Here is a 131,551-nt window from a genome sequence, read left to right as displayed (position 1 = left end):
TGGCCCTCTCTTTCTTTCCTATTAAACCCAGCTCTATTCCCTTCTCTGTCTGCTCTTGATGGTATGTTTATGCGGGAGTGACTTAAATGATGTCTACACACATTCTACAGAGTTGACAGAGTGAATGGCTCCCTCTCATTTTCGAACCCACTCTACCCGTCTCTATCGGCTTTGTTCTAGCCGTCTCTTTCTCATAAAGAGACTGCAGTTATGCATTGCTGTGCACAAATTTCGCGCTTGATTGCTCTGCTTATGCGCCTGATGCGTTTTGTATTTATATTTCAATTTCATTTCGTTCACCTTTTGATGTCACGCTTTCTACATGTCTAGGCACCTGCCTTGCCGTATGTGTGTGTGTGTGAGTATCTGTGTGACACACACTATAGGTGTGTGTGAGTATCTGTGTGTGTGCTTTCCATTCAATCATGCATTTGTTCATGCACTCGGATGGCGCAAATGAACAAATTTCACGTCTGATTGAGCCATTTAAGTGCGACGACTCGCCGCCTAATCGACCCCCAATCGCCATTTCACATTGCCATTCCCCATTTTCCATTTCCCATTTTCCATTTCCCCCAATAGCAGGCAATTTCAATGGATTTACAAATGCGTTTAAATTGCAATATTTTGATCGCATTATGATGAGCCGAAACTTTTAGCCATAATGCAATTATAATTGAATTCTTTTGTCTTTTGCCAAGAAAGGCAACTTGCTCTTTGCCAGTGCTGTTCGAGTGCGAATTCGCTGGGGTATCAAATTCAAATCGCGCACTAATTGCATTTTCATCAAGTAGCAAGTAGCAAGTACCCAAAGCGCCCCAAGGTAGGCAACATATTCGACATGGCTTCGAAATTTTCTGTATTATGCGGCTTTGATGGCTTAGGCATTGCCGGCAAAATGAAACAATTCGCCAAACGGCAAGTGGCAGTTGACTGTCGGCTGTCGGCAGTCGACGGCAGTGGGAGGCTTTTCCCAGGAAAGGAAAACGGGGAGAAGCTTTTCCCAACCGGCAACTCAGCAACAGCAGCAGCTGCTGCATCGGAAACTCACACAAATTTTCTCGGCTGCCCCCTTCAGGCTATCATTTTCGATTGCGAAAGTTTCTGTGTGCTGTGTTGCGGTTGCCGCGCATCGAGAAGTACTCAGCCAACTAGTTTGCGGCCCACAGACCCACGACCCACGACCCCTCGACCCCCATCCCAAAAACCTTCTTCCTTGGAGTTCCTTAGAGCAGACCGCAATAAATACGAAATTTTCGCTAGAATATTGAGCAGCATCGGGCAACCGACAATGGCGAATTGATTGCCTCGACTGTGTAGGGAATTAACCTTTTTTGCCCCGGCATATGGTAATTTGATTTGATGGCCAAATCAATGTTGCAACTCTAACTGCAAAACTGTAACTGAAACTGAAACTGAAATAGAAACTGGGCCTTATTCAGTTTGCTTGCAACTACCGTATTCTATTTGCCCAATTCTCAATCGATCTGTCCATCCGATGTGTGACTTTGTAGCTTTGTCCATTTGATTTGTGGTCCATTTTGCAGTTGAAATCAAACAGCAGGCGGAATTTGGCAAACAGTAAACAGCCGACTAAATGGCAGAGTGGGCCGAAAGCTGTAAACTTCAACGGCAGACTGCAAACTGCAACTGCCAACTGCAAACGGCAAACTAAGGTAGACAATCGACAAATGTGCTGCAACACGTTGTCACGCATACGCACCGTTGCCCCCATGGAGGCAACTCTCGAGAACAAGACGCACATCGAGCTCAATAATTAATTGTTGTGCCACACTTGTGCATGTGCAATTGAAATTTTGCATTGAACTACGATATAGAGACACGTAGGCTGCACACCTACCTATTTATTTATTAATTAAATCATTCATTGTTCAATCAAACTTCTGGGAATACTATTTGCTGTACATTCGGTGAGGTGAGTTATAGTCCCCGAGCTGTTGTCGCTGGCATTCATCATTTAATTAGTTGTACAGTTTGTGCGGGAATTGTCTGATTTGCGGTAAATGATTTCAATAAATCAAGAGCAACAGTTTTTGGGTTTGGGTTTGGTCTGGGTTTTTTGTTCAGCGCCGTTGTCTGAGCTGAAATCAATTGATTTTCCTCTATTTTCACAACGTTTGCTCTTTCTATTCCCGTCGTTTTTTTTGCCCCCGGTTCGGGCTGCTGATTTCTGTTTATATATATTTTTTAGAGATTTTTACAATTTGTTTTCCAGTGCTTCTTCAGTGCTTGTTGGCTCTACTGTTTCCGTTTTTCTTTCTGTTTTCCAGTGAGGCAAAATTGTTTGTATTTGTTTAGGCTTATGGCCAAGACGATAAAAACGTCTCGAGCACAGACAAATGCCCAGAGAAAACAAGTGAATGACGCTGACTGGGCGCAATCGAAGTTCGGTTACTCTTCACAAAATGAAACCCATTGAATGTTAAGGAGCTATTGTTAGATACAAAAGTGCAGAGAGTCATTCTTTCTGGGATAATGATAGCTTAGGATCATGAGAGCTCAGATTTAATATACAGATTTGTAGATTTTTAGTTTGATTCAGTCAGGGGATGAACAGCAGTAAGTCTTAACCCATCATCATTAGTGCTACCCAATTGAATAAGTTTTAATGTAGTAGTCTCAAATAATTTAATAGATTAACTAGAATTAATAATAAATCAGAGAATTTCTTTTATTTTATCTTTGTCTTAGCTTAAAAGAGTATCAAAAACAAGGTTGGTAAAAGTACTGAAAACACAATTTGATGTCTAAGCTTGACTCCGGACTGGAGTGGGATATACCTATAGGTATTACGTTCGGCACACTGACATGTGTGTTAGTACTGCCAAGCACATATAAAGAGCCACGTGTAGCGGCAAGGACATTTACAAATACATTTACAGATCCAGATGGAGAGAGTTTTGTAGTAGACATTGGAGAGGCTCTCCAGCAGTCACTTCTATAGACATTGGCTTAATTTAAACAGTACAAACACCCTCACACACACCCTCTCACAAACACACACACACACTCGCACCCAGCAGAGTTGAAGTGAAAAGCGAAGAGCTACATTTCCTGTGCCTTTCTTCGATTTGATTTTTCATTTCCGCTGCAAATGGTGACAAAGTTGGAAATCTCTCAAAGGTGAGTGGGCTCGGGGAAAGTCGGGGAAGTAGGTGGCGGGGGAAGCCTGTGCTTGACTATTTGTATGTTGTGTTGATTTCTCGTGAAATATCAATACAAGCCAAGCACCAAAGCAAACAGAGGCAGGCAGATACGGAGCTGGAGGGGATTGAGGGGGCAGTCACACGTTCCGGACTTCGTCCACTTGAGATTTCCAAGTTGCAGCCGCTCAAGTGAGCCGGCGAGAATTGTCCTTGGGCTACCAAGCACAGGGAAAAAATCACCTCTTACCTAATATATCTTTTAAAATATAAAGTAAATATAGACATTATATAATATATGTGTGAATTATTAAATTATATAAATATTTATACAGTGTATTACCTTTTTTTTTTGTTTAACTTTAGAAAATATACTTTAAAAAATATATCTCTTCCATTTTAAAGATTGATATAACATTTTCCTTGTCTCATTCGGTTTAAAAATGTTGTATTACCCATCAAATAAATCTAAATATGATCTGTTAATTCCCAACTGTTTGTCAGGCCATCTATTTTAGCACCCACCTCCAATTTCTTGCTGTGTTTGGGAAATGCGAGGGTACAAGCTTTAGTGGGCAGCAGGAAATTTAAACAAAGCCAAAACTGAATTTAGCACCTCAGCTGGCAGCTGCGGTGGCCGTTCATAAAATTTGGCTTCCAGCGACCGGGGACCGTAGACCATAGACCATAGACCAAAGACCAGTGACCACAGGACCGGATCCGGAAACGGCTACCGAATAGGGAGCAAAATGGTGGGCCAGGAACCTGGTGGTCAGAGGTCGATGGGAGGGGCAGGCACATGGACATGGGTTCCGCAAACAGTTCTGTCAACAGTGTCAATGACAATCATTAACACAAATCAATGGGATTAACAATATTTGGGTCCCAAACGCACACACACACATACACACGCAGAGTGAAAGGGGGGAAAAGCATGAAAAGAGAAAGGTTGAGTGAAGGCAAACGCCATCATTCAACTTTCCGACACCAACGCAAAATGCCAAAAGCGCTGCAACCGCAGACGTGGCCCAAACACACACAATCACACACACACTGTGGCACCCACTCATATCCTTCCACTCACACAAAGACGTACAAATCAACATGACAGGCGCAGGACTTAATCCGAAAATAGTGCAAAGTGAAATGAATGCATGAGAGGGGAAGGAGGAAAAGAAGGAGGAGGCGAAGGATAAAGGGGATGCCATGTCGAAAAATGGTCAGCACTTAATTTCCTCTGCTCCAGGATCCCCCACTCCCCCGATTTTGCCTTATTTTGCATGTGTGCCTCAGTGAGACTTAGAATCCTTAATGTACCCCAACATTTTAAAGACAAAACCATTTTGGGCTCTTTCTTCGACTTGGCCAGTGACAACGGTGGACAATTTGCGACATGGCCACAGTTGTGCGGCCAAAAAGCAACCTCGAAACAGACCACCCAGAGCCACTCCACTTACCCCAACTTCCTGTAAACGGGTTCAATAACTATCCGACGACGACGACCACGTCCTCAGCAGCTGTGTCCTTTAAGCAACTGACGTGGCCGAAACCGTAAATCCTTAGCGGATTGTCACAAGGATGCTTAAAGATGCTCTCGAAGATGGCATTTTTTAATAGGAAAACATTCGTAGGTTTAATACAAGAATATAATAATACATTCTGGAACCCTTTTAAGGGTATATATATTTAAAATAAAACCCATAGTATCAAGAGTCAATGAAATATTCCAGAATGTTGTCAAAGGAGTTTATGGCTCTTGAGTTTTTAAATGTTGTTAGTTTGAGGGTTATAAATCATTGAAGCCTTGTGACACTTCACATTTTATTTTAAAAAGTCATGGTAACCTAAACTTGATTTATTATAAACACTTATGAAATGTTTATAGGTTAAGTTGTAGCAACTCTTTTCTCTATGTTACCATAACTATTTAAAATAAATCAATCAGTAGTCAAATCAGTGTCATATGATCCTTAGGTTTTATTATATAAATGTTATGTTAATGTTGATAGTTCCAAGAGGTTTAGTACTTCTATTGAAACGTAAGATTTTCTAATATTTATTACATAACTGTTTTTATAACAAGACATTTTTTAAACATTCTTAGATTTATTTTAAATTTATCTCAATGTTAGTACAGTCAGATTTCTTTCCATGTTGTGCCAAACATCAGTAAATAAAGGCGTTCTTCATCTCAAAAATAAATATTACCCACATTCGGATATGATTACCAAAATGCATTGATTTCGGTTCTTTTAATAACTTCCAAAATCATGTTGAGCTATTTTTCACACAATATCTTGTCCAAAAACAGCTGCATGGCTCAATCGGAGCAGGTTATTAATGCACTGCCCTCGACCAAAACTCCGTACCAGTCCCAGCATTGAGTTTTTGTGGCCGAATGGATTGGCGGTGAGGTAAATGCAGCCGGCTTGGCAGTGGTAAAATGCTTTTAATTAATTTACTTAGCAGCTGGAATGTCAACAGCAGCAGCCGGAAACAAAAAAAAATGGAGGAAAACAGGCCGGAGCGATGGAAATCTGGCTGCAGAGGAAAGTTGCTGGGCCAGCCGCCGACTGTTTGCAGTTTCTCACCTTTGTCGGGCACGCACGAATGCTTCACTTAATTTTGCGGCCCATCCCCCCAAGGCTTTTTCCTGGGAAAACATGTCCTGCTTTTGGCCCGGGCATAATTCTCTGTCAATGGCAAACATGTGCCAAACTTTTGCACCGAAATTTGTTAACTGTCAAAATTTGAGAGTGTCTCTGAGGGTGAAAGTGTGTGTTTGTGTGTGTACCATGGAGTGAGGGCAAATCATGTAAATGCCACAAATTTCCCCGAGAAAATCTCAATGGCTGTGTGTGTGTGTGCGAGCAGGTGTTGGCATGCTTTTAACTTTTCAACTGTAAACTGTTTATGTGCATAGAGATTTTTTTGCTCGATCTTGCAACGGGCAAAGTTTGTAACCCGGCACTTGACTGGCGGTGTGTGTGCGTGTGCGATCCGCTCGGTGGCCATTAAATAAGTTTGGATTGTCATGGCAACTGCAATGGCAACATTGGCGCATAATTAAGAGCCCGCCCAGGATTCCCATGCCTGCCATGCCTGCAATGACTGCCATCTCCTTGGCCTCCTGCCAACTAATTGATTTGTCCGAAATGGCAAAGAGATTTCGTGTTTTGTGTGTTTGCAGCTTCAAACCGAATGACAACGCACGTGCCCACAGCAATGCAGAGAAAAAAATAATGTGAATTGGTCATCAATTAGCCCAAGGCCTATTTAAAAATGGATTTTTAAAATTTTTTTTTATAACATTTTTGTTTGATCTGAATACTTTCTGTGAAGCCTTTATATACCAAGTTATCATTAAATCAAAACTTCAACTTCTGTGCAAATTGTCCCTTCTAATATTTTGGCTTTAATTCGTAGTCGAAGGCCTCGTAGCTAGCACTACATTCCCTATGTTAGTATTAGTTTTGTAAACTTTACTATCATCTTAAATTAATAAATAAATAAAAAATTTTGCTTTAATAAATATATCATCAGATAATATCAAATGATGTCATATAATTGTTCTTAGTCTGGAATATTTGTTTCCCTACGAGAGAAACATTCCAAAATTGAGATATACTCATATATGAGTGTATTTAAGCGCACCTTTTACAGTAAATCAGTTGCTTTAATAAATATATATATATATAGGAGGGTATTCTTAACGCACATTTGGGGCAGCTTATCAGTTGCTATGATAAATATATCTTTATAATAATATTAATTCTGAGTCTGGAATATTTGTTTCCCTACTAGTGAAATATTTCAGAACTCAGAAAACGTAATATAAGAGGTTATTTTTAACGCACCTTTAGGTATTAAATCAGTTGCTTTAAGAAACATATCATCATATCATATCATATATTAGTTCTGACTGGAAAATTTGTTTTTCTACGAGTAATATATATTCCATACTTTAGAAATAGTAATTTAAGAGGGTCTTTTTATCACACCTTTAGACAGTATTTCAGTTGCAGTAAAGCACAGATACATTGCTAATCTGTTTACATATTTTTCTCTCTGCAGGACTTCATTAGTGCCGACAGGACCTGGACCTTTCGCTTTGTTCATCCTCGTTCCGTGTCCAGCTGCATGCTGATTTATTCATTAGTGAGCTGACTTCTTGCCCAGTCCCCAATTGACGAAGGCCAGGCGACCCAAGCCGCCGTATGAGCAATCCGCAAGTGTTTTGCTTCAATTATTTAAACAAAACTCCAACTCGAACAGTGCATATGACAACTGGAACCTCTTTTCGCACTCACCTTTTCGTCCATTTTGTTTAGACCTTGCCAGTTGCATGCTGTGAGCGAAATGCCAGGACGGAAGTCACCGGGATGCAAAATCCGGAAATGTGGTTAACTGTAAATGCTGGACGCGACACCAAGGGTGCAGGAATTCCGGGGAAGAGGGCGGAGGGCAGAGGGGAGTCTGTTGCAGAACGGAAGTGTCGTTTGACTTGACGCTGGATGCCGTCAGATTCTCATTCCAATTCCCATTGCCACCCGACGGGTGGGGAAAAAACCCCTAAACCTAAAACCTGGGATTGCTTAGGGCCTTGTCGAGGGGGAAAGGCGGTTTTTGATGCTGTTGTCAACCAGTTAATGGTCCATTGTGGCCTGTTTTTGCCGTCAGGCAGAAAGAGCGAGACCGAATCGTGCTGAGCTGCTGGCAGGCTGCAAGTTTTCGCGCTTTCAGCCAAAACCGCCGCCACTTGCGGCCAACGCGGCGTATACTTAACGCTCGCGAAGCTGCACGGGGGATTTTTGTGTTTATTTAATTGCTGTTGATGAACCCAAACAGCCAGGCTGACTGAGGTGACTGCCAGCAATTAGCATAGAAATTACAGCAACTTTTTCACTCGCTTTCACTCGTTATTATTGCCCTCCATTATCCTTAATTCATGTATTTGTATAAAAATCCTTTTTTATTGCCGACTGATAATGAGGCACTGATTGCAGGTAATTAAGATTAAGGACCTATAATGATAAGTTCTTAAAACAGAGCTTTAAAAATAAATATTTTAAGTATTAACTTTAAATACTTACATATATAGTATAACTAATGAGGTCATTGAAATATCATAGTTGGGCGTTTTATCTATATCTTCAAGCTATGGAATAAAATATAAGTATAATAATATAAAGCATTTGCCCAAAAGCACCAATAAAATATGTTTTTGCATCCCAAAACTTGTAAATCGAAAAAAATATACAATAAAGAGGACAAGCTTGTCAACTGTAAGGTCGCTTTTTCGCCGTAAATATTTAAAGTGAAATTTGAGCTGCTGCTAATTAACCATAAAAGGGCGGGCGGCACTGCTAAAGTATTTCGCACAAAAAGAGGTTATGACAAAGTTGAACTTTCGTAGCTGGCCGGCCATAGTTTGCCAACTTTTAAGCGGCTTGCGCCGAATTATTTGCTATTTATTTTGCATCGTTTTCACGGAGTGCGCACGGGTCAGTGGCAGAAACTCCGGAGCGTGTCAATGTAAAGTGACTCCATAATTAAGCAAGCAATAAAAATGAGACGAGACGTTGCACAGGCTGCAAAAAATGAAAAAAAGAAGATGGAAAAAGTACGGGCGAATAAACCGAAGCCAAGGAAAAGTTATGAATCTCATAAAACTTTCGCCATGGGCGGAAATGAGTGAGCGGGCTGTGGGAAAAAGGGGGCGTGGCTGAAATGTCGCCGCTAATGACCGGCTGGCCATGCAGATACTTATTTCATTTCTATTTGGCCCAGCAAAAAAATAAAATAACAAGAAAACAGGCAGCTAACCAGAAGGCAGCGGAAGTTGCACGATGCCAAAGAAGCCTCGCCCCGTCCCTTTCACTCCCCATCTGGCTGTCTCTTTCCCCTGTTATCTGCTCCGTCCCTTTCATGTTAATGCAGTTGATTGGCGCCAATTATGCAGGCAGAAAGGGGCGTGGTCGCTTTGGTCGGTATGTCATGCAAATGCGGCTAACGTGTGTCCAACACTCATGAGTCACAAATTATGGGCCGAATGAAAGCACTGAAAGAAAAATGTATACTTACTTATCAACCAAAATTAAAATTAAATTAATCAATTACAAATTTTGTTTCTGAGTTTCTATGACTTAGGACCAATTTCTCACTGTCTTTTTAAAGTTCTAGTTTGTTAACTGCCAGAAATAGTTAACTTTATGTTAAATTGTTCGAAAAGACAAATTAGTCTTTTAAAAGTGAAGTTAATTTTAAAAATCTGTAAAGACAGATTAAGTTTGGTTTTGAAAAAAGGCAAATTCTTTAAGAAGATTGCCTCTAACTAAGTCTTTTAGTTCAGATATGCACTAATATGACATTGAAAAACTGAATGCTTCTGACACAAGTTAACATGACATTGAGCCATAATATGAAATTTTTAATTTCAATGCAATCTAAAAATTTCGAATTTTATCAAATTCATAGTAGAGGGTTCTGTAAGAAAGATTCGTCTAAGCAAACGATTTATTTCCGAATTGTTACGCTTTTTTAAATATGAAATAATAATTATAAATTAAATTATTTTTTAAATGTTTATCGTAATTACCATGGTTAAGCTTTTAAAAATTAAAAAATTCCAAGTCGGTCTCAAAGAAATATTTTGCTTTTGTGTTTTTAATGTATTACCGTGTTACATTTATCGGGAAACGGTGAAATGTAACAGTCACGTTATGGATGGGGGAAAAGGAGTTGGTCAGCCACTCACCTGAGTTGATTTTCGGACAATGGAATTGCTTTAAGGTGGATAATTAAACGCGCCTTCCCCCACGGAACACTAAATCGCCGCACGCACACGCCCCAATACGTGCCACGCCCCCTCCGCCTTCTACGCCCCCCTGATGATTCCAACGAACTGCAGGCAAAGTTGAAGCTAAAAACCGAAGATAAAGCTGAAACCGGAGCCCAAAATGAAGCTGGTCATGTGCCATTTGAGGGAGCAAACTTTCAATCACGTACCATTTAATTTCCCAAAGAGAATTGTGTGGATAAGTGCCACGCCCCCGCGGACAACGGCAGCGTTCCCGCCCCCATCTGCATGTGCGATTTTGGCTGGCTGTTTGGCACTGTTGTTTGTGCCATAAAATTTAAAAATTGATGAGCATTCTCGCTTGGTTTTCGTGAGCATTGCGATGCCGGGAATCGTTTCGCCACGTCGAATTTCTGGCTGTTGTTTCGATTTGGGTTTTGGTTTAGGGCTTTCTGATTTTGGCCCTGCTTTGTTTTTGGCCAAAACGGGCATGTGAGCAGTAGCAGCTGCACGAATGCATTCATTCATTTATTCGCTGGTGCGTTGATTGTTGACGTTTCACGCGTGCAAACATTCATAACATTCCTGGGATAGCACACCGGAGGGCATTGAAAATATTTATTTAAATTTATTAACACAGCTGGGCAAGGCCCCAGAGCCTCAACAAATGGCTAGCCATGATTGCCATTGAAAATAGTTAAATTTTGTTACTTCGGTTATCTTAAGCCATCTGGTTTTTGCAGGAATGTTCCTGAAATTTGTGTGATGCAAGATTGCACCTATTTATTCAAGCGTTTTTGGCAGAAGGCAACTAAATTAATTTTTTGTCTTGTGTTTGGCCAATAATTATTTCAGATTTAATATTAATATTATTTTCGGAGTTTATTTATAACTTTAACATGAACTTGTACTAGTCCAAAATGATGTTATTCAGTTTCTTTCGGGCCTCCTTTATGTCCATTCATTCCAATCGGTTGCTGGCCCACCCGATTATTGCATTTTTTCTTCATTAACTTTTCCCGCAACTCATTGAGCTCTCAATAAACACTCACAAAAGTCTGCCGGCCGCTCTTTCAGGACCTCGGTGTATTCATGCCATTGACAAACGAAGGCCTTCCATCTGGAAGACCGCAGGATGGTTGTGCAAATGTAAAATGTTTGAATGGGGCTCGAGTGTGGCCAGAGCACGGTTGAGTGAGTTGCTGAGGGCCGGCGACTCATGAGTGTGACCACCGTTGCGAATGCAGCAAGTGTTGCATTTGCAGCTGCATTCGCTGCAAGTTTGCTTTTGGGTTAAGCCAACGCTAACGAGCAAAAGTTGGGGTAGACTCTCTCTTTTTCTATCCCCCGCCCCTCTGGTCAGTCTCTAGTGGAGCTCCCATTCCAGCAATTTTTTTCCCCGCCAAAACTCTATCTCACTCTTTGGGCGAGAGAAAATTGCAACTTTTGTGTCAAGCGCTAAAATTACAGCGCAAGAATGACGCAAAGGCAACAAAGCGAAAGAAGCGGCAGTTAAGGGGTGCAAAATGGGGAAGAGGGGTGGCTTTTAGCTCGGCTTTAAGAGCTGTCATCTCGTGCGTTGCCTGCTGTGTGCGTGGCAGCGTTTGAAATTACACCCAAAAGGACAATTAAGCATGAAGTATTTATGTGCCGACGCCTCGCCAGCTGAAGCAGCAGCAGCAACATCAGCAGAAGCAGCAACACCAGCAGCAACAACACCAGCAACAGCAACATGAGCAGCAGCAACATCAGCGATGCGTTGCCATCATCCTGTTGTCGTCGGAGCGGCCTGAGAAATAATTTCATTATGCTTGCAACTTAATGCCAACTTACAGTTTTACAGCCTGGCAGCTTCTTCTTCTTTCATCTTTTTCATTACTGCTGGCCGCATGACTTTGCTTTTAGTTCTTAGCCCTTTTTAGTTGCTGCCGGGCAGCAACAGCAACAGCAACAGGGGCAACACCAGCAGCAACATCGGAATCCCGAGCTGGACAAGCTCCTTACCACTTCTTCTCTCATCCACGGCCGACTTTATTATGCGAGCTCAGCACTAAATTTTATTGTCAGTTCATGTCCTGCTGAATTATGTAGCGCGGCAACAGTAACAGTAACAGCGGCAACATCGGAGGAACACGGAGAAAAATAATGAGGTGGGAGTGGTAGGCTGATAAGGTAAATATTAAAAAGTATTCTACTCTACCTTTATTGGAAATTTAACTTTAGGCGAAAAATGTATCAAAAATATTTTAATGTCGAAAAAATTTTATCCCTATCGGTGATTTCTTAAAAAAAGACCCATATAAACTATTCGAAAAATATATTATAAATCACTTTTCAAATAAAATTCATATTATATTTATAAATAAAAAAAAATTCCGGTTTTAAATAACAATTTCGAAAAAAATGTATGATTTTTCGGATAATAAATTTTTTGAATGGGTAAAAGTGAAATATCATTTATAAATCTTTTACTGATGCTTAAAATTAAAATTATTAATGTATTAATTTATTTCGATGCGATCTTCGCCCACGTATTATTCCAGGAATGTTCAAAATATAAGCAGTTTAACTTATTTTTGAAATAAGTTCTTGGATTTTAGATTTCCTTGCCTTCATTTACTTTTTTTAGGTATTTTATTATAGGTATTGCATTTTCTGTGGTTTGATATTTAAGGTAACCGTTGGGTTTACGACTCGTTAGCACTTGTTGATTTCCTTGTGTAATCGGAAGAATGGGTTTCATCTTTACGGAAAGATGGATGTTTGGAGTTCGGATGTCTAAAAATACTTTTATCTTATACTTAAGACACCCATGATAAGGACGGATCTAATAGATAATTTCTCCCTGTGCAAGAGCTCAAGCTCGGCCAGTAAGCCGGGGAACATTATCATTGTAATGCATTTTGCTTAGCTCTGACTTGACTTTTATGCATTCGCGAGCACTCAACAAGCCGGCAAAGGGCGGATAACTAACGTTCTGGACCGAAGCTGAGGCTCTGAGCCTTATTAAAACCCATCAAAGCCAGATTCTGAACCGCGAGCGGGGAAAGGTCGAGGGGCAGAATGCCTTAATTAACATTTGTCACTCCGGTTACAAAGCAGAGTTCGCCGAGACTGATTTTGCACACAGGCGCGTAAATTGAATTGTGCATTGACCTGATTCGGAAACAAGGGAAGGGATTGGGAAATGTGGCGGGGGGAAATGGGGATGGGAGATGCGAAATGGGTGCAAATGGCAGAGCACAAATTTAAGCATATTTAGTAAACAATTTTAATTAAATGCCCGGCCGCAGCCGAGCACCGAAACAAAAACTATGCACATTAATTTGCGGCATTTTACTTGGAGTTGCTGCCACTTCTTCCACTGCTGATGCTGCCACCGCCAAGCCACACCAACTTTTTAATTCAATCCTCAAGCAGCCGAACTTGGGCCCTTCAAGGGATGCGATGTCGGCGGCGGCCTCTTGTACATGCAATTTAATTTGACAAATTTGCTGAAAATAGTTTCGACCAAACGAATGGAAAAAAACCAAAAAACCAAAAAAAAAAATAGAAGAGGAAAACAAAAGTTGACTCCGCAAACATTCCGTTCCACTCGGGACTTTGGCTAGCTCATTAAATTTTCCATTCCAATTTTTTTGAGCGCTGCCTTTGCTGTTTTGTGTGCAGCAAAATGTTGCCATCGGCCAGTGGAGATTCCCACGGGCTTTTGGCCCCGGCCAAAAAGCAATCAAAAGTCAATGGGCAACACTTAAAATGTCGATGCGGGCGCAACATTTTTTGCAGTTGATTTATTTATTACATTGGGGGCGAAGAACGAGAGGAGCACTTGCCATAAGGGACGATTGCATTTCCGGTGGTCTGAGTCAGGGGTCCTCCTGGTACTGGGTACTGGGATCTTTAAGGCAATGTGTCTACCTTGGAGTCGCTTGCGTTTGCCGGTCACGATTTGAGGGAATTTTTTATATTAGGCTCTCTCTCGTTTATGTGAAAATTATGTGCAACATACGAGGGTGCAGCTGGGGAAACTGCAACATTTCAAGTGACAAACCTGGGCGCCCCGGCCCTCTGTCCACGTACTCAAGCTCTCAATAACCGCCAGCCAGCCAGCTAGCCAGCCATCTAGCCATCCTGCCAGCCAGCCATCTAGGCAGGGCGAGAAATCCAGGCACGTAATTTTAAATGGCTTTTACTGGCGGCAGTCAACTTAAACTTTTGCGCGGTACCCGGCATTAGCCGACTGCCAGTGACAGTCTGTCCCTCCGTCCGGCTGTCAGACGACCGGAAACGCTGTCGATGGCAGTGTTAAATGCAGCTGCCACACACAGTGTAAGTGGCAACTGCCAGCGGGCCAATAGAGGAGATGGAGTTGCCTTTGCCGATGGCCGCAGGCGATGCGGCAAGTGCGAAGGCAACGCCACTAACCGCAATGTTAACGGCCATATTAATGGCACCTTTTTTGAGCCACCCTACCCTTAACCCATGGCAGGCCAACCGCATGGGGGGTGAGTCTGGGACTACAGCTGCTTGACTTTGATTGCATGCCTCATCAGAGTTGCGCCGTGATTTCCGCCTCCTGAACTTGGCCGCAATTAAATGCCTTCAAACGGACCACGTTGCGTATGAGTGATGTGAAGTGTATGATATGGTCAGCTAAAGAAATGAAAGAGGTGCCGAGTGACAGCTGAAAATAAATGTGTTTTGGGACTGTACTTTAATTCACAATAGGTTTTGGATATACAAAACAAGTCAACTTATTTAAAATTTTATTTTAGGTGATTCGGATACTTAATCTTAAACATATCTTACATTTCAAGATGTCCACTGAACAAATGGTTATTTCTATGGTAGAAGTCTTTCATCTTTTTTTAAGAAAATTTTCAGATTATTTATTAAAGTAAAAGACTGTATATTTCGATAAAAATAAATATTTCCCAGTTTATTTTGAAGGAATAGCAAAAAAGACAATATAATCCTCATCGCAATAAATTTTTTGAAAATTATTTAACGCTTTAAGGACAGTATTTTAGTTACCAGGGTACGCAATTGGTAGCTTGTCAACTTTGAATTTGGATAGGGTCCAAAAGAGTATGGAAACCAAGTAACTAAACTCTTTTCGACCTTCAGTTCATAAAAAAATGTGTGCCACCAAAACCAAATAAATCCATTTTAAGGACAGCCCCAAGCGAACCGTGCTTAAAGTGAGCTTCCGGTTCAGTGGATCTGGATTCCACGTTCTAACATTTGACTGCTGGAAGCATAATCAAGCATTCGAATGGCAGCCTGAATCCCGCGGATACCAAATCCGAATCCAAGTCCAAATCAAGAGTCCAAAGTCCAGGGAGCAGCCACAATTCAACATTCAATTCACCTTGAGCGAACTTTTGGCCGCTCCGCCGTCGAGTGCATCATTTGTTATGGCCCAAACGTGGCCAGACCAGACAATGCAGCACGGTTATGGTCGTGCCCCATCTATATGCCCCATCATACACACATATATATACATATAGCTGATTCTGGAGCACAGGAAGCGAATGCCTAACCAGGAGTACGTGACGCGTCACCGCCGTGGGGCATGCAAAGTGGCTGCCTATGAATTATGAATCGAAATCGGAATGTGAATCAGTTTTTGGGGGTTTCAGCTGGCCAAGGAGCAGCCGAAATGCATTCCGTCTGAGTTTCAGAACTTGAGGGATCGCCGGATCGTCGGCTAAGTGGGGCTAAGAGGCGGTTTTTGGCCACATCTGCTGCCAATAAACGTGGAGGCTAGCGCACTATAATTTGTGGCAATGATAGCTGCGGGCGTGTTTTATTCCCGGCAGTCAGCTTTTTGGGTTCGTTGTTCCTTGTTCGTCTGTGCAACATATGCTCATCAAAAAGAAGTTAATTTCTGTGTTCCTTTTGTCCGTGTGTGCGTGCTGCCGTCTCCGTATGGGTGTATCTGTGTGTGTGTGTGTGTGTGCTGCTCTGTGCTTGTGTTTGTCTTGTGTCGACTGACATTAAGCTGCTTGTTTGCACAACATCTCAAAGGACAACGGCAACGGCAAGCCAACAATCAGCCAGGAGCCAGTCAAGTCTTGTCCTTCTCCCTCTGCCTGGCTCCTTCCCGGCCTGCTTTTATATGTATATATATCAGGATATATCAGGATATATATATATCTGCGAGTGTGTGTGTAATCCCAATGCAACTTGAGCCAAAGATGGGGACAGGCTGCCAGTGGAGTTTGTCTCCTTCGCCAGCTTCAGCCCCTGTTTCTTTTTCTTTCTTTTCATACCCTAACAGAGGGTATAAGCACTTTGGTTAGATATTGAGAAAAGAGCTCATATCCCAAAAATATTCATTCTTGACAACTTAAGTCGGATTATATGCGAAATCGTTTCCTAATTATAGGGATTCCGCTGAACTTGATCGGTATCAACTATTGTATACAATCAAGTATCACTGAAAATATATTAAATTATTACAAAGAAATGCGTATGTTATTAAAGAGGGTAATTAAATGCCCTTTTGAAGATGGGTATTATGTTAGGTAGGTTCGAAAAGTATGTCTGTGTCTATATCTTATCATTGGTTCATTCGTCTTCGTCTGACTTAGCGTTATTCTTTCCTTAAACCAAAAAACCCTATATCAGTTTTGAAAATTATATGTATACTTACATAGTATCTATAAAAATATATTAGAATATTGAACTTTTATTGTCAGTACTTTCTAAGGACATTTAAAATTCGACTTTCCTGGCCGTCAGCTTGATTTTTCGTTGCTTTTTTTCGAGTTGCCTTTGTTTTGTCCTTTTGAGTTGCTACTGCTGCTGCACTGCTTTTATTATATGTTGCATGTATCCTTAAGGGAAGTTAATTAAATTTACTGACCATGCTATTAAGCAAACAGAGCTGCTGTTTGCAGACATGCTGCATCTTCCCGTCTCGCCCACGCCCCATATACCATACCATACCATATAGCCATACCATACGATCCCATCCGTGTACCCATCCCTTGCCCTGTGCAACAGGGATAATACTCAATTAAGCATAAAGCAGTTTGGTCCGCATGTGTTTAAGTGTCACGAGCAAATACGCTCCGTCTCGTCCTCGTCTCAGTTTCTCAGCTTCAGTTGCCGGTTTTCAGTTGCCAGTTACTGGTTTTCCGTTGCCCCGATCCCCTTCACTCTCCTCCAGCCACCAGAATATCCATATGGCCAAGACCCCGGATGAAGTTAATCGAATGAGCCAGCAACAACATCCACATCCAGCTGGACACAAGTCGACGTGGATTTAATTACGTTGGGCGGCGACTTCGTTAAATTGAATTTACTGCATCGATGGCAGTGCATAAAAATGCAATCAACATTATGACAACAATCGCTCGACCAGAATCAGGCCAAGAAGTAACCAAATATACTTTTATTTTTCGCTTTTACAATGTGTCAGTCGGTGGTTTTGTTTTCCTCAGTGTGTGCCAATTTTTATTGCACACTTCCGGCAGTGGATATCGCTTTTCCGGTTCCTGAGAGAATTGGAGAAGCTTAAGGGATACAATGCCGGTTGTAACTTAGGATATTGAAATATCCCACAGTTCAATAGAAAGTTCAGGATTTCATAATAAAGACCGAAATTAAACATTTCTGTAACAGATGAACTAGTTAAAGTGTAGAGGGACCATTAATGTAATACATTCGCCAAGAAAATATTCAAAACCAATATGAGGAAATTGGTTCTTCCGTATTTGTTAAGAATTTCATACTATTCTTCCCAGTATTTTAACATTACATTTTAAAGTCAACACACAAGCCTTAAACAAGGAAACTAAGCAGCTATCAATATATAGCTTACAAGAAGAGCAACACAAGTGGATTATGTTAATTGAGAGATAACACGTTTTAATGTAAACAAGTGAGTATTTGTTTGTAATTAATAGTGTGAGAAGAAGTGGGAAATTGGAGACAAGTTGCCAATTGAATGGATAATATCACTAATTCAGGTCAATAGCTCGAGTAAATTTGGCGATGTGCAGCAACCCTGGTAAGTTTTGCATGTGTGCAACTTTGTTGGCTTCCGTTCCATTCCATTTCGTGCCAATTTCATTCCGTTCCTCCTTGTGAAGCGAATCCCCCACTTCGAATGACCGGTATCAAGTTAAATGCAATCAGCATGGCGAAGAAAAAAGTTTTTATTTTGATTTTTTCTTGGCACTTTAAACTTTGGCCATGCAGCGTACATATTTATTTGTGTTTTGTTTATTTTATCTATGCTTCGTTACCCACCAGCTCACACACACACACACATCCCGCCCACTCAGATGTTTACAGAATTGCAGTGTTTTAGCCAGAGTTTGGGGGCTCTGAGCCAAAGTGAACTGAACTAAACAGAACTGAGCAGAACCGAAACTAAACTGAAACGAGAAGAAACGAATCGGAGCGAATGTGAATGTGAATGTGAATGCGAATGCGAATGCTAACCCCTGACGAAACGTAGGAAATTCTACTTACGAGCAGAATTGGCCATTTGTGCAATTGCTTTGCCTGAGTGAACTTGCCTATTTTGGCATGACGATACGATGGCAGCGAGGACACAAAAGCACTCGGCACAAAAATGGTTCCCCACCAATACCAGCACGCAGTCTGTTCTTACACTGAAACAAAGATAAAAATAAATACAAATTGTTGGATATCTTAACAAACATTTACCGATGCCACCGAGTCCCTCAAAACTACTATATCAAGGTGATCAAATTCTATTTGCTGATTACCTTATATGGGTTTAGAAAATATATGAATAGATTTTAGTTCATAAATATTTATATATATATTTCTGTATATTAATATTGCAAGGATTTTATTTTCCAAAAATAATTTACGAAAGATTAAAGTCAATGATTATTATATGAGTCTTAATGTAGAATTCAAAAATGTTATTAAAACAAAGTTCTAAATGTGAATAAAAATGTATGCAAAATTTCTCCAAGGAAGCCACTACTTACGTGTTTCATTTTCATTAGAAAAATGATTTAGCTGAAGTAAGAAAATTTATCATTTGCAATTTATACCCTCAATGTACTAAAAACATATTGAAACATTAAAAGATATTTTTTAATACTGTCGTATATATTTATAGACGTCCTTTTTCTCAGTGAGTGTGTACTTTAAGGCCACGTTATCATCCCGCCCACAGCGGTCTGTCTGCAAAGGTCCTTGGCAAAAAGTTAACTCGCTGCGACGGCGACTGCTGTTTATTTAAATGTATTCCCTCACACACAAACACACATGCGCACCTTGGGGGCAGCTGGTACCCTTCTGCCCCCTTAGACCCTTTTGGCCACCCTTTCGCCCCCTTTTGGCCCCCCTCACAACCCACTTGCCCCCGCTGCTGCCATGAATTATTTAGTTTGCATTGCGCTCGAGTGAAAGTTACTTGAAAATTTAATTTCAAGATTTTTTCTACCCGCTGCCATGGCAATTCGACTCCGAGTCCTTCGCTCGCTGAGCACTCGGTTGATTTCGAAAGGGCCAAAATGGCAACTGCACTTTTTGGTAAATAAATAACACACGAGCCAAATGAGATAAAAAGTCAGCTGCAGTTGGCAAATTTATTTAGGAAATCAATGAGCAAGCCATGAAGTTGTCTGCGTCGACAACTTTGAGCCCCGAATGGAATTACATTGCGAAGACACACGGCCATAATTTGAATCATGAGTCAGGTAAGTAGGTAATCGAATAGGCAGAGTTTGCAGGCAAACCGAATCAGCAAAATTACTTCAAGAACTGCCTGGGAAATATCGAATATTCTGTCAACGACGAGTGCAGTTCCTCCTCGTTAATGGCGGCTCACAAAAAGGACCTGACCAGGCCAAAAACTGAGGTAGTGCACTAAGCCAAATGAGACCGAGTCTGAGCCAAAGAAATGCCAGCTTAGTTGTCTAGGCGTAATTTCCCTGTATGGAAGGAGGGAGAGGGGGTGTGTTCCGCACATAAGGACAATCCCTTGACAAAAGCACTCCCCACCGAAATCCCAACTTGCAACTCACAACCCTGAAAACCAGCTGCGGCTGCTTTTGTGTATTAAAATTCAATTTTCCAACGACGCATGACGTAAAGGCGTGTTTGTGTTTGCCTTGCCAACAAACTAGACAAAGCAACAGACCAACAAACTGGGGGGCGGGTGAAGTGCAGAATACCCTGTACTACAATTCCTGAATACCCTGCACCGGAAAAAGGTTCACCACAAGCTGCTGCTCAACCCGAGATTCGATTGGGAATTGGTACCTTTCAGAGTCCTTTGGCGGCAATAGGCTCTACACAGAGGAAAACTACTTTTTTAATACGTTAATATTATAATTAGTTTAGGAATAAATAAAATAATATAGATATATTATTATTATCATATTTTAGAAATCTTAAGATCACGTTATTTTCCTAATTAAACTTATCAAGTATTCTTTATGATTGGATAATTATTAGATATCAGAACTTCGATTTGTTATACTTTAAATCTTAAATTAATATGAACTAAATTAAAGGCAATACTTTAAAATTAAAATCTTTATTAAATATGCACTTCTCTGCGTGCATTTCTGGTCCTGACACTGGCAGGACGAAATCAATTTGGTGACGCTCGTGTGTGCTGGCAAATGTTGACGCTGCGGCCAATGCCGGCGCATATTGCTCATCCGCCACGTGGAGCACATAATAAGGCGATGCGGCTGCGCTGCGCTGCGAATTGGATTAAAGCGACAGCGAGGCACAGCTGCACTAAGCATAATGAGTTCAACTTGGAGTTTTGCAATACAAGGGCCTTGTGCGGAGTTCCAGCCAGCGGCATTTGGCGCACATCAAAGGCATAGTTAAACAGTTTTTGCCAACCTGAACTCAACCAAACTCAGCTCAACTCCCATCCCATCCAATCCCGGCGGCCACTAATTTGTGTGTGTACCTTGAGAGTCTTTACCGCCAGCGATTCCACCGATTCTCAGTGCTCATATTTCATAAGTCGACTGCTGCTGGTGCTGCAACCTCACGACTTTTGACATCAAAGCTGTCTCATGTTTGGGATTTTAAATAATGCTGCCTCGAAAATTGGTTTCGCATTACTCAACACTAACGTTGATGTCGACACGGGTCCCAAGCGATGCCAGGCGCATCGACAGCTGGTCTTGGTCTCTTCCTGCTCCTTATAAAACCAAACCCCTCCCCCAAACCAGGCATGCCCCCTTTTCCTTGGCCGCCCCCCCCCCCCATTCCTTTCGGCAACATCAGGCGCATACTTTGCGCAAGGTCTTCAAAGTGAATTTCACCAAAGATGTGAAAATATGTGTGTGCTAAATTATTAAAAATGTTTTTGGCAGCATATCCTGTTAGTGAGCATAGCTATTTCTCATGCAGGACGACAGGAAGGATAGCTGGCTGGCAGAATGGAAGGGCAGGACCAAAAGCTGAAGTTCTGTCGTTACATCGTTGACTGGCAAAAATATTTTCGAATAAATTTTTTAAATCGTTTGCCATCAGTACACTAACAAAGTCGTCTTCACATCGTCATCCTTACCGTTTTACCTGCCATTTTGCCTTGTCCACTGGCATTCCAGGTTAAGGTCAAGCTGCATTCCGCCACTGCCATCTGTCGCAGCTGGGGGAAAAAAAGTGAGAGTGCGGCAGGCGCATCTGCATGGAAAGTTGCACATTTTTATGCCGCTTAAGCGCAGAGCGAACACTTAGCGACCATTTGGCTAATTTTTCAGTAGCACCCACTCCCAGTTACCTTGGTAAAACAGCTGCTGCATTTTACTGACTAGCGATGGTCAAGTGAAAAGATTTAACTAATCCGAGTTTTATGTCTATATCTACCGATAAATTATTTAATAAATATTTCAACTGCATATCGTTTGATTTAAGCAAGTTAAACCTTTCTAGTAATCCCCTAATATTGTCCAACTTTCCAAGTGCATGGTCACTCTTCGTTTAAGTTGCAACATAAGAAAGTTTGGTCACATTTAAAATAATAAAAGCAGTCGTTTAAACTTACGAAACATTAGTTTAATTGTTTTTGCTATAGTTATTTTTCTTACATCCCATCTCTAACTAGTTATTCGCCACGAGCTGGAACTTCAAGTAACAAGTTGACCTTAAAGTTTTGCGGGCTAAAGCTCGGGCAATGGCGTCATCTCAGCCCGGCTTTGCTCCCTCGTTGCTAGCAAAGTTTTAGCAGCGCATAAAATTTACGTAGCAATTGCAGTGCACTCGAGGCGCACCTGTCCCCCAAACGGAAGTGGGGAGTTTTCCGGCGCAGGGCTCTCTCAGACACACACACCATACTTACTCACTCACTTAGCCGCATGGGGAATGCGTGTGTTTTATTTTTGGCTGCGCTTTTCAATTAGAGACGCCCACTTAAAGGCTCGTGTGTCGTCGTTGTTTGGCAACCACAGGAACAATGTAACTGCCAGTTTTGGGTTTGTTTGCCCAACTCCAGTCAAAGGTAGCGTGAAAAGGAGAGGAGAAGCCAGTACACAGAAAGAATTTTCATTGTTTTTTAATTAATGTATAAATTATCTTAACAATATGTATGCAGTGTGACCAGTCTACCAGAATCAGGATAAATAGGTAACAGTTGCTACTGTGTGACCATGTAACGGAAATATAGGCCAAAATAGGGACGAAATTAAATCAAAATAATAAATTTTTTATTGAAACTACGGAAAACAAATAAATATTTTGATTGAGATCAAAATGGAGTACTTAAAAAAATATTTAAAAGTAGTACAAATGTAACTTAATATAATATATACTTTTTGCCGTGTTGTAGGCATCTTGGCAAAGCATCAAATTGTTAATTGTGTGTAACAAAGTTATGAGCTCAGCTTTGCGACCGCCCTTCCCCCATTCGACAGTCCACTGCGGTTGAGCCTGCCAAAAAGAAGCGTTGTCGAGCCTGTGCCAAGAAATTTTAAACCAGTTCAAACAAGGTTCAAAACAAGCCATAAACAAAATAAAAAAAGGCAGAAATAAAAAAAAGGAAAAAAAAGTAAGGAATGAAATGGAAGTGAGGGGGGCGGGCCAACCAAAGACGTAAGAAGAGACATAAACAAGCGTCCGGCAGTCGAAGCGAAAAGAACAAAGGAACGACAGCGGCAGGGCAGGAGGAAAATCCAAACTAGGTGTGTACTTAAATGGCAAAAGAAATGCGAGCGGAAACACATAAAGCACGCCAAGGAGCAGCGGGCTGGGAAACCAGGATCTGCGTCCTGCAGACAAACTTCCGCTGGAGGAAATTTTATGCAGGGCACGGCAAAAGGATGCGCAGCGCTTAAATAATACATGGATGCCATGTTGATCCTGCTTGGTTAAGGTGCGGTCGGTAAATGTCTTATAAGGAAGTTTGCCTTCCTTCTCTTAAGCCCCTAACCGCTGCCCGCCCGTTTCCCCCCATATCGGAACAATAAAGCTACGGCGAATCCAACCCCGGAGAAGGACGCAGACTGACCGTCTGGCCGGGTTAATTGTGAGCCATTGTGAGGCAAGTGGTTTGGTTTTGGTTGGCGTGCATTGTGGCCGGGCTGGCTTATGAAATACGAAGCTGCAAAGTTAATTTCTGTCCTCAGTACTTGATGAGATTGGTGGGTTGGATTCCAGTGCGTATTACGTAAACATTACCAGCTTGTATCAATTACATAGGATGACAGTTATCTTCTACTCTAATCCATTTAAATGTTTTTTATTGAAAATAAAAGACGAGCTATACCCATATCATTATCCCATGTAAGTTGTTATATTCGACCACTTACAAGTCATGCAATAAATAATACTTGTATTCCTGATATAGGATTTAAATGCATATTACGTAAAAATTACGACATTATATTAACAATCAAGGCTACAAAAGTATTCTTGAAAAATATATTAATTCTTAAATTCTATCAACAATAATATATTTATACTTTAGATGTTTAAAAATTAAGTTATGATTCAATTCTTTTGAAAGTATTATAACTGAAGAAGAAATAAAGGTAATGTTATTTGTAAAAACCAGCAAATATTTATATATCACTGTATTAAAAAGGAAAAGATTTATCAAACAAATTTGTAATCCCCTTTTTCTAAAACCGTTTGACTAATCTTTATGGGGAAAACTTTCAATTACCCAAGAGTTGCATTTAAATTTGGGCATAATTATTCACCCAATGCACTTGATTCACTGCCCATGAATCCCTGCAGCCGGAAATCACAGCGGGGTGAAAGGCGGCGTGCCCAATTGATGACCCTGACCATAGTTCTCTGGTTTACAGGTCCGCTGACGCTATTCCTGCGCCTGAAATCGAAATGGACGTGGGAAGTGTGATTACTGGAGCATGAGGGGCATTCATGAGCCGTGTCTGGGTCAATTAGTCAGCTAACCAGCGAAAATGTTGAAGGTGAGGATGGGGATCCGGATGTGGATCGTGATGGGAATGGAAATGGTAGGTGGTATGTGGGTGCCGGTGAAATTAACATTTGGATGCGTGCGAATTGCCGGCGGTTCATCGACTATGCAGGCGAAGCCGCAGACGCTAATCCCACATGCATAACGGAGGGTTCTACCACCCACCATTCCATTCCATTCTATGGGATTTCCCCCCACGATTTCGCACACTTGGCACGATTATGTAACCGTGGGGCTCAAGGACATTGCGATTGGTCAAGTTCCCGTTGTTTGCCATCCCGACCGACATCAAATGTCAGAGGCAGAGGTTTTGCGAATGCCAATATCGAATCGAGATGAATCAGTCAGTTAAGTGGGACAAACCACACCCATGCCGGAGCATCAATCAAGTGCAGAGAGGACCGAACGCAAATTAAAAGACAATTTATGCCAATGTCATCGCCGTTTAGATGTTTGTAATTAATTAGGCAACACGCCTCCTGAAATATGCATGAAAAATTATACCCCTCGCATACATGACAATTTCCCGGGAAGCGAAGCTCGATGCGTGTGTATGTCCACTTTGGAGCGAAATTAATGTCCATCCGTGTCCACAGAGCTTTGACCTCTATAACGCTGGCAATCGCTAGGGTGAGCGGTATATGTTTAACCCCCTTTTTTGGGTAGGTCCGCGTTTCTTTTTTTATTCCTAAGCGGAAGAGTTACCGACTGTGGCATTACCCATTAGGCATTTTATCTTATTAACCTTTCCCTTTTTTGAGCAAGCATATGTATGGCTCATTAGTCCCACGGTTTTGAAAAGTCATGCTTCCTGCTAATTGTTCCTGCCTTAGTCCCTGATATCTCATCACTCCGTCACCTGAGCATTATTTAAATGAAGGCTAATTGTAGGCGGTTGTCGAAAAAAAGCGCTTTAATTAACGCTAAACTAAGTGATTCACGTGGCGGTGCAAAAAGAAAAGAAAGATTGTAAATAATTAATTTAAAAAATGGCTAATGGAAGTGTTTATAAATGTGGTAAGCCTGTCAAAAGTCTATAACATGTATGACAGTTGTTTGGAATTATTAGGTGTCGGGTTAAATGAGAACATTTAGTATCAATTACTATATTTCCAACGATCTTTAATAACTGATAAATTGTTTTTGAACATTATATGAAAAATGAGTGTTGGTTAAGGAGCCAACTAAAATGTATTTGAAATATAATCCGACGTCTCTAAGTGATTCCCATAGTCTACCCTTTTGTCAGAAATGATATGATAAAGATTATTTACAAATTATTTTTAAACAATTTAAATTTAACTATGATTTAGTTAAAAAATGTGTGTTGTATAAAAGATCTATGAAAATTTGTTTTAAATCTGATTCGATGTTTATTTCGCTGAAAGAATCCCCCTCCTTGACTTTCAAATAAGTGATAAGAAATATTATGTATATTATCATTAAGCTTTTAATCTATTAAATGCTGAAGATAAGTAGAGTGTCATTTGTTTTCTGAGTGTTGCTCCGGACAATGTGCAATCAGGGCCAAATGATCGAACCGGAAGTGGCACATCGACGGCGCTAACAAGCGCATTGACAAAATGGCGGCCGTTTGCCTCCGGTCATTTTGCATGTGGGTCGCCGGAGAAGAAGAAGAATAGTACAAACAACAATGGGCCAAGCCAATGATGTCAACAACATTTAACAACGGAAGCGGCAAGTAAACAGCCGTAGGGTATCGGGTAACGGGTAGCGAGTATCGGGTACCGGGTATATCGGGGTATCGGGTGGAGGAAATCTGGTAACGTCCTGATGGCTGTTCATTAACATTTAAATTTACGTTAAGTTGGGCACACGTTTGGCTGCATTGCAATTCATTTGCAGAGTCCTCTCGATACGCAGTCCACCTTTTCCGCTCCTCATTGCAGTTGCTCTTTGAGGATGGCTTTCGCCGATGTTTTTACCTCCTGTTCCCTGTTTTTTTAACCTTTTTTTTTTTGCATTTTCGGTCTGCTCCTTTCTTGCCTGTTTATATTTATGCCGCTTTTAGTGCAAATGAGTATACGGCTGACTTCGGTCAGACATTGTTGTTGTTGTCGTTGCCGCTGTCGCTTGTCGCTCGCCTGTTGTTGATTTTAAATCTGTGCACTGAAAACGGCCAATAACAGGAACTGCGGAGCGAAGGAGTCGGCACAGTGGCCCGAAAACCTCAAGAATCTGCGAAAATAGGATGCCTATCAGGATATAATAATAAGGTTTGGTTGATTAAAGGTATACCTTTATATCTATAGATTTTTTGAATGATAAAGATTGCAGGTTGCAGGTTTCTGTTATGAATATGAAAAGTTCTAAAAATTCTCAGAACTGTAAAAACATTCCTAAAGAAGTTACAATTTTAAGAACTATGCACACTAAAATAGCAACGTGTATTTTGGTGATGACTTAGCTGCTATATAATAATATACAGAGAGAATTATTCAAGTACATTGTTCTTGAATTGAGAACATTCGTTCTTAAAAATCGTGTAAGTACATTTTAGTATCAATGTTCTCAATATTAGAACGAAATGGTGAGAAGAAAAAAGTTAATTTGAGTTAATTTATTAACTTTTAGATAAGTATACACTACTGACCGCCAATTCAACTTGATTCGAGCCAAATGAAAATATATTTAACTTCAAAAATGTCCTTCTATTTTTAAGAACATTTTCAATTCAGATGAGAACGTCAGAATTTTCTCTGTGTTACTATTATATTGTTCGATTCGACCAATAAGTTCAAGCAAAAAAAATATTATTGATTTTAAAAATCCTATAATCTTAACGTATAATAATATATATATAATATTAAATATTCTTTGAAACGCATTATGCCTGCTTTGAATATCGAACTTCCGCCCACTGTTAACTTCTGGTGGGGGCGACTTCACTTAGGCACTTTAGCAAATTGGCTGGCCAATTGAATGCATTATCAATTACGCTTCGCCAAACAGGCATTTAGACGGAGAATTATGAGTGGGTGGGTGCACTGAGATAAATTGCTGCTACGGTGGTGGTGCATTTAAAGTTGGGAGTTGGGTCCAGGGAGTTACGAGTTACGAGAACTGGAAGTGTGGGCACACGGCCTGCACACGTCGGCACAAAAGAAATGACTACAACTTTAATGAGCAGGCTTTCGTGACATAAGCGATGTCGAATTGGGGGCTCTTGGGCTCTTGGGCGGGTTATGGCTGGTTAGCCCGATTTGAAGTGGTGCCACCAGGACAATCCTTAGTGCCCGCATGAGTATCACTATACCCACTTCGCCTGGGGAATCCTTCTGTAACAGACCTACGCAGGCCACAGGAGTCGTAAAAAAGTTTTATGTTATTTTTATGGTGATGACAATTGCGTTGGCGTCTGTTTGTGTGCGAGAGTGTTATTGTTGCTTACTCAACATGCATTTATGCACACACAAAGGCACACAACCTCGTACAGAGTAACACAATCTCGTGTGAGCTTCCTTGTTTATGGCGCCCTCGCGTGCTGGCGATGCCAACTTTTATTCAAGAATCCGCTCCTTTTGGTTTAAGAGTCCCTGCCCCTAGCCCCCCATCGCCCCGTCTCCCTCTACCAGTCGCCTGCTGTCTCTTTCTCCTCCCCAGTGCAAGTGTCAAATTATTGGCTGCAAGCGAAATCCATACAAATTCGATACACTTCAAGTGCACTTGCCGCCAGTTGCCAAAAAAAGTGCGAAGAGGAAGTTATTCTAGACTCTGGCAAAAAGAGTGAGATGGCGAAAGCAGAGGGAGACGACTCCGCGTTGCACCTGCGGTCGTTGTCGTTCTGAACACGGAGGGAAAAATGTGGTTAGTTAGGGGTCTGCAGCTTTCCTTAAAGCCGGCATATAGAATAGCTCTGCCGGTTTTCTGTCGCCACACGAACAGTGTGGAACAGCGATCGGCACACACACATTGAGGAGCTGCGCTGTGCAAATTACTAATACCAACGAAAGAAAAAGGGACATTGGTATAAACCATATCAAGTTAATGGGGTTAGGCCTCAGAAATAACAAACTTGATATTTTTAAGGCAGTAAAATAATGTTTGTACCCAGTCAACTTTTGAACTCCTAACTTGGAGAAGGTTTTAAAAAAGGTTTCGATATATTTCGAGTCCTTAAGTTCTAAGAACAAATGTTGTAAGACTTGTTATATTTCACAGTCTACTTTTAGGCACCTCTTAAGAGTTTTCAAACCTCTACAGATCATGTATGATTATTTTGCATATGGTCTCATTTATGATTTATTATTCTTATTAGAATAAATATATTTAAGATTTTTATACACCTTAATAGCTGCGTTTAAAGAGTGAAGCCTTAATGTGCCGGGTAATTGCATTTTTTACATTTATATCCAAACTGATTCCAAAATGAACCTTATTTTCCTCAGTGCACTGACAGTAACCATTGGCAGTGAGCAGGCAATTTCAGCATCGAAATCAGACAAGTCTGGTAACCGATACCAAACCCCCTTGCTTTGGGGCAGCTGCCAAGCCAAAGCATTTAAACGTGCCACATTTGCATGACATCACAGATTCCCCTCCCCAATCTCCCCTCACCCCCTCTTTACCACTTGTCAGGCCAACTTTGCAATCTGATTTTGCGATTTTTGCTGCGCCTTCGGATTAGCACCTCTAAGCTGTTTAGCCAGTCAGTCGGCTACTGCAACTGCAGCCGTTGGGTTGCAACTTTTGTGGCAATCGGCAGATGTCTCCGCTCCGAGAGCCGTTAATCTCCCCATCGGAATTTATAAAGAGGATTTATAAAGAGCAAGTTAGGCTTAAGTACACCAGAAGTTGGGCATGGTTAGACTAATTTTGAGTGGTGGAGAAAGATGGGAAAGGGGTATTATGTTCCTACAAAATTAAAATCCTATTTTGGTATTCCTTAAAACTGGGTTACTAGATTTATTTTATATTTATGTTGTAAACCTAATGTTAAAGCCAATTTAAATTACAACAGCTTTGTGAGTATACTTTTCAATGTATATGTTAATTTAGGATCAATGTAAGCTAGAAAGTGCCATCTTCTTAATAGCTTTAAAACTTATAAATGATTTAAGCAAAATCCCCCTTGTTTAGTGGAGTAAAAAAGACCAGAGCTTTGAGCAGCCAGCAGAATTGAACAGACCTTGGGATCTGAGTGCTTTGGAAGGCTAACAACGCCCTCGACTGCTTTGGTTTGCCTTTGGACTGGGAAGTCTTGTTAGCTCGGCTCTATCGGCCCGTGGATCTTTGTAGTTCGAGCCCCGTTTTATTCGCTCTGAGTGGGACCTACCCTGTCCTATCCCAACCAGACACCCTCTTTGGGCCATTCTGTGTGCCATTCTGTGGGCTTGTCTGCAGTTGATGTCATTGTCATTGGCACTCGCTGGATGTGTGTTATCTTGGGGGCCAGCCACCCAAAGAGCGAACCACCAGGCCACCAACCATCCAGCTCTTTATTATTATCCATTTTCGGTGGGAGTCGTGGCTAAAGCGCTCCATAATCGTTATGCTGCAAATATTATGGCAAATGACAGTCTTTGCTTGTAATCATAATTTTCGTGTTGCTACAGTTGGAAAGGGCACGCCCCCATCGGAATCCGCCGCCCATTTCAGCCATCTACGCCCTCATTTGCGTATGTGAACATAACATGTTTCCCCGAGCTTGTCACTTCCCCTCAACCCCCCCGAGTTTCCCACACACTTTTCAGAGTTTTTCCCACACGTTTTCCGCTGCTTTTCCTTGTCGTGTCTAATAATATTGATTTGGTGGCAATTTTGTGGCGGCTAAAACGAAAGAAATTGCATTCGTTCGCTCTCTGGATGGCTGGCGCTAAAAGCGCCATGGGGCTTTCTGACTTTAAGGATGCACACCATCACCAACCCCATCAGCAATTCCGAACCCAACACGTTACACGAGCACTCCTGAAAAACCCTGAATACCCCCACATATGCGAGCACTCATGTGCCAGGCTGGGCTAAATTTCTGCCTGTAATTTATACAAAAAGCGACTTCAGAGAAAGAGCTTTGTTTCCAAATGAACTCGAGGCGGAGTCTTATCTAAGTAAAATGTGGCGAATGATAGGTGCTCTATAAGAAATTATATCTTAAGGTAAATATATATATTAAAATTCATTTCATTCTAAGTAACGAGTTAAGCCGTTTTTAAAATTATAGCAGATGATCAAAGAATATACTATAAACTTGTTACTAAAAATATAAACATTTAATGTAATGGATCACTAAAATGTTAGGTTATGGACAAGCTTTCAGAAAATCAAAGATCATAACTTTCCAAAAATTTTTTCGAATTCAATTTGACTTTGAATTCATTTTTTATACAACTTTGAAAACTGTATGTCAATATTGGTAAATCATCTGATCCGTTAAAAAAAGAACCGTTTTTATAAGAAAAAATTAATTTTAAACAAATAAATATTAGCATAACAATCGAATTTGAGTAAAACACTGTAAAGTAAAAATCGGAACAGGCCTGAAAAGTGTATATCAGCATATCAGGATAGGTTCGGAAATATTGTTTCAAGAACACGGTTTTGGTAAAGTCTAGAATAGAGTAAACACCTAAAACATTTAATTATTACCTTTTAATAGTATTCATTGAATTGAAATATCTTTAAAAATATTATTTTTCCAAAAGTTCCGATATACTTCCATCTCATGAAGATAGTAATCTAGAGGGTAGCAAAGTGGTCATCAATCCAGCGGTACTTCCGTGCTGTGTGTTTACCTTGCATGTTGGCCATAACCCCCCGCCAATCCCCTTCGCTCCGGGACTCGTAGTTAGCTGATGCAAGTTAGCCAAGGCAGGAAAGGCAGCAAAATAAGTTAACATGCCGGGCGTGTTGAGCCACTTTGACAAGCTACAAATGTTGTGCGGGGCATAACAGCCACGGCTCCACATATCAGCCGCAACAGCAGCAACAGCAGCAAAAGCAGCAGCAACATAGAGCATATACAGCATGCCTGTCATGGGGAAAGCGAGGGAAAAGCGGGTGGAGAAAGGCGGGAAAACTTTTTAAAAGTCATATTCCCTGCGCACCGCTCTCAAAGTGGTTTGAACTTTAGAAACAATTTTGATAAAGATGCAGCGGGCAAACTTAGGGCCAAGGCAAGGCATAGGAATAGGGGAAATTCCCCAGCCAGCATGGCAAAGATGCACCCGGAGATTTCTCGCAGTGCATTGCTCTCGGCCCCAGACAAATGCATATATGTGTGTGTGTGCTGGTCATGTATGTAATTAGAAGTTTCGCTGCAGCAGCAGCACAACAAAATCAAGACAAGAAAACGAAGAAAATGAAAAGTTTTGCAACCTTCGGTTCGTTTTGCTCTTTCGGCCCAGTCTTCAGGTTCTGGCCCTTAGAAATGCATGGAAATAAAAGAGTTACGTCTGCGGGCCAAAATTAAAAGAAACGTGCAAAAAAAACAAGGAGAAGCGTAGAAAACTTGCTCGCTTTTACTTTTGTCGTTGGTCATCTTTCACCGGGCTGGACTTCCATGTGTGTCCGTGTGCGAATCTTCATCAGCAGACTAAAACAAAGTCTAAGCGATTTCCCATCCAAAGTTTTGGCATGCAGAAGTTTTGTCGAGCGAAAAATTGATTTAAATTCAGGACAGCATACTTTCGGGCTGACCTGAAAATGACTGACAAGCCAATTAGCCCTGGTAAATTGTGATTTACTATAAGTGAGCTATATGATTTAAGCCGCCAGTCCATAAACAAATAACCCGGCTTAATGGCAGACGAAATGCCAAGGGCCAGGACACTTTTGTTGATGCCCGGCCTGCCATAAAGTATAATTAAAAATTAATACAGAAACTTGCGCCGCCGGTGCTTTAATGTCATTTATGCAGATTGCCGGCGAATCGAGTTGTTTGTTGGTCGAGCAGATGTAGATGGTTGGTCAGCCCATTCCCGTGGGGCTAATGATGTGAACTGTTTGCCGAACGCCGCCTGCAATCACAAAAGTTAAATATATGCAGACCGCCCGAACGGGCCAAAACCAACATCATTTAAATGCAACAACGTTTTTACAGCCCCCATTTCACAACTTCCATTGAAATACGAGAGGGTTTTGTATTTTTTTTTTAATTTTTTCTATATTTCAGTTTTTTTGGGATTTTTTATTTTTTGCTTTGTTCACAGAAATTCTCATCAAAATATCAAGTTACGTACAATAATAGTTGTCATACGTTGAAAAATGCCTTCGGTTTATACTTATACAAGAATAAAAATAACGTTTTTCTAATGTTGATGGATCTGGTTCGTCTCCTCACTTATTCACGTTTAGCTGTTATTATTTGCTTCATTCTGCCGCTGTTATTCTTGCTTTTTTGTATAATAAACTAAACCTAAGTACAAGAAATGTTCTTCTCCACACTTTTTTTGGCCTTTTTGCCCAATTGTTTCTGCTATGTTTTCTGTATTTATTTTCTAGATTCTTCTTATAATTTGTTTCCCCTTATAAAATGATTTCCGAATGGAGATGCACAAAAAGCCGCAACAAACAAGCCATAATAATAATAATTAATAATGTTTAATGATCAATAATTTTTGTTTTGGTTTTCGCTTTTGCTACAATTATATAATCTAGGCGGTTAGGGGGCGCGGGCGAGGCTGAAAATATGCTAATTGAATTAAATTCTATTAATTATTCTCGCAGTTAATCAACTAATAATTTATGCAAACATTTCGAGTCAGCTGCGAAATTATTTCGAGTTCAGTTATTTAGCTCTATTTTTATACATATAGTTTTTAATTATCTGCTTGATACGCGAAGGTCCGAAATAAACAATCGATCGTGGAAAACAACTGTCAAGGATTGTAGGAACCTGGAAAAATCGGGATCTGGGTAAAAGGGATGCTTGTTTTGTGAACTTAGCACACATCGAATGCACATCAATAATAGTAATTAAACACTGACAATTAGATTTTTTGCTATTTGCTATTAGCTAAGAATTTTTTCTGTTTTGCACAAGCATTAAATACAATTATTATTTTTGTGTTTTTTTTTTATTTTTTGATTTACTTACTCCTAAAATGTATTTTTCGTTTGGTTTTTCCTGTGCCGAAACTTGTGAATTTTCCTCTTTATACCTTTAGTTTTTTTCTTATCTTTTGATATCAATTACACTGTCTTATGATTACAATTATAAATATGAATGCATGCCTGGGGTTGCGATCATATACAGAAACGAGGAAGGGCTAAACTGAGTTATCTCGTAAAAATTCTAAGTAATCACCACTTGCTGCCACCCCGAAATATATCCAATCGGTAACCCCCACTTGACTAACCCTAACCCATGACCCTCCTCATCTGCATTCCATCACCATTCTTGCTTTAGTAACCGTTCGTGCGTTCGTAGCTCAAATAAAACGTACTTCATTAGTTGTAATTTATAATGCTGTGCCTTAATTTGTAGATGCTTTGCATAATCCTTCCCAAAAACTGACTCGCCCTTACGACAGATATACATCAATTTAATTCACACACACATACACACACTTTACACACAACTGCCACGTAAATAGGTTCGCCATACGCTTTAAGTATATTCCCTTAAATACATATCCGCGTGTATATATTTATATATATATTTTTTTATGTAGTTTACTTTTGAGTTCATTTAACATTAAACTAATTCATTTCACTAAACTATACACAAAATCTTTTACGAGTTATGCCCTTATTTGCCTACATAAAATGTTTTACTCCTTATCCTCCCCGAACCCCGTACTCCCCGTTCCCCAGTTTTCCGACTCTATATGTGTGTGTATATGCCCTTCGCCTCCCATATATTTCTGCTATACTAAGCTTGGCCCTTCGCCATTTAGTCTACTCTTAAACTAAACGCTTATGATATTCCGCTCTGGAGCGAGGAAAATCCTGGGAAATGGGTGGCGGGGGTAATGGGCGGGGGGTGGAATGGGAAAATTGCTAAGCACATTTGCAAACGAAACTCTAAACGAAATTAAAATGTATTTACTCTAGTTTTAGTATACTTTATTTATTTTTATGTGTGCCTGCTGCCAAAAATGTTCCTGCCCTGCGAATTCTGACTTCCGGCCTCTGTACTCTGCCTTTGGTTTTCGCTTGTAATGCTCGGCTGTAAATCTGTAGAAAATGTTTATAGATTTTCCCTCAGCAACAGAGCTTTAGAGCCTCGTACTTTGCCGGCTGGTTGACTTCGCAAAAGCTGACCCCAGGGAGCTGCCTTTGTAAAATGTTCAAGTGTAGACACTAAAATATATCCATAGTTTTTGGTTTAGTACTCTCTAGACTCACATTCAGCGTTACTTAAAATTCGTACTTCATTAACTTTAATTGCGGGATCGCGGCAATGCCCTCCCTCTTACGTATGCGTAGTTTTGCTGCCGAATCCAAATCTGAATCTGAACCCGAATCGGAGAATCGAAATGATCGAGTGGTACTTAACCTAAACGCTCTGGGCTCACACACCATATACAATTTTGGAGTACAGTATCTTATGCCTTCGGTTTCGAAATCGAAAATCCCCTATACTCGTACATGTACATATATATATATTTGTTTACTTTTTCTATTTTGCAATTGTTGCATAAACGCGGAACACCTCGTTGACCAGTCTTTCATTTTTGGTTTACCTTTTTACACAATTATTTTTTTTAATTTTCTCATTTTAAAATACACTTTTTCGGTTGTAAAATACATATATATATATATATTCTGGTTTATCCATATCTATAGTGACGCTCACTCTGCGCTCGTGACTATCCAATATCTGATTTAGGATCTAAATATGCTTTACATTTTCGATTTTTAGTTTAAAGGTTTTCTATACAAAATATTTTATATATTCGGGTTTCTATTTTTTACTGTTTCGGTTTTTGGTTTTCGGTTTTTTGGTTTTTCTCAAAAGTTAGACTAAACTGATTGAAGCATTTTTGACACATCGTATTGGATTTGGATTTTTCACGTAATCATTAAGTATTGTTCAGTGCAATTTTCGCTTGGAAGCCAAACGGGATTCTGGAACTGGAAGGGACCCTTGGGGGCCTTATCGGGATTATCCGTTTGTGGCGCGTTGATCTGATGATATATCGATACATACAAATTTGATAACATTCAAATGACACAAAGCACAAGCAACACACGTACATATTGATATCGATAACGATTGCAGTTCAGAATCGTCAAAACTCTCCTCCCATCTACATTCAGTGAGAATAAAGCTAGAAAAAGGAGACAAACTGTATTTTGTGTTCGTATTTACATAAAAATGTATATATATAAAGAGTTTAACTAAATTCTTTGCTCCATTTTTGGGAGTATTCGCATTTTTTTGGCAAAGTTTCCCTCTCTTAGCCCCATTTTTTTTCGCTTTTTAGTGCATGTATGCTTTTGCAGTTGATTATCTGCTTGTCATTGGTTTTTGGTTTTTGGTTTTTCATTTTTCATTTGTTTTTCTTTGCCTTAGCTATTTTGTTGTTGTTGTTCTCTGGATCACAGAATTTCTCATCACACAAACCATAATGATTGACCGATACGCACATATTGCTCTCGATCAACGTTGTATACTTTGATGTCGTGTCTCATTTGCTGAGGGGTGCTGGTGGAAAATGATAAGCCCATGGAAACATTCGTTTTTCACATACTTTTCTTTATTTAAAAATAATTAAAAATAAAACAAATCATTATAAACAAGAATGAGGAAATGATACACTACAAAATGAAACTCAGCACGCAAAATATAAAAGATTTCGAAAACTCGGAGGATACCGAAAAATGTTGCTTTGCTAAGGGGAATTGATTGCTTTGAATTGATTCAATTAAAATTAATGAGGCACATAAAGAAGAATTTGTATGTTAAGTCGAATATAAATTTTGATTCGTTTTTCGATTGAGAATACAAATTTTGATTAAATTAGATAAACTTATCAAAATGTGTTCGTAATACTTTCCATCACTTAGGCAATGCATAAGAGAAATTTTTTACATTAAATAATTACGTATATTCATTAGAAAACCAATTTTGTTGCTATGTTTAACAAAATTGCATTTTCGCCAAATTCCGAATACGAATTGAAGTGTAATTTAGGAATTGATTAAATTTAATGTTAATAGGTTTCCAATTTCGAGTGGTGCGGTGAAATGATATTCAGACCTAGGCAACATTTAAATTACATTTAAAATTAATTTAAGAAAATAAGCAGTTTTAACGTTTTGTGTTTTGTTTTGTTTAAAACATATTTTGCACTTTTACCTTCTTCTTGTATTTGTATTTCTATTTGCTGATGCCGACATATGAAACTAATTATTTATATTAACTCTTTACATTTACAAATATTTTTTCTAGTTTTTAGGTTTTTGTTTTTTTGTTTGTTTTTTCTTTTTTACATTTTCGTTTTGGCAGTGTTCACATTATGAAAACAAAAATATTCTTTTTCAATTAATTACTACGTTTTTTTTTGTTTTGTTATTTTGTTGCTGCTTTACTAATTAAAGAAATCGCTTAGCTTTGGTAAATTGTACACAATTTTTGCTGTTTGTTCAGAACTTGCCGCTAAATGCTAGGTGTGAATGGGGAAATGCGATCAGGCTGCTATAGCTTAAACTTACACTTAACAAGGCATTGAAACAAATCGAATTTGCAATTGAAACGATAACGACGATAACCATACGATAACGAAAACGATAACGGCGACAATAATGGCAACACAAATATCAATCGGAATCGGATAACTTGAATTTCCATCTTTGTGCTTGTGTTGTGATGTTTTCTTTGTTTTTATGTTTGATTTAACTTTCTCAATTTTTGTTTATCCACCCCTCTCTGCTCCACGATTAAAGTGGTTTTGATTAGCGTTACGCAAGTTTTTCATCGTTCCTTGATGGCACACAGTTTCCGCTGAACTCCTCCTTATACTTTCCTCCGCCTCTGGATTTTCCGGGGATCTCTATGGACTTAGATCTCCCCTCACATGTGACGCTTCATGTGGAGCGCCAGGTGATCGGACCTCGAGAAGCAGCGATCGCAGTTGCGGCACTTGAACGGCTTTGCACCTGTGTGCTTGCGGTAGTGGCGGGTCAGCTCGTCGCTCCTCGCAAACCTCCATTCGCAGCCGTCCCAGGAGCACTTGTACGGCTTCTCACCTGAAACGGAAGGGAAGGGGGAAAACTCTTATTAAATAAGTTGCATTTTAAATGGCTAGAGCTAGAATGCACTACAAAAAAATGTCTCAAAAAGTTGATGCATTAAATTCATATCCAAGTCCCGAAAGTCACAAGAGTTCCGAAATTCCACCGCTTAAGTTCTAAATTTTATTCCTCCCTTAAGAACATTTAATCTCCGGTTCTTAATAACGAAAGCTTCCCATTGTTTTTAGATTTTTTAACATTTTAGCATTTACAAAATCATAATATTGGGGGTGACATACAAATCGCTAGTGCTTTAAAATCACTCTTAAATGTTATATAAGGTGCCTTAAAGTATGCAGTGAATAAAGGATAGTCGCCTTTCTGATTGAATTCATTATGTTTCCGAGCTTAATGTGGCTTAAAGTGGCATACTTTTAGGCACCGAAATTTTACCCTTATAAGTGATTTTGTCTGCCCAATTTTTTTAACTCTTCTGTAAGATTATATAAAACGGATGAAGAAGATTAGAACATTTTAGTTTTTCAGTCTGTTTATAAGGATGATACAAAGTTTAAACTGAAAAGTGCTAAGTCTAATCGCAGCTTACCAAAATATTTGAGTAACTCAGTGCTTAGGAAACAGTTTATAATATATTTGATGCTAATTTTTTCTCAGTGCCCCGAAGCTGCCGCAGTGGAAAGTGGCTGCAATTTCTCCGCTACTTCGCTGCTGCAGCACAAACAATAAAGCGCATAAATATGCGTGCTCTGGGAGGCAAGGGCCAGAGTTTGGGGAAACATTTTTTATTTAGCACGCGCCTGCCAAATGAAAAAACTTTTTCGACGCTGGCGCTCCGCGGACGAGAAATATGCATAAAGTAAAACATGAGTAAACAGTGGGCGGGGGGAAAAGCTAGGGGAAAGCTGGGTAAAACGGGTGAAACGCACAAACAGTCAGGAATTTAAGACAATTAAAAATGAAAAACTGTAAAATTAAAACCGAACCGAAACAGAGCAGAGCGAAGCGAAACGAAACGAAATGATGCTAAAGTCGACGTCAACGGTGTGCCAAGCGCGGTCCTTTGCCAACATTTTTCATGCGTGCCAAAAGCCTCAAAGGATACAAGCGGAGTAGCGCCAAAAGCCAACCAGAGCAGGATCCCGAGCCAGGACCAAAAACAGCGCCAGAATCCGAATCCGAATCCGAATCAGGAACAGAAACAGAAACACAGTCCTGGCGAGAACCAGCCAGCCGAAAGGAAAAGGAAATGCAGAAGTTGTAATTTCACACAAAGCAAAAAATAAAAAAAAAGAAATAAAAGCGGAACCTAAAAATGCGAGGGCCAGAGCGAGAAAGACCCTGAATAGAGCGGGGCGTAAAGCCGGCCAGTGCCAGAACACACTGAAAAAATACGAAAACCCGGCCCAAACCCCCGAAAAGGGAAAAAATGGGAAAATTATTTCAGTTTAAAAGACAAACAGCAGCCGAGGCAGGAAATTGCCGCCGCTGGAGCAGCAGGAAAAAAATAAGCGAAGAAGGAAAATGGAGCGAGATAACCGGCAAGTAGACGACGACAGCCAAGAAAAATGCATAAAGCTGAGTGGAAAACTTTGTAACGCATACCACACACACACACACACATAGACTTGGCTTAAAACTTAATGCATGCGGAAATGTGTGATATTTCCGTGCTCAATTTCACATTATGCACTTGCGGCTTTCCACCCATTTTCCCCCAGCCATTTTTCCCCAGCCAACCCTTTTCCGTTGACCGGAGCTTGGACTTGCCGGCTGTCTTAATTTCCATTTGTTTACACTTGGCCATTGCTCAAGTCGTATCTGTGTTGGTGAAAGTGTTGGTGAATTTCTTGGCATTGATTATACCTCTTGTATATAGTTTGTTAGGTTCTTTGTTGGCAGATAAATGGATGAATATGTGGCTTTATCTTTAAACTTATTGGTTGGTGAATATCCATTTGTTAAAATAGCTCAAGTTGCATCTAAATTGGTGAGTCGTTGGTGAGTGTTGGTGTAATTCTTGGTATCGAATATACTCCTTTTACTTAGCTTTGTTAGGTTTTCGATGGTTGAGTGGCTTTGTTTCTTAACAAAATCGTTGGTGATTTTATTGTTGAATATGGTGAGAAATGTGTTAGGAATTCAATTTGCAACTGTAATCAATTGTGACACTGTTTAACATGTTTTGTTGTGTTTTTGTTGGTGAATATGTGACTTTATCTAATAACAGTTGTGTTGTATAATCTAATTGTAGAATATTTTGAAAAATGTGGATAAGTGGGGTATCTTCCCATTTTGTTGGTGACTACTTTGTTAATATGGTTGGTGAATTTATTGGTGAATGCTCACTTTGCTAGCAGTTTCTTTATGTTAGCGAGCATAATGCCAGTGTGAGTGGGCGAGTGCCACTTGCACTTTGGCATGTTGTCAGAACTGTTTGGGAATCGAAGCATTGGCAATAAATAAACGAATGCACACTCGCACATATCGTTGTCTTTGGCACTTTGTTGGCCCCCTTCCACTCGCTCTTTATCAGTTTTCCTCTGTTCCTGACTATCTCCCCATCTCCCGGGCCTTCCCTTGCAGACCTCTGGCTGTGTAAATCAGCGTCAAATGCACAAAGTGCAGGCCCAGAGATCTAGGATGCGACCCCCAAGAGTCTCGTATTGAAGTGCATTTAAACGGCAAAAGAGCTGGCAGCGGGTGGTCGGCAATCCGAAGGGGAAAAGCAGCGATAAAGCACCCAAAATGGCCGTGTTATCTGGCCATTGAAGTGGCCCGGCAAAACGAAACGAAACCAAAAACGAAATGAAACCGAAACGGGCCAGCAACAGAATGTATGAGTTGGGCCAATAACTGACTAATTGGATACCCTTTTTTTGGGGGGGCGCGAAATATAAAACCTGTTGAGAAGGGTTTTATGTGTAAGGGATATTTAAAAGGAAAAATGAGAACTAATTAGGAGCTTTTGCCCAAAAGTATTTGATTGCTTTATAAACACACCAAGGTAATGAGTAAATTCAAGTTAAAATATAATGCATATCCATTTAGATAGCTGTTATAAGCAATCGGTATACCCTTTCCCTACCCTTTTTGGCGCACCCTGCGGACCTGGCCCAATAGTTGGCTATTACTCAGGACCTGCTCTGGATATTGGCCGTTACTGCGCCCAAAAGTAGGCAATGGCCGCGCATGTGGAACAAGATGGTTTTCCCGCTCTGTGGCAGCCCTTTAATTAGTTTTCATGGCAACTCATCTGCGCTGACATTGTTAGCCGCGATGGAACTCGGCGGACCTGGCCAAAAAGCCAGCCAATCGGCAACTGGGTTAAGCGATTTTCGCCCGCTTTTATTTCCTCCAATCGCGCCGAGACGTCGCCATGTTAATTTATTGAGCCGAACGCAGTTAAAACTTAACCTCAGCCGTTTGTCCCTATATATATACATATATATTGATAGTTTCAGCTGCGATTCTGTGGCCGTGGCAGGCCATAAAGCCAGCATTTGTAAATTGTTTAAAGGCCAATAAGAAGGAGGAGGACCGACTGCAACTGCAGTCGCTTAGCAAAAAAGGAGCGGCGAGCGAATGGAGCCAGTTAATATTTTATAAATTTCACTTGGCACTGGGTTTTAATTTCCAGCCTGCAATAGGAAAGAATGCTCCGACGGGACATGCGATGTGGGAAAGTGGAAACGAGGAAAAGCGGAGGAATCCCTTTTTCCTCGGTGGCTTGCCTTTTTATGGAGCTGCTCGATGCCTTCTCGGCTTTTGCACTCAACACAATTTTTATGGTCTGTTTGCGTCTTTTCACTTGATTGCACTTGTAATCTTTTCTTAACGGCTTCGGCATCGGCGTTTTTCTCGGTTTTCCCGGGTTTTTTTTCCCCTGGTTTTTCCCAGCTTTTCCCGCCTCTCGCTGCATGCCACTTTGGCATTTTTATAGCCGCCTGCGTTTAACTAATTGAAATCGTTTGTGGCCAAAGTTTGCGAGGTGGAGTATTTTATTTCGCCGAATGTCGTTTTAATTGATATTCAATTGTGCCGATAAATATATATATCCGGGCAGTATATTTGCGAATGTGTGGCCAGAGTGCTTGAATGGCTTTCTAATTAAATGGCGACGGGCACATGCAAATGGAAACGGTTGGAAAGCCACAGGAAGTGCGCTCGAAAACCCAAATCAAATTAATTTCACTGTCTGTTCCGCCCAAACTGCCATGGCAATGTTCAAGGACACTGTTTGGCAACTAAATAATAGCTCGTCATCAATTATTCGCATGCGTCCGTTTTTCAAATGCGACAAACATTTAAAGAATCCTCCATCTAGGCGCTCTAATGAAATTCTCCTCTGAGCCGAGCGGAGCTGAGCTTCATTTGCCATGCAAAAAACGTAATTCATTAGGTTTTCTTTAATTTAAAAAACCTCGCCTGGTCTCCATGGTATCATTAAAATAATTACTTTTTTTTTTCCTTTTTTGCGACCCAGCTCCTTTCATAACATTTTTCCTTTTTCCCTCCATGGTTTTTTGCCCTGCTCGCTTTTTGGTGCCAAATCAAATGTTTCAATCTTATCGCCGGGCCAACACCTTGGCTTTTGATTTATTGGTCTCCAAGGGTTTCTCCTATCTGCCCTGCACTCCTGCACTACCCAGTAGTTGAACATGTGTAATTAATTAAAAAGTCCTCAGGTTCAAGGCAAACTACGGAAGTTTTCCTGGCAAAATTAACACTTAAAGCTGTTGAGGCAACAAAACAATGGGGCAAACAGGGCGGATGAGCGATTTTATATGTAGTAGTTGGTAGCTTTGGTTTGGCCAAGACAAACTCAAAATTATGGGCAAAAACTTTGACTGTTATGGATTTTTATTGAACCAAAAGCTTTTGGCTTTCTTGTGGCAAAGGCAAACAAGGCAGGTCCGGAATTCAATGTTAATTAAAATGTTAAGCCTCGCCGCCCGGGGCCAGAGTAAATTTATAAATTGAGCAATATCCTGCGGCTGTCACAGAAAGTTGTTGCTGTTGACATTTGCCACAAAGTGGAAGGGGGGGGGGGGGGGGGGGGGCTGTAAGGATCGAAAACCTTGAGCTGCACATGAATCTTTCTTATGTGCTGATGATAACCACGCCTTCAAAGGGGCCATTTTGGCCAGAACAGAGCAACTTTGACCAACATTGGGGGCACTGGACAAACAAACTTGAGTGAGAAATATCCCAGGCCCGAATTTCATTTGCCGACAAAACATGCTGGCCTTGCAAAGAGCCAAATGGGACTTCGGGATGGCAATGCCAACACTTGCATGCATAAGTAAACAAATCCACACATAATACCCATTCCTCATCCAGGGTATATTCGATTCGGCGCTAAATGGGAAACAATCGCCTCAGAAAGTCAGCCATCTTCGGGTTGAATTGCTTGGCAAAGGCATTGCAAAATCATTTGCCTGGCATTTGAGTGTGTGCCAAATGATTTGTTGGTTCCACCCCTTCGGTTCCCCAAGACAAAAACTGACAGGCCAAAACAAAGAATGGGGTTCTACTTCTACCAAAATTCATAAAGCGGAGCGAGAGCAGAGTCCTTCTTCTACACAGAGAAAAAAACTTGGGAAATCTAACTATTTTTATTCTATTTAAATATTTCTTGCTAAGGCTTTCATCAACTTTAAAAACATATGAATAAATTTAGTTGAGTTTAAGAACTTTAATTTTGATTTTAATACGAAAATATTTTTGTATGATAATAATGTCTTTAAAAATTATAGATCTTACAACGGGTCTAATATTTTCTACCATGAATTACATATTTTGTAGGAAACGCAATGTTGTTGGTTAAATTTAAATATTTGATGAATCATTTTAAATTCAGTATGCAGATATTTATGTTTTCTGATCTATTTTTCTGTTAGTGTAAACATAAAATAAATAATAGCGTAATATGAACATTTGCTTTTAGTTAAGTACTCCATAAAAATCATAGAAATAAGATATAACCACCAAAGTTTTCCTTTCTGTGTAGGAATTTTGACTGAATGCGCACAAACGTTGTTGGCCAACAACTGCAAACTGTTTTTTTTTGCCCAGTTTTTGGCAGAACTTGAAATGGATTTTGGTTTTCTATTTTATGGGTTAAGTGTTCGCTGGCAAAGCTCTTGTAAGCCCGCACGCACACTACATGCCACACACCCATCCACAAATCAATAGATTTGCTCTCTCGTGTTCGAATGTGGTTGTAATAAAATTACATTTCAACGCCGGCTATGTGTGTGTGTGTGACCAATATTTCATGTTTGAATTATGCGATTTTTATTGAAATTTCAAGCATCGTCTGCTGTCAGGCGATGAGGTTGTTTTTGGTGCCCAATTGCCGGTGCCCGAAAAACCCCCGGATGATCCTGTTTCCACCCCACCTCCCCATTCCTATGTCATCCAGCCCATTGCATGTTTTTACCCTGGTTTTTCCCCGCTTTTCCCCACCGCGACTGCGACTGCAAGGCTGTGGAAAGTGGACTATGGTTTCTGGTTTCTGGATTCGGGATTCGGGACTCTGGACAAAGGACGGTGTCGGGCAAACAATGCAACATGTCACTCCTGCCTGTCCCAGGGAATTCTGTCGGGGACATTGTTGTCGCAGGCCCCTGATTTATTGGAGCGGCAGGTGGGGGGATCCAGGTGAGGTTTTTCCCCCCATCCCAAGGCACACGCTTTTAATTGCCGACTGCGGCAGTTGGAAATTCGTATCTGTCAGTCGCACATCTCCTCACCGCACTCAGCTCATTCATATTTGGACCTAAACCCCCCACTCACCTGTGTGCGTTCTTTGGTGGGCCTTCAGGTGTGAGCTCTTCGTGTAGACTTTTTTGCAGCCCAGAAATTGGCACTTGTGTATCCGTCTCTTGGCGTCCGGGCTGTGATCGCTGTGATGTTGGCGGGGGTGATGTGATTTCGAGGAGCCTGGGGGTAAGAAAAAACAGAATTCTGGGTTAAGGACTGACCAAAACTGTGTCAAGTGTTGGCCAAACTCACCATTCGATGGCTTTTCGGCCCGTTGCGAGAGCACCTGTTGCTGCGTGGTGGCCGTATTGCTGGTGGTGTTGCTGATGTTGCTGCTGGCGCTGGTGGTGTTGCTGTTGCTGCTGCTGCTGCTGTTGGCGGCGGCATTGAGCACGGCGGCCACATTGGCATTGCCGTTGTTCTGCATTTGAATGACTCGGGCCAGACTGATTCCAGCGGCTCCTGGCTTGCCGTTGGCCGTTGTCAATCGGACGATGGTGCTGCGCGGAATGTTGCTGTGTGTTGGCTGGTCGCTGATGCTGCTGCTGCTGCTGCCGCTATTGCTGTTGCTAATGCTGCTGTTGCTGCTACTGCTGCTGCTGCTAGTGCTGCTGCTGCTGCTGCTGCTATTGCTGCTCTTGGGCGAGTTGCTGCCAAGGGCCTGTGGCGATATGCTCAAATGCTGGACGGCCAACTGCTGTTGCTGCTGCTGCAGTTGCGTCATTGTGGGATTGCTCTGGCTGGTGAATCGCAGGATTGCTGTTGCGGGTGTGGAGTTGCTCGTCTGTGGATGTGGATGTTGCTGCTGTGTCTGACGCTGCTGCTGTTGCTGCTGCTGCTGTTGTTGCTGCTGTATCAGTGCCGCCAGATCGTTGGCCTCCAGCTGCTGGGCATAGTTGTGGGTGCGCAGGCTGGATTCTGGCGAGGAGGGCGGCGTCAGGGTGGGCAGCACAAAGTCCTGGACATGCCCCAGGTGCAATCTGGAGTTGCTCTTGGCCTGGACCACTCGCACCTTGATGCCCGGCGCGGAACTGTTGCGGGAACTCACTGTGATGGTGCTGCCACTGCCCAGACTGCTCAGCGGACTGGCAATGATGTTGCCGCTGCTGCTGCTGCTGATGTTGCTGCTGGTGATGCTGTTGCTGCTGCTAATATTGCTATTGCTGTTGCTGGTGGGCGTCATGTTGCCCGCACTGCCGATGCTGGGATTGGGCGAAATGGCCGAGGGCGGTGCCGAGAGCAACACGCCCATTTTGTCGTCACAGCCCACCTCGTCGTCCTCCTCGTCGATCCTCTCCTGCTTCACCAGCACCGAGCAGCTTAGCGCCTGGGAGCCATTGCTGTCCCAGGAGATGCCCGAGCAGTTGGACGAGACCGAGGAGGTCGTCGAGATCGTGTCCAGGTGCTGCTCCTTGATCTTCAGCTCCTCGAGCAGGCGGGCGGGTGTGGAGAATATGTCCCAGGCGTTGTCCAGATTGCTGTGTATCTTCTTCTGCAGCTTGGGCTCATCCCGCAGATAGCGTTCCAGTTCGTAGCAGGTCTGCAAAAAGCAAGGGAAAAGAAGGGGAAAGTTCATGAAAGTCGGTCCATTAGGGCGTTTAGGGGTTAATGGATGCTGTAGCTATGGACCAATTCAATTTGCCGGCCATACACATTGCCGGAATTTTCGGGCACATTAAGCCGATAATTTAGGGACGCTGCTCGCGGCCAAAAACATAAACATAAATTTCAAATTATGCTTTATGCCTGCCGCAATTACAGGTAATAATTTTGCTCACTGAATTTATGGCCAGTTGCATACTTTCGGGCGCCCGCCATAGTTTAATGGAGGCGACAATTAAGTGCACATGAAACAGGTGGATGGGTGGTCCAGGTGGGTCAGGTGGGTGGTCCAGGTGGGCACCACCCCCGGGCGACTCCTTTGATCTGCGCTCCACTCGAGCGGACTCATTTGGCAACTCGTTGCAAGTGGTGTACGCATGGTAAACAGCAAACTGCAAACAAGCCGTCGGCACTTGCCACGCCCCTTTGATGCAACGCTTTCAATATGCGAGTGCCAACTTTATGGGGTGGGGGTACATACCCCATATATGTACGTGCCCCCCTTTTAAAGTCACCCACAAATTGAACATATGAAGAGCAATTTGCACGGCCATTTGTATGGTGGAACCTTTTTCGGGCATTCCAATTTGATTGGGGGTGCCAACAAATCTTATTAAGTGCGATGCAAAGCCAATGAGACGGAATAAGCAGCTAGATGGGCAGAAAGGTTCCAAAGAAAGGGTAATCCCCCTTTGACCATTTTTCCGGCACTCACACATGACCGCCGCGTAAATCACTTTAAGTGTTATTTCAAGAAAATAATTGCAACACATAAATTTCCCGCAAGAAGCAACCCTTTTCACAAAGCAGCGGAGAACAGGGAAAACTATAATGGTTTATGAATCGGGATAATGGCTGAGGGTCCTCGGATCGGGCTTAGACTTTCGGTTTTGGCCTCAAAACATACAGCATGCATGATTAATGGGCGGCTGCTGCTGCTGCTGCTACTGCATTTTCCTCCCGCTTTTCCTTTTCCTTTATTTTCCTTCAGACAACGCAGGCGGGGGGCAATCTTTGAGCAGAAATCTAAATAAAATGTTACATGCGCGCAATGCAAAAGCAATTTGATATATTGTTTTCGGGGGGTTTTTGCGCTGGCTTTTCCAGGTGGCAGAAGGGGAAGTACTATCAAAAATGGCATTTTGATTTATGCGCTGCCGCTTTCGCTGCCCCCAGCGATGCTGCAAACAAATCACGTGAGCCAACAGGCCAAAGATTAGACGCGACTTTCAAATTGCTGCCGGCAAACAAGCACTCCCATGTAGATACACACCCCCACCTTGGAGCACCTGATTGATGGCCAGCGGGTGTGCAGTTCAGGTCCGGGCCAATTTATAAAAAACAAAGCCAACTTAGTTGGCCGGCAACACACACACACACACACACACAACCTTTACAGCTGGCTAAAACAATATGGCGCAGCAGTTCGCCATGTTAAAACACAATTATCAAGCTAATTATGATGCGTTATCTCACGCTCGGCAATTAGGATAATTAGTGCTGTTGCCAGGATGGCTGATATTGTTGTGAAAAGCGCTTGGCTAGTTAGAATTTGGCCAACAACTAAATGCAGGCATTTTAATTAATTTGAAAACCGCAGGCAAAATGGGTTTGAAAATCCGAAGTATTATTGATAAGTGCAAAATCTAATTGCAACCACTTGCTAACCGTCCATTTCGAAATGCAGAGCCGACTTTCATCGGCTTTAATCTACAAATGTGGCTAAATAATTTATGATCCTACATTTTCCGGCAAGAAAGCGCAGATTAAACGGTACTAAGCAGACTAGTGGGTTTTATGGGAAATAATTCGGTAGCCACGTTGAGTAATAAGCCCGTAATGCCCGTAAACAACGTGTGCGTATGTATATAATTATGGATATTGACGGGTTTTCCTACTTAAGCCCTTAACAACAGCAAAACGGGAACCCTTGGCGGCAGATTGAAGAGGGCAAAAGTTGCCTCTTTGTTGTAATCAACATAATTATTGTTGGCCCAAAGTTTTTGGCCAGAAGGAAGAAAACATTTTTCTGTCATGTGAGTGTGTGTGGGTGGGTAAAACTTTTCTACTTTTCTTAGAAAAACTTTTCGTTTTTTTCCCTCTTCTGTTGCTCATTTGTGTTTAATAGAAATTTATTTGCCCGCCCCTGGATGTGTGGTACTACGGGGTTTTTGCCCTATTTAACTGGTGCGAGGGTGACAACAAAACACTTTTGCGCACTTTTTGCCAGCAATTTATGTCGCTCCACTTTGGGCCACATAAAAATCTTCATTTCCGTGGCGTTTATTTGCCGTCTGCCTTATGTTTCGGTCTCGTTTTCCATTTCCATTTCTATTCCTGGTCCTGTTTCTGATCCTAAATTGTGGTTCTCCATTTCCCCATTTCTATTTTTTCACTTTCTGGTCTGTGTTTTAACTCTGATCTGGTTTATGCGCTGCACTTAGGCGATGTGGTGACAGCTGCGGTTATTAAAACCTGCAAATTGTATTTATATCCTCCGGCAAAGTGGAATCCAGATTTTGACAAGATGGGGCAAAGGAATAGACATATTTCGGCATAAATTTATAGGCTCACAGATTACCGGGACGGACAGGCTGGGGAGATTTTGCAGATTCAGATACAGAGATACAGAGTGCGGGGATGTTATCCCCACTTTCTAGCTAAACAAATTATAGAAAAAGCTCTGATGACTGAGCCACCACAATGGGAACTTGAAGCCATGGTATAAAAAAAAACCTCACGAAATCCTTAAATTTTTGCAATTATCTAACCACAAACTGTTTGCCTAGTCTAGAGCATTTGAGTTCTGAAGAGAACTCCCATTGTGTGTGTGTGTGAGTGGGGGGGGTTCGAGCAAATAGAATTTTGAGCAAAACCGGATGAAATGAAATGTTTGCCCAAGGACCAAGCGATCCAGGACATTGGTGGCAAATTGAATTTGGCCACAGCAAATAGAGTCTGTCATTTTTCCGGGCCTGGAAGTGTGTGCCCACACATGCTAATGTAAAATAAAAGCATGCGATTAAATTTAATTATCTAGCATGTTTATTAAAGTCCACAAATGCGATGTGATGGCTGGGGATATCGCACAATTGGGAGAGATTTGGAGTATTTGTCTGCCTGCTGGCACATCCACAACCACATCTACGAGTTTGGGATGAAAAATAACGCTGGCTTTGGGGGCAATCCCCGCGGGATGCCACGCCCCCGAAAACCCGGCCTGGGTGGGCGGAACATATTTAATTATGTGTGTAATTGAAAAAGACGCAACGGCAGTTAAGGAACATACGCATGCCTCGAGGAAAAGCCGAGGCTGCGGGAGAAATCAAGCCGTGACTATTATGCGGCACATGTCTGCAAAGTGTCCTGGATGTCCTGGTTGTCCCGCTGCGATTTCCCAACCCAAGTCTATGCGTGTGTGTGCGTGTCTCCTTGGTGCGTGTCTGTGTATTAGAAAGACATTAGCCAACGCCAGCGGGCGGCAATCGCCTTGCGGTTACAGAAAAACGCAAAAGGACCCAGGATTCAGGATTCAGGATTCCAAAGGCAATGAGCATCTGCCAGCACCGAAAAGAACGCTACACAAATACAATTTCGGCTTCTCCTCCTGCATTATGTCATTTAATGAGCCATAATTCCGGAGAGAGACCAAAGTCCTCATCCTCGGGGAAATGTTCACGAACGATTTTTCCGTTTTTCATTTGTGTCTTGAAGGCAGGCAGCCTCCATTTTGAAAGTTTTAATGAACGAAACGTAATGAAATTATGCCGACAATTAATGCCACCCGAAGTGGAAACGAGGAAAGCACTTTAAGACGGCACTGGTCCATTTGATATAAGCACTTTGTATCAGATCACATTGAAGACATTCAGATGCTCTTTGCTCAAAACATGTTTTGTTGGGGTTAAGGTCCCTGTTTGGGCGCCAGTTACAAATTGGTTGTCTTATAAAAAACAAACCAAACGGATAATATATCTCTCTATTTAAAATCTTTAAAAGAATCACATTTAAAAGTACTCATAGTAGAAGTCATTCGAATTCTTACATTTGCTCATAGAAGCAGATTTGAGGTTCCTGTTTGGGCGCCACTTGATAAGTGCAAGACAATGCAAGGGTATTATAGAGTATCTCTCTTGCAAATAATAATATTTAAAAGTAAGAATTTAATTGAACCCTTAAATGTTTTTTATTTACCCATAGTGGCAAACTTGGAGTCCCTGTTCAGGCGCCAAAACTCTCCATAGAAGTAGCTCAGCATAGTTGTAGAGGCCTTTCAAAAACTTTGACTGCTCCATAAATTGGTGTAATTAATGCACGGTGTTATGGCTCACACTTTCAGTCAACTTCTTGGCCATATTGCACTATACGCCTTACATATTTATATGCACTATACACACACGTCTGGAGATTACACACAGATTGATACGTTTCGTGTGTCGTTCGGATTGCAACTATTGTTTTCAATTTACGTCCTGCTGCGCAGCTTCCAGAATTTCCCACCCTGAGAATCCCTGGCGATGGTGATGCAGCTCCTTGTTATCTGGCTGTCAGCTAAGTGACTTCTTAATACGGGGGAGAGCAGAAAGTGGCTGCAATCTGTGGAGTTGTAAGTGCAGCAGCAACAATATCAGCCAGTCACTAGTCACTCGATTTGGCAATAACAATAAGCCTGACAAGGAGCTGTGGGCCAGCGGGTGGCTGATGGCTGATGGTTCCTTGCTCCTGGCTACTGGTTTCTGGCTAAGAGGTGACAGGCAAAGGGGGCCAGGACGCAGCGGGATAATTGAATTATTGGCATTATCACTGCATTTGCACTTACACGCTGCCCAGTCCTTAAGTCTCCTCACTCTCCTCCTGTTTATTCAGCCACATTACAAAGTGTAATGCGTTGATTTACTTGACCTGCCCTTTTGGAGAAAACCCAAACCCACTGCAGTTGCCAGTTGTCAGTTTGTTGCTTTGTTTGTTTGTTTTCGGGTTCGAAGTGCACTTAAGCAACTGAGCTGGAGAGAGTTGGGAAAAGCATTGCATAATTCCAGGCATTATGCTAATTTCGGAAAGCAACTTGGCACACAAGTAGTTCTGCTTGAAAGGACCTCGAGCTGCTTCGCGCAGGAAGATCACTTTCGCCGTGGGCGGAATTTTCAGCTTTTAAGGCAATCGAAGGACTCTCAAAGAAGCTCCAGAAGCCCAAAAGTGTCGCCCCTTGGAAAAGTGTGTGCCACCAGAAAAAGTAGTAAGAAGGGGGGATGAGCGGGGCAACTAATGCGTTGTACGCGCCGCTGAATTTAAATGAGGAATTAATGCGTACATTATTTCCAACCCTCCTCCATCGGCAGTGGCCTCTCCTGACTATACAAACATTCTGCCACTTTCCACTTGCCACTTGCCACATGCATTGTGCCCCGTTTCGCTTTCGTTACGATTTCGGTCTTCTTCCTTATTCCGCTTTTTTTTTCCGAGGCAGATCCTGCCTGCCTGGGTTCGATTACGAGGTCCTTGGCTCCCCCCACTTTCAGTCTGCCCCCGCCATTAGCTTTGAACTTGATGTTATTTGTGCGGCAGTGGCAAATTGCGATGGCTCTTCTTGTTGCCGCCTTACGCTTCGTTTTGTCATTTTGCGGCATGTTGCCGCCTTGGCCCGGCCTAAATGACACTTTGGCCAAATGATGACGCTGACAATGATAATAAATAAATTTAACGCACTCCCCAGTAGCGACTCGCGCCCTCACCAAACTCAAAGTCAAAGCCATAGCCAATTTCATTTGCATTTTACTTTGTTTTTTTCCCCTGCTTTTTTTTGCCACCCTGCTGCTGTAACCAAAATTGAGCTTTATTAACGGCCCTGTGTTTCTATGCTGTGGTCCATATTGCGGCATTAAAGTCGGGGAAGGCGTCAACTTTAAAATTCTGTCACAGCTTATCGGGCCTGTTCTGCTTGGTCTGCTACGGCTTTGGCTAAATCGAGAGCCAGAAACAATCACAATTTTCACATGACTGGCTGGGAAAATGCGCTTGTGTGGTCACTCCGTTGCAATTAAGAGTTGCAGCCACATTTCAGTAACCATTTCGAGAACGAAACAATCGATGGTATTGACCATCGCCCTCCGTCTACATCCACTTAGCAGGCAATTACATTTGGAGAACAAGGCTCGTTCATTGTGATCAAAATCGAAATCGGAATCGAAATCATAAGCCATGAACCCAAAAAACACACACAGAGGCCCACAAAATTATTTAACACATTGAGGGGCGGCCACAAAATGCGCACACACATTCAATTGAAAGGACCGCACACATGTCCAGGATGTTCCAGGAATGGGATACGGATCTGATCCCCAGGAATAAGGGGGTGTCATCAACGACACAGAGATTGTAAAACGTATAAAATAAAGACAAAAGCTTAATAACTGAACTCCCCAGCACTACTACAGCTGCCTGTCGTCCTTGTGCGACAATAAAAACTAATTTTTTTTGGGTCGCATTAAAAGGGATACCAGTAAATGACAAAATAAGCACACACACACAGAGAGATACGACTTTGGGTTGTCTGAGTTTCTGGGAAACCCACAAAACTGTCGAGACGAAAAATGCAATTTCTGTGGTTTTCATTTTTACGGCAGACCATATGAAAGCCACCCTGCCATACCAAAAACGAAGGTGGAACATTTTCTGTGTCTATTATGGCATTGAATGGATTTTGTGCTGATTCCCCCGATCCCAAACCCCCCGCGCAGCAATCTTTCAGTGTCTGCTTAAGTGTTTGTCTAACATTTTGTGGCTTATAACTATCATGGCTTATGATATTGACCCAAAACATGTTTAACAACGCATTTTGTCTGTGCACAAAAACCGAAAAATGTTTCATTTTATATAACTAAGGGGAGTGTGTGTGTGTGTGTGTGTGTTTAGCGAGGGCTTATCGGCTCAATTCATCGATTGCCGTTTGGCAGAATGGAACTTAGTTGGTGACCCAACATAAATAGGAAATTTGTACACAAAGCAGGTTTCTCCCACTGACAATGTCGCACGATAAAAGTAATAATATAAGATGGGCAAATGGGGGATCCCCCTTTTTGCTTTACCCAACAGCAACATGTGTCCGTGTCCCGAAAACTTAATTGCTGCCAAAACTATTTTGGCTGGGAGTAGGCCAAATGAAATGAAATTACACTAAACAACCGGGTTTAAGGTCAAGTTTTGTAGCTGGGACAATCAAATAATGGCAACAAGCTTAACAACATTTCTGTGTGTGACCAGTAGCCCCAGAAAAGTTGCCAGCCTGAATGTAAAACTGGTAGAACCAACAGAACGAACAGCAAATGGACAAAGTTTCACGCTTCCCTTGGCAGAAGAGATTACGTAACAAGAGCGCCAAGGAATAAGATAGTAACATGGCCATAAAGTTCAGTTAGCAAGCCTCCATTTATCCCCTCCAAAATTTGCATACCCATGGAAGAAGAGGCAATTCCTGGGACAAAAGTGGAGCTTGTAGCCTGTTCGTTAACTAAAATACGATTGTATTTTATGCAGCGTGTCATGAAATATGCGACACTGCTTACATTTCATTTACACGCAGTGCAGGGGGTTTGTAAACCCCCAAACCCCCAAAACCCCCACCCCTCACACATTTGCATAGGGGGAGGATGCAAAAAAAGGGGGCTGCTTCCTGCATTTCGGTGTGCAAAATTTATGCGAGAATTGCGCCAAATGCTGCAGTTGACATCGACCATCCAAAAATTGGCAAATATTTGACCGCTTTGCAGTTCGCATTTGCAATTCTATTTTGCCTGCAGAAAGGGGAGAGAGAGAGTCCTGCCGGAAAAAAAGGATCAGGAAGGAGGAAACCGCAGGATACAGGCGGCTAAGCCGTTGTCTTTAAGCCGACACTCGCATAAAAGTGGCCATTAGTTGCACTCCATTTAACAGGGGGAAAAAAACGCCCCAAGGCAAAAGGACTCGAAAGTAGGAAATATAAAAGCCGTAACAGGTGTAACAGGGACCAAGGAGCCAGAAATTGTGTAACAAAATGCTGCGCCATCGCCTCATTCGCATTCATCAGCACTCGTTTTTAATCCATTATGTGTCGGCGACATAAAGATTTAATGAATCGTAAACCTGAGTAATTGCCATGGCAGCAGCAACAGGTAGTATCCTCTGGTATCACCTGGCATATGGGCCAGATTCAGGTTCAGGTTCAGATGGGAAGAGAACTTTCCGTTCATTGATTTCCTTGAGTGCACAGCCGTATCAGCTTGCAGTTTTCTCAGCTTTACTGCCAGGGCAACCATCCACTCGTAGTAAATCGTCAGAGGGGTAAAAAAAAGAACACAACTGAAAATAGAAAACCAAAGCACTCACAGCAGGTGAAGCCATAGAAAAGCGTGTGAGCCGATTGTTGCCACAAACTTTGCGCCCGTGCAACTGGTGTGTCCATTGAACCCCCGGCAATTAACAACTGGAAAATCTAAGCCCAACCAAATCTAAGCTCATCAAAATTCAATTCTAGTCAAAAGCCCCCCGAAAAAATAGATATCCCAAAACAGCTTGAGAGATTTACCCATTTGTGTTGCACAAAACCAAAACATTTTTCGGGCTGAATTGGCCGGCCAAGTGACCAATACACGGAGAAAAATTCTAAATATCAATATGATATACCCATAGTAAATTTATAAAGTATCATTAAATAATGCTCTCTGGTTTTGCTGGGTAATGTTTTAATATTATTTATAATTTTTTGATTTGTCCTCTTTTAGTTCAGGTAAAATTGATATTAATTAAATAAATTGCTTTTCATATTTGAACAACAGGCTTTTGAACTTAATTTGATATGGCATTTTTTTTTCCAGTGCACTCCCGACCATCCCCTGCATTTCCTATGCAGTTGGCCAAGAGCAGCTCTAAGCCGATTAGTTGTTGCACTGCCAACGAAACCGACACCGAAACCATGGCTCCAAAGCTGCTGCTCCACATGGCCATTAAAACGAAATTGCAAATACAATTGAGCCTACTTTCTGGCGCTTAAGTGCCAACAATGTGGGTTCAAAAGGTGAGTTGGTGTTGGGCCGTTAGGACAGGTGTTGTTTGGGGGTCAGAGTTTAATTAATGCACTACTGACTCGTCGACACCAAGGCATTCAGTATTTATTTGAGCAACTTTGGCTGTGAAACCGGAGATGAGCTGTTTGCTTGACACAAAGTTACATATATTCGACTGCCTTTTTTTAGCCATCGAACTACACATTGCTTTTTTTACGGCTATTTTTGCGGCAATTTTCACCTGTCCACCTGGCTACAGCCCACCACCCCTCATCGCTTTTCTATTTTTTAACCACAAATACCGGAATTCTTCGCTGCCTGCCGTGTTTTTTGAACCTTTGTTTTTTAGTTTTCCCAACAGCTGCAGCCTGCCCGAAGCCCTGGGTGTTGATTATTGAACAACAAAACGCCGAGACAACCAAAACGAACGAAAAGCCCGGCCGGCAGACAGGGGCAATGCAATAAAAAAGGGTATAAAACGACCACAATGTCAGACGGCAAAAATCGAACGATAGGATGTGTTCCTACCGATGTTGTTGCAATGTTGAATTGACCCCAATCAAGCCGGTTGCTGTTTGCAGATAGCCATTGTTTCTGTTGCTGTTTTGGCTCGTTTTACACATTTTCCACCAGCATACGGAAAAGGGATGAAAATCCAGGGGATGGGCCACGCGAGCCGCAGGGCAAGCAATTGATATGCTCCGTGAAACTTTATTGCCAACGAGAACAGAGCATCGGCCATTGGCCAGCTGGCATTCTCGTTTTTAGCCCTGTTGTTTCTGGCCGCTGCTGCATGCACCATTGAATGCGGTTATTTAGATAAAAGTGCTCGAAATTACAAAACGCCATGGATGCCGATGTCTATGTCGATGTCGACTAATTGAGGCTCTCGAAGGGGAAAGAGTGCCCCCCCCCCCCCCTTGAAACGGAATATCCGCACTTTAAGCCCGGCCAGAAGCTGAATAATGCACGAGTTTTGGGTCAAAAGCGCACCCCACGAACTTTGGTATGCACAAAAAGCCAAAAGGCAAGGAGAAAAGGGCGCCAAAAAATACGTATACATTTAAAATATACACTCTGGTTCACACACACATATATATTTTTATACCGCCCAACAAATGGAAAAGAAACCCCAAAGCCAAAAGGAGAAAGATGGGAGGTGGATAGCCACAGTCCGCCGGACCGCAATGCTGAAAAGGAAGTTGCTTAATTAAAAGCGGATATTAGCAATTACAAGCCACAGCCAAAAGGGCCAAAAAGAGGAGGGAAATGGGGAGAAGGCCGATAGAGGGCAGTTCCAATGAAACGGAAGTAAATGAAATGGCATTGAATGGCAGCCCAGATAAACTGTGGGGAAATTAAAAACGCGTATGCCGGAGAGAAAGTGGAAAGTGGTGCGAAAGGCGGCGAACAGGAGCTAGACTTTAAGGCCGAAAACATGGCGTCTTTTGGCCTGGTTTCCATTTCGCTTTTGACATTGTCGCCTTGCCTGTTAAATTTCTCTCTTTGTAGTGAGAAGTAGAGGGAAGTGGTTCGGATGGGCCGAGAAAAAGCCTGGAAAAAGGTGCGCCCCCAACTTAATTAGGTTATCATTCTGGGACCTGGTTTTCCCGCTTTTCTTTTTCACCACCCCCTCCCAAAAAAAAACCCCCAAAAAGGTTGACAACAACAGCGGGGCCTTCCGCAATCCGTAACAAGACCAAAACGCAGCGCGTAATTGTTAATGGGTTTTACAGCTCTGTTAGCCCGGATTTTTATATAGAATATAATTTTCGTTGTTCTGCCCTGCTTTCTTTTATGTTTCGGCTGCTGTTTTTGGCCCTGATTTATGCTGCGACCCAAATGTACAAGGCAAATAAATTATGCATTAGGTGTGGGCTGGCGTTTGCCGGTGGGAGCTTGTTATTTTCACCCACTTTCACCTGACCCTGGCTGCTGTAATTGAATCGAAATGCTAACAATTCACAAATGAACATTCATCACGAGTTTTGTATACGTAAAGTCAAGGGAAAAGCCAAACTCCATTGGGAATTTATCCCCTTGCCATTCGCCATTTATCATTCATTTAGTATGGATCCTTGACATTTTTTCGCTCTCTGTAGCCCGTCGAAGCCTTTTTAATACCTTAAATTTGCAACAAATCGCTGACAATAATTCGCACATGGCACTCAACAGGAATAAATTACGAGGACACATTGCAACGCAGCCATATGGAAAAAAACGCTCGCCTGAAACAAAAGCGAGAACGAAGTGACTGGGAAAAAAGAGAAAAAAAAACGAAGGGTAAAAAAGAAAAAGCCCTGTAATGGCGCATCTGTTGAGGAAGGGCTTTCCCGAAACCCCACTTTACCCACCCAAAACCCCCCCAGTTTCCATTACCCCGCTCGATGGCAACAATTGATGGACGTCGTCAGCGCTTCGCTGCCCGAAAAAGAATTATTAAATTGATCGATGGCCATAAAAAATATGCGAAAAGGTAAACTGAATGGCGCTGAAAGGCTTCGGCCAGGTGTCGACAACAAAAGGTGGCAGCAATTGATGCAATTCCCGCAGCTCGCAGCTCCAACTCGATCAAGAGTCCGCCGTTCCGTCCCAGAGACAAAGAACCATGTTATAGAGCACTGCCAAATATCGGAGATGAAGGTAATATTTATAAAGGTGAGATGATAATGGGATATTCTTTTTTTTCGTTTTTAATTAAAATAATAAATAAAATAACTAAATCTTGCTGTTTAGTTACAGTTTTCAAATTTTATCCAATGCACATCCAATTTTTGGGAAACTATAAGTATTGGGTTGAAATACAATTTTCTAATTTTCACTAAAATATCATCAATTTATAGGTTTTTTGTTTTTTTTTTTGTTTTTTTAAACCATTATATAGGGCATAGCACATTTTCTAAGTTAAAAAAAAGGTTGTTATTCTCAGTTTTTTATTGAAAATTGATAATTTTCTTAGCAAGCACTTATGATAACCCTTTCCAAACTACGAACGACTCATGGGCAACTCATTGCAGTGATGAAGTTTATTTCTTAAATACTTTGTAAGAAACCCAAGTAAAAAGATGAATTATAAGGAAAACTTAAATCAAACAAGTATCCAGATTTAACTGCAAGAAGGCAGGGCATTACTACCACTGATAGCGGATTTCCAGCTCTGGGCCCTAATTCTTGGCCATAGTTTTACGAGGGCTAAAGTTCTGCACGTCCGCGGCATAAATTCAAAACATGTCGCACTCATATATGAACCGCCATCCAGCAGCAAGTGGCCCAGCTACGTGGCATGTGGCACTTGGATGTGGATGCGAATGTGGATGCGCATTTGGAGGAGCGTGCTCCTGGCCAAAATGTGGGCCAAAACGGGGAAATTATGGACGCGTTACTTATGCGTGACTAGAGAGGCAGGAGCCGCCAGAAAACGAGTACGAAGTGTGTAATTGCACATTATGCTTGTCCTGCCAAAGGCAATCGCAATGGATCTGCTGCCGCCACTTTCGTTTCGCTGGCTTTTGTTGGCTTTCATTTCGCCCTGTTAACAAATATTACGTATACGCAGCGGTGGCAGCGAAAGCAATTTGGCAAAGCAAAGTTGTATTGCACCCACCCACACACACACAGGCGAAAATGCGGGTTCGCAGTCGAGTTGATGAAATTGGAATACATCCAAAATGAAAATTAAATTCAACAATTTGCGGTTGTTTTTAGCTGTTTGTCTGACGAGGGGCGGAAAAAAAGGAAACCCCAAAACAGAAATGAGCCAAAAAGGGGGGTATTACACCCCCAAGTACCACCCCCCCCACTCTTTGTGTGTATATGTATGCATTTACATGCGGAAATGTGCAATTTGCCATTTTCTGATTGTTTTTTGAAACTCAGCAGCAGCTCGTTCTCGGTTTCTGGCTCTATGGCCAAAGTGAAAGTTTCAGTCAGCATTTCATGCAATGTGATGCTTTGCTTTTCTCTTGTTTTTTTTTTTTGGTTTTTTTTCAGCTGTTTGCCAGGACAATACAGCAAATTGTTCACGCTCGGAAAAGTACTGGGTGTTATTGTTTTCGTGGCAACACTTTTGCCCGAAAATTAATTGAGTGCATATTTTTTCACGCTGCGTTGGCCGCTGTGGCGTTAACTGAAAACTGTCAAAATACCACTAATAGAAACACTCTCGATTCGCCTGCCACTCAGGTGAGTTAAATCAATTGTGATTGAGGCACAGTCACGTAGCCAGGCAGCAGAGTGCCCCAAATACGGGGTGTAATTTAATGGTAATTACGTTTTTAGCATGCCTTTGGCATTCTAGCAAATTTCATTGTTAGCACTAAGCTTTTCCAACCGTTTTTCCACCCGCTTTTCCCTTCTTTTCTCTGCGGCAGAACAAACCGCAGCGGCAATTGCCGTTGTCATTGCCATTGTTGTTGCAACCGTGTGCCAAAAATTTGTAAAATTTTCCAACTGACTGTGTGTTGCTGCTGTTGTTGTTGTTGTTTTTCCCGGTCTTGCGGCAAGCAGCGAATGCCATAAATTAAGTGCGGCGACAACGGCGACAGCCAGTGGAAAAGCAGCCACATGACAGCGGTAGAACGCAAAAAGGTAATTTTGCGAGTGGGAAAATGCAGCAGAAACAGAGCCAGAACCTGAACGAGAACCTGAACCAACAACACCAACATGACAATGGCATTGTGGGCCAGCAAAGCCAAGTAAAATGCACAACATTTGCATTTGACAATTGCTGAGGGACGCAGCAGGCATTTCACAGACATGTGGAATAATATTATGAACTGCCGGCAGAGAGGAAAACTAATTACAGGAAAAGTTCTGAGAAATCGCAAGATAAAACTGTGGCAAAAAAGGCAAAAATGTCACAGTCCCCAAAAACTAATTAAGAATAAATAAAAGAATATTTATTTGTGCAAGAACTCAGGCCGACCGGCTTGACCAATTAAGAAATAAATTGGGGAATAAATTTGAAGATATCTCAACTTGAAAACACAGAAAATAAATAATACTCACTCAAAATAGTATATAATGCCTATATCGAATTTCATTGGTAATCTTATGCATTTTACCCCTGCAAATAAAATGCTATGGCTGTATATCTAGATACGTTTTTGTGTATAAAAATTCCCATCTATACAAATCATTTAAATTCAAAAGCATAAAAAATGAAAGCCATTAAAATTTCAGCCAACGCCCTAGATAAAGGACTATTTACCGGATTGCACAAAATTCTAAAACCTAAATAATTAAATCGAATGAAAGGATGCCGCTGAGAGCCATGGAGATACAAATGTAAAATGCATCAAAGCATTTCAAATATTTATGGGTCAACATGGAAATATGCCAGAAATATGTGCAGCGACCTCAGTGAATATTTTCAAATGCATCTCCCTTGCCCTTGTGCAATTTAAATTTTTCGTTTTCAGTCGATGCTGTCAGTGAAAATTTATATTTACTAACTGCATATTAGACCGCAGTCCGAATGCCCGATATGAAGAGTCCTCGACAAAACGAAAATAATTCATCGTGGTGATGCAACTGTGGCGAAAAAAAAGAATATATATATTAAATTGCCTTTCCACACAGAAATGCAGAATGAGGGGCCCAGTTGCCCTGTGGCATACAGGCAATTTGTTGCATGGCATCAAATATGCAATAAATCTAACTGCTAAATCAACAAACAACTGCAACGCACCACAGGACGACAGACAGGCAGTTCGGCCCAATAAAACAATGCAACACATTTTTGCAATTGAAATTGTAACTGAGCTGAGCTCAGCTCGATGTGTCCGTGTGCGAGTGTTTGTGAGTGGGCCAGCCCTAATCTGATTTACCATAAAGTCGAAAATGCATAACACTCGGGGGTACGGGGGCTACAGGGGTTCCCAGTACAAACAATATGTGGCATTCGCCAGGACGCTGCATATGATTTCAGCAGCCAAACACCGACAAACACACGGGCGGAGTGGTGAATGCCGGGGTTGGCCCTTGTAAGCCCCTTGCTTTCATTTTATTTGTCAAGTTTTTTTCTTATTTAGTTGGGTTTACAAATACGTATGCAGAGAGCAAAACAAGAACCTCAAATAAAATATTTAAACATCATAAAAAAAACAGGAAAAAAATGTGAGAGAAAATGCCACACAAATCTCTGTAGCTTTTAAATCTCTAATAATAGTTCCTAAAAGTATGCTGTGAAATATATTAATTGCTCTTTGACCATCTAATTTAAGATCACCAACCACGTGAGTCTAATTTGTTCCTGAATTTTAAAAATGGTGATACTATTCATGGGCCTATTTCTACAATTGTGGCACTTAAAACCCACAGGAATCTTTGGAGATAATAAATCCCTAGTTATGGTCCCTAAAAGTATGCTGTTAAATATTTAATACTCAGTGTATTCTTTGGTTTTAGTCAGCTGAAGAAGTGATTTCAAGTAACCAACCATTCTAATCTCATTTGCTCTTATATTTAAAAGTGTTATTCCCATTCACCTACCAATTTCTAAAGCAACCCCTTTTCTTTCAGTGTTTCAGGACTGCTCTACATGCAATTTGCTCGTGTTCAGCTGGTTTCACTGGTTGCTGTTGTTGTTCATGCATAAAACATGACAAAGTGCGTTGATGTTGCCATTGCTGCTGTTATTGTTATGGCAAGTTTATTTAGCTTCGTTTTACAAAGTACACCAAACGTTGAGATTTTATGCAAATTCGCTTATTGCGTTCTACAACAATCAGAGTTGGCCAAATAAACTAATCCAAATAAATAGAATGTATCGCTGTACAAAAACGCAAAAACGAATGTCATTCCATTCCGGACACGCCCCGGTCAATTGGCCATAATGTTGGGCATTAGTTGGTTTTTGCAGGTGGCCCGGATATTTAGTTTCAACGGCCCACTCAATCGAATTTGCTGACAAATGACCCAGTCGATTTGGGCCCTTAGCTGCTCGCTGCTCGCTGATAGCCCAAATAGCCCAAACCGCTAATCGATTTTCCGGCTGTGAAAAACTCTAATTGGTCAACATTTGGTTGGCTTTCAATTAGGTTTATGGGCGGGCTGAATGCAAAAGGGGATTCCCGGAGTTATCCTTCCAGAGGAAGTTATGCTGTCAAGTGGCTTCAGATTCAGTCACTTTCTTCTGAGAGCTTTTCCCTGTGTGTGCGAGTGTGTTCTGGCGACTGGAAAAGGTGCGAAACAAAGCGGTGGAAAACAAAAGCTTGTCTGTCTGTCCATCCTGCCACGCCCCTTATCCTCCAAGTGGATTCCGCTGTAGTATCCGTCTCCTTTTTGTCATTGTTTTTGCTTTTGGCCATGCTTTTGCAGTCCGGAGTCCGACAATCAATGGCAATTGCATTTGGCAATTGGCAGGCCATCAAGATTAGCAAGTGCAGAACAGGTGCCTTGCGAAGCTTCCCCATCTAGTGTCTGTTCCTCTAATACCTCAGTGTCTTTTTGCACTGGGAGAAAAAGGTAAGAAAAACTAAGATCTAACAAAAACCTAAGGTCATGAGTGATATATAATCATGGTTGGGGAGCAAGGATTAACTTTTTATAAAGACGACTCTCTTGCGTACTATGATTTGATTAATAGGATTTTTACAAATATCTTAGAACAAATAAATTTCAAAGCCTTATATCAACCTTTTCCTAAAATCTGGGAAAATTGTTTCAATGATTGCCGTTAAATTTAAAATAATTAAAAAATATAGATAAGTAAAATGAGTATTTAAATGATTGAAATCTAAAACAAAAGTGTTTTTATTAGATCGCTATCGATTGTAGTACCCAAAAACAAAAAGTTTTGTTCATTCACATTAAATTACTATTTGTTTTGAATAACATAAAGCGTTTTTCCCAGTGTATTTCCCTATATCTCAACCCATTTCTCCTGTTCTGTGTGCAAGTGCATGTGCATCCATGTGTCCTGAGTGCGAACAAAGGCAGGCCGAAAGGAGGGGAGGGGGTGTTTTTGAAGGAGGAAATTCCCCGACTCGACATGCAATTGTTGCGGCTCAAGTGCAACAAGACCACCCCATCCCGCCCCCTGGATTTTCCAACCCTTCCCCCGCCTCCTCCTGCGGCTGGAACCCGTGTTTGTCTTAAGTGTTGCCGGCGATTAACAGTTTAGCCCGGCTTTGTTTGCCTTAAGTGAGCTGCACTAATAAGCCGAGTGTGCATGCAACAATTGACTGAATGACTCACGGCCCGAACGGAAAGCGGTAAACGGGAAATGGAAAATGGCCAAGAGGGGAAGCACGAACACGGGGCTAATGGCCTAAACAAACAAAAGTTTCCGCCGTCGCCCGGTCAATTATTTACCTTGCGGTTGGGGCAAAAAAAATTCACCGAATGAGGGGTCGAAATTGCTGCAGAAAAACTTGTGCAAATACAGGGAAATTCTGACCCAGGACGGCATCTTTCTCCATCCTTTCTCCATCCAGGCCAAAGTGAAAAAATGCAGACAGACATTTATGCATAATTAAAATGGACACCACGCATGGCTGTATCTCTCTCTCACTGTGTATATAAGCCGAAATATTAATTTCCTTGCAGGGTGCAGGGCGAAAAACTATAAACTATAAAGCCAGCGCAGCCAGCGGCATGAAAATTTAATTTTAATTAAAAATTGAAATGAATTTTTATTAAACTTTTGTTACTGTTTATGCATTATGCATAATGCATGCGGCGCTGGATCCGATTCATAATCATTATGGGCCAAAACGGGGGAGCAGGCGAAACTTTCTGCCCGCCCAGGAGACGAAGGCGGAGCTCGTGTTTATGGCTTCTTTAATGAAAATCAAAGTTAATTAAAAGTAACGGCGTGCTGGAAAATGCTTCCATTGCGCCCTTAACAGCCAGCCATTGCCATTTGGCCAGGGCCATTCAGAGGCAGCATAAAGGAGCTCCTTTCAGCCACCCAGACACTGCAGTTTTGGCCTGGTCAATAACCGCAAACTGCTCCACATTCCGGGTCAGCAGAATGGCAATGCCATATTGTACAGTTGCCGCTCAAGACTGGCCCCAAAAAATCGACACTAAATCATAGCCCCCCTTTTTTCCGCTAGACCTATTCATCCTTCCGAGGGCAGGACCTTTGTCAGAAATTATAAGGGGCTATGATTACATAATTATTGGCTTTTCCGCGTAATCAGTTTAGCGTGTAAATTTGTGTGCGTGCCTTGATTAAATGCTTCGGCGATTCTTTTGACTGCCGGGAGCCATGAAGTGGCAACAAAGGCAAAACACAATGATATCTAAGGGGATAATGCCCCGAAAACTGAAAACTCAAAATGGGAAATTTCGGGTTCGGGTTCGCTTGGCCATAATTGGTTTATGTTTGCATACTTTCGGGCATAATATGCTTTTGATTTCGGCAGACGTGACCCAAGGGATCGAAAGTCCCCCGCTAATGATTTATGGAAAGTCAAGTGATTTATTCCTGCTCAGCGAAGTTTGTAATCCAATTTTAGCTGCAGATTCGCTCTGCGTGTTTTCCCAATACGTATACGAAGTGTGTATGGATGTGCCAATTTCGGGGGGCCCTGAATTGTTCCATTTGGATTGGGGGTTTTACCTGCAATGAAAGCAAATGTTGAAAGTTAGCCATCGAATCGCAGGAAATTTCTGTAAAATTTTACTAGGCTAAGTTCAAAAGGAAAACTTTGGCACTGCTTGAAAGTGTGCTACAATAAAATGTGAATCCTTTTTGTTGGCTTGCGAACTGAGTGTTGTTGGGTCATTTAATTTCATTCGATTTCCATCGATTTTCGCATTTTCCAGGTGCTATAAAAATGTTTTCAAGTACGTGGAAAGACATTTGCGGCAAGTTAGGGAGTTTTCTTTAAGGCAAACTAATTGTAATGTACTTGGAAACAACTTCACAGACAGGGAATTAAGTTGGATTAACGATACTAAATGGATTATACCTCCTTATAAGTTATAAACAGAGAATTTAATTTCACATTAAATTGCTTAACAAATAAAGAAGAGGCAATTTAAATCCCTTGAGAGTTCTCATTTAAAGCCATCTTGATTACGGACCTAACAAAGTTTACAAACCTATTTTGGGTTAATGATTCTGTCGCATCAGCCCCAATCTTTTCGGGTAATCACAGTAATTGGCATTAATAATTCAGGCCTTAACCTGTCAGGTCAATAAATCAAAATCAAGCTGCCAAGTCAAGTGAAACATAAGACGAGGGGGAAAAAGGAAGTCACCGGAATCGATGGGGGAGTGAATTAGCAGCAACTGCCACATTCATGTTTTTTAATGAAAACGATTTGAAGTTTGTTTGCTTTCTGTGAAAAATTTATTACTTTGCCCGCCGGTTGGCAGACGACATAAATAAATCCACGCGCCGCACAAACAAATATCAAACGTACTTATACATATATCTAAATGTAAGTGAGTATCCTTCGACGGGGATGTCTGCCAAAAGCTGTCAAAAGTCCTGATTTGATAAGAGCCAGCCAAGAACAACAAACGAGGCTCCAGGCCAGATGTTCTTATTTGGCATGACAACGGTGGCTTCAGGTTTGGGTGTTTTTCGGGGTGCCCGAATGAGGTCTTTAAGTCGGCTGACGTCAAACTTGCCAGCTTTAACAATTAGTTGGCCAGTTCGGCTCTTTTCTTATGTTTTACGAGGCTAAAACACCAAAAAAAAGAAGAGAATCCAAGGCTGCTGGCTGATAATCAGGAAGCGAGTGGGGAGCGCTTTATCGCTTCACTAAGGCCACAGTTTTTGTGGCACAGTTATGTGAGCCAGACGAGAAAGCGGCCAAGACATAAACAAATACAATGCCAGCCAGTCGAGGAAAGCGAAATTTAATATGGCGCCATCTTGGTTTCGCCGGCAGTCTAATAGGCTTTGCTTTCCCCAGACTTTTCCCCCGACTTTCCTTCTACACACTTTGGCAAATAAAACAAAAGGACCTACATGCCAGCATTCGCACATGTGTGAGGTCGAAAAGGCAGGAGCAGGACCAAAACCAGGACCTCAAGGTATGTGAGGCTTTCAGCGCCTGGCGGCTTTTAAGCGGCTTTGGCAAATTGTTTTGGCCGCAGTCGTAGATCCTTAAATATTTTTCTTATATGCGCCCGGCTTTTCGCGCCTGCAAGTATGCAATAAAATTTTTACAGGCCTCCATGAATTTCGGTAGGTAGAATTAAATTTATAGACCCTGGCCCTCCGCAGAGCACATAATTTAGCATTTTAAGCGGCAATCCAATAGAAATTCCATAAAAAAAACGACGCACTCAGCGGGAAGGCGGCAGCCAAGCCACGATAATTGAATTAAATTATGGCCCCGCACAGAATAGCGCCCTCGGTTATTGGTTTTTGGCCATTCAAACGGCTGGCTAATCCTGGCCGAAGGGATAAGGATAAGGATGAAGATAAAGGGCCAGGACTTGGGCTACCTCAAAATCAAACTCGGAATACTTTCCGCAAACTTTTGCAGCGCGCAAATTTACATAGCAGATAATAAAATGATGTCGGAGTTTGGCCATCATATCCATCTACCAACTACCATCTACCATCTACCATCTCCATTTCCCCGGCTTCATCGTCATCAGCATCCTCGCCGAGCGTCAACATTTTGAAAGCACTTAAACCGTTTGTTCGTACATGCAAAGTACGCAAATCGTGGGCACAAAGGGATGTCCCCGCCTCCCCGCCCCGCCCACCATTTTCCGGGGAATTTTCCAAAACCCCACCACACCCCTCCAGCCATCAGCGACTGCATTCATGCATAGACAACATTTCATTTTTCTTCTCGACGCTCGATGCTGGCGGCAATTTTTGCGCTGAAAGAAAACAGACGAGGGTGGGTTTTCCCGAGAAATCTGTGCGGGAAAATTTACGCAGCTACTTAAAAACTATGCAGGCTTCAGCTCCAGCAGCTCCAGACTCGGATTCAGATTCAGAACCGTTTTGCCCGCGGCTGGGAAACATGGCCCGAATCTTCCGACTCCGGTCCAAGAACCCGGCATAATCCAATTCATGAAGTTGAAAGTCTGACAGGGGCGCTGGGTGAAAAACGCAGCCAGCTGTCTGCGCAAATTTGGCGTAAATTTAATTTTCAAATAAACTGCAGTTTTCCCCAAGGGCACAAAAAAAAAACAAAAAACCAAAAAAAAACCAGGGAGTAAAATGGAAAAGGGACTTTGGAAAATATTATGCAGTGGGGTCATGGGGGGGAAAATATTCAATGCATTGCATTTACATCTTGTTATCGCTTGATTAATTGTCATTGTCAGTGTCAGGCAGCCTGCACTTTTCGTGGGTGGGGGTTTTTGGGGGAAAGGCTTTCCCATTTTCCATTTCCCCCACCTCCAACTTGCCATTTTCATGGATGCTGCATGAGAATGACATGGAGCAACTTCAAAGGGAAAACTTTTGCTGATTGGCAGCTCTTGCGACTGGCGGCTGATTAATTTCCGCCTGGCTGCCTCCTAATTGAATGCCGCTTGTTTAGCCAACTTCCTTCCTTTTGGCCAAAAGAGCCAAGATGAGCCATCTCAGCTATATATATTTTAACGCGAAATTATCGTACAGCCAACCGTTGGCAACGCGTGAACAACAAACAAGGATCTCGATCTCCAGCTCCTTCTCCTTTTTTTTTGCCAGGCGAAGTGCGAAGCAAATTGGCAAACAATTTGCACCGAAAACGGAACCAGAATTTGTAACTCATTTCGGGCCAAATTAAGTGCCGTCAGGTGAGCCCGGTTGCCACTTGGCAACGTAGGCCTATACACTCTATACCGTGAACAGCCCTTTAATGTTCAGCGCATAAATTCACCCAATTTATTTTGGTCCAGAACAAAGCTCGAAGCCCCCACCAAAAAAAGAGGAGGAAAAATAACAGAAACCCCAACCCATATAAACGCAGTAAATTAGAATTAGACGCGGTGGGCAATTTTATTGCAGACACACCCCACTTTTGGTGGTGTTGCTGGTGGTTCTGGTGGTGTTTTTGGTGTTTTCGATGGCCCCACAACTTTTAATGACTTGAATTATGGTTAGTGGCGGACTGGTCGTCTGCCGGTTGGCCTGTCTCTTTTTATGATTTCTTTTAATAATTTAATTGTGCTGCAGATAAGATAGCAGTTAATGCATATACATTTAGATATCTCCCGGATACGCGGTCCACTAGAAGTCATTAGGTCTTGTTATAATATTCCATTGGTTCAGAACACTAAAAGTGCTCAAGCACGCACTTTTAAATGGCCCTTTAAATAATTATGGTTTTTAGTGCTTGAAAATTCTTGCGCACATTTTTAAAGCCCCAACCGAAATTCGATTAGGAAAATTCAATTTCCCACTAATAAAATGTAATTTCTTTTTCATTATCCTTTGCACAGTAGCATACACAAACACATATACTTGGCGAACTTAAATCGTGACTTGCATTTCCTTTCAATTATTAGACAGCAGAATCTGCCATGGAATTTCAATTAAAATGCCATTCGATTGCTCTCAGTTTACAGCACTCGTTTTTGTCACCCCAAGCGACTCACCTCACTTTCGGTGGCAACTTTTAATTGGCAACAAATTCGGCTATTTTCCCGTTGCCAACAAGTCGAAAATCCAAAATGGAAACTTTCGCCAGCAGAGCCACCATATTTGGCTGTGAAAACGAAAGTGTGGCTCTTAATTAGCTCATTAAAAGTTCATCATGAGGTTGGTACGCTGGGAACAATGGAACTGTGTCGACCTGTAAATTGTAATTGAAACTGTCACTTATTACAGCCGAATGCCTGAATTTAAGCCCAGTGCATAATGCAAGGCTATCCTGTTCTGGCCAAGTTATTGTTTTGCCAACACGACACGAAAACTTGCCAACAATGGGGGGAAAAAGGAAATACAGAAGGAAGCCTTTGCCTATTTTTTTCTACACTCTTCCTTGGCTTCAACTTATTGTTTTCCTCAAGTGCGAGGAAAAACGTCTGGAAAATCGATGGCAGGACAGCAGGAACAGAAGTCTGGTTGAAAAAGTGAGGAAATATTTTCACAGCTTGTTATAAACACATGGCCGAAGAGATAGGGCTCCCCTTAGCCGCATTCCAACTATCCGTAGGTAGAACTATCCACTATCCACTCATAAAGTTGGTCTGAAGAGCTGCAGGATCCTTTGGTCCTGACTCGATGACATGCATATTAATGATACGAGCTTGTCCAGCCGGCAATCCGATTCGAGTCAGATGGCTCACTGTACACTAGTCTGCACAAATATTTTCATTAAAATTGGAAAACTTTCCGTCTGTCCGACTGTCTGAAAAGGGGCTAAACTTTGCCCGCGGCCAAGTCGGGAAAAGCGTTTTAAGTTCTTTCAGCAGAAACTTTTGGGGTCAACTTTTCTTGGCCCAATCGAAGGGTTGGTCGCTGGACGAGCGGGGTTTCCCCGCCGGTACAGAGGGAATTATCAGGCCTTAATGCGCCGGGGCAAATCTGATTAAGCTGCGCTAATTGTTTGCACTAACCAACTGTGACTTCAACAAGCCAAGAAATGCAGTCAGAAAGGACAGTTTTCCCAGTTTTCCCAGCCTTTTCCCCCCACTATCTCCTGGCCCATCTCCTTCTGTGCTCCCTTTTCCATGATGAATGAGCCGCAGCTGGAGATTCGGAGGGCGGGAAATGGAAAATGGGAAATGGGCGGCGGGAAAAGCACAAGCCGGGCAAATAAAAGAGCATCCCTTATGAGGCCTGCCGCACCGCTCCTCCATTTTCCTAGGCCTCCTAATGTACATAAATTCCAACATTTGCTCATTTTAATGGGCATATTTTTGTCATTTTACAAAAGTTTTCGCAAAATGCAAAGAGGAAAAGCGGCAGTGGAGAGTGGAGAGAGTGGCGGCGTGCAATGTAGACTTTTCCTCCACCATGTGCGCACTTATAAATTTTTTAGAGCGCAGGGATTTTCCATAAGCACAAACATGCAGCGCAGCCAGCCATCCAACTGGCATCTCTGCACTGGGATAAATATATGGTAATCAGTTGGGGAATATTCAGTGCTTTGGTGTTAAGAAAAGATACAAAGAATAGTGATAAGATACAAATGTATCTATTTGTAAAATTGTTATATTTAATATTTTTAATTGCAATACAAAAGATACAAATGATTATAATAAGATACAAATGTATCTAATAAATAATTTTAATTTATCTAGATTTGTAACAATGTTCTAATGAAGATCTTTAGTTGAAATACAAAATATACAAATGATAATGATAAGATACAAGAGTATCTATTAAATAATTTGACTTTTTTTTATAACAATGTTATATTAAAGATTTTTATTTGCAATATAAATGATAAAAATGATAATGATAAGATACAAATGTATCTATTTAATAATTATATATTTCATCCAGATTTGTAATAATGTTATGTTTAAGATTTCTAATTGCAATACAAAAGATACAAATGATATTGATAAGATACAAATGTAACTATTAAATAAGTATATATTTTATCTAGATTGGTAATAATGTTATATTTAAGATTTGTAATTGAAACTCAGCAAATAAAAAAGGGAACAAAAACGTCAAGTCTTGATAGTGATTAAAATATGATTTGTAACAGATTTGATGGAGTTTCTTATTGATTTTAATTCGTTTTGAGTTAACAACTAATTTAAGCTCAGACTAATCAAAATGAAATATTATAGGTATGTACATTTTTTCCCTGTTTATAAGGATTTTCAGGAATGGGGTTTTAGGGGGTCTGCAGGGGGATGGCTGCTGTCGTCGTCGGCGTGCCACAGAAAACACTGGGAAAACTCTTCAAGGCAGGCTCTAGCCATATATAGAGACAGCAGGCAGACAGACATAGAGTTAGATGGGTGGTCGGAAAATGGGGATACAAAACAGAGGACTGGGAGTCCTGGCAGCCAGTTGGTTGTCGTGCCGCTTTGTCTGCCACTGTCTGGGGCTGTGGGTGCCTTTATATCAAATGTGGTTTTTATTTCACTGCAGCAGCACCGCAACAACGGGGAGCGTCGCATTTAAGCCGCTTGCCACTGGCTTTAACCAAACACTTTAAGGCGGCGATTATTTGCCATATCAGGCCAACTGGGCGTATGCGTAATGAGTGCCTCGTTTTGCCTCGTTTCTAATATCCTGCGTGGGCGGGCAAACAATGGCCGCCAGTATCTGTTGCAGTTTGCCGCTGCAGTTTCGCCGTTTGAACTTTTTCTGCTTTTTTTTATCCACCCAGCCAACTTGGGTGCAATGAACGCTCAAACAGACAGGCGCAGATCAGAGAGAAAGAGAAGTTTATTTGAAAAGTTGGTGGGGCTGAAGCGAATGAAGGCGTAATCATTGTAAAGGCATTACTACAACTTTTCATTCAGTTTGTTTCACTCGCTGCCTTTTTAATATGCCAGATACAAGCAGTCCCCTTGGGATGGTCGGGATGAAAGGCTGTGGGGGATGCAATACCATATCAACAACATGGCTCAGACTCGGGGATCGTTTTACGCTACAACTACAACTCTGTGTGTGGGGCGGAAAATGCCTGGGCTTTTCATTCATGCTGCCGGCAAGTATGCAATGAAAATGCAGTGCAAACTATGCACGACTATGCGGTGAAAGTGGAAAGTGGGAGGAGAAAAGGGCTGGGTATAGTCGTCCTGATTAATCCTGCAAGACTCGCTTTAATTGCTTCTCGTTCGCAGAAATGTTTTCGATACAAATACTGAATTTAACTTTTACAAACCCTGGAAGGAGGTGGCATGCCCCCCGAACCAATTTACCGCAACGTCATCATAACCGTAAAAGTTAAATGCGCATAAAAGCGTCAGGAGCGCGCTAAAAGGATATTCATGCAGCAATTTCTCTGATTTTACTTGTTTTTTGTTTTTGGTTTTGTTTTATACACGCCACGAAACTCCTCTTCAGCTGTTGCATAATACATATAATAACATAAAAATAAAGCTCGGTTCATAAACTCGATGGCTGTTGAGGCTAGCAGAGCTCCGGTTTTTTCCTTTTTGACAAATTACTTAAATTACTTACGAGCGAATTACTTTATGCGGGGCCACAAAAAAGTGTGTTGGAAATTACCTGAAAATAAAGGGAGAACAATTATTAGATTACGTTGGTGAAAAGTAGTCAATTATAGCGATTTAGCATGGTTTATGAGTGCGCTTTTCTTAGTTAGCTGTGGTGTTTACAAAACTGTTTGGCTGATTTACAGCGTGCGGAAAAAATTCGCCAAAAAGCGAGTGGGAAAAAAATTGGAAACATTTTTGTTTATGGCCTCGCTTTTCCGATTTTCCCTACCATTTTCCCCATCCGAAAAGCGAGAATTTATGAGCATGTGCGTTGCATTTGTTTGACAAATTCGCATTGTTTTTGGGGTTTTTGCCGGACGAACATTTTTGAACATTTTCCCAACGGCGCTTTTCACGCTAGATGGTGGAAAATTCATTTCTATACACTGGCATTTTCCTTTTTTTTTTGTTTTCCTTTTAACCGCTCTCCTTCCCGCCTAAAATAGTCCCTTTGACATGTTTTCTGTTTGTTTCGGTTGAACAATTAAACAAAGCACAATGCAGACAATTGAAAAATGCCATCATGCAGCAGGCAGTGTTGTTGCTGGCCATAAAATGCGGTCAGAATTGGATAGCCAGGGCCATAATTAAAAGCCATTTACGTAGCGCTGGGGCTGCCTGCCTGCCAATAAATATGCAAAACACACAGCCATCTCCATACCGATGCCATACAATAATAATAATTCCATCAAAGAATTATTGAGGGGCACAGCAAACATTCGTCAATCGATGTTTGCCGCATTGATGAATTGAATTGAAATGGAAATGGAACTGGGAATGGGAATGTCGATGCTTTGAAGTTCATTAAACTTTGCTACGCACACGACGCCCACGCATAGTTTGCGAGGGGGTTTGGAAAAGAGGGGTCAAATGCGGGGGGTTTGTTGCCGGCACTTGCCACTTGACTCGCTCACGAAGCACTTAGGCATTCTAAACATGATTTCTAGCCCGCGGCAAGTTGTTGCTTCTCCCTCTGTCTCCCTCAAACCGTCAAAAGGTGTAGGCCATGTGGACGTCCAGGCACGTACTTTGACATAAGCTGCCATATCGGCAGGCCCACATCCCCGGCACCCTTCTCTGGAAAACCAGGGAACGGGGCTTATAAATAAACAAATGCGGTCGTAATAATAGCACTAAATACCACAGACATGCACCAATATGTTGGTGTGCCATACAAGTTTAACCGACTATATTTGGTCTTGTGGTTCGCTTTTAATTTGATATTTAATGGTAAGGTATATATTATAAGTATTGATTGTTTTGGAATAGTTGAACAGATTAATAAATTAATTATTTTTTAGAATTATTAATTTATATGCTCACGCAACTTAGAAATAGTTTGTATTTTCTTAGATGTTTAAAGGATATTTGTATAAGATCCATTTTAATAAACATAATGAATGGGGGTTCTTAACTTTCATTGCTATCAACCTAACCGCAACTGTAAAAGTAAATAATAAAAGAAAGAGATGGCGACGCTGAGGAGGAGACAAGATTTAAATTAAACAGACAGGGCCATCTTCCGCCATCCCATACCCCCACCAATAATTCCCTTTGTCTCGTTTGCCCATTTCATTTTATTTCTCTATAAGTCCACAGGTCTTACGTTCTTAGGCTGCGTAGGCGTTTGGAATTTTAAAATTCCCCGATATTTGTTCGGTTGAAAAAGTTGAGGTCAGGACGTGCCTCTATTTGGGGGAGCAAACATTTCGTAATAAATCAGGAATGCGAAAATAGCAAACGGATTTAAAGTGAGTTGGGAAATTTTTATGCAACCCAAACAGCGGGCAACAAAGAGCCAATATTTTATAGTATTTCTCGCTTACATTGTTATATATTCATAATTTATTTACATTTCCGCTCTCATTGGCCATTATGCGAAATTGTGCTTATTAATAATGAGTGGGGCTTACAAATAGGATTACACACGCCCTTCGCCCCCCGCGTTGCAATGGGTGTTAATTATGCAGGAGCAACAGCGCAGTAGCGCTTAAACACTGCACTCTAAATTTAAAGGTAGCTGCCATTCCAATTGAATAGATTTCAGGCTCATTGGGCAGGATAGTGGATAGTGGCGAAAATGCGGGGGAAAATCGAAAAGCACTTAAGATGCCAAGCGGAGGAACATCGGCATCCCCGCACAATCAGTCAGGAACCTCGCAGTATAAACACCAATGGATGCAAAATGCTTTTGCGGGCGTCGAAGCATTTATGGCATGCCTTCAAAAATGCTCGGAAAACCCCTCGTTCAATGCCAAAGACTCGGATGCATTCGAAGGCAGCGATGTGTGTTCAATATAAGAAGTGCGTTCAACTCGCTCCTGCAAATATGTAGTTTCAAAATGTGTTTGCATTCGCTTTTCCCCCCTTTTTCACCCTGCCACTATGGACACCTGAAAACCTTTCTGTGGTGTCTGCAAATATGTCTGCGAAAAAAAGTATATAATAAATACTCTGATGATGGATCCCATCGCCGGGAAATACAATTTAATACGAAAATAATGTTGCAACATCCGCGGGAGGGCCGGGGCCACTTGCAATTTTAATAAACTTCTCAACGAGGCGGCAACATCAACAACAACGGGCCACCAGCGAAATGGAATAAAAGAAGAATCAGTAGCAGCAGTACTTGAGACATTGAAAAGGTTCCATAAATGAAAATTCACTTCGCATAATAATGCGAAATTGTAATTATTTTGTCCGCATGCCAAACAGCTCGTTGAGCGGAGGGGGTTAGGGGCAGAGGTTGGGGGGAGATGCCACTAGAGTGGCAAAGGAATGCGGCACCGATTGAGTAAAAGAGCGGATATCCTTCTTAAAACCGGGGCATCATCCATCACAGCATCGGTTGTTTCTTGTGCACTGTCAAAAATAACTGACCTTACGGGAAATAATGAATAGATTGCATTAAAGCTTTATTTTTTAAGAATTCTTAAACCTTGTTGAGAAGAAGGTATATTAAAAAAATCAATTTTTTAAAAATTCTATTTTATTATGTAGAAATAGTATAGAATTATAATAATGTAAATGATTACATTAAATATATGGACACATTGATCACCAATTGTGGCAGATGAGCTCGATATGATACCCAAAAACGATAAACAAGTATATATAATCCTGTGTATTTGGTTTACAAAATAATAGATATATTTAAAATTTATTTAAAAATGGCTTTTAATGTTTCGTATTTAATTTGTAACATTTTTTCTCAGTGCACGCAGACCAGAAAGACGACAACGAGACTGAAAACGAGAGCAAGGGCCAGACAAGTGGGCAGTGATGAGTAGGACGACACAATGCCACAATGCAATTACAATGGGTCAGGCTGCAGCATCAGCATCATCATCATCATCATCAGCAGCAGCAGCGGCGGCAGCAGCAACATGCACGGCAGCAACATGCAACATCCACAGCTGCAGCAGCAACAGCTTCCCATTGCGTGACGAAGGCAGCCTTGAGGCTTGAGGCATGCCACACTGGCGTCCACATAGGTGGACAGTCAAATTACCTACACAATGGGCGATGCAATGGCGATGGCGATGACGATGGTCCCCTGGATGGAAATATTTGCTTCAATTCTGCAATTATTGCTGCAATCGCTCTTTCACCCAGACTCTCACGCAAAAGCGGAAATTTTAATTTCACCCAGGCTCGCGTGCTCCCGATTCGCTTTTCGGCTCGTAATGAGCGTGGAACACACTCGACTGATGGAATGACTGCTGGACAGAGTGACAGACTGATGTGGCATGGAGTCTCCATGCGGAATTAATGCAATTACGTGGAGTCTCAATTTCAGAGCAATCCGTTGCTGTTGCACTTGAAATGGGTCTGTGGGCCATCTTCCGAGCATCCTGCCCCAAGGAGGCTCCTCCATCCCTCATCTTAATCGAATCAACACACTTGACAATGTGGCGTGAAAAATCTTGCGCCAGCATCAATTTTCATTTATGGGCAACAGCAACAGCAACAGCAAGGCAAAGGCGAAGACACCTTGCCACAAAATGAGCGAAGACATCAGCAGGATGCCCCAGGGAGGGGGCGTGGCACAAGGACAAGATGTATGTGGGCGGCCGTGTCACATTATCGTGCTGTGGCAACATAAAAAATTCACCAACTAATTTGTGCGAGGCACAAGGACATCACCCCAAAAGAAGCCCCCGACATGGGGCATGCCACAAGCACCCCGTCCCCCGTCATCCCCCGCCTTCTGAACTCATCACGCCTCCTGAACTGTCGCTAATTTTATGACAAACGACAGACAGACTCGCCGAGAGATATATATGTATGGGAAGATATTTATGGGGGGCGAGGACTCCTTCATCACCTGGCACATCGTACATCAATTTCGGGGGCAGCGACAGGAACGAAGCCGAAGGACATGCCTCATAATTCTCAACTAGCTGAGAGCAGTCGGTCGCCAGTCCAAGATAAATGGCAAATGGTTCTGCAAACGGTCTCCTTTGCACCCAACAAAAATCGGAGAAAAAGGTGACCGTAATTCTGAAGAAGTTTATTTTATTTATGGCATATTCAAAGTTTTCGGTTGATTTTGATTGAAAGTTTACAGAGGGGATATTTATTGCCGAACTTTACTTTTAAAACAGAGCACAGATTGTTTTATATTATACTTATTTCACCAAATAAAATGTTGATTTATGGCTAGGGTAGGGGGGATTTTTCAAAGTGCCCTTGCCAACAAAAAGATCAAAAAGCGCTTTCAATGTGTACAAAGTATTAATTGATAAAATTTACTTTTAATAAAGCCCAGAAGTGCTGACTAAAAACTGTATTTATTTGCTTTATGGGAAAACATTTGCACACACTCGTTGATTTATTCGTGTATTTTCCAGCTGGCAAACAGCGGCCATGAGCCAAAGTGAAATAAAAAATCATTTACATTTAAATGAAATATTTTATACTTTATTTTAAGTATTTTCTCATGCATAAAATTGGCATTTTTGCACTCTCCACTCATTGCGGCCACCCATTTTCACTCCCATTTCCACTTCCATTGGCGACCCTCCTCATCAAATATCCCACAAAACATAACCTGAGCCTGGGTCGCATCGAAAACCCACAACGAGGCTTTCGGGCCAACTTCACCTTTGCCGGGTTACTAAAAAAGTAAAAAAAAAACGGAAAAAGAAAAACACACAGCAAAAAGCGGCAAAAGGAGGAAACGAAAATGAAAAGTGGAAAATGTATTTTCAACAAATAACCCACAAATTTTACAGCTGCCGTTTTCATGCGGCTTCGGCGCCCCAAAAAATATGTTTTATTATTTGAAAGTCAAATGGAGAAAATGGCCCCAACAAACGAGAGGGGGGTGTGGGTGGTGTAGGGGGTGGAAAGTCAAGGACGTCCTCGCAGACAAACAAAGAACAGCAACACAAAAAAGGACAAGCCGCCATTACGGCGGATGTAATGGGAAAGGGAAGTGGAAAGTGGAAAATGGGAAATGGTGGTGGGAGGAGCAGGTCTTATCAAGAAGCCTACGCACGACCGATTGCGGGTGGTTTCTGAGTTTCCCGAGTCTTCTAAGTTAGGGATAGCCCCCAAAAAATACCAGGCGAAGATAGAGAGATTGAAGCTGTCTGGACAATTCCTTTTAATGATGGTTTAGTTGCGCCCTTCGCCTCCCCAGCAATTTGCAAACATTTTTGAATAGTTAATTAAGTGAGACGTGTTCTACTTAAGGCTGGAAACGAAAACAAAAACTGTTGCTGCCCTGAGGGCCAAGAAGTGGTTACCCCCTAAAACCGACCTTGAAATACCCTGACAGGAAGTAAAATAATTAATTTAAGTTATATTGATCACGAATTCAACTGTCATTCTCGACACAAGTGTGCTTGCATTCATAAATATTCAAATGTCACCTGTTTAAAGTGTCAATTTAGGCGCAGAAGTTTCCTAAAGGAATTATTTACCAAGTCCGGAGACTCTCACAATTTTCGGGGCTCACTCAGCTAAATTGGCTTGCTAAGCGTTACTACAAAGTACCGGGTGTTAGGGGGCGTGGCAGGGCTTTGGGCAGTGGGCGGTGGGCGGTGGGCGTGGCACTTAAGCACGCATAAAGCGTCTGCTTTAAGTGCCTCGAAATTATGCACAAATTTCAATGGTATTAGTCAAAGTTTGATAATGGCTTCGACGTTGGCGCCAAAAAGGGCGGCCAAAAGGTGTGCGCCATAATTGTTAGCCTGTCTGACACTTGATCCCCTCTGCTGGCGCTGTAAAATATTTTAATTTTTCTATTATTTCAACTGAAGCAACATTAACCTTCGGGGTGAACGGGAAAAGGAAAGGGAACTCATCAAATTAGCAATTGTTGCATATTTTCCGAGCCTAAGCTCTTTGTAATTAGAGCCGCCTTCTGTTTCGAGTTTTAGCCACCTGCGGGGTTTGGGATTCGAGTTTCTTGAGTTCCTTGGGATCCTGATGGTCCATCCATTTTGTGCGAGGACAAGGTCTAGACGGGACATCCAAGTTGCCATGGGGAAGTTTCTTGGAGGCTTTCGAAAGCCAGCTATAAATAATTTAATTGCCCTGGCCACAAAAGGCCGCCAAGGACCCCGTGGGCCATTGCATAGTAGAGAATATGTCAATAAGCCCCGGCACAGGCCATTGATTATTTACACAAATTATTGCGTTGCCCAGGCGAAATCAGCGGAGCGTCTTGCAAGATGGCGACACGAGCTAGAAACTCAAACTCAACTCGAAAGTGGAAGGCCGAAAGCGGAAAGCCGAAACCGGAAAGCCAGGCCAAATCAGGGCCAAGTCAATCCTCCATCCCCACAACCAGAAAGTCAACTTCCATCCTGCCCTTTTGGAGTGTTAATTTTGGGATTTAACTTGCTGAAGGTGGCAAACAAAATTCCTGAGAGGCTGATTAAATTCGAGCCGAATCTAAAGCGACAATCCGTGGTCCTTGGTTAAATATAACTTTGGTTTCAGCTCGCAGAAGGAGACAAGTTAAGCCCCAGAAGACTTTTGTCTTTCCCTTAAGATTTAATTAGCTGAAAAGCAGTTGAACCAAATATATGCTAAAACCAAATGAATATTTATTGGTCTTCTAGAGAACCCTTGGCTATTTGCAAATATGCCAGCCATTTAAACTATTTGCCTGTCCTAAAATTACGCTTTTTATTACATGTTTCGCAGTCATCGATTCGATTTATTTGCTATTTACATTACAAGCAATCAATTTTTCAGCCTCGATGGCTGCGCATCTGCAAATAATTGTGTGCAAATATTTAAATGAATTCAGCTAAAGATAAGCAAACGCGGGCTAAAAAAAAAGCAAGTGCCACAGGTAATCCAATATCGTGGTTATAAATGGGCAAAAAACTCATTTCGATAAGCGGAAACCAAAAAACGAGCTTCAATTAAACGTCACTTCATGTTTGCATTGAAAAAAAGGATGTTTTTGCAAATAGTACACGTTTCGACCAAAAAAATACCCACTTCTGTGTAACTTTTAAGTCTATTAAAATATCACATGTACTAAAAAGAAATGTAATAAATCCTGTTGAACGTAACCTGAACAAGTATTTAAATAAAGCTATAATATTTCAGAGATTTTTGTTACAGCCCTTAACGCCTCACCTGAAAATACCTCTGTTACATCAAAATACTTTGCCTTTTAAGCTCACAATTACCTTAATCACTCGAACAATATTCTCCGTGCAACCGCAAGTACCGAGCATATCAAGCAAAAAGGTGTTGATGGTATAAATAATATTGTTCTGGTGTCAGGTTAAAACGCTTTATCCCCCGCTGCGAGTGCGAATGACTGGCAGGAATGTGGGTATTGTGTGTTTATAGCACACATATAACCGAAAATAAGGAAAAACCAAATAATTCAGACAGACAGTCAGACATTTGCCAAATTTGCAGGTTGCCTCATTGCCAGTCCCCTTCGATTTTTGGTCCTTTTTGGTCCTTCAGTCCGACTGACAGCCCGTTTTTGTGTGGTGTTTGTGCTTTCGGCTGACATATCATACATCATATTACACGAATAAGCTGTCGGCGGTCGACTGATTCGAGATTTTCCCTCAAAAAAACCAAAGGCGGCAAGCAATTAATGTCAATAACCCACTCATTATGGCGGTATATGCTTCTTTTTTTCACCCCTGAACTGGACAATATAAATTTAAGTTTATTTGTGCAACTGAAATCTACATAATTGCTGTCGCCGCCATAGACAACAAGCAATAAAACTGAAGAAAGGACGAAAGCAAGCCACATAATAATAAGACTTTGGCAACAATGGGCGAATGTTCCGTTGAGGGGGTGGTTGGGAAAAAAAAAGAAAAGCAGTTGGGCGAAAAGGAAAAGTGAGTAAATAAAAAACGCGTAAAGTGGGTCAGAAGTGGAAGGCAGCGTGCAGCGGGAAAGCCGAGGAAAGCGCTGCATACTTCAGGGCTGAAACTGAAGCTGAAGCAATAAAAGCCAACGAGCAGAAGTCCGTCCGCTGGCCAAAAGAAGGGGGAATGGGGTGGAAAAACTGTAAGTGGGTGGCTGGGTGGTTGGGTGGTCTGCTGCCCGAATCGAGGACGCTTCTAGCCTAGGCCAACAAGCCATGTGCGTGCGTTCGCTCCCCTCTTGTTGTTATTGTTCGACTCGCCATTGTTATTGTTGTTAAGCCATTCAGCAGTAGTGGCAACAACAATGACGACACTTTTACAGTCACAACAACCAACTGGAGAAAAGCCATAGCAGTGAGCCATATTTGCCCACAACAATGGGCCAGGGCCAGGCAGTCAGCCAGTCAGTTAGTCAGTTAGTCAGCAAGCCAAAGTTGGCGCCTAGATGGCGTCCATCAACTCGGGAGCACATCTATACTAAACAATGGCACCTCGCAAGAAGCTTTCGCTACTCCTAAATAAAAGTCTGGGCCATTCCGAGTCCTACGTGTGTTTAAAGCGGCTTAAAGGCAGCAAGCCGGCGAACATTAATTACAGCAATGAGAGCACTAAAAGCTTTCCCACCACATGTGGCTGCTCGAGTGGCAGAAATTGTGCGAATCAGCGGGTGTCGAGATTTCCGCTTGCAATCGGGCGAGAAAATAGCTCAACACTTTCCTAAGTATTCAAAATACAACTTTAAGTACACAGAAAGAAAAATTCAAGTTCTTGAATTGAGAACATTCGTTCTCAAAATCAGTGTCCATTTCGGGTTCAATGTTCTCAATATTAGAATAAAATGGTGAGTTTTTAATAAGTATACACTACTGACTGAACTAATACTTTAGTTGTTGAGATAAACAATGTAAATACCGCCAGTTCAACTTGGTCTAAGCATATTGAAAATTTTTTCGTTTAAAAAAATGTCGTTCTTTTTTTAAGAACATTTTCAACTCAAATGGGAGCATCAGAACTCTCTCTGTGTACCTACAAATATTTAAAAAATTTGAACCGGTTGAAAAATACTGACTACTTTAAATAAATGTATTTAAATAAGTAATAATCAGCTGAAGAGATCTACTTAATTTCAACTTGGTTTTAATTAACATTCGGTTTCCTCCCCTTATAAACCTAATTTTTAGAAACATGGGTATTAATTAGTTTCAAAATTCAAAAGGTTTGTTTTGTGTGTACCACAACCCTTTTGATGGCTACCTGAAAGTAGAAAAGTAGGCAAAAGCAGTTGCAAAAAAGTTGTGTAATTTTCCCATTTAAATGCATTAAGCTACGCCTAAAAGGCCGCCAGCAACAATTTGTATGCCAAACACTAACGCACACTAGCACAAACCAACACACACACACACACACTCGAACAACCGAACTCTGTTTACTTTCATTTTGCATAACATTAGCGACAGGACAGGTAGCCAAAGTTTCCCCACCTTTTCACCATTTCTCGGGCATTTTTCACTTTCATCAAACACACACACACAGAGAAAACGGTGAGAGGACGCAAAAAACCGAAACCGCATAAAAATTGATGAGTTTCGTTTATGGGACGTATGTGAGAGGGTGTGTGTGTTGGTGGGGTGGGTGTGACACACATGGTGTCCTTCCTTAACCCTCCGATGGCCCCCGCACTTGGCTGCATGCATTAGGCACGCTCTACTTAATCGCAGCGCTCATCAATATGTAAGAGTGCCAAGTTTTCCAAGTCTGTTGCCCCCGAGAGCAAACACAAAAGCAACAGCAGCAGCAGCAACAGCAGCAGCAGCAGCAGCAACATCAACACAGCAGCAACATCTACGTACAGCAGCAACATCAACAACAAAAGCCACAGCAGAAATCCTTGTATACAAATTAGAAAAGCAAATTGACGGGCGGGAAAAAGGGTGGAAAGAGGGCAGAGGCTATAGGAAGTGGGTTGAGTTGGGCTGGTGACAGCACATAAATATTTATTAAAGATGAAGACACACACTCGCACCCACACACACAATCGCAAGGTCCCAGCGATATCCTTGCAATCCTGCAGCCTGCATTAATATCCTGTGTGTTTGAGGATTCTGACTCGCCAGATAAAAACGGGAAATTACCAAAAACCAACAGCAACACAAGGTGCCGACAGCACAAACTTTGCAACTTTTCCAGTGGTTGGATACGAACCCAACACCCATCCCTTTTTCGGTAATTTTATGACGGACCCTTTTTCCAAAGAGTGACAAAACTATTAGCATATGGTGGGGTTCCCGTTCCCCAATCCCCTTTGACCTACCCCCCTGAATAAATCCTCCACCCTTGGCCAAGCACTTAAGCATTGTAAAACAAGGCAATTTACCATAATGCAAAGGGCTCCCAGGGCCACACAAACATTTGAATAGTTGTTAAACTGGAAACTAGATAAAATAATGAATTGCGGTCATTTGATAGTGGAAGTTTCTGGCTAAAACTATTTTCCATTTGATGCCAAAGCTCTTGAAAGCTGCCAATCTGCATGCAAAGTATTCTGGATTATCATTAAGTGAGAGAACAGGCTCTTAAATTTAATTCCATAAACATTCTCAGCCGGGTAATGATTGCTGAAGTGAAGATATTTAAATGCCCCAGGGCTAACCATCAATTTAAGAGGCTTTAAAAGTTCTTAATGTCTCTTGGGTTCCTTTTAAACAGCAGCATTAATCATTCACAAGGAGTTGGGACCTTTGAAAGATGGAAAAGAGGAACTACAGATATTTTACAAATTTAAATTTAAATGATTCTCTAAAAAAGTAAAATAGGTAATCAACTTAGCCTACTTTTCTCAGCCACAGAATAAAATCAATATAATTTTATGCCATCGCTTTTAAAGCAACCGCTAAACGGCAAGCATCAAGCTCAGGTGCAGAAAATGGGAGCAGGTGAGTGGGAATTCGTGGTGGCTGGGCGGAAGCTGACGTGAACTGACATTACATGCATTAGAAGCTATTAGAACGTTTCGAGAGGATGCGGCAGAATCAAAGGGGTTCGAGCACGGGGCGGTTAGCATCGGCATTCGATATCCCCCGCTGATGGCTGTCGTAATCATCGGGCTATAGATAGCAGGAGCTATCGGGAGCGGGTTCTGGACTGGGAGCAGGAGGAGGAGCAGGACCAGGAGCAGAATCAGGAGCATGAGCAGTCAGGCATCCCGTGGAGCAGAGCCGGGAAAAAGCAAAAAGTTGCCAGGGCGCACACTTTGCCGTGTCATTGAACGTCGTAATGGCTTCGGTATCCATATGTGTGCCACATCCCTGCCCTCCCATCCACATCTATACCCACACCCACATCACCATCAGCAGGATAGCTATCCGGCGGATGTCGGCACATCTGACTCTGAGTTTGAGTTTGAGTCTGTGCCCGGGTCTGTGTGGAATTTAAATAAATTAATACGCTGTATTAGACACATATTAGCAAGGGGAAGAGGAAGAGAGGGAACAGCAGATCCATCGACGAGCGCTTTCCGCACTAGAAATCAGCCAAAAGTTAAAGGTGAAAGTGCATGTGGCATGCCACACACGGTGTGTTAGTTACGGCTGAGTGCCCGCCGGAATGCCACCACGTACCGCCCGGGAAGCTGAGAGCAGCTAGATGGATCTTAGCTACATTTAGAGAAAAAATCATGGAAATATGTAGGGTGTATTGTAAGAAATTTGATACCAAAGATTATCCCAAGATTATAAGAAACATCTTTAATTTGAAATGACTTGATTACCTTATAAAGAAATACGTTATTTCCTAGCCCATCATTTTTAAATACCCAATAATGGTATATGATTTAGGATACCACACAAATCCGTAGCCATTTAAAATTACTTTATAAGTAATAATCAATAAGAATATTGAGTTAAGAAGTATATTATTTCCTAGGCAATAAAGTCAATACACTTATAAATATTATCCCAGTGTAGAGGTATGCCAGCCAGCTGTTACTGAAATTCAATAACAAATGCATATTTAAGCGGTTCTCCAAAGTATGCGAGATCGAAAAGGAGTAAGCAAATGAAGCAGAAATATGTATAGAAATATGCAGAGGGGGAAAGAAAATGATATAGACTACCTTTCGGGTTGCAACAAAATTTTAATCACGCCACAAATCTTCGCCCTTTTCCACCTTGTAGCCAAACTCCCGATTGAAATTCCAATGCATTCAACTTTTTGTGGAGCAACGGCAACTGGAAAATTATTTAATAGAGCAATAAATCAAGGCGGGAGGTGGTAACCCTGATTTTCCCACAGCCACGTTACTTATATATGTATATGTACCTTGGAGACAAATGTCGTGCCAGGGGAAAACTTTTAATGAAGGCCTAAGCAAGCAAATATGGCAAAGTTTCACGAAGGCGGCCAGGAAAATGATTTCAATAATCAGCAAGGAATAGCGAAGCGCAAAAGTTTTTCCTTGACTTTTCAGGGGACAACGGGGTTCAAGTTTGCCGTCGAGTAAATTTAGAAAATGGAAATTGAAAGCCAATAAGTATGGGGAGTTGTTTTCTTTTGCGCACCCCCAGATAATCTGCATCTTGCATAAAATTGTTATACTTTTATGCCAGAAGTTGTTTTGCCAGTCGGCATTATTATGCCAACCCCGGCGACCATGATTTGCGAACCCAGAAGGGCAGAAGTCAGGGCATTTTATCAATGTAAGAAGTTTATTATGCAATACTTTACGACCCCCATTGAAGCGACTTTATTTATATGCAGGCAAGTGCAATTATAGCTCCCCGTACTCCCCAATCGTGTAGATAAAATCTGCATTGAGATAAATATGCGCAAAGAGCAAACCAATCATCGATAAATTCTGTTTGACAACGGCGGAGAGGAAGATCCCGGATCCCCGGTCCTGGGTCCTGGGTCCTGGGGCCAAACCACGAAAAGAAATCAATTTCCTGTGACTCGACTCCAAACATTCGACTCCATTTCTTGCGATTATCCTGATGTTTTTCTCCCGTCCCTCGTCTTTTTTTTCTCCTTTTTTATTTTTTTTTTTGTTTGTTATACGGCCGGAGAAGGACCTCCCCGCGTCCCGGACACATTTGCCGCCCCAAAAACTTGTCGAGTCGACTAAACCACTCAAGGCTATATAGCCGTATAGCCGAGGACATGCAAAGGAATATGTTTCGCCCCGCATCCTGCAATATATTCAAATGTGTGTGCGTGCGCCGGGCTTTGTGTGTGTTAGTGCTTTTCACTTCCTATTACCAAGGTAAACAAAAATTGTATTACCTTTTTATGAGCATGCCGGAGTCACAATGTCGCAGCCAGTTGGCAGTCCGCAATCCGTGACAGACAAAGAACCGGGGGTCTGTGCATCGGGAAAGGGAATCGGGGATCAGGGGGTTCTTGGGCCGGCACAAAGAGTAAACTATGCATAAACCATAAAAATTGGTAGTAAAAACGCAAGAGTGCAGAGCGTCCTCGGCCTCCAGTTGGATAAATTCCATTTGAACTGGATAAATTGAATTTGCAAATGACATCAGAGCCCCCCAGACAGAGATGCAGATAAGATACATTCGGAGTTCAGCCTCCCGCTCGCTGGCAGATTAATCAGTTTAAATCCAGCCTTTCATCTTGAGCACCGTACATACCACATTCATACACCCCCAATCGCACACCCCCCATACCTATATGGTATAGATATATGTATACCCCACATGCCACATGCCATGTGCCAAGCCATATAAATGGTCTCTCGCTGAACCGCTCACATCTTTAATTTGGGAATTATCAAGGCTAAATAAATTTGCACATTTGGCGAGTCTTCGTCGAATATCTTTATCCGTAGATGAACGCAAATAATTTACCCACCATGCGAAAAAGAAGCAACAATATAGTGCTGTTTTTGTTGAGTCTCAACTACTCGAGTTCAAAAGCCAACCAGAATTTATACACATTGATATGGCTCACAGTGGCTATATATAGATGGGTTTGCTGATGTGTATAGTGTTTTTAATACCCTTCAATATCAAGGGTATGTTCGATAAAGAAGAGACTGGAGATCTATACCTCTACTTATATTATTATTAAAATATGTGAAATATTAAACAATTCCTTATATTATGAGCTGTAGGGTAACCACATTTCGACTCTTCACACTCACTATACAACATTTATTTATCCATATCTATGACCATCTATTAGCACGCCTCAAGGTTTGCAAACAGCCGAAGAAAATAAGAAAACTCTTCATTGTTTTCGCTTTTGTTTGCCTTAGTGTTTGCCGAAGATGGAGACGAGAAGTTTGCTTTTGTCGCTGCCTTAATTAGTCACTTGTTTGGCAATATTTTGCAAAATATTTCCCAAAATGTATTTGCCAAAAATTATGTTGACTTCGCTCGACTGACTTCTGGCCATTTACACATGGCTGAACTGGATTGTTTTAAGAATTAATTTAAAACCAATTGCTAGTTTAGGCATTTGTTTGGCCGGGCAGTCAAGTGTGCCAAATGTTCACCTAATTGGACAGCATCAATAAACAAAACTGCAAGAGAGCGCTGTCAGGCTGAAAAATTAGATAAGGCCGAGCCAGTGGGCGGGAAATCTCAAATACAGATTCAGATACAGATTTATGTGGCAATTTGGCCAGCAACAAATGGCAGGCGGCATTGGCGATGACACCGAAATTGCAGTGCAGGAAACACAGCGAGACCTTGAGCCACAAATCCAGCGCTAAATGTGGCAGAAAAAGCGAATTTACCCCCTCTATACACGCCCCTGCCACTGCCACTGCCCCCATTCCGCATCCGTATAAATAAACGGACGACTCTTGTGGCATGCAACAGAGGCATGCTTAAGAGATTGAGTGGTAATGAGTGGGGGCACAGCAGAAGAGCCTTCCTCTCGAGGGCACGAGTCGGTTGTCCCGCCTGTCGTGCTGGGCGTTCCCCCCCAGATTGCTGCAATTAATCAAAAACTCTTGAAATTCTGCGGAAAATGCAGGCAGCTGAAAATGTCAGTCGGGTAAACAGGGAGAAATCGGAGGAGATTCAACTGGAAATTTAAGAATTTTTACTCCAAGTGAAGTATTATTAAAGGTATCTATAATGAAGTTTATAAAGTATACTTCATAAGAAACTAAGAATGTTAAGTTAAATGTTAATGATTTCTTTAGATATATTTTCTCTTGGCAAATATAGTTCTTCATCTTTGTCTATATTTAATAAAATTAATATATTTTGTTAATTTGTCAATATATTTTAATTGCAGTAACTAAAAGAGCTCATTGTTTTCCGGCGTGCATAAAAGGTGGCTGGGGTAATTTATACTGGGCTGAAGGGAAGATATATGCATGCACTTGTATCTATCTGTGGAACATGTGTTTGCTGTTTGGCCAGCGGCTGGATGTAAATTTCTTTGTTTAAGTTTCATTTCATCGCGCCTATTAAACATTTTCTTGACGCCTCTTATTGCCATTGTATCTGTGTTGGTTAGCGGATCGGGGGTGGTTCATAATTTGTGTTTATTTTTAATACAGCTGCTGGCAGGCACTGCTCCACTACCTCTCCCCCACGAAATCCAAATTATGTTTTGGCTTAATTAAGAAAAATAATTAAAAAATGTTGAAACTTAGCAGGCTCTCTTATTATTTTTTTAACGGCCGAGCAGCACTAAAAAAACAATGCGGGCATTTAATTTGCATAGAACAAATTGTATACACAATTGGCTTGGAAGTGAATTCCAAGGCGGCTGACTCAATTGCAAGTGCTTCATTCATTGGTTCCGCTCGTAAGACTCGTAAACGAGTCTTGTCAGAAGTTTCCACGAACTATTCCCTGAGTCATGTGCACTTGCAGCGTGTCTAGAGAACCGTTCTCCCCTGTACTTAGTCATCGGATTCGGCATCGAAATCATCTGCTCTTGGCATCCAATTGCTGTGTGAACCTAGCTGGAAAAGCAACAATTGGGGGCCATTGGCAATGAGTCAACTCATTCAACTCATCGGATGGCAGTCACATTCTCACGCAGCAGCGGCTGAAACACATGTTAAGTCACTCGAGGGATCCGAGAATTATTCACTAGCACGCGTTGCCTATGCAAATTTAATTAGCGAGTAGCATTCCCCTGCAACAATTGCCTTTTATACCCTAGACCTTGACGGGGTACTTGGATCAACTGGAAGCATCTTTCAATAAAATCAATATTGGAAAATATCATGATTAATGATGAAAACGTTTTAGGATCTGTCATTGTCATAATCTCTAAATAAATCAATCAATCTAGGCTTAAAGGTATTAAATAAATACAAAAGTATCTACAGATGTCTATCTAGCTAGATAAATGTATTTTGGAATTAAGTATCAAGTAAGTGAGTTCAATAAAAATATTGAGAAATAAAATTAAAATTGGGAGATATTAAAAACGCTTCATAAGTCTTCTTCAAATGTTTAATATTCTCAATTGCTGATATTTTAGATAATTTCCAACCGATTAAATACGCACTTCCTGACATAATCAAGTTAATATTTAATGTTGCTTCTTAAATTCTTGTCAAACACACATTCTTCAATCAAATACTGTTTATATTTCCCTGGCATGGCTGCTGCAATCTCGACTGGGCAAAAAATCGATTAAATGATTCATTGTGTGTCAGAACCCATATAAATAAATAATCCAGAGCAGCGTAAGCAGCCTGTCAGTTTACCCGTCTTTCCTTTTGTAATTAGCCGCTCCTCAAGTGTTTCATCTTAGCAAATACCCCCTGTATCCCAATCAGCCAACCATTCCACTTGGTTCGTTATCTGGGCAAACACTGCCAATGTGAATCATGTAGTCATTGTGGTTTTACTTTCGATTGGAGGCCTGTTCCGATTGGGATCCCAGGCAATCGATCACTAGACATCGTGAGATTATCAAAAGAATGCTGGCTGTTTTTGCTCAAGGCATTTGCTCATCGGATCGGTTCCCCGATGACATCAGCTCGAGTTTTGTGTTTTTTTTTAGCCCAACAGTTAAAGCCATTCATAAACCAGTTGGCCGCTTTATCAAAACTAATATGCATGCCAAGCCGCACGTATTATATAATGCCATGGAGAGATGGGCGAGAATACCATCATGATATCAGTCAACGAAATACATTTTTCGTTATTAGCATATTTCGAAGGCGAGGCGACAGTCAGTCAGTCAGCCAGCGGCAGGTAGTTGAAATTGAATTTCAATTTCGTTTTCTTTTCAAATTAAAATTTTGTTTGTGCTGGAATTTGAATATCAAATTATGTCATTTGTTTGCGAAGCGTCCGCCGCTCGGCTTTGTTTATAAGAAAAGCGCACAGATCGACGGACACTGACAGCAAGCCGAAATCTGTTTATAAACAAAAAACTTGTTTCGACTTCTCGCAGCGCGCCAAAAGCCGAAACTGGCAACCAGAAACCCTCAACGGGCAACTGGCAGCAAAATGCTGCAACTTGTCTTCGCATATATGTATGATGTATATAAAAAGCTGAATTAACTCTGCCATCGATTTACTACGCTCTTGCATGACGCTGTTTATATTTATAGGAGTAACAGAATACCAAAAAAATATAAAAATGAAAACAAACAGGCTGCGCTGATAAATCAGTTCAGTCGGCTAACCAGTTTTCAGCCGCGTATGCGTTTATTTTTATTTTTAGCCCCGCATACACTTCGCATGGTCGTGAGAAATTCCCAAGTCAAAGCTCAAGACCGCTAATTAAGCAGAGAGTACTGCAGATGATGATGACAAAGAACGGGTCGGAGAGCCGGGTTGACCCAAAATTGTGGGCACACATTCGCACACTGGGAAAATAGGGTAAAGGTTACCAAAATCATTTTAAACCGATTGCTAACAAAACGAAAATTCAAACTAACTAAACTTTGTTGAACAATATCTATATTCTATAATATTTTTTAAAGATCGCGGATAAAAAACTTTTCTGAACTGGACATTGAAGACTTAATTTTTATAAGTTCATAAAATGTTAACGAAATATTTCTAGTATTTCAAAATGGTTTTGTTTGAGAAAATGTAATATTTCTGTATAATCAGAAAAAGAATAAAAAAGTAGAGTTTAAGAAGTACTTTTACTTTATCATGCGGACCTGAAAAAGATCCTCAAAGGTTGTCTCAGAGATCCCATACGTTTTTAATTCTAAAAGTGGTTGCTGTTCAAGATTTTTTATATCTGGAAAACATTTTATGTTTTAATATATCATTTATCTTACAAGCCAAACCTTTTAACCGAAATTTTACTCAAGTAAAAAAGGTTTCTGAAATACTTTAATTGGAACCTTGAATGAAATCTAAGACTGTAAATAAATGTTTTAAGTTTATGCAAAATAGCGTAAAAAGATGGAAAAAATATCACTTTAAAAATAATTCTTATTCTTGATGAAAATTGATATTAACGAATTAAAAATCCTAGAATACAAAATCCTCCTTTGCAGATCATAAAAAATATCACAATTTTTTCACCGTGCACAAAACAAGCTTGCAACTTATGTGGTCGCCTCTCGTACAGCTGGGGCAAACTGGCCACTCTGGCTGGGCCGTCAATCAAAACGAATGCTGGACATGGCCATAACGACTTCACAGTGCAGCAGCAGCAGCAACAGCGGCTTCGGCGGCAAAATGTTCTTTTTGGCCAACATTTTGCGAGGCTGGCGGCGGTGGGTTGCGTAACCTTTTGGCCAACCGTTTGCACGAGCATTGCACACCGAAATGCCATTAGAATAAATTACAATCATGGCTTTAATGAATTTCTGACGCCGTGCAGTCACACACACTCTGACACAAGCCGGCAGAAAGAGCGAGATGGACGGACTGTGGCACATGACTCATTAGAGCATCCGCTTTTGGCCAAGCTCCCCAGCGAGCAGCCATTGACTATTAACACAAATAGGCAAAATGACTGCCATTGCGGTGTCGTTGGCAGGTGTTTCGGCTGGCAATGCGGCATTACCATATTTAATAAGCCGAAAAATTATGCGACTTGAATTACAATTGGCCAATGCAATGCACTTCCATCTCTGCAGCAATATCAGAGATAAAGCCGGAATGAGAGGCAGCCAAATGGCTGGGAGAAAATATTTATGCAGCTGTTACGGCATTGGCGTGAAAGCCCTAAAAGGAATCGCCGGCCAAAAGGAATGATAATGAGAAAGCCACAAAAGCTGAGGGCACCAAAAATTTACCCAAAAAGAACAAAAAAAAACCCGATAAAAATGTTCAACGCTATTAGCCCTAGAAGAAAATTTTAACAAAATATTTAAAAGGTTTTTCATTAACAAATACACTGTACTAGATAAAGGCATTATTAAAATTATATATCAATATTACATGAAAGCACTGACTTTTCATTTGAAGAAAAAAACAAAGAGAAAAGTTCAGGCATCAAATAAATGCAACATCATATAATTTAAGCCACTTACAAGATCTGCAGATTGCCCTACAAATTTAGACATTTTAAGCAATGCCACATAAATATTTCATAATAAAACCCTCCGCCCCAAAAGCCCTTCAGAGTGTTAAGTCCTTCGTTACATACGCCTTGATTTAGTTGGCATCCTGTTTTCGTATTCAGCTTGCATAATAATTATAAATAAGGACGAGGGCTGCAGCTGAGCTAAATGACCGGGAGCTTAGCACCGAGTTGCCGTGAATGGAAAACTCTTTAGTGGCATTTTCTTGGAAGAACTCCACGACGGGCTTTTGGCTCTTGTCTTGGCCTGGTCTAATCTTTAAGCGGCTTAAAGTTTCATGCAAAAACTCAATTTGCCACAATAACCTTCAGCTGGGGTGGCAACTAAAACCGAAATAACAAAAAGTGGCACCCCAAGTTGAGCCTGCCCTTTCCCTTCCCCTCTCACCACACGGATATTTTTGCAACCCCTTTGCGGCATGCAATTTCTCGTGTTAACGAAAGTTTTTTGTGGCCAACGAAAAATTCGCTTTTCTTTTGTTTACTTTTGGCCGAAAACTAAAATAAAAAGGTAGAGAAGGAAAAGCCAGCCAGCGACAACATGCAACACGGAAACAGGACGACGCCAGGCCTAGAGTCCTTGCAACGCCTGTCCCCCACCCCATTTTCCCAGTTTTCCACGCTTTCCCTGCTTTCCCCCCTCCCCCTTTTTCCACATTTCGCGTTTTTGCCCTCGTCGCGTGTTTTTGCTGATATTGCCACTAAACGCTGAGGCATACTTTTAGGCGTCTGACTGGCGCGCCTACATGACGTCGCACGTTTCCTGTGCCAGGGGCAACAACAACAGCAGCGAGGAAAAAAATATAAATATACTACCAAAATGCCAACAACAACTGGGGCCCAAAAATAATAATAATAATAGCGGTAATAATAGGAGACGGGCCAACGGCCGCCGCGGCACTAAATTCGAAAATAAAAGGAAGTTCGTCGCTGTCCTGCGATGAGCGCTTTTCCCGCTTTTCCCGCTTTTCCCTCCGCTTCTCGGCAACTATAGTTTATGAAAAGCACTAAACTTTGCCCGCTCTTTTTGTTGCATTTTCCCCTTTTTCCGAACTATATTTCTCTGTGTGCTTTTCTTCTTTTTGGTGGGAGGCAAGGCAGGTGTTGCACATGGCCAGGGTTGTCATTTCAGCCGTTTTTTGTTGGGTTCAACGGGTTTAAAGATATGAAAAAGCTGGTGAACTTAAACATAAGCCTGAGTGGCTGAAACTATTATGATAATGTCTTATTTTTACGGTTGTACCTATAAAAAATACACTGAAGTATATTCTTATTACCAATTTATAGTCCAAGGATTGAATAGGTAAACAGATCCGTAAGATCCTCATCTCATCTAAAGTTCCCAATTTTTCTAATTCTTTATTTATTCCATTTTAGAATTTCGTTTTCTATAATTTCTTGCTGTGTACTTTATGTCTTCCTCCATTGGTAAGGTTCAATAGTTGGTAGGATCAACTTTATGGCCAACTTTTGATTTTCCTTTGCCATTCGTTTGATGTCGTCGCTGCATATGTTGGGCCTGCCGTCTCTTTCTCAGGAGTGCTACCCATCCCTGTCTTTTATGCTGGGTGTTGCCTGTTATTGTGTTTGTGCAGTCGAGCCTGACACCCCAAAACATGGCCACAAAACGCCACCACAGCAGTCACTTAAGAGTCACGTCCTCGCATTCGCCTTCGTCCTGTTCCCGGTTTGCAAGGCTGCTCCTCAGCCCCATTCTGGCCCCCCCCTTTTGGCCAACAACTCCTGCCTGATAATGATCAAGGCGACCAGCCGTTAAAGTTGTGCCATTGTTGTTGTGCAGCCCCTAACCCCTATGTGTGTATAGGTGTAGGGTCCTTGCTCCGTTTGTCTTTTGTAATTGCTCTTGAATTGATGGCGATGGCACAGGGTGTTTTTTGGGGCGGCTTTCAGGTGAGCTTTGCGGCGCCATTTTTTGGCCAGCAATTTGCAAATTGTTTTGCAGCAACAACAACAACAACAATGGCGAGTGAACTAAAACAAAAAGGATTTAGTGGCAGGACGAGGCCTTCGCTTAAAGAGCCTCTACCTCTATGCATGACTCCATTAAATGGGAGTGCAGCCAGGACCCTCATAGCATGAAATATGTAAAATATTCCGTTGCATGGCCGCCGGCAACGCTTCAATGGAGGGGGTCTTTAAAAAAGGGGGGGTCGAAATGGGAAGCCAACCCAACCCCCCAGCTGTCTGGCACTAAAGTTATACAAATTAAAATTCAATTGTCTGCAGGCGGCATACAATGCAGCCTCAACTTCTTTTCACAGCGAAATGAGGTTAGGCAACTGCAGTGGGCTGGGATATTCAGAGGACTCTGAGTCAGGATTCAGGACTCGGGACTTGGGACTCCAACCATATGGCTGCAGGCGAGAAACTAATGCAGTCGCAGGCTTTGCATGCAATTTGCAATTTGCACCCCTCTTTAAGCTTTAAGCATTCACACCCAACAGCACCAGCACCCCTGTAAGCCAGGGAAAACACCCAACCACTTTCCATTTTGCCAGCAAGACAATGAACTTTCTAAGCCAACAACGCCGCAGGGCCCGAACCCAGGACTCATCCATATTCCTAGAGCCACTATCATGACGTCGTCATCCCGGCAATGACAAACCACAGTATCGCGTGCTGTACCCCCCCACTTTCCACCCACCACCCATCTCTCTTTCTGTTTGTCCAGCCTTGCAGTTGATGACGTCGATTGTTGATTGGGGAGTGCCCCTGGGTTTTCCAATGGTCTGGGTCACACCCCTTTGGCTGCTTTTTCTGCCCGTGAAAGGGTTCCCAGCCATCCCAACCATCCGACCGATCCAGTCAGCCAGCCAGCCAAACAGCCTGACATGTGGTTTGTTGTCTTTAGTCATTGCCCCCACTGTCTGCCGACTGCCACGCCCACTTTTTTAGCTGAAGTGGGCGGAGGGACAGTGTTTATTTGCCGGCTTTGGCTCAGTTGCCTTGTGCTCCCATGAATGCATTTGGCCCACGAGCGATGACGACGACGAAGGAGCAGCACATGTTGTTGTTTGGCCAAGAAATTTGCATTTTAGCCAGCCGGCAGGACAAAGCATTGACTCTCGATGGAAAAGTGTTTAAAGCATACTTAACAGGGCCTTAACCGAAGCTATTGGATAAGGGAATAGGGCACCAACCTAGAAAGAAAAGAGCAAACGGAAAATGTTTTATTAGTTGAGGAGTTTTTATTGAAGTATTACTTAACTTAAAATATAAAAGAGGATAGCCTGTATTTTTCAGTGCATCAATAAAAACAATTTCCTGAATAAATACACAAAAATGGGCATAGAAAATATAGAAGATTGCTGGACTAATTGAATGCCTTGCGGGCCATTAATTTGTACTAAAAGGAAAACAATCAAAATGTTGGGCCAGGCCCTTCAATTTGATTACGATGAGAGAAAAGGCGGCCACAAATATATACACAGATAAACCCGGGGACATTAAGGAAAACAATCAGAGTGCCGGGTTCCAAAAGAAAAACACGACCAGTAAACGAGGGTAAAACAAACACAGGACTAAGGACACAGGACACTGGACATTGAAATGGACAACGCCAGGACTCGTCGCACATCATTGGCGCTGTAATTGAGTTGAGGGGTCGAAGTTCGACTTTATTTGCACTCGGGCTTCATAATTTTCGACTTTAATAAATATTGCAGGATCTTACGGCCCACGAAGGAAATGCGAGTTCTCTTTCCGTTTTTTTCCCCCTGTGTGCCTGTTGGCATTTCTCATTACTTGAGCAGAGGAAAAGCCTTCAGGACATCCCCCCACACACACATACACAACGCAAAAAAGCAACAACTGTGGCCGTAATAGAGTTTTCGTTTTCGCGCTCGTTTTCCTCGAGTTTTTCTTTTTTGCTCACAGCTGTGCTTGCTTTTCTTTTCCCCCCTTTGTTGTGATAAAGTTGCGCATTTTCTTTTTTTGGTACGCTTTCTTGGCCGATTTCTTGTTGCCTTTTTATTGGATTCCATTTTATTTTCTGTTCTATTATTTGTATGTTTTCCATCGCATTTTTTTCCCGCCACTCCACTTTGCTCCTTGGCCACTTGTGCATTTTCCGCGGGCGGCAAACGAAAAAATTAATTTGCAAGTTTTGCCTTTGGCGCAAAAATATTTACAATAAATTGAATTTGCAGCCAAAGCGAACCAAACCGAACTGAACTGAAACGGTGCGCTGCAAAAGGCTAACAAAATGCTCGACAAATTGCGTATACGCCGCTTGGTCGCCGCTTGACAAATGAAAATGCTTATTGGATTTCCTCGGCTCCTTGCCACACTCCTTCGACGAACCCACAAAGCTGGCATTTTTGATTCGATTGGCCAGCTCTTCGTGTTTACCATCAAAGCGGTGTGGTGGAGTGGCGAAAGAAAATAAAGGAAAATTGCATGCAACATCATAAATTGCAACAATGCGGCAAGCCAAGCCGAGCGCCCCCTGGCGACACAACCTGGAAACAAAGGGGTGTGTATATGGGGGGAGGGGTATGAGATGTGCGAGGGGCTAACTGCCAGCCAATATCTGCATTATTGAAGTTTTTCGCGTGAAAAACAATTAACCGCAAGCAATTTTACTGCTGCCGAACGAGCCAGGCACAGGAATATGGTCAGGAACAGGAACAGGACCAGCAAAAGCTGAAGGGGTTGGCTGGCAGGGGCGTAGGTGAGGCAGCCAAAGGGGTGCTAACATGTGGGGTTGAACAGCAACCACATGGCCGCCGCAGCAAGTTAAACAATAAGGGAACTTTAACCGGGAATCAGCCTGTGAAAAGGTGCTTTTACTGCAGCCCTTAATGTGACATCTTTAAAAAATAAAAAAAATTAAAAATAAATCTAAATTAAAGCTGCCAATAAATTATAAATTAAGTAGATAATTTTTAAAAAATTCAGACTAGGTTTTTTAAAAAAGGATATATGGTTAAAAATACTTAAAGCATTTAAAACATCCTCGTATACGCCCTTAAATTTAAGATTGAATATTTTTATGGAGCTTAAGATTTATATTTTCTTCCTGGTACATCCTCCCCCTATATATTTACCATAGTTTGTAATTCTGTAAAGATAAATATGAGAAAGTATCGGATAAACAAACCGCAGATAAAAGACAAATGGCGGAGTGGCATTGTGTGTGTGTTTGGCCTGCTCAGCTCCTTAATTTTATCCTTGATCTGCGCCCGAGGACTCGAGTGTTTGCAGCTGAGGAAAAGCATTTGATGTTTTTAATTGAGTGCTTTTCGCAGCACTCGAGAGCGACACTTGCACGGATATGAGGATATGAGCAGGAGGTCCTTGCCACCTATACACACACACTCTCTTCTCCTCTCACAATGACACTTTAGGACTCTGTTGACACTTTAGCACGCTGCTTTGTCTCCCTTTTCCCTTTTTTTTTTTGAGTGTGTGTGTGTGCGAGATGTTTAGCTTTTAAGGACGAAAAAATATGAGGGAGGGGGCGGGGTGGAAAGAGCATCATTTACCCATTTCATTGCACTTAATCATGTCTAGCAGGCAAGTTGCTGCTTCAGCTCTAATGAGTTGCACTTTGACGTCAAGTCGAGGGCTGCCAAAGTGTCGGAGGACTAAACGAAATAAAAACACACACATCACACAGCAAACAAATGAGATCAAAGATAAGGCAGAGAAGGGATCAAAGGTTTTCTTATCACAAAGTTAAATTTAAGTCCCCTAAAGAAAGAAAACAAGATTATATTCGAGTTTAAATAATTACTTTGGAACACAAATGTTTTAATAAATATTATAATAAATGGATATCCTAATTAATACAAAACTCATGGAACACCTACTTCATAATGTGATTGTAATATACAAAATCGAAATGTTTCCTATCATCTGATATTCTTTTTTCTCAGTGCATCCTCGTAAGCTGCAAGAAGGCGGAAAAATCATCAATTCCCAAGAGGTCCTAGGGAATTTACAACTTTTTAATAAAATCACGTTTGGACAACAAACCCAAAATGGGCGCACTAGCGACAGCAACAGCAACAGCAATATATTTATGGCCAAGACAAGAAAATTACTGAAGGCCAAAGGACTTAGTGTTTTATGGCCAAGTCAGCCAACGCTGAGTACTCACTTTGGACCCCCTCCTTCCCCCACATTATTTCGCCTTTGGCCCAATGTGTCTACTTTGTCGCATTGAAAGCCACAAGGGACCGCCGGCACACAGACAGATACAGATGCAAATAAAATAAGGACAACTATATATCCCACATATATCCTGGCAGGCAGCGTGCTCGGTGTAGCGTGAAAAGTGCGAGACGCCGCCATAATGTGCGCTCTGATGCATGCCGCACAAAAAAATCCAAAAAAATAACACACACACTACCCAAAAAAACAACGGAAAAAGAAAAAGCGGGGAAAAAATGAAAATATGACTAAATTAGCCTCGAAGAGGGCCTGAGCTCGGGGTCTCGTTTATAGTGCGGCACATATAAATTAAGTCCCCGGCTGGACTTGCACATGGAAACGTTCGAAATACAAATCTCTAAGGTCACGCTTTTCCCCACCGCATGTGTCGTATGTTTTTACTTAACCGTAAAATAAAAACGGCCAGGACATGGAAAAAAAAAAAAGAAATGAAATAAAATAAAATAAAAGGAAAATGCGCACGTAAGGCGAAGAAAATGAGTACGCAAAAGGAAAAGCGTGTGTAAGTGTGTAAGTGAGTGGGCGGAGAGGTCACGCAACGAAGGCGCCCGCCCATCCTCCCAAAGGACTCGTGTTTGGCAGTAACAGGCTCTGACGGGAATATGACTGCCGGCATATGAGTATGAAAATAAAAAGAAATGGCTGGGCTAAAAATACACATAGTAACCGATTGGGGAATATCCTGTAGTTCCATATTGATTCCCTGTTTTTTTTGTCGTAGCAAAGTTTCTAAAACACATTCTTAGTTTTCCTGGGGGATACCCTATAAAACCCCATAGTCAAACTCCATTACTTCGCACTTTAAGTGTAATGAAATAAAGGACAAACCCTGCAGATGGGTCCCCAGCTAGTGGTATTTGCATCCCCAACAAAAAAATGTTAAATTAAAAACGCACATCAGGAGAGGCCATAACACCATCCCCCAAAACCCAATTGTTGGGGATATGTGAACTTTTACGATTTGTTTGCACGGTGTTTTATTTTATTAATACAATATATATAAATTTTGCCTGGTTTTTTTAGCCTTTACCTTGGCACATAAAAATTGTGGAACAGAGGTCGGTGGAGTGGGTGGTCTTGGGTGGTTTTAGGTGGTGCTGGGGTGACTGAGCAGGGGGTGGTTGCACGCACACCCCCGGAGATAACAGCCCAGGTGAGACACACGGACTTTGCATAAATGTTGTTAAAGGGGGTTGAGCGTCGAGAAAAACACCACACCCTGCCGACAATAAATTTTCATTTGTTTGCCGTGTGTAATTAGAAAATTAAAACCCAGTTTATATGCCACTAACTGCAATGGGGGAAAATGTGGGGAAAGGAAGCCGGGCAGAAAAAAGGGGAGCGAAAACATGGCCATTACCAAACGCAAACAGCGGCCTACTCAATTGACCAGCTCAGGGGTTGCTGTTTATTTACGACCACCTAGAAGGGTTGCTGGCCCGAAAAATTGTACAAACACAAGAGGCGAAGAGCACCTAAAGCAGTTTGCAGCATATTTCTGGCCAAAAACATAAGCTGCACTTTCACCATCAAATTATGTGGCTGCTTCCCAGCACTTCCCATCGAACCGCAGAAAGCGTATACACTTTACGACTTTAGGGGGACTGTTCCGTAGCCCCTCTAAAAAACAGAAACTCCCCTGGAAAATTTTTATGCGTAAACACGTCGCTGAAATAACCGCAACGGGAATGCCAAACGCATTGCCATGTAAAAGTAAAAACTCATAAAATTGCATACAAATTTTATGAAAAAATCAAAAAAAAAAAAAGCAGACACTAAGCAAAAAAAGGGAACTCAAGCACAAAACTTGACAACAGCGGAACGCATTGTGGGGCGACATTGTTGCCAATTTGAATATGCCAAATGGCAAATGGGGGGGAAGAAAACATGGCCAAAAGTGGAGTGCGGCATAAGTAACCCAGGGCATCAACTTTGGCGGACGGTCGTATAATTTGTGCCGGCAAACATAATTTTTTGGAAACTGACTTTTTGGGGGAAGTCGTCTCCGTTCGCCAGACTGCCAGACTCTCGTAAACCCTGCTTACTATACGACCCCAGCAGGAATTGTCCTCTTTGTCATGCTCTTTGAACAGCATTACCAATTTTTATGGAATTCCTCTCGGGCACCTGACAAAAAGGTAACAACGGATTTGGTACCTAAATTATGGGCAAAGCTTATAAGCTCATTTCGGAAAATGTTCCACTGAGCTTAGGGGATGTCATTTGCATCAGGCAATTACATACTATTACCAAAGAACTTATATAGCAGGTTGTACCATTCGTTTTCTAATTTGATTCACAGCATATCCATAAGGTTTTAAGGTATATTTCAGTTATCATTTTATGATATAGGGTAACCAAAATTCGTGGTTTATATTTTTTTTCCTTTGCTGACTTTCCTTTTTTTTATAGTTTTCCTGCTAAAATCAAATTGTGTTTCGTGTATTTCTTGTAAACTAAAAGTGCGCGGCTTGAGCACGCATAATACTTACACGCACACATACAAAACATCAAACCCCCCCCACCCCCACCCACACACACTCACAGTCATTTCTGGGTACTCATACATATATGCACATCTTATGGACCATAAAAGAGGAGTGTGCGCCTAACAAATGGGGCGAACCTGGAATGACTCTCAAAGTGCGGCCTGCGCTGGAGGTTAGCCGTTGGAAAAGCCAGGGGGGGGGGGGGGGTGGTTGAATCAAGGGAAAAGTGCCAGGAAAATACAAACCAAGGTAAGGCAACATTTGACACTAGTTGAAGGAAAAGAAATGCCTGTGAGCCGAGCTCTGGTGACTGTGTGTCATAAAAGCGTTTGCATTTTGCGGTGTAACACCTTTTAGTGTGATTGTATTTGGGCCACGCCCCCAAGCTGCACATCCCACAAATGGTCTATGGGGAGTACTTTTAAAGCCCACCCACACATCCAAGCCCGCACACTCACACGCACTCACACACGCACGTGCAAAACGCAATGCGCCATTTCAATTTTCTAAATTTACATTGCAGCCTGCAAGTGTGTGCGCCTGAGTGCCATGCTCTAATAAATGTTGCCTTCGAAAATTGCTCACGTGCCGCAGTCTACTACACTGGGAAAAATATTGGGTATTTTTAGGAACCCATACGATTTTTAACTAAAAAGAACAGCTTCTTTTACGCCACTACAAAAGGCGCAATTTTAAGTAATATTATTTTTAAAAAGTTGTACTTAATTTGTAAAATAGTTGGATCTACAAAGTTTAGTTTAAAGATTTAATTGACAAATACAAATATTTTAAATTGTTAAACTATTATATTAATTAAAAGTACAATAAAACATTTAGTTATATCGAACCTCTTAAAAATGGGTCTAAAATTATGCTATAAAAATTCGTTGCTCCGCAAAAATACCTTCTTTAGGGTTTTTACTAAGTATTTCCCTAACAAATTTGATGCTTTCTTTAAGTGCATCTTTAGAAGTCGGGAAACATTGTAGAACCACAAGGAGAGTGAGAGAGAGACAACTGCATCTATTGACAAGGTTTAACGCTCAACTTGGCTGGCAACTTCTTGCGATGATGTGATTTTGGTAGCGGTTTTATTTGGCGCCTTAAATGCTCATAAAACTTGGGCATTACTCCCTGATTGGCCACTCCCCATTCTTCTGGTGGCCAAAAAACATGGAACTGCAATTTGTCGCAACTCCGGAGGGCAACAGCCAAACGTTGATTTACTTCCCGCAATTCGCAGGACCAAATTTTCTTTTATGGCTCCATAAAAGTTCCCTATTCTCTGTTTACTTATTTATTTTGCCAACTGCTCCATTAAACATTAAATGGTCAGCACAATAATACCAACAATTAGACAACTTTGTAATCTGAATGCGGCGTCAAACAAAAAAAAAAGAAAACAAGAATAATAAACTAAATCAAATTTAGCCACACGCAATTTGTCCGGAAAACAAATTAACAACTAATTGCAATCTGGGGTCAGGCAGCATCAATCAAGTGCCGATTGCTGATTCGATTTCCAATATCAAAGCGATCGAATATGAGCGCAAATAAATATCCCCTGATAATTGACCGTTGGACATACAAAGTGTTGTCAATAATGTAATTACTGCAAATGTTCGAATTGCATCGTTTGAGATTTTCCTGGGAGGAGTTGGCAGAAAACGGGGTTGCGAATATTAATAATATTTAAATGCAAATGTTTGGCATTGCAACGAATTAAACTCCATAAAATTAAAATTAAATTCACCATTTAAATCGATTTAGTCATATTTAAGTGCTTTTGGTTTGTAGATCACATTTTATTAGGCTTTCAACATATAAACCATAAACTATTACTGCATAGTTTGCATTAAAGTCTTTCGACTTTAACAAAAAGTACACAAAACCTTTCAAATCCAATTAAATTTGATGTACCGAAAGTACAAACAGATACTGGCTGGCAAAACCCTTAACTTCAATTACATTAGGGCAACAACTAAACTTATTTACAACTCAAGGCGACTCCTTCCTGCTTGTCAGTGGCATTTCATAAATTGGCTTTGCCAGCTCGAATGAAACAAAACCAGGAGTGGGGGGTGGGAACTATGGTTAGTTTGGTGAAAAATCCATTTTAATGATTTTGAACATGGCATCGGGCGACAGGAGAAGCCAAAGGCAACGCCAAAGCCAAAAACTAAAGCCGGAGACGACTGGGAAGCCAAAACCCTGGTCCGCTGCTATCATTAAGCAGCTTTGTCTGCCAGACAGCCAGCCACTATATAGATATATGTATACCATATATATATATATAGGGAACCACCAAGGACTGCCCCCACCCACCCAATGGTCCTTTGGTAATTTTAATCCCATCTGGCAAGCGCACTTGCCTTCGGGCAAAAACCAACACCACTTGTTTGGGTTCCGTCAGCCCTTTTGTCTATCATTAGTTTCCGGGGTGGTGTGATGGCCCTTTGAAGTGCCCGACATACGCAATCTGAGCATCTTACCCCTTGAAAAAACCCCCCTCCCCCACCAACCACACGTGATCGCACCTTTGCCTCTTGCGCCCCCTTTCAGTTTGAGTTTCAGGAGCAGGACCCTCCTCATCTCCAGTTCCACAACCTTCAAGAACCCTCTAACCCCCGGGTCGCTGGTGTCACATTCGCTCATATCAACTTACGGCTGCTGTTGATTTAGAGCTGACTTCTCCCAAGGCATAATATCCCCAGCTTAGCGGGAAAAGGTGCGTCTGCCAACACGAAAAGGTGTGCCCCTTTCCCATTGCCAGTTGAAATCTAAGGATTTAGGTAAATTAAGGCCAAATGAGATTTGCGGCAAGCCAAGCCTCTTTGAAAGCTATATGTAGCCAAAGTACCCAAAGTGGGATATATAGCCTGTGAGATAATGACAATGGCACGCGCGCTTCGCCGGAAAGGCTATAAAATTTATTAACCCGCTTAAAGTGTCAAACGAATCGAGCTGCGCCAACCTGGGGTAACCATGGATTGTGGTCAAGCCCCAATGAGGCATAAAATTTATACGAAATACCAAAAAACCGAAAACAATTCCCAAAGAATTCGCGGCCAATTAAAATTACGCCGCTCGTGATTTACATTCACACCAGAATTCAAGACAAGAATCGGAATCGGAATCTGTCACTGTTGGCACATCGTAAATCCCGCTCGCCACATTCGTCGCATCGATGTAATAAAAAATAATAAATTCCAGGGCGGCGTTCTCCTTTCAAGTGCCGCCTTATAGAGGGGGTCTTGTGGAGTCATGTTCTGTCTGACTAACTTGCTTACTGGAGCAGAAACGCTGTTCGTGGAGAAACCAAAACTGTGCCAATGGCTCAATGACATCAAAAGTCATTTGCATACATCAAACGAAAGCGAATCTCTGGGAGAAATGTGTGTGTGTGCTATTTTGAGTTTTGTTGGTTTGGGGGCGTGTGGGGGAAGCCAGGTTTAATTGGCTAATTACGGGGGACTGGGCCTGCTGCTAAGGAGTACAACATCATCATTAAGTACTTGGCAATTTTTGCCCCCTGCCTTTGATTCCCTGCCATGTCATATTAATTAACTACTACTACTCCCCTGCCCGTCGTCACTAATCTTCGGCTCCATTGTTTTGGCCCCGCACAGGTGGACGAACCGAGTTGGCCGACAATCATAAATGTCATGGAGCTGTGTTGCCGTGTTGCCAGGGCCAGGCTTTTCCAGGCTTGGCCTATAATTAAAATGCCAGAGACAAAGCCAGACTACAGACTATATCTTTTCATACCGTGTCTCGTTTTCATGGCCATTTGACTTTCGTCTGTTTTATTTCATTTTGAGGGATTTGTCCGCATGTCAGGCTGATAATTCGATTCGAAATGGTTTTGCAGTGGGAAAATAAGCAGAGCCAAACACTGCAATAGATCAACTCAAGTGGTTGTGTATTGTATAACCCTTAAATCACAAAAAAAAAAAATGAAACAATAAAAAAGTTCTCAGAAGCCGAAGCTTTTATAAAAATTCGTTTACATATGAGAGCCGGCGGGCGAAACTGCCGGCAATTAGCCAAATGGACTGTGAAAATGCTAAAGTACTCCGTAAAATGCCATAAATCATGGCCAGGTTTGCGTCTGCCGGTTCTTCTCTCGCCTCCTGAACACCGGCGCCTCTATAAACAATCGAAAAAATTGTGTAATATGTGCAAGAGATTGGACACACACGCCGCTTATATGTGCAAAAATCTCTATATACATTTTTGCCAGTGGGCAAAAACTCTACGGCTGCTGCCTTGTCTCTTGTTTATTAAAAGTTCAAAATACACAAAACATGAAAATTGTGTCAATGAACTGCAAAGACAACAACGAGTTTTTCTCACAATTGGTATTTCTCTCGACTGCCAGCGATTCAAGGTCTATTAAATGCACGTTTTTGGTTGTTCGCTGTTTGTTGTTCGACAAAAAGCTAATGCAGCTGCATTTGAAAGTTGAAGGTTAATTCTATAATAAAGTGTATGTACGAATCGAACGGCAGCAGATCTTGACTGCAGTCAGTCACACAAACTGGGCTCTCCACTAAGAACATGACACATACTTGGCACGTAGCTCTGACATTCAAGCCAACAACAAACTACCAATGACCAATACTCGACTTGGCCAGAACGAGAGAGGTTCGGCTTTTGTGAGCCGGCTGGTTAAATACGAAACACAAAAAAAAAAAATCAACAAAACCGGCACGCCCACATAAAAGCAAACACACAGAGGCAGAACAATAAGCCATACCAATATCAGGAATGTTTATACAAACTACAAAACAAATTATCATTTATTTCTCCGACTCTTGGCATACCAAACTGGTTAGTAATACTCGTAATGAACAAAACAGCAATAGCAACCGCAACAAATATGAATAAATTGAGTCGAAACACTTAACCGTAAAAAACGTATACATATATGCATAATAAAAGCCAAGTGCAAATTGGCTAAAATGAAGGGGATCTCAAGAGCCAAATACCCATTAAAAGTTCTCAAAGAAAATGTAATCAAATTGTAATTAGAAATATGAATTATAAATAAATTATTGGAACATTGAAGGCGTTGAAGGTATATTTTTTTAATCAAGCCCCTTGATTTTTCCAGCCCATCAAACCTCTAACCCCATCATGTATTCCAGGGTACAAATATTTTATGAATTTTTTGTGCGATTTGGAGAATTCGAAATGAAATCAGCTACAATAACAAATATCACAGCGAACTGTCATGAATATAAATAGATGCATTTAATGTGGGCTTAAACGTGTGAAAAATGGCTACATTGTGGCGCACAGATAATGAAAATGCCAATTACACCGGAGAGAGACGACTGATGGGGAAGGGCCAACAATTTTCCCATGACCGTAAGTAGCGGACAAACTTCAACGGTTTCGACTTCCTCTCTAAGCTCTCGACCGTTTTGTTTTCGCTTTTCTAGTAAAACCCGGCCAAAACAAAGAGCAGGCTCGGTTATTAACACATTCAGCGGGCAAATTTACGGCCAACAAGCTCGCCAAACCAAGAGTGTTAGCCAGGCCTAAGACCGAAAAGTTAATTTCTGGTCAGATAAAAGTAACATAGCCATCAAGAACCAAGTGGCAGAGGAAGTTACGGGTTGCCCAGCTGAGCTCATAAATTTTGCAGGCCAACTGCGTAAATCTTAGTTGATCTTTTGGGCCTCGACTAGAAGTTGGTTTATGAAAATTGAAAGGCTTTCATCATAAATTTTGCAAGCAAATTGCCCCGGCCAAGGGCCATTTGGAAAAGTGCGTGAAGTTACTCAAATATTAATTGCTGGTTTTATTGCAGCAAAAGCAGTAGCAACAGCTGGCTGACAAATGGTGCGAAAATGCGAGTAAATCCTTAAACAAATCTGCACGAAAAGTGAAGTTGCCCCAATTGGGGGCAAGGAGTTGGGGGAAAAGGAGTGGAAATAAAGAGTCCAACGGCACGTGTCGCGGCATGAGCATCGCGTGCCACATTATGCCAGTTCACGGTCACGTTGGCAAATATTTGTGGCCCATTGTTGCTGTTGCTGTTGGCCATGTCGTTTCTGCCGCTTTCGCGAATTGTGGCACACAACGGCACACTCTGCAACATGTACAAGTGGACACAAACAATGGACCACTGCAGTCCACTCCGGGAGTTTTTGAGTTGGACTCCCTGTCGCCTCGTTTCAGCCATTTACCTGTGCAATGAGCATAAAACATCTGAGACGCGTGTCTCGCCGTGTGCCCCGCGATATGCCACGCCCCCTGCCTCTGCCCCTTTTTGGTGGACCAAACACTTGGTCTTCCGCAATGTGGCCATGTGGCCTTTATTCCCTTTTTCAGATTCAACCCGATCTGATGACTCAATGGCCTGATGCGAATGCCGCCAAGTTAATTGGCAAGACGCACACACTGCGTATGCTTAATGGCCGGCCACTCGAGCGATTTCTGTTCTTTGTTGGCTGTCTCCGTATAAATCGAAACAGATTTGGCATTATGTGGAAAGACAGAACGGATTTATTTGCCAACATCTGTCAGGATTGGTCTTCACATATCTGAGATGTGGCATCTGTGGAGATAAAAGAACACCAAATTATGTCGAAAGCTTTTCTTCACTTGCAAATTTAAAAAGAACATATCAAGGTCTTTGGATTTGAAATATTTGTGAAGTGAAATCTGCAGAGATTAAAGGAAAAAATATTCTGGTGAAAATATTTATTAAAATTCTAAATTAAAATCTTTTGAAAACTGCGCCATCCTATATATTCTTATAAATCATTTAGTGTTCAAACTTTTTTAAATACTATATTTTAATTATTTAAATCATATTCCACATAGTGAATAAAATATTTTCTTTTAAAACGAAATTCTTGCCTTTGAGTAACCAATACAGGTCTTAAATTTTAGGCTTGACCCCATTTCAAATTAACAAAATGAGTAGGTTGTTCTTTGTTTAGCCCAAAGTTAAGGCCCCTCTCACTCTTTGATATATGATGCCCGCCGTTGGGAAACCGGCTTTTCCTTTTCCTCGCTGCGGGCGTGTGAAAAGCCGGGGAAAATGGAGCGGCATAGAATGACCAAGGGTACTTTCTAAAAGACGGGCGACTTTCTATTAGCCCAGATGCGCTGGCCAGCCGATAGAATTGCATAAATTAGCTCAACTTTTTGGAATGCGCCTGCATCCGCTGCTCAAAAGCAGAAATGCACGGCGAAATGTGTGTGTTTTTCGCATGCAAATGGCAAAACAGCAGAGGCGAAGACAAAAATGAAACTGAAATTGTGACTTCCGCTCGCAAAAAAAGCGAAAAGAGCGGGAAAAACAAATCACAAAGGCGTCCGAACGAGCATGGCAGTAAATATGCAATTATGTTGTTTATTTTTAGCTATAAAAGTGCCAAACAAGGAAAAGAGACCAACAAAAATCCATTAAGTTATCATGGAAACAAACGTGGAAAATGCAAAAAAAAAGTTCAAAAACCAGTTTCCCCGCATTGCATAAGCGGCACGAACAATTGCAGTGTTAAACTAGAAACCCAAATACCAAATGGCAAATTCGATTTGTTTATTTTAAGCGGGTCTTTTGTACGATCTTGGATTCTCATTAAATTGCAGTGTAAATGCATGTCAACGCTTTTATGAATGAAACAGTGCCCATCTCTTTCTAGAAAGAGACGGGGAATGCGAAGGCGCGAGCAAGCATTTAATGGCATTTACAACAAGCAAAAACGCAGATGAAGAAAAAAAAAAAAAGAAATATAAATAAAATTGCTCGCACATGCGCTCAGTGTTTGCTTTTGCCTTTGTGCTTTTGCTTAGTGCTTGGTGATTTTGCTTTTGCCTTGCTTTTGCCACTGCAGTTTGCCGGCGAAGTTCAATGAACGCCGAGAAATGAATGCCATAGTTGTTGCTATTGTCGCTGCGGTTGCTATTATTGTTGTTCTAATGAAAGTTAGATAAAATAGCAGACACAACGCGCTGTGCTGCGTTGTTCCCCTCGCTCTTTTGTGTTTTACATGAAGATTTATTAACTAGCACAATACCGAATGGTAGATAAATGCAACAGCCACTGCATATGTTAAACAATAGCCCCCCCATTCTCCTTTCATTTCCCTTGCATTTTTATCTGGCGATTGCATTTAATGAATTTATTTGCATTTTAAATTCTCGGTCTGCGAGAGATTTGCTGCACTTGTCCACGCCGCGTATGCGTAATTTATTCCCAACTATCCCATGGCCTTTAATTTGCTGCTTTTTTGTTGCAATTACAATATATTTTACAGGATGATTGATTGACTTGCCTGAATAATTGCACGTGTGAGTGCCTCAAGTGGCGTATGCAAATGCAAGTTAATTAAACACAAAGCTACGCAAGAAATTGGCAAATAGATCGGTAGAAATGTAGATACATTTCAGTATCATTGGCTTTGGCAAACAGGTCAATAAACATCAAATTAAATACTTGTGAGTGCTGTCAAAGAAATATCATCAGAAGTGTTTCCCCTTTAAGACGAGACTCCGGATTTTACCCCCAAATCCCCAACCCCCGCCCGTTTTCCCATCTAGCTGGCCTATTCTTGGTTGACTGCCTGTGAAATTGCGGAAATGTTCGAAATTTAATATAGCTCTGTTCAAAGATTGATTCCCATGTTAACCAGACACTCGCACACACAAGCACCCTCGCACACACATTTTGTCGCTGTGCTCTGGAGCAGAACAGGGGGCAAAAAGCAGGGGGGCAGGGGCGGCGAATCGGGCAGGGATCGGGGGAAGAAGGCGCCCTCTACCCACTCCACTTTTACACAGGGAAAAATATTAATATTTTCAAAACATTAGTTCTGAAACGCAGATTTTTTTCATTGATACCAAAACAAATGAAATTCATTTCAGTTTCTGAATATCGCATACCCATTTTTTGATTTTAAAAATTTTTTTGGATAAAATATTAAGAAATTTTAGAAATACTACTTCACAGATGAATATATCTCAAATTTGGAACCGCTTTTTGGAAGAGATTTCCTTAGTTTTAATGAAGCCCTGTTGAGACCTGAGTTACAAACAAATTGCTCTTAGTGGACCCAGTCAGACTTTCCTTGGGGAATTGTAATTTTTACAAGAAAAGATAATGTCTTAAACATTTGTGTAGTGTTTTTGCTTTTGGCCTGGCATTTGAAATGTATTCCCGACTTTGTGGTTTTATCCCCAGTGGACTGTTGCCTTTGCCTTCTGCTGGCTTGTGGTTCCCTTTTTTATGCATTGTTTTAGCACCATTTGCGTTCTGCCATCCTTCTAAAGCGCACTCTTTGTGCCGCAGCAGCAGCAGCTGCTGATGTTGCCACTGTTGCAGTTGCTGCTGCTGCTGCTGCTGCCGCTGCCGCTGCTGTTGCGCCTCCAAGTTATGGACTGCGGTTTTTGATTAAAAACATTGCCCCAGCCTCAGACTCAAACGCGCTACCCATTGTTCAGTGAGCGTAACGTGCAAAAAGGGGCTTTAGGTGGAGAGGGAGGACAGCACAATGGAACGTCGTCTGGATGATCGGTTCATAAATATTTTGCCAATGTTTGCCACACTCAAAACCCTCCACTAACCCCCCTCTAGAAGCAGAAACAGTGGCAAAGAAATTGCTACTGCTCTGGCCGCAGTAAATTAATTGACAACTTTTATTAGAAAATAGTTGCAGTGGCGAGCGGAAAATGAAGGAAAGGGTTGGGTTGGTTGGGAAAACCCACGAGGAGACAGCTGCAGAGATGAGAAAATGCCGCTGGCCAACACTCAACAAAGTTGCCGGGGAAATTAGCAAACAAAGCCGCAGCGGCAAAGGAAAGAAGAACGAAACAAATTCGAACCCAATTGAATGGAGTGGAGTGGAGCACTCCCGGACTCCCTGAACTGACCAGCAACTCATTGAGCTTGCAACTTCCACATAATCGTGTACATATAGCTGGGCATCTTGGCCCGAGGGCCGTTTCCAAGTACTTAAACTTTCGCTTTTGTTACTCTTTGTTCCGAGCACTTATTATTTTTAATTAATTGCGTTTTTTCGTTGCATGTGTGAGAGATAATTATAAGCGCCATAAGCGAGTAGATAGAAAAAACAAAGTGGTTAGGGATATAAAAAGATAAGAGTATCCCTCAGTAGCTATGTTAACGTTGGAATTATAATGTTTGGAATAGCAAACTTATTATAAAAGGTGCAGATAAGTGGAATTCTTGCATTTAAAATAGTTGTATAAGAGAATTTCTGATATTACTGAGGTAGAAAACAAATATAGTAATTAAAATTCCATGAAAGAAATGTTAGAGATTTGTTCTAGAATTCATTGGGTAGATATATAGTAACGATTCTTTCTGCATATCCTAACACTGAAAAATCAAATGTGGGATAAAAAAATAAGAGAATCCCTCAATAGCTATGTTAACGTTGGAATTATAATGTTTGGAATAGCAAACTTATTATAAAAGGTGCAGATAAGTGAAATTCTTGCATTAAAATAGTTCTGTAAAAGAATTTCTGATATTACTGAGGTAGAAATCAAATATAGTAATTAAAATTCCATGAAAGAAATGTTTGAGATTTGTTCTAGAATTTATTAGCTAGATAGATAGTAACGTATCTTAACACTGAAAAATCAAATGGGAATCGTGTGCATTAATATTCTCGGGATTTCCCACTTGTGTGATCTTCTCCACCCCAGGTTGACTGCCAAATTAGCACATTTTCCAGCTGCATTCCGCATTCGACTCGCTCTCTTTTTATTACTTACTAATTAATGGCAGACAATTTGTTAATTAGGGCCACGCCCACTGCCGGAATAAGTGCCAGTGAAGCGTGCCAAAGCTGCAAATGTCTGGATGGCTGACTGGCGTCTCTAATTACCTGTAACGAGAGCAAGAAGTGAGATTGGGATGAGAACGCTGGCTAGAAGTTGCCGGAACAAATCATTATTTAAAGTGGCGAAGGTTTGGGGTTTTTGTCTAGTTTTTACATCGCCCATTTCTGAGAAGTTTCCCGCTTGTCAAATGCAAATGGAATGTGGCCAGGAGGTTGGCAGAAGTGCAGCACATCCACTCCCCCTTTTTTTAGCCCAGCCAACCAACCTGCATTGATGATTAAGCTCGGGTCGTGACTGTGGATGTGGATGCCACGGTTGTCGATGATGACGCAGCAACCTTTCGGTCTGATCTACCAATCTGCCATCCCTTTCCATCCGGACCAGTTCGTTTTCGGTTCGGTTCTGGCCTGGCCTTAAGTGCTGGGCGAAGTGCCAAAGTGAAAAGGGACAGCAAATTGCATTCAACTTGGAAATAACTTAATTCGAAATGAAACGTATTGAAAACCAAACCCGACTGAACCAAATTGAACCGAGCTGAGTCAAGTTGCATTGCGTGGCAGCAGAGAACCGCCGCTTTGGAGGCCAGAAAGCACTTCAAAAATATATGAGTACCAAATGTATTTATAGCTCTTCTAACGTGTGCAAAACCAAATTTAAGCATTCACTAATTCACACAGCAAATGTCAAGGAAAAGCCAAGCTATAACTTGAAAAGGTCAGTAGTGTTACCCATAAAGATTCTCAATTAGTTAGAGATACGTATATTTGAAAAGCACTTTGAATGAGGTAAGTACGCTCAAACTTAAAAATGAATGGTGTGAAGTAATCTGATTATACCAAGCTTACATATTTTTTGACAAATAGAATAACTTTCAATAGTCTTAAGTCATTTAGTGGAGACATGGGTTTACAAATTCTGAACTAAGTTCTTAAGTGTTCTGTGTCCTGAATAACCATTCCTTGTCTTAACTGGTTCTGAAGATACTGTGTATTTGGTTAGATAGCTTTACAAAATAAATACTTATATATTTTTTAATCAATAGGAAGAGTTTTAAATTTCTTATTATTTCCTAATAGTACGGTGATCAATATAAATAATGAAAAGTATAAACGTTAACATAAAACTTTTCTACAATAGTTAAGTACGAACTGATTCTTTTTTTATCTGGTACAGCATCAGTTTTTTGTTAAAATACAACTTTAAGTATGTAATATCTATCAGTGCATTTAGCTTTGGCAGGGCAAACACCAGGCTCTTAGCGCTCAGCTCAGCTCGCATAGCTGTTGATTATGTACCCAAGGGAGCTACGCAGCGGGCTGATGGGCGGTGGGCGGGGCAGACTGGGTGGCTGTGGGCGGTGCGACATATTGATGAACTGCATTACTCGTATCTGCGGTGTTGCCGGCATCTTGGGCTGATAATGATGCTGATGCAGCAGGGCAAACAACACCCGAACAACTGCGAGTGCAGCTCAAACAAATTGCAGCCGCCCCGCAGCAGATGACTATGGTCTACAGTCTAGGGTCTATCGTCAATAGTCGATGGTCCATATCGATGGGACAGGGGCTAAAAAAAAAAGGGCATGGCAATGGAGAAATGGAAAAATGGAAAAAGCAAAGCGCAGCAGCAGTGGAAAAACTAATAGCTTCACTCAAGCTTCTGGCATTGACAGCTAAATGTGCGCGGCAAATGCAATTTGCAGTTTGCAGTTTGCAGTTTTGCGGCCAAAGGAGCGCTGCAGCACTTTCTAAGCAAATAGCCGGGGCAAACTCTCAAACGAAAGGCAATCGAGGAAGCCAGCTGCAGGCCAGCCAGCCATGTATCTGTGTATCTCACATTTTATTTCGGCCCCCAGACAGACAGTCAACACGTGGCCAAGCGGATGGGGATGCTCGTAATGATGGGTCCAAAGAGGAAGCAATCCGTCGCCCCCAAGGGCCAATTGCAAATGCGGAAATATGCGAGAGAGAATGCAGTGAAATAGAAAAATTAAGCAACTGTCAAATCCTGTAACGCATAACGAGTCTTTCCTATCGAGGGTTCGACACATACCTCTCGGTTCCCCAGTTCCTCAGTTCGGTCGAAATTTAATAGCTCTGTGCTGGCAAGAGAAAGGGCTACGGGGAAGTCGCCGGACTCTGGTTAACTGGAGCAGCAGCCATAAAAAGCAGCAAAAACACAACTGTTGACAGGAGGGTTAAGGGCGAGGGGTTGGCAATCGGATAGCCATTGCATCCCCCCTCTTCTTCTGCTTCTGCTTCTTTTACAGAGCTTTTGTTCTACCCTTCTGGCCAAGTGGATGTTATAACTTGGTAATTCGATTTGCACAAAGTATTTTCCCTGGGAGCCAAGCGACAGAGAAAGGCGACCTCGTCCCTCTTCATTGCATAAGCGCATTTTACAGTACAGTTGCCGCGACGGCAGTAGCAACAAGAGCAGCAGCAACAGCAGCAGCAACATCGGTAGCAGCAGCAACAATAGCAGCAGCAACACCAACAACAGCTGCAACAACATCATCAAGGGGCAGTATTATCAAAGACCAACGACAAATCGCTTGCCAGTAGCCAACAACCGATGTTGCTGCTGCTGCTACACCAGCAACATTGCGGTTGCAGAGCCATTGTGTTGCTGCTGCCGCTTGATGTTGCTGCTTGGCATCATCAAGTTACGTTCTTGTCTCATTGCCGCGCTTATCGCGCCATGTTTTGTTGTTTCGCAAATCGATTTGACGCCGTCTCCTTGGCTCGCCATCGTCATCGGTCCATCGTCTTCACTCAAGTGTCAATTTGTAGTTGTTGCTGTTGCAGTTGTTGCTGCTGTTGCTGCTTCTGCTGCTGTTGTTGCTGTTGCACATGGCACGCAGTGGGTCTTGCATATTGATGGGGCAATGGCAAGCCCACTGCTCAATGTTAATAATCGCCGACTGCAATCAACATTGCTGGCAATGTTGCTGCCGTGAATGGGGATCGGGTATTGGGGATTGTGGATTGTGGATTGGGTATTGGGGATTCGTGCTCTGGTTTATCCCTCTGCGGATTCGCTCCCTTCATTAATTCCTACAAATTAATTGTTTCTCGTGCATTTTTTGATGCTCGCGCCGAAGGGCCATCCATTCGAGGAGTACCCGGGTCGAATTGAAAATCGTGCAGCTTCATCGCATCCCACTAATGACAAATAATAATTGCTGGCAATTTCTTTAATTCCACTTGAGTATAATTACTCGGACTGCCCGGGCATTATTAATAAATTGCTATTGGTTTCCCAGGCTTCTGGCTGGTCAGCTGGAATAAAAAGCTTAGCGGTTTTTTGATTGTTTATAAAGAGGGTAGTAATACACCCTAAGTCTTCAGTCGATTTATTATGCTCAAACAAAATTGTAAGAGTAAATTGTTTATGCATACTCATTGGACTTTAAATTTACCCTTGACCGCGAATTCTTTAGACCGAGACTGACAGTTTGCGCTGCCTAAAACCCATCATGAAATGAAATAACACATACATTTTAAAGAAAATCTATCTTATTATATCAAAATCAATAACAAAAGTACTATAAAAGTAAGCTATTTATGCATACGCCTTCTTTATTCTTAGAACTTTTTCAATTTAAAGCCATATAAAGAAAGGTCTCCAGTTGCTATATATATACCCATACATACGGCCCATGCCAACTTGTTTTCCAATTCGTTTGTGTGCCGTATTTTTATACGTTTGATACAATGAGCGCAATGAATGGCTGAATGAATGCTTGCCGACTTGAATGGATGAGCAAGCGTACAAATTAAATTATGCCATGACATACACCCCCCCTCCCCCCTGCCTTTTTCTCCATCTCTTTCACTCCGCGTAGCCCCCTCTCTTTCGCGCCGGCAAGTGTTTGGCAGAGCTCAAGCTAATTGAATTTCTCACTGTCGCTTGCAATTTTCATTATTATTAAATTTTCAACTGTCTCTGTGTGTATACTGTGTGTGTGGCGGTGTGAGTGCGTTGGTGCGTTTGTTTCGAGTGTGTTTATATTTAGTATCCGTAGTACAAAGTTTTTGCTTATTCAGGCGGAAATGAGATAATGAATGGGCCAGTTCAGTTCAGTCCGGCAGTCTGGAAATTTTATTCACTTCATCTGACCGACTGACACCGAGAGCCATAAAGTGAGTTTGCCAAAAAAAAAACTAAAATAGTATATGCTTTTGTTTCACTTTTTGGCTTTTGTTTAATAGAAACAAATTGAGGGCGGCACAACTTAATTAAATGAATCTAAGCGACAGTAACTACGACAGCCGAAAGTACAGTTGACATATGGGGGGAACCAACTTGAAATAATTAAAAACCACAAGTGCTGGCTGAAAAGAGGCCGCTTGTTCCCCAGATCTTAACCGATTTCAGTCAAGTCAGGACCCAGCCACATGCAAAAGCCGCAGGAACCACGGAAAGGAGGCGATATACCGGCAAGTGGAAGAGGAAAGGCTTGAAAGCCAGATCCCTAGGTGGATTACAAAAGGGGTTAATCAACAAAAGGAAGGGGTAGAGGGAAGCTGAACTGTCGTGCTTATTTATGACAAGATGCTTCATCATAATCAGCCCCTGACACTTGTAGAGGCCGACACAAAAAAGGACAACCCACACATGCTGCGGCCCTGCATGTTGCATGTGTGGCAGGCGGCACATATTGCACGTGCAGCGTGCAACACCTCGGCAGCCAGGAGAAAAGGCCAGAGAAGCAGAGGAGCAGAGCAGCAGAGCAGCAGCAGAGAAGCAGCAGAGTGAAGTGGCTTAATTGAAGTGATGCTCAGCAGGAGACAAAGCCCCCCAGCCAACACCGAATTAATTAAGAAAGTAACCAAAGGAAAGGCAGGAGCATCATCTTGGCTCTCGGAATTAAGCAGAACGCCAGAACTCCTCTAGCCAAACTTGTTTCGGACCAACTCTCTTTGGCCGGAGACTCATCAGCATAACAATAAAGTTCTGTGAGATACGTTTATGGCCAACCCGAGACCCCTACAGACCCCAACCCCCACACAGAAAACCCTTTTTAACCCTCTTTACATAATTCTGGTCAAGTGGGAAAACGTGGCAGCAGCCAGTTGAGTTCCTCGGCTAGTTTTGCAACAGTTTCTCGATTGCGATTCCGGAATGTTTCGGGAGATCTGCCTGTCCGATATGGGCCCCCACTCAAAGCACTTTAAACCGAAACTCTGGCAAATTGAATTTTTATGCCCAAAAGAGTCTCGAGTACGACGAGAACAAGCAAATAATCAATTCAAAAGAGCCCATGGCCGGGGTAGAAGACATCAGCAACAATATTGGAACATAAAGAACACAAATAAATCACATCGTTGCCTGGAATAACTGTTATGGAGCAGGCAGTCATAAAGACAAGTATTTTTGTTCAGAGGAGGAGGTAAAAAGCACTGGTTCGGTGAAACATTTTCGCGCCTTTATGGCTGAATAAATTTTTATTCATATAATTCACTCATACACACACGCACGCCGTTTCAATAAATTGAGGAAAATCAAGTTCTCCTCTCCTGCCGGAAAACGTGAAATAAAGCACACACGCATGGTCGTGGCGAAAATGCTGAGCAGTGGGGAAAAAATAAAAGAAAAAAAAGAATTCCAAAAGAAAAATCATCATCAAAATCACTGAACATCATCCACCGGGGGAGATGCCGGTTGACAGGGGGCGTCTATGCAAATGGTGCTAATTTTTCAAAGGAACTGTTCGCAATCCTTAAAGGAACTGGATTTTTCTTTCGTTCGTCCTCGTTTTCCTTGCGGAAAACTAATATGCGTAAAATTAGAGGACGGCAGTGTGAGTGCCGAAGTTGCAGCTGGAGGGGCAAAAGCTAATTTCCAAGCGAGTTCCGAAATTGCGTTTGTCGCGCACTTGGCTGCCATAACTTATGTGGAAACTCAAAGGATTATGCCCTAATCCAAGTCAGCTTAATCTGCTGCTCAGACACTCAAAAGAATACACTCCACGCCTTTCAGAGAGCCTTGTAGGGCTTTGAAGCTGGCGTTAACGCGAATTCTTCAGATCCAGATTGACGTTAAGCTGCCTTAAGCCCATCTTAAAATGGAAAATCAAGTAACTTTAAGGGGAAATCTTTAACTTTATGATACGATACAACATACAAAAGATTTTTTGGTAAATTTTGTAACTCTTTTTTCTCAGTGCAACCACTCGTGCGACATGTGGAAGAGCTTAATCAACCCTCGCATGGCCCTTTTGTAGCTCTGTCAACAGGCAAAAGCGATTCAAAAGAAAAATGCGAGCAAGAGACAAAGGACTGGGCCGAAAAGCAACCAGGATACGAGGACCAGGCAGGAAAATGAAAAAGACCAAAAACATGCCTTTTGACAGCTGCCGAAACTTTTGCATGACATTTATCACTGTCGCATAACAAATGAGCGACAGCAGCAGCAGCAGCAGGGGCAACAAACATCGAAGAGTGATAAACCCCGGCATTGGCGGCAAAGTTTTTCCTCGAAGGGGGGATACCACCTACACAGCAGAAATGTGGAAAGAAGGAAAGAATCAGGCCCAGCCTCCGAACACTCGTGAAGCATAAACTTAAAGTTATCCAGAGACACAAACAGAACCTGAATCAGAGGATTGGAGTGGGACCTGCGATGAGGATGAGGTTGCGGCTGAGACAGTAAGCTCGATCTCCCCGGTTCCCTTCCATGATATCCCTATCCCCCAGATATACACTCCTTATCCCCACACACACTTACACACACACACATGACACATGGGTTGTCAATGCAATATAATAAATACGATTTTTGACTTTGTTAAAGCGCTGCCAAGGCGTGTCGTTGTCCCAGATGTCTCTCAGGCCCCCATCCTTATCAGAACTGAAGGGAGTGTGTGTGGGCGGTGGGGACGGGGGAATGCGCATTAGGCCGCAGGCGGGGCTATGGTTTTGCGTCTGGTCCTGGCCGCATACAATAAAGGATAATATGCATAAAATGCTCAAGTTTATACGCACCAGTTAAAATGTCATTTCGAGCTTATGCGTAAGAGTTTGTGTGGTGAAGGGAGGGCGCGGATAGGGGAAAATTGAAAGAAAAAAACGATAAACGATATTAAGAGGACTGAGTGTGTAATTCGAGAATACTCAATAGGGTATATATGCGGCTACGGCATTTAGGATCTAAAAATAACTTGGAAACATTATCATTTATCGTACCTATAGTCAACTAAATATATTATTAATTTTAATGCCCACCACTGAAATTAGTTTTTTTACTTGATGAAGTAAGACATTTATAAGAAAATATTATATGGGATTCAATTAGAATGTTCCTCTGATTAAAAAATATAGGTATAGAAGTCTCAAAGACATTACTAATCATATACTTTAAGGAACTTTTTCTTAATAACCACTTTATTCTATCGATTTGAACTTCCGTCTTGGTCGTTGATACACCCTTCTAAAAGAATACAACCCAGCAAAAGGAAACCACGAGAAGATCCAGATGAGCATGTGACAGGCAAACAATGTTGCCTTTATTGATGTGCGTCTGAGACACAGAGTGAGATGCGACATAGAGCATAATGCGGTTTCCGAGACATGCAATTTAAAATGGATTACCGAAGGAGGAGGACCGGGACTTAATCTAGCCCCGTTCATCATTATGGTGTATCTCCGCCCGATTTCCTGCAGCAATTTCCGTTTAATTATCAACTGGCTGGTCAACAATAATCTGGAAGAGACACAGGAAGAGATATACAGAGAGAAAGAGAGAGAGCGTTGGGTAAAACCCAAATCCACATTCCATAAGCAAAGCCATGTAGTTGACCTGGGTTAACATCAACTTAAAGCAGACACCGGTGTCGTCTGGAGGAGAACTCTTTGTCCAAGTCTGTGGCTCCGCCGATGGTGGCAAGCGAAACGACCCCATTAGGTGATAGACAAAATCGTAATCCCAAAGCAAATCAGTGGCCCTGGCGATGCAAAGAGCTCGAGAGCTGACAGCCGAGCCACAGTTACAGCCATAAAAAGCAGCACAGACTGCAGATAGCCAGAAATAGAACTGGAGTTTTGGTAGGTGGAACTTTGGTTGGTGCACTGAGAAAACTGGGAAGCAAAAAAAGAGCACGGGAAAATCTTCTTGATTTTAGTATTTTAAAGTGATTGAAATCAAGAACAGAATATTCTTAAAACGTTAAGAACGCATTAATACTGAAATCAAGAAGAGTTCGCTCTTAAAAACAAGAAGAGTTTCGTCTCGGAAAGAAAGAAATATTTTGTTAAAAGTGTTTTTAAACCGGTTCGAAAACACAACTATTGAGAACTTTGATAACTGTTTTTTCTCAGTCTATAGAGGATGGTCAACCGGCGACTTTCCGCCACACGTGCTGGATAAGCAGGAAAGACCTCTGCAACTGTCGAATGCAAAACGGCAAGGGACTGCCGTTCCCCTTCTTATTGCCCTCCTCCTCGGCCACCAATGACATAAGTATGAAATGGCCACGAACTAGGGAAAAACACATGGCCCCAAATTGGCAAAACGTCAACACAGTTCCGTCTATCTGGTCGCGAATACTTTTTGCCATATTTATGGAGCGCAGGAAGGCCGACCATATTGGGCATCATTAAGCTGCTTTTGAGTTTCGCCTTTGAGGGCGTAAAATGAGCACTCTTTTCGATGCGAGATCGTTGACCTGTGGCCGATCCCCCAGACAAGATGCAATTGCCAACGAGTGACCTTGATGGCCCCCGTATTCTGTATTCCATAGATAGATAGATGGATGGATAGATGGACGGGCAGAGATATGGATACAGATAGGGAGACGACTCTGATGGTGACTTGTGTTTTACACAAATTGACATCTGAAATGGCAGATTCATTTGGCGTGTTGGAGTAATGCGGAAGTGCGTGTCTCGGGCTCAACAGGCAATCTGTATCCGTATCTGAATCTGTAAATGTATCTGTATCTGCATCTGAGTCTGCCAGCATATCTGCGAGTCTGTATCTGTATCTGTATCTGCTTTGTCCATTTGTGGACGCTTCGCTTTTGCTCATCAATGGGCAATTATTTATTTATACAACATGTCTAACAGCCGTCCGTCTGTCTGTTGTTGCTGCTGCTGCTGTTGCTGATGTTGTTGCATGTTGCCACGGACAAAACCCCAACAACGACGCCCACATCGATGTTCCAACACCTCTGCACTGCACTCGACCCCCTGCCGCCCCCCCTTTATCCACGCCCCTGCGCATCATTAAATTAAACTTGTATGAGGATTGTTGTTTGCGTAGCTGTTGCTCTTTCGGCCTTTTCACATTTCATTGCCATCGCCGGCATTTGGCTCTTGCCAATCAGTAATTCCACGTTTGTTTTCTGCAGCTCCTTTTGTATACTGATTTGAGCCATTTCCGCTGCTGACAGCAGCAGGAACCCCCCCATACAACACACAACATACAACAAACCCCCTCTACTTCCACTTTTCCTGTTCGAAAACAGTGCGTTGATATCTTAAATGACACTCGCCGCCAAATAAAGATTGACGTCAAATTCATTATCGCCCGCAACAAGGGAATTTTTAGATAGAGGGAAGTGGGGTTGTTGTACAGATGTGTCAAGTGCAGGCGCACACAGAACGAGATAGCAATGGTTCTATGCCATAAAATTCAGCTATGTAAGCTATATATATACTTTTCGAAAGCAAACATTTTGTACATACACAATAATTGTTATCGATTTTTAATTGAAGTCACACAGGGAGATGGTAAATGTGCAATTAAAAAAGCAAATAACAATATTTGAATATGCATACGATGCTTGAATAGTTTATTCCAAGACGTTTTGTTATTTAAATTGGTTTTTAGAGATGAAAGATAGATAGGGACTGCAATTGTTGTTAAAGTTTGAGTTATCAAGAATTGATTAAGAGTACAGTGCCTTTAGAGAGCCTGCCATTAAATTGCTCAATTTGCTGCATTCCAATGAGCTTTTAGTGAAAAAAATGCCTGCCCAAAAATGGGCATACCTCATGCATACGAAAAACCCCTTTTTCCCGCCGCCTTTTGGCATTGCAACACGAACAATCGCTCCATATACGCTTCGTTGCTATTTTTAATTCAATTAAATGTCATTTGCGCCACTCAACTTTAAATTTTAACTGCAGCATAATTTTGCCCGGCGACACGTCGGCAACAAAAGGGAAGCTCCAATGCGAGGCGATGCGAATGTTGCCATTGCCATGTTGCCATGCTGCCATGTTGCGATGTTGCATGTGCGGCACGCGTGGGCAGGATGTGCAGGATGCATGACGCCAACGCGAGACCTGCCAAAAGGATGGAGTCGGGGGGTTCTTCCACTTTAGGGAATGGGAACAGGGCACCTCGAACCAGGCACAAAAAGCTACAAACAGACAAGCCAGAGGAGAGGCAGTTAATCTGGCGATAATGACGGCACATAAACAGCAACGATGATGATGATGATGGGGAACTCAGGCCAAAAAAAGAAAACCCTATAACTGAGCTGTTTTTATTTTTTTTGCTATGTGTGGGAAGTTCACTTTTCTTGTTGCCCTGCCCTCTCACCTTTTAAACACCAAATTGCACATTATGTGCGACACTTTTAGGAGACCAACCGAAGCATGCACTCTATGCTCGCCTAGTTTCCCAGGCGCTTTCACTTCAACACAAATTAAAATGTAATCAATTTTGGAACCGAGAGCCAAGACGCTTGTCGAGTGACATAATTCCAGCAGATATTAAACACTTTGTCATTTATGTGTCAAAATCATGTCAGCGTGAAAAGGCGACAACGCAACAGGAACAAGAACAAGCCAACGAAATTGTCAAGTGTAATAGAAATCAAGTGAGTGAACAGACCGAGCAAACTGACAAACTGACAAACTGACAACATGGACGGACTGACACGCATCGGGGGAAAAACCCAAGGGAAAAGGCTGGAAGAAAAACTCGGGTGGAAAAGCCCCGGGAAGCTGCAAAGAAATGCAGGAGCCGAGCGAGTCCGTTTAAGTGGCGTACTCGCGGCCTAATGCTCTACGACATATTTGGGGCGTGGCTTACAGAACACTGCACTACACTAGACTACACAACAGCGACACTCACACACGCAACACACTGTGCAACATGGCACCTGTCACGATGCTGGCGCAGTGGCAACTTGACGTCGCTGACAACAAAGCGGGGCAATCCAGCCTGCCCACCCACTAAATCCCCGGCAAGTGGAAAGTAACGCCAACTGAGTTCGCTCCATTTTCCAAGCGGCACAGTTTCCACGCCACAAACTTCACTGCCTTCCCCTTCCCCCTCCACCGTCCAAGGCATTGACCAACTTACCTTAATTGAATCCAAGCTCTTATCGCTAGCCAGAGTTTCTAAACAATATCTTATCATGCTAGCGAGTGCAAACTTTGCCTCACTATCGCTGGCTTTTTGGTAAACACAGTCAGCTGGCCTAATATCAATTAATTAAAAGCGAAAGTGCTTGACAACGACATAAATAAGCTGGTCAAAGTGAGGTATACTTTGTTAAATAAGGTAGCTTAACTTTTTTCATAGTTACTGGCCTTAAAGAACCCTGTTTGGGCGCCATGTATGAGTTCACACAATTTCGAAATTTAATAAGGGAAAATATATTTTTTACCTCAGCCCTTAATGACATAAATAAGCTAGTCAACGTAATATATGCTTAAGTAAATAAAGTAGCTTGACTATTTAAATAGTTTTAAGGGCCCCTGTTTGGGCGCCAATTATAAGTTCACACATTTTTTAACTTCAAAAACAAAAATTATATTTTTAAGTGAGCTCACTGGCCTTACTTTAATTAATTAAAAGCGAAAGTGCTTTTGAGCGACAGAAACAAGCTGGCCAAAAATAAATGCATACTTTCAGCGACTAGCATTAAATATTGAAGGACCACAGGTCTCTCAAACATTTATGAGGGGGCCGGGGCCCCCAGGCTCAGCTAAGGCTCATTTGAAATGCAACCAAAAATTGACGCAGCCCAGTCGCATTAGGTAATGGGTGCCACTCGGGTTGCCAAAGAAGGAAGTCACGCAGCCCCAACAGCAGAATATTCATTTAATCAAGTGGCCTAAGACTCGGTTTTCCCTTTAAGCTCTTCACCCCGGTCACGTCAAATGGGGATTTTTATGAAGCACCAGAGCTGTTCAGATCATCTTGTGTGACATTGGGGGTGGTTGATGGTCGTAAAAACGGGCCGAGCGCCTTTTAATCGCCACTGTGTTAACGTGCAACGTTGCGTATGCGCAATTTTCTGTCATTTTTATTGCTGATGAACATCACAAAATTACAGCCACACTCGGGTGGCACATACACGTATTCAATGTCAATCATCATTTGCAGCAATTTATTATTATAATAATAAATGTTTTGGGCTCCTTCGGCGCTTGGGTAAGAACGCCTAAGCCGCGTGAAAAATATTTTTTTTTTATGCTGTCTTTTTTTCTTGGCAACGAAAATTGTGTTTTCTTTTAAGTAGTTAACATGGAAAACGTTGAACAAATCGCATTAATTGCTGTTGTTGTTGCAGGGGGAACTTATGGGGGATGTGGGGCTTAATGCGGGCCAACTTTTGTGGGAGCCCGCATGGGCATGTGTGTGCGATGGTGGGCTTTTTAAGTACCGCTATGACAGGCAGTAAAAACAACTTAACTTGGCTTGCCAAGCCAAGCCAAAGCAAACCGAAAACCCAAGGCATTGTTGAGCTGTTAATGAAAAGTCAACTTGATTTCATGCCAGACCAGCCAGCCTTGGTCCTTGGTCCTGCCTGCTCCTTTTTGGTCCCCTGTGTCGCATGCAAAGCCAATGTGCAACAAGATGGCAAGAAAAGCAAGGGCCTCGGAGCCTGAAAAAACTTTCACTTTATCATTAAGCCTGACGGGTGAACTTTTTTGAGTGGCTGCTCGGCTCCGTCGTGTGTGGCCAGTTTGCCAGTTTCCCAGGCTCTTCCAGAGGACTTCCTATATTGAAACATAAATAGAATTATAAATACTCTACAGGCAGCGCCACGTGTGTGTGTGTCTGTGTGAAAAATCAGTTAAAGTTATTGCATGTCGTCGCAGCTCGACATAGACAAATGTTGCTCTTGTCACAAGTGGAGGAGGCAGCAGCAACAGCAGCAACAGCAACTCCTGGCCCACCCACATCAACTGGCTGTCTTCATGTGCCTGTTGCCAACTTGACGAAAATTGAATTTCGAAACATGCTGGCTAAAAGAAAATGTACAAAAAAAGAACCACCAAAGGACTACAAAAAAAAAGGAACCCAAAAAATTCGGGGGGAAAAAACAAAACTCGCTGGCAAATAGAGAAACATTTCAGCGGGAAAACAGCAGCAGCAACAAAAACCATGACAATGACAGCGTAAAGCCGGCAAATGCAGCAAAAAAAACAAATGCCAACAAAATGGCGGCTGTTAAAATGCGAAAAACGCGTTGAAAACTGTTTGAACAACAAGGAGTTGCTGCTGCGGCAAAGGAATTGAGCGAACGCACAGCAGCAACATCAGCAGCACAGCGGCAACATGAGGATGCCAGCAGCAACACCAACTGTATTTAGTGCCGCCATCATCACTAGACTCGTGTGTGTGTGTGAGCTAAGTGCCTTTGCTCTTCGTCCTTCGACTTTTCCAAAAACCCCCTCCCCCCACATTACTTATACCATTACCCCCCCTTACACCCATCTCCCTTTATTGTCCTTGTTTGCCTGTTATGTTTTTTAGCTTTACGTAAATTGCGTAAATTGTGTGCATTTTATTACGCTACACTTCATGCTGTCACGCCCCCATTTCCAGGCAAACAACCCACCGCCCATCTTCATACATCACCTCTTTTCTTCTCGTACTTTTTTGTTTTTGCAAACATTTTGCCAACATTTTTCCATTTTTGGTTGTTTTTGCTGTCAGCATGAGCAAAAATGTCTTCGTCAGTTTTATTAGGTGAGAACTGTGCGTTACTGTACTGCAAAAGTGATGTGGATTTATCAGGTTTTGGGAAAAATGCGTTTGATTGCCTTGGAAATAAGCCTTTTGACCCGTTTCAAAGGGAAATGAATGTAAATTTATTGTCAGTCAAATAACAAGCAATTCAGCCCATTTATAGGCCCCAACCGTCACTCACTCTTACCTTTAATAACACATTTTTTTCGGGGCTAATTGATACGCCTGACGGCATCGCGTGACCAAAAACTGAACGCTAAACGACAAAAGATAAACACAAGAAGATATAAAAGCGACAGAAAAAGAAAACAAGCGGCACGAAAACCAAAAAACCAAAAAACTGAAAAGCAAAATCAAATCGCAGGGCGCCAACAAACTTCCACGCGACGGCGTTCAAGTTCATTGCCATTTAGGCCAAAATTGGCGCACGCGGAACTTGTCTTTGGCCCCCAAAAAAAAAAGCACGAAGGAAGCCAAAATGCGAACCGAAACCAAAAAAAAACAACGAAAACGAAAGCCAAACAATTCGAATACAAAGTAAAAGAAAAACATACAACAAACACGGCTATTTTTGGGGAACGCACGTAGCAATTGGCAGCCGCAGAAAATTGTTGGTGAAAATTGAGGCATTAAATTGCACTCGATCGACGGACGGATTGTGCACACGGATTTGGATCGAGAAAATCTGAAAAATACCCCTCAGCCAATACCCCTTCCAATCCATTTTCCACTTGATAAATGCAATACGGAATTTAACGCATTCTGTTGCAATTAATTTTTTCCGACTCTTTCGCGTTTTTAGGGTGTGTGCAAATTTTTGGTTACTTGCCAACCGCGAAACTTTTGATCGCCGTCGGGGAAAATTCAAAACGGAATCTTTTGAAAAATGGAAAAATCTCACATTCCATTATCAAGTGGTTGCAAATGAGATTTTTGCCTGCCAGCATGGCGAACTCATTGCTCTCGTAAAACACGGAAAGTGCACTCAAAATGCAGTTGGTATTGCATTTAACACATTTTTGCCCGGCACCATTTGCCATTTGGCCGGCGCGAATGAGGGATGTTACTTTTGATTTATTTGCATGACAAACGGGTTAATTACAGCGTGTTGCGGCGGCACAGCAGCAGCAGCAACAACACGGCAGCAACAGCAACAGCACAGCAACAACACCAGCAGAAGGCTAACAAAAACAGGATTTTTTTGTTGCTCGCATAGGCACAATTGTTGCATGCTACCCGATGATGCAACATAAAGTCGAGGCATTGTGGGCGTTGGAAAATGTGGCGCCAGTACACCCCTGCCAAATATATATATATGTAAAGTCGTTTCGGCAATTGACAAGCTTGTCCCTGGATCGTAAACGAAGTTTTGTAGTCCCCCCAGAAACCCACTTGGCACCAGGAGGTGCAACGTCATTTATTACACACAACCAACACAACCAACACACACTCAACACAGCGAGAGTTCCTTTGTTATTTGATTGAGCTTGAGGCTGGCATTGAGTGTCCATAATGGAATTTTTATTTATTAAATGCGAGTCTCTGTCCATCGGCTGGTGCCGTTGTGTAATTTATCACAGCCTGGCCAGCCAGAAAGGAATTTTCTGCGGGATTTAATGCCATGACAATGGGTGAGAGGCGGTGGAAAAAGGCGGCGACTGAAGGAAGGGGGTTTTGTGTGGAGTGTGGCAATGCATAACGCATTAACAAACGGCTTTCAGCTGCATATTGGCTTTTGTGATTAACGCTCACACATGCCGAGCGGCGGACGCATAAAACATTGATACCCTTGTTGCTGAAACCGGCTATCGATGGCAGCAATTTAACCCTTGCTTAACCCAACATGAAAATATAGTTTGAAAACCGAAGCTTTTAAATATACCATACCCAAAAATATATTTTCTTAAACTGGTTTTTGCTCGGGAAAATGGATTCCTGTTAGGATATACTATATACTTTAATATCGGTTAACTGAAGGTTAGTTTACCTTACTCCTGTACGGGCGCCATTAAAATTTTAAACAACTAAGGCCTAAAATAAGTTTAAACTTTTGTAAAAATTATAAATTTGATTAAAGATAGTACAGCTTAAACCTTAAAAGCCATTCCAATTTTCAAGCTGAAGGTTATTACTGTTTGGGCGCCATTAATAATTATGCAAAATAGTTCCACAACAAAATTTTAACTTTTGTAAAATCCTTGTTCGTTTAAAGCTGTACTGTTTCAACTTTAAAAACCATCCCAATGGGTTAACAGAAATTCTTTTTATCAATATTGTAACGACTGTTAAATGCCACAAATTGTTTAATGCGTCGGGTTGCACTCTACCCATTCGGTGGCTCCCATACCCTCTACACTCGCCTTCAACTCTCCAACGTGCAACCACCGAGCGATTTATGCAAATGCAACCAATGCACTTAGCGCCGTTAAATAAACAAAAGCATTATCAGCACCAGCTCCAGCAGCAGACACAGAATGCAAAATGCAGAAATGCAAGACAATGCATTAAATTCCCTTTGCGATGTGCTGATGTGTGGAGCCCATTGGTGGCGGCAGAGCTGCGGCAGCAGCAGCAGCCACACACATCAAAAATTCACTATGGAACTTATCTAAATGCACTAAATTACACATTAAGCAAGTATCTTAAATCAAGACCTGCACACGGACGCAATCTAAGCGCATAAGGCACATAAACAACCCAAGGAACATGCCCCGCAAAATGCAAATTCGCAGTCGAGAGGGCAGGCAAATTGAGTTGGCATGGTCAGGGACTATGAGTATAGAACTGGAGATTGCGGACCTATAGACTAGGGCACCACTAGCTCTGCTTAATTTGCGTGCGAGCTTACATTCTTTTTTTTTTTATTTGCTCCCACTGTTGCTGTGCCTGCCCTCCATCGATTATGTAAATGCGAAAATTTCCATTAAATGCATTGAATTCCATTACGAACGCATCATCATCATCATCTCCATCGCAGTCGCAGTGAATGAGCGAACGTTGTAAAGCAGCCAACAGATTCCAGATTCAGTGGCGGAGATCCCAGCTCGGGGCGCCCATTGTCTTGCGGTCTTGCGAATTTATAGCTGAACAACTACTACTGCGACTACTACTCAGTCCGGCACAATGAAGTCATTTGCTGTGGAATGCTCGTCGACGGGCAAGTGAAAATGCCTGGCTGGCCCCGAATATCGTAAATCGTTTACCGGCTTGTCTGTCTTTCTGTCCGTCTGTTTCTCGGAGGTATTTTCATTAGCCAAACACAAATTGAGGCAACACGACACGACATACAAAACCGAAAGAAAAACACTTAACATCAACACGAAAAAGACTAAGCAAGCAGCAAGGCTAAAATCGAAATGGACGAGGGAGGGGGGGGTCTTAACTGGATGGTATAGGCCAACTTGGGCTCAACATGGCTCAAATCAGCTCAGGTGAGCTCAAGCGCACTGAAAAACCAACAGAAACTACTGTTTAAACATCTCTAAAACCGCGTTGGCCATACATTTTTACCTTGGTTCACCCTTTTTCAATGTTGGCCAAATGACCAAACAGAAGCTTACAGGTATTTATTGTGGGTTAGCGAAAAAGGGGGTTTGGAGCCCATAATTTGGTGGTCTGTCTGTTGAGAGGACGTGTGAAAATTTCTATGTCGGCCTGCGGCGTTTGAAAATGCAGCTGGCGCAAATGTGCATTCAAATGGATCTTTTGTATGCCGGCTTTCACTGCATTTGTATTTGGCAACGCATTTCACACTTTGAGTGGTGAAAATCTCTCTCTCTCCCTTCTCTGCTGCTTAACTCAAATGTGGCAACTGTAACTGAAAACCGAATAGATTGAAAAACCTGGAAAATGTCGGCCGAAAATAGAGAGTGCGATGACGAATTCGAGCGGCCCAGCAGGACCCTGGTACTGATAATCTTCACCCTGGCCGTTTGCCTGAAGTTGTGCATCATTTTGGTGGAGATTATGGTCTGATGGAATTACCTGCAATGAGAGACAAGAGAAATGGTCGTAATTAGTTGCTGTTTTTTTCACATTTTCCCTTACATAAAAGATAAGTGTAAACAAAGAACTGAAAAGAACCGATTGATTGGGATCAAATGGTGGAGTCACTGCTGTTTTAGTTTGATCTCTCCTTTCACAGGAGTCACATTTCATCGGGGGTGAGTTGTCTTTCTGTTTCGCTTTATCGCTTCTTTTCTCGTTCCTTTTTTTTTTGCTTTTCTTGGTTTCGATTACAAAAAGGTTTTCCTTATTAGCCCCCCTCTTCTCATCAGCATTTGACTTTTCCCCATTTCCCGCGCAAACAAAACGTAGGAATGCGGAAGAAAACCGCAAGGGTAAAAAACATAATTTCATTTGGCCTGCTGTGCAGAACAGTGAAAATAATTTGACAACTTACTTAAAAATATGTCACATGAAGAAGGTCAAAACTTGGTCAGGCAGCCGGAAAAAAAGGGTTGGTCCCCCTTCAGGAGCGTCGCTTGTCTGGAAAATCAAAATGAAAATCCAGAATGGGGAGCAACTTTTATTAAAAGCTGTCAGCGCGGCAAAACCCCAAACATATTGCCCCTGCCATGTTGGGGCTTCGGTTTTCCTTTAGCCAGAGCCAAAAGTTGAAACGTCATCGTGGCTTCATTACGCATTCTTCGAATGCTTCTCACCTTTTGGGCTGCTTTTTTAAAGTGGGCCCAAAAAGTTTGTTGCCCGCGTGTCCTTTGATCAAGTTCCATGCGAGGAGTCGCGGTACATATTCATTTTCACCTGTCTGGCGACCAGCAGCTGCCCTTTGATGTCCTCGAAAAGCAAAAAGGACGAAAAGTGGGTGCTAAGGATAAGCCACGAAAGAGCGCATTTGGAATGCATAAAGCGAAGGCCCAAATTAACTCAATTGACAAACTTGGCTGACAACTCGTAAAAGGGTTGGCTAACTTGGTTAACTGTTTCGGAGGAAAAATGGAGGGAAATATCCGAAGCAGTATCCGCCTGATATGGATATTGCCACACACAATCCCTAATTAGAATCGATTTGGCTCGAGGGAGACCCTTTTTACCCTTGGCCCATCAAAAAACAATTAACAATCTGAGGCACTCAATAAAATATTTAAATGCTAAAGTAAAGTGAATCTGACGGGGTGAACCCTTTTTTTTTCTTTGGTGCTGTTGTCCTGAACCTTGAGAGTAGAAAAGGAACCCAAAGCGAAGGCAAACAATGATAAATTACAAATGAAATTGTAAAAAGGCGCAACAGCCGAAAAAGAAATTAAGAACAAAGAAAGTTGAGGATAACAGAGAGAAAGTGGGAGACGAAGAACAATTAACGCTGCCACGCCCCCAGTTCGTCTGACATTTTAAGGGGGCGAATTCCATTTGGCCATGTCGACTCAATGATTACTTTCCGCCTTTGATTAATTTGAGCTCATCGATATTCGCGATGTGCAACCCTTTTTCCAACATTCGCCCGCCGGCCTAATTGCTTGCCTAATTTAATTGCCACGAGTGTAATTTGTGCCGGCCAACTGACAACTGTGACAATCGGACGACAGCCCATGAAAGTCGAGGCCAGGACTTTTGCCCTTTGGTCCTATGCTTTTTCCCCTGGCCGGATTGCAACTCTCTAATCAGTGCATTTGATTAATGGAAACTTAACTCCAGTCCACTCGGTTCTACCTATTACCTTTTTTTTTGGGGGGGAGGAAACGGGTGGAGGTGCCTTCAAACACCTCGGGTCAAACCACAAAGTCATTTCCGCACTTTTTGGCCAGCATCATTAATTACAAAAACCAATAAAAGTGTTGGCCGAGCATTTAGGCCAAAATAAGTTGTCATCATTAGTAACAGTTACAAGTTGGCCAGACGAGCAGGCAGAATATAAAAAAGGCCAGGGAGAAATGGTTACACTTGACGAATTCGACCAAGAGATACTCTCAAGGGAAATAAAAGTTAAGGTTGAAATACCAAAAATATTAAGGAGAATATGTATTATTGAGGAAAAAACAAACCACTACTCAGTTCTCATTAGAACTAAATCACTATTTTTAGTTAGCTTTAATGTACTCTTTATTTTACTGCCATTCCCGAACCCTTCACATCCTTTAGATACAAATGCCCATGGATAACCCAGATGAATTACGGCAAACTGACAGAGACAAGGAGCCTCGGTTACTTGCAAACAAATTGCCGGCAATTGATGAATGTCTGGTAATGAGACGCGCTGCTCAACATGGGCCAAATAAAATGCGAAGAAAAAT

General features: G+C 41.9%; 2 protein-coding genes across 2 annotated transcripts; one reads left to right on the top strand and one right to left on the bottom strand.

The window, feature by feature from the left end:
* Nucleotides 1–36,702: 36,702 nt before the first annotated feature.
* On the bottom strand, nt 36,703–66,530 carry luna. Its single transcript, XM_070994669.1, has 4 exons — nt 66,477–66,530; nt 44,549–45,836; nt 44,330–44,476; nt 36,703–37,525 (listed from the first exon to the last, which is right to left on the bottom strand). Exons 1-4 carry the CDS (start codon nt 66,528–66,530, stop codon nt 37,350–37,352), a joined length of 1,665 nt encoding a protein of 554 aa, XP_070850770.1. The 3' UTR covers nt 36,703–37,349.
* Nucleotides 66,531–129,117: 62,587 nt separating this feature from the next.
* LOC108010129 (uncharacterized) lies at nt 129,118–129,568 on the top strand. Its single transcript, XM_065863126.2, has one exon. It carries the CDS (start codon nt 129,150–129,152, stop codon nt 129,273–129,275), a length of 126 nt encoding a protein of 41 aa, XP_065719198.1. The 5' UTR covers nt 129,118–129,149; the 3' UTR covers nt 129,276–129,568.
* The last annotated feature ends 1,983 nt before the right edge of the window (nt 129,569–131,551 follow it).

The sequence above is a fragment of the Drosophila suzukii genome, chromosome 2R (assembly GCF_043229965.1).
Source record: "Drosophila suzukii chromosome 2R, CBGP_Dsuzu_IsoJpt1.0, whole genome shotgun sequence".
Classification (NCBI taxonomy): domain Eukaryota; kingdom Metazoa; phylum Arthropoda; class Insecta; order Diptera; family Drosophilidae; genus Drosophila; species Drosophila suzukii.
The sequence above is the reverse complement of the archived record's forward strand: the minus strand, read 5'-3'. Positions and strand labels throughout refer to the sequence as shown.

Coding starts and splice junctions, on each gene's coding strand:
- luna (XM_070994669.1), bottom strand. CDS start 66,530: ATGTTGACGCTCGGCGAGGATGCTGATGACGATGAAGCCGGGGAAATG. Junction 44,477..44,548: donor GGCCGAAAAGCCATCGAATG/GTGAGTTTGGCC, acceptor TCTTACCCCCAG/GCTCCTCGAAATCACATCAC. Junction 37,526..44,329: donor CCACCAAAGAACGCACACAG/GTGAGTGGGGGG, acceptor CTTCCGTTTCAG/GTGAGAAGCCGTACAAGTGC.
- LOC108010129 (XM_065863126.2), top strand. CDS start 129,150: ATGTCGGCCGAAAATAGAGAGTGCGATGACGAATTCGAGCGGCCCAGC.